The sequence below is a fragment of the Phocoena phocoena genome, chromosome 6, assembly GCF_963924675.1.
Source record: "Phocoena phocoena chromosome 6, mPhoPho1.1, whole genome shotgun sequence".
NCBI lineage: Eukaryota > Metazoa > Chordata > Mammalia > Artiodactyla > Phocoenidae > Phocoena > Phocoena phocoena.
In genome coordinates, this window is record NC_089224.1 from 114,534,503 (window position 1) to 114,645,065 (window position 110,563).

At 62.1% G+C, this 110,563-nt stretch overlaps 12 protein-coding genes across 15 annotated transcripts; 7 read left to right on the plus strand and 5 right to left on the minus strand.

The window, feature by feature from the left end:
- Positions 1-11,478: 11,478 nt before the first annotated feature.
- LCN6 (lipocalin 6) lies at positions 11,479-16,343 on the minus strand. Its single transcript, XM_065879982.1, has 5 exons — positions 16,254-16,343; positions 15,935-16,074; positions 12,579-12,649; positions 11,955-12,065; positions 11,479-11,600 (listed from the first exon to the last, which is right to left on the minus strand). The coding sequence occupies exons 1-5, from the start codon at positions 16,341-16,343 to the stop codon at positions 11,479-11,481; spliced, it is 534 nt and encodes a 177-aa protein (XP_065736054.1).
- Positions 16,344-20,309: 3,966 nt separating this feature from the next.
- Positions 20,310-23,710, minus strand: LOC136125169 (epididymal-specific lipocalin-5-like). The gene is given in 10 exon segments (XM_065879984.1): positions 20,310-20,382; positions 21,332-21,564; positions 21,609-21,637; positions 21,715-21,816; positions 22,042-22,146; positions 22,626-22,661; positions 22,664-22,704; positions 23,262-23,364; positions 23,367-23,394; positions 23,615-23,710. Coding segments are annotated over 10 exon segments (846 nt in total).
- A 398-nt stretch (positions 23,711-24,108) lies between these two features.
- Positions 24,109-27,961, minus strand: LCN8 (lipocalin 8). The gene is made up of 7 exons (XM_065879985.1): positions 27,878-27,961; positions 26,764-26,912; positions 26,279-26,313; positions 25,876-25,983; positions 25,707-25,796; positions 25,530-25,608; positions 24,109-24,238 (listed from the first exon to the last, which is right to left on the minus strand). Exons 1-7 carry the CDS (start codon positions 27,959-27,961, stop codon positions 24,109-24,111), a joined length of 675 nt encoding a protein of 224 aa, XP_065736057.1.
- On the plus strand, positions 27,960-29,138 carry LOC136125171 (uncharacterized). Its single transcript, XM_065879986.1, has one exon. It carries the CDS (start codon positions 27,960-27,962, stop codon positions 29,136-29,138), a length of 1,179 nt encoding a protein of 392 aa, XP_065736058.1.
- A 754-nt stretch (positions 29,139-29,892) lies between these two features.
- Positions 29,893-33,648, minus strand: LOC136125172 (lipocalin-15-like). The gene is given in 5 exon segments (XM_065879987.1): positions 29,893-30,037; positions 31,891-32,104; positions 32,867-32,956; positions 33,021-33,159; positions 33,553-33,648. Coding segments are annotated over 5 exon segments (684 nt in total).
- Positions 33,649-42,365: 8,717 nt separating this feature from the next.
- On the plus strand, positions 42,366-44,279 carry TMEM141 (transmembrane protein 141). Its single transcript, XM_065879684.1, has 5 exons — positions 42,366-42,441; positions 42,719-42,785; positions 42,989-43,072; positions 43,333-43,440; positions 43,839-44,279. The coding sequence occupies exons 1-5, from the start codon at positions 42,388-42,390 to the stop codon at positions 43,850-43,852; spliced, it is 327 nt and encodes a 108-aa protein (XP_065735756.1). The 5' UTR covers positions 42,366-42,387; the 3' UTR covers positions 43,853-44,279.
- Positions 44,280-46,536: 2,257 nt separating this feature from the next.
- Positions 46,537-55,343, plus strand: CCDC183 (coiled-coil domain containing 183). The gene is given in 17 exon segments (XM_065878530.1): positions 46,537-46,598; positions 47,138-47,259; positions 47,728-47,805; positions 48,010-48,177; positions 48,375-48,479; positions 50,975-51,107; positions 52,219-52,286; positions 52,325-52,372; positions 52,451-52,503; positions 52,544-52,545; positions 52,993-53,093; positions 53,712-53,854; positions 54,047-54,135; positions 54,138-54,227; positions 54,304-54,410; positions 54,481-54,577; positions 55,231-55,343. Coding segments are annotated over 15 exon segments (1,350 nt in total). The 5' UTR covers positions 46,537-46,598; positions 47,138-47,259; positions 47,728-47,772.
- A 503-nt stretch (positions 55,344-55,846) lies between these two features.
- RABL6 (RAB, member RAS oncogene family like 6) lies at positions 55,847-75,239 on the plus strand. The gene is made up of 15 exons (XM_065878529.1): positions 55,847-56,143; positions 62,086-62,220; positions 63,473-63,520; positions 65,797-65,849; positions 66,792-66,883; positions 67,033-67,173; positions 67,746-67,851; positions 69,327-69,430; positions 71,509-71,828; positions 72,037-72,187; positions 73,073-73,288; positions 73,370-73,592; positions 73,921-74,092; positions 74,879-74,937; positions 75,048-75,239. The coding sequence occupies exons 1-15, from the start codon at positions 56,014-56,016 to the stop codon at positions 75,237-75,239; spliced, it is 2,142 nt and encodes a 713-aa protein (XP_065734601.1). The 5' UTR covers positions 55,847-56,013.
- Positions 75,240-78,925: 3,686 nt separating this feature from the next.
- On the plus strand, positions 78,926-81,856 carry AJM1 (apical junction component 1 homolog). The gene has a single exon (XM_065879828.1). The coding sequence runs from the start codon at positions 78,926-78,928 to the stop codon at positions 81,854-81,856; it is 2,931 nt and encodes a 976-aa protein (XP_065735900.1).
- A 2,303-nt stretch (positions 81,857-84,159) lies between these two features.
- Positions 84,160-85,694, plus strand: PHPT1 (phosphohistidine phosphatase 1). 2 transcript variants are annotated; one of them, XM_065879392.1, is made up of 3 exons: positions 84,160-84,380; positions 84,752-84,876; positions 85,427-85,694. In XM_065879392.1, the coding sequence occupies exons 1-3, from the start codon at positions 84,221-84,223 to the stop codon at positions 85,517-85,519; spliced, it is 378 nt and encodes a 125-aa protein (XP_065735464.1). In that variant the 5' UTR covers positions 84,160-84,220; the 3' UTR covers positions 85,520-85,694. The 2 variants fall into 2 exon arrangements, with proteins under 2 accessions (XP_065735464.1, XP_065735463.1); XM_065879391.1 differs by having other exon boundaries at positions 84,221-84,386; positions 85,427-85,519.
- Positions 85,695-87,270: 1,576 nt separating this feature from the next.
- Positions 87,271-95,059, plus strand: MAMDC4 (MAM domain containing 4). The gene is made up of 27 exons (XM_065879018.1): positions 87,271-87,316; positions 87,976-88,083; positions 88,157-88,330; positions 88,410-88,535; positions 88,700-88,830; positions 88,914-88,998; positions 89,149-89,274; positions 89,447-89,584; positions 89,675-89,763; positions 89,849-90,022; positions 90,239-90,323; positions 90,411-90,590; positions 90,694-90,819; positions 90,980-91,111; positions 91,660-91,776; positions 91,943-92,077; positions 92,217-92,353; positions 92,424-92,643; positions 92,737-92,874; positions 92,986-93,104; positions 93,190-93,280; positions 93,434-93,580; positions 93,760-93,894; positions 93,997-94,124; positions 94,230-94,338; positions 94,711-94,889; positions 95,018-95,059. Exons 1-27 carry the CDS (start codon positions 87,271-87,273, stop codon positions 95,057-95,059), a joined length of 3,417 nt encoding a protein of 1,138 aa, XP_065735090.1.
- Positions 95,060-96,149: 1,090 nt separating this feature from the next.
- Positions 96,150-99,755, minus strand: EDF1 (endothelial differentiation related factor 1). Of its 3 annotated transcripts, none has more exons than XM_065879399.1 (5): positions 99,584-99,755; positions 98,077-98,128; positions 97,550-97,710; positions 97,168-97,261; positions 96,150-96,598 (listed from the first exon to the last, which is right to left on the minus strand). In XM_065879399.1, exons 1-5 carry the CDS (start codon positions 99,659-99,661, stop codon positions 96,537-96,539), a joined length of 447 nt encoding a protein of 148 aa, XP_065735471.1. In that variant the 5' UTR covers positions 99,662-99,755; the 3' UTR covers positions 96,150-96,536. The 3 variants fall into 3 exon arrangements, with proteins under 3 accessions (XP_065735471.1, XP_065735473.1, XP_065735472.1); XM_065879401.1 differs by having other exon boundaries at positions 96,537-96,598; positions 97,613-97,710; positions 99,584-99,661; XM_065879400.1 differs by having other exon boundaries at positions 96,537-96,598; positions 97,604-97,710; positions 99,584-99,661.
- Positions 99,756-110,563: the final 10,808 nt, after the last annotated feature.

Here is a 110,563-nt window from a genome sequence, read left to right on the forward strand (position 1 = left end):
TATCGCGTCCACGGGCCCTTCCCGAGCCAGCCCCTCCCAGCTGTCAGGAAGTCCCGCCTTCCCGCCCGCGCGTACGGCCCGGACAATGGCCGGCGGGACGGCACGAGTCAGCTTCCTCGAAGCGCTTAGAACAGGGCCAGGCACAGAGGCACTTGATAACGTCTCCCGTAGTTACTGCCGTGACCCCACGAGCGTCCCTGCAGCTGGGGCCACCTCTTTGTTCCCTGCAGAAGGGCCTCCCGCTTTCTGGGGAGCCTTGGCTGAGCTGCTCTCCCTGCCGCAGCGCCCCTGGAGCCCCTGCCACTCAGGCTGGGTCTGAGGCCCTGCTAAAGCTTCACGTTTCCTACAGCGTAGGGAACTCTGCCTTCGCTCCCTCAGGAGGGGTCTCCTGGGTCCCACCTCTGACACGGGGTAGGGGCTGCCGGGGGTCGCCGGGGAGCGACACTTTGCCCCCTTTGACAGGGAGACCTCTGAAGTGGGGTCAGCAAGGACCCGCCACGAATTCATTAGTCCTCTGGGATTTCTCACACGCTAACAAGTTATTGCTGACTTGGGCTACTCCCCAGTGCAAGGCCACACTCCTACAGGATTCTCTGTGGTTAGCAGCGCCTGTCCTCGGGGCAGAGTGGGGAAGCCCAGACCTGCCCCTCTGGGCAGCCCCTTTGGCCCCTTAGCCAAGAGCATTCCCAGCAGCACCCTGTCCCTGGGCAGGTGGGGTGCCCTCCCCTTGAAGCACAGTGCAAACAGAAGGAGCTATGGGGCGTGGTTTTGCAGGCACAGGCTGAGCTGGTTTGGGGAAGGAAGGACCCGTCCCCTCCCACCCACCCAACCGCCTGGAGGAAGCTAAGTCCCAGCCAGAGGGAGCAGCTGGCAAGCCAGAGATCCAATTCTCCAAGAACAAGAAGTTTCCAAAACTGGAGAGGGACTTCCCCGCCCCTCTCACAGCATCCCTCGGCCACCCCCGGATCGACTGCTCCACCGCCCTGGCGCGGGCCGTCACGCTCCGGTCCCCGAGGCAGGTGGTGATGACGCAGTTGGTCACACTGTTGAACTGAGTGACAGTGGCACAACGGTGAAAGCCAAGTGCTCCCTGCCCTTCTTGTCCCTCTGGGACCAGATGGAGCCCAGGCAGTGGTAGGGCATCGCTTTCTTGAACAGCTCCTGGGGGCAGGGGGAGGGGCTTCCGGCTCTGCCGCACTGCAGCTCAACACCCACAGTCCTCCCCAGGCCCAGGCAGGGTCACTGGTCGGAGCTGGAGCTCTGGAAGCTGGGGACGTAGGGGGCGACCATCTTTGCTCCCGGCCTAACCTCAGCCTCTGGGGACTGCGCCCTGTGTGTCCAGCACACACCTTGTCTCATACGCTCACGCCCACCCCCCCCACAGCCCCGCCTCTGCCGCCCTCCCAGGAGTCTCAGCCCCAGAGTGTGGACCCCTGCTTTCCCAAACGAGGCTCAGAGTGGTCAAGGAGATCTCAGACGTTGGAAACTGTGACCAACGTTAAAATCATGTTTGCATTCGACCGAGACTCTCCACTTCCAGGAATCTGTTATAAACAAAGATGTATGGGCGCGGACGTTCCCTTCAGCACAGTGATGAGGGGGATAAATAGGAAATGGACGCAACACGCACAGTAGGGGCTCTTCGGAAACTGTGATTCGGGGCCCTAGGAAATGCAAAAGAGGAAGAGGATGGACTGAGCAGTGTCCGCCAGGGGAAACCGGGTTCTGGAAGAGCACATGCGCCAGAATCCTCCCTGCCCGATTCCCGCAAAAGCACAGGCACACACAGAGGGGGAGGGCGGGAAATGGGCCACCACCTGCTAGAGTAGGAGGACTTTGTTCTTTAGTTAATTCTTAAATCCTTTAGAATTCATTATTTTACATTTATTGTCCTTGGAGTAAAAACCTTTAAAAGATAAAAATGAAATAATGTACTTTATTCCATAGATGAATGCTAGATAACATACAACCCTCCAGGTCCTCCCGTCCTGTCTCACCTCGGCCTGTGGGTGGGCTGCCCCACCACGGCTCCCAGCGTCCCTGCCTCTGCCACACATGCCTGTGTCATCCCTCCCCTGAGGGTGGATGGGCTTTGGGACTGGGTTCAAACTAACAGAATTGGGCAAAAGGGATGGGAGGTTGTTTCCAAGACTGGTTTATGAAAAGTCTGTGACTTTCTGCCTGGTTCCCTCCCTCCTGTGTTCATTCTCTCTCCCCGTCTCTGTCTCTCTGTCTCTGGTCCAATGTTCTAGAGAAGCAATCAGGTATTACGGGCTGCCCTAAGAGGCTCCAGTGCAAAGAACCGACACTGGGTCCCGGCCCACAGACAGGAAAGACCCGAGCCCCCGTCCAGACTGATCCCGCCAATAACCCGAGAATGATCTCAGAGACAGACCCCTCCCTGACTGAGCCTCAGTTGAGACCACAGCCCAGCCTCCTGGGGGACCTCGGGGCAGAGGCTCCCAGCTGAGCTGAGCCTGCCTCCTGGTCACAGACACTGAGAGGGTCAGTGTTTGTCCTTGTACGCGCTACGTCAGGGGATGCTGTCGCATGGCACAGACACCGGGACGTCCTTCCGGCCCCGGGTCTGGCCCTGCCTCCCCCATCCCCCCACCTCCTCTCCTCCCAGCTCTCTCCAGCCACACTGGCTGCTGTCTCGCCTGCTCTCCGGCCAGATTCTCTTCTGCCTCCGAGTCTCTGCACCTTTGAGCTCCGCCACCGCCCCCCCCCCCCACAGCTCACTGTCACAGAGTGTGCAGGGCTGGTTGCTCTTGTCTTTCTGGTCCCGGCATCAATGTCACCAGGGAGCCTTTTAGACCCCCAGGGGCTCCTGGCCCTCCTTCCAGGACCCTGACTCATTCCCTAGAGCACTTGCCCTTCTCTCCCACGTGAATTTGCTTTCCTGCTCTTGTCCATCTGCCCCTCCAGGCTGTGAGCTCCTGCAGGGCAGGGACCATCTGTCAAGTCAGCACCGCCCCCAGGGCTAACAGGGCCCCTGCTCAGGGTGAGTGCAGGGGGGACGGTAGCTGAATGATCTATAGAGGGTCTCAGAGCCCCCTCCCGCCTCTGAGCAGCTCCCACTGTGGGCCTGGAGGCTAACAATAAAAGGTGCCTGTTGGGTCCGCGGCAGGGGGACGCCCCGAATGACCCCGGGTGTCCCTTCCCTGCTCCAGTTGCTCCATCCAGTAGAGTGCGCACGGCCCTCCCCCTGGTGGTCATCCCAGGAACTGCAGCCCCAGGCCCGAGACCAGAAAACTAACCACAGAACTTGTTGGGGGTCCTCAAGGCAGTGGTTCCACCACGGCCGAGGGGGCAAACGAGCAGGACCTGCCGGCTCCTGGGGGATGAGAGGGACCTCAGAGCCACTCTTGCTCCCCTCCTTCCCTCCACTGTCCTCATGTCCAGTTCACTCCGGAGGCCTCCTCATCCCAACCAGGGCCGTGACTCCACCCACTTCCAAATGCGGACCCCCAGGCGCCAATAAGGAGGGTCTTGTCCCTGGTCCCCGACGAGTGGTCCAGTCTCTGCCACCTTCTGCACCCCCAGGTCCCCAGTCCCCCAAGTCCCCAGGATGCCCCCTGCTCAGAAGGGCCTCAGGGGGTAGAAAGCATTTCCCAAGGACTCAGAGCAGAGTGGGTCAGGGATGGAGAACCAAGGCCCGCAGACGCCTCTGCAAGCTTATGGACCCTAGGGATCACCCCGTCTGTGCACCCACTTTACAGAGAAGTAGGCTGAGGCCTCCTCTCCTATAGCCCCTCCACAGTAGGGGTAGGTCTCATCCTAGGGCCCCGGACCCTGGGCACCCTGGGGACCCCCTGCCATCAGCCTGGCATCTCTCCCCTCCCTGTGCTATGGGACCAGGCATGTTGCTAGGCGGTCAATATCCCTGCCCCATGGCAGAGCTGCCCCCAACCTCCTTCTCAACCCTCTCACCTCCCCCATATGCACTCCCCTCTGACCCCCAGCAGGGCAGTCAGTGTGTGAGTGTGTGTGTGAGTGTGTGAGTGTGTGTGTGTGTGTGTGTGTGTGCACACCTGTGCCCTTGTGGGGAGGCCCAGAGGGATGGGCTCCGCATGGGAAGGGTGGGCAGGGGTCCTCCAGGATCTGAGGGACTCTCATCTCAGAGTAAACTCCATGGGAGGGTTGAGGCTGGCCGGGGGTCAAATCTAGGACATGGCTGTTAAAATGCAGACAGGCAACAAAACTCAATCCCGGCGCCGCAGCGAGACACGTCCTCAGGGTACAGACCAAATCAAGACTGGGGTGCGATGTTTTTGTTGGACCTCTGGAAGAATTAAATTGCCAGGGAGGTCCTCGAGGCTGAGCGCCCCCAAATTCTAATCCTCAAACCTGGAGAAAGAGGCACGTTTCCTAAAGGACCCTGGGGTGGCCCTGGGCACCTGGAGTACATTGGAATCAAATATACAGAAAACCCTCCAAGTGTCAGAAGCCCCGCGTGGCTGAGGTGGGGGTACGGCTGCCGCGGAGTGACTTCTCCAGTCAGGAGACGGGCTGAGCGCCTTGCACACATGGCGTGTGTCCTGACGCCTCCTTCAGATGTGACCGGAGCAAGTGAACATGTGAAACGGAAGCGTCTCAGAGGACAGAGACAAGAGGACAGCACACTGCAGCCACAGAGCCAGTGCTTCAGGGACACCCACCTCCAGAGGGGGCCGCCCCTCTCCTTCCTGGGCGGGAGCTCCCAGGCCGTCATCCGCCCTTGGTCCACTGGGGATGCTGACCCCTGGGCTGGGGCCACTTCTCGTTTAGCTGGAAGGTGTGTGATGTAGCGGAGCCCCTGCAGGACGCAGACCACAAGGGTCCACTTTCCAGCACCCCGCTTACAGGAGACTCGGGGGACCTGAGACGCAAGGTGGGACGAAGACCCCTGACGTGAGCTGTTGTGGCTGAGAGTGAGGACCAGGCAGTGACTCAGAGGATGATGCAAAGTGACGCTGTGCCCGTTCTGAGCCTTCAAAGGGCCCCTGTTCCTTCTTCACAGCCACGAGACAAGTGCCACAGCTGAAGGACAAGCGGAGCAGAGCCGGCCCAGATCAACCCACCTCCCGCCGACACAAAACTGTCAGAACAAATGCAGCCGAGCTCCACAGCCAAGCCCAGCCTACATCAGCCAATCCCAAGCTGAGCCCAGCCTACATCAGCCAATCCCAAGCTGAGCCCAGCCTACATCAGCCAATCCCAAGCTGAGCCCAGCCTACATCAGCCAATCCCAAGCTGAGCCCAGCCAACATCAACCAATCCCAAGCTAAGCCCAGCCTACATCAGCCAATCCCAAGCCGAGCCCAGCCTACATCAGCCAATCCCAAGCTGAGCCCCAGGCAGGGCAGCTAAACACATTCGTAGGGGGGAATTCCCTGCTGGTCCAGTGGTTAGGACTCGGCACTCTCACTGCCCAGGTGAATCCCGGGTTCAGTCCCTGGTTGGGGAACTAAGAGCCCACAAGCCACGTGGCGTGGCCAAAAAAATAAAATAAAAATACATCTGTGTGGCTGTTTGTTAAGCATCAGGGGCTGACTGATTCAATCCTGTTGTTTTCTCCTTAGGTGATCTCATCCGTGTGCAGCCTCTGTCACCAAATAAATATCAGTCACTCCAAAATATCTGTCTCCCACCTTGACCTCTGCTCTAGACTCGCACTCCCTCAGGACACCTGCATCCGGGCATCCCTGAGCTGCTCCGAGCTCAGCCCCGGCCCTGCACCCACGCCCTCCCCTCCATCTCCACCACTCTGGGCTTTTTCAGACTGTTTCATCTTCCAGGGAGGGCCTGCTCCCTCCCAGCCTCACCATAACTTTCTCAACCCGCACCGCCTTTCATTTCTCAGCTCAAACGTCACTTCCTCCAAGAAGCTCTCCCTGACCCTTCCTCCCGACCTGGAATGAGCCAGGCCTGCTGTGGTGAGCACTTGGCACCTCTGGACGTATTCCTGAGGGTCTATGACCGTGTGCTTGGATGACTGAGTCAGCGTCCGCCTCTCCTAAAGAGAGAACCACGGCTGCCTGTGTGCCCACTGCTCTCTCCCCAGCAGCCAGCACGATGTCCGCGACATGCATGTGGTGCGTATAAGTGTACGGCTTCCTGAGACAGTGTAGGGTGTCACGGGACGCGGAGGACGGTGGCAGAGACTCACTGCAGAGAAAGCACGTGGCACATTACATGGGACCCGTGGTCTATCTTGCAGCAGAAAAGGCCCAGCCGCACCTTTTTGCCGCGGAATCCAGAGGACACAGGCCGAAGGGGCCTGGCTTCGCATCCCCCGCCTGGTCAGCATCTGCCCCTCACCCCATCCCTCAGTGATCGTAAAGGACCCTGCTGGGCTACAGCCATGGGCCCCAGGTTCCACATCATCAGAGGCCTGGGGTCCCCAAACACCACTCAACAACCAGTTGGATGTGAAAGCCTGCAATTTGGAACAACACTCCTGCGGTCTAGGTGGACCACAAGTCGAGCCTCAAAGGGAAGAGCAGGTGGGTGGCAGCTCACTCTCACGGCAGGATGGTGTGTGCACAGGAAGCTGCGGGAGAGGAAAGAGGCAGTGAGGGGGTGGGGGACTGGCTCTCCCGGGGGCCTCGGGCACCGCAGAGGGCAAAGCCGTGCAGCCCCGACCCCCAGCCACATGGCAGAGACCTGGCCAAGGCAGCATTTGTGCTCTGGGTGCCGTGGCCTCGCACACGTGGCCGTGCATTCACCGTGGCTTTAGATCTTTAACAAGTGCCCTTGTCACCACTCCACCTCTCTGTCCCCCACAGGAGTCAGCACCCCAGCGGGATGGGCACGGGGCCGGGAGCGGTGCTGCCGGAGCCCGAGCGCTTGCGGCCGCACTTTACCATCTTTCGGGAGAACTGTCACACTGCCGTTGAGCTCCAAAGCCTCACACACGTCTATGAACTTTTTCATACTCAGGAAGCTGGCCGTGCTCTGTCTGCCTGCAGTGGGGAAGCAGAGTCGCGCCATCAGCCGTGCGAGGTGGCACCTGCCCCTCAGCACCGGAACGCCCGCAGGCTTTGGGACAGACAAGCAAGGTGCGTGCACTCAGGGGCAGGCGGCTACTGGTGGGTGACAGGAAGCGTCGGCCAGGGCGGGTCCCCAGAGAGCCTTGGGAGGTGGGGTCACCACGCAGGGTCACCACGCAGCGCCCTCCAGTTCCTTCTGGCCTGGCTGCTGCCCCTCCCACTGCATCCCTGGACGGGCCTACCCCGACGGAGACGCCCCAGCACCCCCTCCCGCCCTCTCTGTACCACCCACCCAACCCGGGGCAGAACCTCTTCCTGGTTCACCTCCTGCCCCCCAATCCTGCTGTCAGCCTGGGGGCCTCTGCGTCCACATGGACAGCCTGCCCCTCCCGGCCTCTGCCTTTCTGACCCCCCTCTGCAATGGCCTCCCCACTCGCCCCTGGGGGCACCTCCCAGACCCTCCCGCATGGTCTCCACGCACAGGGTCCTGCGCTCTGCCCTCCCTCCCTCCCTTCCTTCCCTCCCTCCCTCCCTTCCTCCCTCCTCCCTCCCTCCTTCCTTCCCTCCCTCCCTCCCTGTGCTCACATCCTCGGCCAGCCCTACCTCCCCACGTCACCCCTCCTGCCAGGCCACACCCCACGGGCCGTGACCGGCCACTGTGGGCTACGTGCGTGTGTCCCCCGAATTCACGTGTTGAGTCCCCAACTGGGTGGTCATAGGAGGCCTTGGGAGGTGATCGGGGTAGCTGAGGTCGTGAGCGTGGGGCCCTCATGATGGAGTTGGTGCCCTTACGAGAAGAGGACGAGACCAGAGCACCGCCCCAACCCCTGTGCGAGGACACAGCGAGAAGGCGGCCATCTGCAAACCACCAGACCCCACAGGCTGGCACCCTGGACTGAGGGGTGAGTGCCCATTGTGTGACCGCTGGTCTGGGTGTCCGGCACGATGCCCGCTCGGCCCCCACTCTCTGCCCCGCACGCCCGGCCACTGGACTCACTGAGGAGAAGCAGGGTCTTGGTGGCCTGGCCCGCCCGGCCCAGGCGCAGGTAGACCACGCTGTCCTTGTAGTCAGAGATCAGAACGTGGAAGCCCGCCACCCCCTTCACTGGACGGGAAGAGAAGCACAGAGTCGCCTGCTCGCGCCTGGACGGTGGGTCCCGACCCCCTGACCCCTTCCGCCTGCCCAGCGGGGGTGTCTGGAAGGGCCGCAGAGTCCCCTCCACCCAGGCCCCTGGGCACACACCTGCCACGTTGGCTCTGGGCCACGGTGGCCTGACCGCGTGTCCTGGGCGTTCATCCCCACCGGCCCATGTTCTCAGAAGAGGACAGCTGAGGCCAGTGCGGTCGGTAGCCCAAGCCTGGGTCCCGGTGGCCAGGAAGCCCTGGACACCCCTCCCCCTGCTCTCCCGAGGGCCCAGCGGTTACGCACAGGTGTTCCTGAACACAGCCCTCTTCCTGTCTTTCCGCAGGATCAGCGAGTGTGCCTTGCACCCCTGTGACCTGGGGGGAGGTGGGCTGTGAGCCCCTTCTGGGCTCTGCCGCCCTGGGACTTTCCAGCGTGGACCCGGGCCGGTCCCACAGCTCAGGGGAAACACTCCAAATGCCCTCTGCCCGCTGAGCCCCTGGTGGACTGTGGGAGCCTCTCCCAAAAGCAGCCGTTTGAGTTTTAGGGGCAGAAAGTGATGGGTATTGGGGTTTCGGAGACAGCCCTTGTGGGATTTCCAGACTGACGCTCGGGCCTGGTCCCCGCCCCCACCCCCCGGCTCCCTTTCCCCTCCCTGGGCTCAGGGGTCTGCAGAGGATGTGCTGGGACCCCTGCCCTGGTCCACTCACCAGTTAAAGACGAGGACCACCCTCAGCTGGCCCATTTTGTGAACCTTCACTAAAGACGCCCCCAGCTTCCTCTTGTCTCTGGCCGGCAACAACCCCTGGGTGTCAGAGGCGATGGCAACAATGTACCAGAACCCTGAAAACTGTAGAGAGGGTGCTGGGGGCATGGGGTCTGGGCTGCCACACGGGTTCAGCCCCCACCCCAGCCCCAGAGAACCCACAGGACAGGTGACCCTAGCCTGAGGCCCAGGGTACGTCCAGTACCCACAGGATGGCACGGCCCTGCCTCGGGGCCCCCGCTGCCGCCCCAGGCTGAGGACGCAGATGCCCGGCTGCTCTAGGGCCCGAGGCGGCACCAGGCAGGGCCCTGGGCACCGGGTGTCAGAGCTTCCTGCCCACGTGGGCCTCGTGGGGGCCCCTTCCCTCCCAGCTGGCCCCCGCACCCCGTCCCACTGCTCTCCCTGCAGCAGAACCCCTCCCAGATGCCCCCCAGTCTCCTCAGCCTGTGCCCATGGCCGCCCCCACAGGAAACTTCCACCCGGCCAGAGGCCTCATTATTCCAGGACGTGTCCTGCTCGCGCTGCCTCCCCTCTGCCCACCTGGCACCTCCGGGCCACCTCAGGCTGTGCCTGTCTGGGGGCCTCTGCTACGGCCCCTCCTCGGGGCTCCTGGCATGTGGCCCACGGCCGTCAGCTGAGTTTTGAAGCCCCAGCCTGTCCCCAAAAGAGGCCGTCGGCTGCCCCACGGGGCCAACAGAAGCCTGTGCCGGAGCCCTCTGAAAGCCCATCCAGCGGATTCCAGTGGCTCTGCAAAGATTTCCAGGGACCCCTCTTCCTGCTGCCCCTGCCCACCCTGGCCCCGGCGCCCGGCTGGTGGGCTGGGGGCACGAGACTCACCTTGCCCCAGTTGAGGTTGTGGGGCTCCCTGGGGAGCTGCTTCTGCGCCGGGGACCCCCCAGGCAGCTCCAGCACCAGGCCCAGCATGGGCAACAGCCAGCCTGGCCCCATCCTGGCCCTCCTCCCAGCTGCCCGCTGGACGCCACGCTTAAATGTCCCCGCCCACCAGCCCTGCGTGGGTGTCCGGCCAGCCTGCAGCCGCGAGCCAGCCTGGTGGGCCAATGGCGGGGAGGGAGCTTGGGGCCCTCCCTCCCCGCACGGAGGGCCAGCCCTACCCTTGGCCCTCGGAGCGGCACAGCTGCTGTCCCGGGATGCCCCAAAGATGGAGACCATGATGTTCTCCAGGTCACCTCCTGGGCCTCCGGTCACCATATGTCCCCTAGAGCCATTGCACCTGGCAGGGAGGCTCCTGGGCCTCCTGTCCTAGCCCCCCGGGGAGAGAGGCAAAGGTTGGAACGTGTCATTGAGTCATTTCACAGGGACGAAAGTGAAGGACGTGAAGACGGGGCTCAGATGGTGCCGGCGCTGACGCGGGGGCTGCCTTCTCGATGCCCTTAGAAGGTACTGACGTGTTTGCATAGGTGCACATGCGTGTGTGTGAAGAGGGTGGCAGCCTGTGCACACCTGACCTCACCTCAAGTGAGAGGCAGTCCCCACCCTGCTCCCAGCCCACCTCCCCTGACGGCTTGTGCTCTGCCAGGACTTCAGGACACAGGAGGACCGACAGGCTCGAGCCCTCTGGGGTCCCTGCCCCCACCCCCCATCCAAGAGCTCCAGCCAGGAAAAGCCAATCATTCACACCCTGGGCATCCCAGCCCAGCGCCCTGCCCACTCTTCATCCAGATCACAGGGTCGTCCTCCAAATTGAGCAGACCAGCCTCCTGCCTGCCCGGGGCGCCGTGAGCCCTGTGGAAGGGGCAGCCGCCTGCAGCCCAGCTCCCACCTCCGGGCCAGAGGGCCGCTGGGGAGGGACGGGGCTGCAGGCCCGCACTCTCGTGCCCAGGCTGGCTCTGTGCTCTGTGCTCAGCCCTTGACAAGCCCACCCCACCCATCCGCCTCTCCCTGCAGCCACCCAGCCCTGAGGAGGCAGCTCCCTGTCGGCTCTTCTGTCTGCTCTCAGCCCAGGGCCCTGCTTGGACACAGGCGAGAGGCATAGCACAAGTTTGTGGAACCGGTTTATTGCAATCTGCGTCGAGAGCCCCTGGGAGCAGCCGGCCCAAAGCCCAGCACCTGGGAGGCTGAGCAGGGAGGGTAGCATCTGGCCAGCCTCCTCTGGTCCCCTGGGGGCTGCAGCATTCACTGGAAACCATGAGGAACATTGGGGGACCCTGGGCTCGCCCGGAGAGGCATCAGCTCCCCCAAGCCCTCAGCCCTGCATGGCGGTGGTAGAGCCACTGGGATGGAGGGGCCCCCAGGGCCCCCAGACTCCACCCACCACACAGGAGCTCAGGGACGCTCAGGAAGGCCGCTTACCTGGAAGACCTTGCGTGCACAGGTGACTGGGGGAGGAAAGCGAGACGGCAGTGAGGACGGGGCGGGTCTCCCTGCCCAGCCGGGCGCCTGAGACAGACCATGGCCGCAGAGCACCCGGGGCCCTGCCGGCCCCTGCACACAGCCCCCCCCGCACCCCCCGTCCCCACAGGTCTGACTTTGGGCGGGGACTAGCTGACTCCTTGAAGACCCCCGAGCCCTGCCAGCCCTGAGGCCTGGAGGGTCCCCGAGCGTAGCGGAAACCAGCAAATGGCCCCACGGTCCGTGCCCCTCAGCACACGGTGGCGTCAGGCTCGGTGACACTCACGGTCCTTCTGCAGCGTGGCCCGCTGCTGGGACGAGAAGCCCAGGCCCTTGCTCCACTTGGTGAAGAGGCCCATGGCCTCCTGGCTGGCCAGCTCCATCCGGCCTGCAGGGGAGGTGCCCCCTGAGAGCCGGGCTGGGGGACGGGGGCGAGCAGGGGGTCCGCAGCAGGAACCAGACAGACACTTGGGACCCTGCGCTCTTCTGACCCCAAGGCCCTTTACCACGTGCAGCTCCCACCCCGTCCCTCCCTCCAGGCAGGGTCACGTCTCCCACAGAGGACAAGTGCAGGGAGGGGGCGACAGGGAAGGAAGGCTCCGGGCCCCGGTGGGGATTTCATGCAGGGATGAGTGATGGAGCGGAGCGGCCGCCAGCCCGCTGGGCTCTTTCAAGGCTGGGACCCCGGGAGCACGGAGGCCCAGCACGGCAGGGAGGCCTCCGCGCCCGCGGCCGCACTCACTGTACAGCTCCACGGTGCTGAAGGCCTCGTCCTGGAGCTCCAGCTGCGTGAGCACTATGGCATAGTCCCTGAAGTTGGTGGCCAGCACCCGGTACTCCAGCACACCCAGGGCTAGGAGACAGGTGCCGCCGGGGTGGGGTCAGACCTCGTGGGGGGGCCCCCCAGCTGGCCGAGAGCCTCCCAGCTCTGTCCCCCTGGTCCCTGACCCCCACCCAGCTCCAGCACACAGAGGCTTGTGGTGGCTGATGGACAGCAGGTGAGTCCCAGCTCATCCTGGGGTGCCCTCCGGTGACCCTGTCCCCACGGGGTAAGAGTGCCAGCCGCCCCGCCCCCACACAGTACAGGGAGAGGCCTGGGGTCCCAGCTGAGCCCGCCTGACACAGTCGAGTCCTCTGTCCTCAGGACTGGCGCCAAACCTCTGACAAAATGAGGACCTTTCACTTCCCGGGGGAGAACGCCACTGAAGCCTGGGGTGGAGTCGCCCCCTCCCCTTCCCCTCCTGCGTGCTGACCCTGCCTGCAGGCGCAGGGGGCCCAGGGCTGCCAGGGGCAGGACCCGGCCCCGATCACGGTCAGGGAAATGGAGCCTGCCCGGAATCCGGACCACCGTGGCCGGCATCCTTACAGGGATTCCCGAACACCCATCTGGAATTTTGTTTCATCAGTTCCACAGCATGCAGGTGGCATCTCTCCAGCCTGGAAAAGAAAAGGATCTGTCATCACCCAGGGTCCGTATGCAGGACGAGAGAAGACAGGTTTGGCCACCCAGACCCGGCCAGGGGCCAGTGTGGCTGCAGAGGGGATTCCGCCTCCCCCTCGGTGGCCCAAGTTAGCCAGAAACCCTGCTCTTGACCAAAGCGAACCTGTCAGGGAAATGGGCCAGCTCGGCACCTGCAGAAGACGAGTCTGCTCCGTCACCTCCCCAGAGACCCGCGCTGCCAGAACCACACGGAGAAAACTTAGAAGTTTTTTATCGCTGCTGAGGGCGCCAAAGGAGCATGAGACAAACAGGGCGTCTGCAGTTGTGTTTTGTTGTCGTTGTTGTTAATTAATTAATTTATTTATTCTTTAAATTTTTGGCTGCGCTGGGTCTTCGTTGCTGTGTGCGGGCTTTCTCTAGTTGCGGCGAGCGGGGGCTACTCTTTGTTGTGGCGCGCAGGCTTCTCACTGCGGTGGCTTCTCTTGTTGCCGAGCACGGGCTCTAGGCGTCATTCCCGGACCAGGACTCGAACCTGTGTCCCCTGCATTGGCAGGTGGATTCTTAACCACTGCGCCACCAGGGGAGCCCCAGGTCTGCAGTTCTGGATAAAGAGACTCAACACCAAAAGGGGCCAAATTCCCTAAGCCGCCAGTCCGCAAAATGAGCAGACCCACTTCGGTAAGCCCAGCAAGACCAGCTCCCGGCCCAGTTCCGCGCAAGACACAGGAATAGCAAGGAAAAGCCTAAAAGGAAGTGTAACCAGCAAAAACAAGCCAGTAAACTGACAGGGCTATTGTGGGGCCCCAAGAGGGAAAACAATGGGACTTGGCACAGAAATAGACAAATCAAAGGAACAGAAGAGAAAGCTCAAAAACAAGCAAAAAGCAGAGGAGGTTCGCTGGAGACAAGGTAGCATCTCAGTCAGTGGAGGAAGAGGAACCACTGGGTGAGTGGAGCTGGGCGACTGGGCCCTTCAGCGATGGTCACAGCTCATGTATCCCCAGGCTCAGCCCCGAGCAGGTCAGAGGTCAGAGGCCCTCTTAGCTCCAGGGAGACAGAAAGGCTTCTGAACACAAAACCCAGAAGCCCTGAGAGAAGCCAGGTGTTTACGCCTGCACTAAAACTAAAAGAGCCCTTCCTATCAACAGCTCCTCGGTGGTATAAGAAAAATGACAAAATGGGAAATATATTTGCATCTAACTGTATCGCAGACAGTGGCTAAAAATCCCTAATACTTAAGGGTTCTTGCAAGTCAATAATAACCCGCCTGAGGGAAAAGTATGCAAAAGATATGAACAGACGCTGGGCTGGGAAGGAAACACAGAAGGAACAGGTACCGAGACGTCTCACTCCCTCGTGATCAGAGAAAGAAGCAAAAACTAACATGGGGAAGTTTGTCGCCTATAAAGACAAAAGAGAATAAAATTTTAAATGTTTCAAAAGAGGGCAGGTTCCCTGGTGGCGCAGTGGTTAAGAATCTGCCTGCCAATGCAGAGGACACGGGTTTGAGCCCTGATCCGGGAAGATCCCACATGCCGCGGAGCAACTAAGCCCGTGAGCCACAACTACGGAGCCTGCGAACCACAAGTACTGAAGCCTGCGCGCCTGGAGCCTATGCTCTGCAACTAGAGAAGCCAGCACAATGAGAAGCCCGTGCACTGCAACGAAGACCCAACGCAGCCAAAAATAAAATAAATGAAACAAATAAATTTATTTTTTAAAAAAAGAGGGCAGAGACCGCAGGGACTGACACGGAACAGTATTTGGCCCTCGTGTTTAAATGATGCGCGTGGGCTTGCGTGTGCCTGAACGTCCCTGAGGAGCTGCAGCAGATCAAAACCGTGGGCCACCTGTGGGGAGGGGGCCACTGGCTGAGGTGGGGGGGGGGAAGACCCCTGCTTTCCACCCCTGGGGATTCTGATTTTTCTTTTGGCTGTGCCACGCGACTTACAAAATCTTAGTTCCCCAACCAGGGATCGAACCCATGCCCTCGGCAGTGAAAGCGCTGAGTGCCAACCACTGGACCGCCAGGGAATTCCCGGGGCACTCTGATTTTTTGAAACACGCAAATGTGTTTCCTATTCAAAATCCGGCAAATGAAGTTCACGTTACATAACAAAATGAAACGGCTGCTTGCCTGTCCTGTAAGCCCTGGTCTGAGTGTGAGTCCTGCAGACGGGCTGGCCGAGGTCCTCAGACAGAGGCACCTTGACGGGGCTCAGAGCAAGGCCACTCACCAGCCCCAACCGCAAGCAGGTTCCAGCAAGAGTGTCGGAGACCCCCCTCCCCTGCGATTGCCGTAGTCCTCTCCCCGTCCACGGCTGTTCCACAGGGCCCAGGGCTCTCCAGAGGCCAGGTTTCCATATGCACATTGTTTTCCCACCAGCCTCATCAGGACTCACCGAGCCATGTGGCTTTGGGGCTGCCACCCACGCCACATGTGACCCCATGTTCACCCAACTCAGAGGGGCCCCCGCCCCAGCACAGACCCCCTCGGTCCTTGCGCATCCTCGGCCTGGCTGGCCCAGGTGGACGGCAGCCCCGCCATCTCCTGAAGGCAGTGAGCGCGCCTCGGGGAGCCGGGGAGAAAGTTCCCCTCTCAGGCCGGGGTCTGCGTGGCTGTTCAGGCCGCGCGATGGCTCCAGATTCAGGGTGGAAATGCCCGTGGTGCACCACCAGCTGGTGACTGCTTGGCCTTCCCCACGTGAAAGATGGGGACGCTAGAACGACACCTCCCCCAGCACGCCATGCCCCCCGCCCTCTGCCTGGCTCCCCCTGGGTGTCCCAGGCAGCAAGGTCCCCCAGAAGCACGACCCCTCCTTCCAGCATCCCTTGCCCCAAGGTGTGCGTGGGGTCTGCTCCACTGGCCAAAATCGGCCAAGGCTCAGCCTGACACCACAAGTCCTGTCTGATAAATGGCCTCAGTGACCACGTCTTCTGGGGGATTCATTTTCCGAGAGAACCAGGGGCTCCAAGCCACAGATGCACGGACCCACCTTAAGTAGCAGCTCAAGGAGGGCCTTAAGCAAAGAAGAGGCCTCTCCCGCTGACCAGAGACCCTGCCAAGCTACCCAAGGGCCTGGAACAGCAGCGGGGGAGGTCAGAAGCTGTGCCCGGCCCCGGTGGAGAAGGCGTGAGTCCCACCCAGGGGTGCCCCAGCCAGGAGTCCAGGGATGCAGAGCCCAGATGCCAGGCAGAGGGTGGCTCTCAGAGCAGAGCCCAGCGCGGAGGGGGAGGGAGGAGAGGGTGGGGCCCGCCGTCCAGACCCCAGCCCCACGCACCGGTTCCGGGAGGACAGCATCTTCAGAGTGTTCTGTGGCGTGAAGGTCAGCGTGACCCCCTCGATGTTCTTCGTGGCCTTGTCCACCACAAAGTCCTTCTCCCCCGAGGCCACGGCGAGAATGTACCAGGACCCCAGGAGCTGATGGAGGAGGAACGGGTGAGGGGGTCTGTCCCTCCAGCCCCGGCCCATCCTCTTGATCTGGGGGCCCTGACGCAGGCTAGCCCATCCACCCACAGCCCCCGTGGTCTGGGCTGGCACTGGGGGAGCCCAGAGGCCGTGCGGCCCCAAGGCATGTGCTGGCACAAGAGGGCTGTCACCTGCCGAGGGTCCAGCCTGCCCAGCCACGCGGCCCGGGCCCTGGGCACCAAGACCAAAGCCAGAAGGGCGGCCAACAGCACAGCCCTCATCCTCGCAGAGGTCTGCACACCAGCACACCTGCGCGGGGGTGAGCGAGCCCTCCAACCCCCGGAAGCCTCTTTAAAAGGCTCGGAATGCACTGCTGTGGGCGGCCGCTAACCACCAGGGCACCATCCTGGCCTCTCTTCTCGCGAGGTGGCAAAAGTACTGGGGCAGTGGTGGGGGGGGAGGTGGGGGAATTAATCCTCCAGACGTGCCAGAGAGTGGGCCGTGGGCCCTGGGGAGCGTGTGCGAAGCCCCTCCTATGTAGACACATTCGTGCCATCCCCGTTTCTCTCACTTGGAAGGTTCCAGAAGGAGCATCCAGCCCTCAGCCGCACCATCCCCTCCCCTCCCCTCCCCTCCTCTCCGGGGAGCCAACAGTCTCTGGCTCAGTCTGGGCGGGCCAGGGACCCTGCCCTTGAACCCAGGCCAAGGTCATGTCTGAGGAGAGCATCGAGAACAAGTAGCCCCTCCAGAAGCTGCAGCTGTGCATATCTTTTGTTTTCATCCTTAGAAGTATGAAAAGTCCCCCCGCAGCTTTTCGGAAAGCTCCCACCTCCTCCCGGCCCAGCAACCCTCCTGCTCTGCGGGCTGCGGGCTGCGGGCTCCTGCCCCATCACGGCAACACCCAGCGGAACGCCCTGTTCCTTCCGCCCGCTGCTCCTCGCCCGTCTGGACCTGCCCACTCTCTGGCAGCCTCACCCTGCTGCCTCCTACCTCTGCTCACCATGACCCTGGCCAGGCCCCCAAGGCCGCATGGGAGCTCTCCCTGGGCCTGGGGCTGCCCACCCTGGGTCATCGGAGACCCTGCCTGGGAGTGAAGGGCAGGGGGCTCGGCAGGATCTGTCTGAGCCCCCGAAACCCAGGCGGAAGTAACTGGGAAGATGCCTCGCCGGGGTGGGGGATCCTGCACGCCACAGCTCCCAGACCCCTCTGCTGGTTGGCTTCCAGGGGTGCTGTGGACACAGAACAGGCAGGGTTTGGAAGGTGAGGACAGATGAAGCCATCTGTCCTGCCGGGCCTTCCCAGGAGGGACCTCGGCCAAGCCAGCATCCCAGCCCTGCTTGGGAGATGAGCCCTGCAGGAAAGGGGATGAAAGTAAGCCCGCGGCACGCAGATTTGCAGCTAAGCCTTGCCCTGCCTCAGGGCCCAGAGAGCCTCAAGCCTGAGCTTGGATGGGGGTGGTCCCTGACCACAGGCCTCCCAGATGCCTGACGGAAGAAAATGACAATAAAAGACCAAAACATCACCCCGACCTTGACATTAACCTCGTTTGTTATTTTTTCAAGTTCAGTTTCCTAAAAAAACACTTGGGAGACGAAGACAATGTGAGTGAGAAGTGGACCCATGGGCGATGGCTTCCTACGCGGGAATTAAAGGCAGGCTGTTTAGTCCGTTGGGGCTGAAATAACAGAAAACCACAGGCCGGCGGCTTGTAAACAACAGACATTTATTTCTCATAGTTCTAACTTTTTTTGTTGTTGTTGTTTTGCGGTATGCGGGCCTCTCACTGCTGTGGCCTCTCCCGTTGCAGAGCACAGGCTCCGGACGCGCAGGCCCAGCGGCCATGGCTCACGGGCCCAGCCGCTCCGCGGCATGTGGGATCTTCCCGGACCGGGGCACGAACCCGTGTCCCCTGCATCGGCAGGCGGACTCCCAACCACTGCGCCACCAGGGAGGCCCTAATTGTACTCTTGATAACAGAGAGTAAAACATGCGCAAAACTGATTGGTCACAGAGAAAGCATCGATGAGTTCCACAAAGTAGAAATATTACAAACAACGTTCTCTGACCAAAATACAATAAAACTGGGACTTCCCTGGCAGTCCCGGGGTTAAGACTCTGTGCTTCCAATGCAGGGCATGTGGGTTCGATCCCTGGTCAGGGAACTAAGATCCCACATGCCGTGCAGCGTGGCCACAAAAACCCCCAAAACAAAACAAAATACAATAAAACTAGATCTTTTTTAATTTTCTATTTTAAAAAATACTATTGGATGAAAGGAAAAATACCAACTGAAATTACAGAATTTATTTAAAATAAATATCATAAAAATACCATGTAATTCAGGGCCAGAAGAAACATCATAACCTTAAACGCACCATTAAAAATGAAAGAATGAGGGGCTTCCCTGGTGGCGCAGTGGTTGGGAGTCCGCCTGCCGATGCAGGGGACGCGGGTTCGTGCCCCGGTCCGGGAAGATCCCACGTGCCGCGGAGCGGCTGGGCCGTGAGCCATGGCCGCTGAGCCTGCGCGTCCGGAGCCTGTGCTCCGCAATGGGAGAGGCCACGGCGGTGAGAGGCCCGCGTACCGCAAAAAAACAAACAACAACAGCAACAACATAAAATAAAAAAAAATAAAAGAATGAAACTAAATACATTAAATTCCCAACTCTAAGAGCTAGACAAAGAACAAAATAAACCGTAGGATGTCACGAGGAAGGAAATAATAATGATAAAAGCGGGCAATAATAGAGTATAGAGAAAGCAGAAATAATTAATGAAACAAAGTCCTCATCCTCGGAAAAAAACAGAATTTTTCCGTTCATTTGCACAATTATTAACAAAATCATTGGTATTCTTTTTAAAAAGAACAGAATTAACTAACATGAATAAGGAGAGATGGAGAGACCATAAATACGTGAAGTAAGAAGTGACAAAAGGGTGGGAAATGACCTTTGGGACAGAAGAAAAAGATGTTTCGTCAACAGAAAGTACTTTGCTGACCTCTAAGCAAATCACTTTGAAGTCCTCAATGAGATGGATAATTTTACAGGAAAATTCAGCTTGCCGAAATTTACCCTATTAGACAAAGAGCTAGATCTATAGATAGATAGTAGATAGATGATAGATGATAGATAGATAGTTAGATAGATGATAGAGATAAAACAGAAGCTATGAGGAAGGACTAGACTAATGGATGGCAGAATGGTACCCACGCGTGAATAGATGGGACAGTGGAGCAGAGTAAAAGTTCAGAATGTAAAGGCTGCTTTAGTTAGACCTTCACCTTCCAAATCCAGCTCTGGCCCTTCTCAGGATCACTTTTTATTAACTTCTTTTTTTTTAACCATAGGTCGCATTTTCCTGTTTCTTTGTATGTGTAGTAACTTCTGTGCTGGACGTTACTGATGACGCACGGTAGAAGCCCTGGCCTCCATTATCACCCTCTGATTTGTGTCCCTCCCCCCACCCAAGTTCCTGTGCCAAAGCCCTCACGGCCCAATGTGGCCGTATTTGGCATTAGGGCCTTTTAGGGGGTGATAAGTTTAAGTTTAAGTGAGGTCATAAGGGTATGACCCTGATCCAGTAGGGCTAGCGCCCTCAGAAGAGGGAAGGACACCAAAGATCTATCTCCCTGTGTGTGTGCAGAGAAGAGGCCAGCGGGGGATGCAGCAGGAAGGCCACCGTCCACAAGCCAACAAGGGGGTCTCACCAGACACCAGCCCTCTCAGCACCCTGATCTCAGGCTTCCAGCCTCCAGGAACCTGAGAAAGTGAACTGTTGTTTCTGCACCACGCCCAGCAGGGTTCTGTGTTACAGAATCAAGCAGCCCAAGCCCAAGCAGACATCCTAGAATCTTCTATGGGGAATTCCCCTCAGGCAGACGACCATACTCCCTCGAGCTCTGGCCCGACAGATCTGGGGAAAAGTCCAAATGTTCCCCAAGCACCTCGAATGTGTCAGAATTCGGTCTCCAAACATCTCCCCTGTGGGTCTGTTGGGACGGTTCAGGATTTGCTAAGGCGAGTCCCAGGTAGGTCCTCCCTCAGGGCTGGTCCTTACTCCTGCAGGGCTTACTGGTGGCTGGCTGGACGCCTGAGGGTCAGCAGGGTCTCTCGTCTCTGGCTGGACCAGCACCCCCAGCCCCCCAGCCGTGCTTGGAAGCCCGGTCGCGCTGCTCTGCACGTGGGTAGGGGCTGACACCCGCCCACATTCTCTACCCTGCCCCAGCCGATGGGAGGAGAGGGGGGATCATACAACACAGTGCAGGTCCTGGGGTGAGAGAATGCGGGGTGACCCCAGGAACTGACGAGGCTGGGCTGACCTGCGGGTGTGAGCCAGGGCGGGCCGGAGGGCAGCCGTGGTCGAGGGCCTTGGACCCAGTGCCCGTGGATTTGAGTTTGGGGCAGTAGGGAGCCATGGGCGAAGGTAGACAGGCGCCGGCTGTGGTCACCTTTCATTTGAGAGGAGCTCTGCTCAGGGAGCCCGGCCTGGGGCTGCCTCTGGCTCTCAGGGACCAGAGAAGACCCTAGGAGTGTGGCAGATGGTGCCCCCGTCCCCCTACCCCCGCACCACCCCCAGGGCAGCCTGGCCTACGGCCGACTCAGCCCCCTTGCAGGGGGAGGTCCAGCCAGGGGTGGGACAGAGGTGGTCACAGTAAACCCAGGCCACCTGAGAGTTGGGTTTGCTGTCCTTTTTAGGGCAGTCACAGAAAACACACCCCGCCACCCCCACCTGTCACCCCTCGGCCCCAGGAAAGACTCGGGCATCGGGTTTGACAGTAGAGTTTATTCAGAGCAGGTGCAGGCGGGCCCCCCAGGGCTGGGCGGCCAGGGGAGCCCGGGTGGGCGGGGCTCCCAGCATCCCGGATGGGGGCAGGGGCTTCCCTAGATCAGCTCCTGTGACACAGAAGGCCAGGGCCTCAGTTTCTCTACCTGCAAAGCGGGGTAATTGTCCCAACCTCTTGGGGCCGTTGCGACAGAGGGGGTCATGCAGCTGACGTGTTAGCACAGTGGGGGACCCGGGGAGCCCGAGAAGGGGCCCACAGGGCCTGCGCCTACCCCACCGCCCCCGGCCGGACCCTGCTGGATGGAAATGGGGGACGAGGGCCAGCCTCCTCCCCTCCCCCGCCCAGCCCTGCCCTCCCCTCCCAGCCTCCAGGGTCCCCTTCTGGCAGCCTGGTGTCACCACCCCGGAGGCCCAGGAACTAGAGCGAGCCGGGGCTCCCCTCAGGCCAGGACTCGGGTGGGGCTCAGACCGGGGAAAAGGCTTACCTCCTGGTAGGACGGGACAGCATGAGGGGCTGCAGGACAGGTGCCCGGACCACACTCTCAGTCCAGCCTCTGTGACCAGAGGAGGAGCTGGCCCAGGACAGACTGCTGACGGCCTCGACCCTCAGGCAGCCCCTCACGGCTCGGCCCACTGTCTGGACCTCTGCTCTGTCTGCCCCAGACAGTCCCACCGCCCCTCGGACCCCAGACTCCTCTTCCAGGTGTGACGGGAAGGCCTGGTGGATGGAGCCCCAGCCTCAGAGTGGGGGCAGGAACTCACCACCTGGGGCAGCAAGTTCACGCAGGTCACTGTGGAGAAGAGAAGACGGTGACGCGGGGAGATGGGTGCCAGGAGCGAGGCCTGCCCCGGGGGCCCGGACGCTCACAGTCCTTGGAGAGCAGCTGCACATCCACTGCTGACAGCCCGTGCTCCGTGGCCTTTACGAGGAACCTGTCCGTGGCTTTTTCGTCGTGTTCCACCATCCGGCCTGCGAGGAAGGGTTGCCGCTGGCTGGGGCGGCACAGGCGGAGACTGGAGCCACAGACACACTCCCTGCCCTGTCCTGTGCCCCTTTCTGCCCTACCCCGTCCCCCTCCCTGTCCTGTCCCTTTCCCTGCCTGTCCCACTCATCCCATCCACCTCCTAGCCCTCTCCTGCCCCCTCTGGGCTGGGACAGGGCAGAGGTAGAGTAGAGACTCCCCCATGGGCTCACTATAAAGTTTCAGAACACTGCGGGCCTTCCCTCCTTTGTGGAAGACAGCATTCATGATGCTGTATGTCTCGTAGTCCGAGGCCACCACAGTGACCTCTTTGCCTCCTGGGAAATGAACCAAAGACAGGCCTCCCAGGCTCTGGGTGGGGACCTCCCACGGGCCACGCCGCTGGGCCCACCCTCACCTCGTAAAGGACACACACACGGTGGGCAGGGAACCCCGCTGACCAGGACAGGAAGACGTCTGATTGACCTTGTCAAGGATTTCAGAGAAGTCCTGGCGGCTGAGGCCAGAGCCTAGGGGCTGGAGACGGTGGCTGGGGGGCTGCCGCACGGGCTTTGCACTGAGCCTCATGCCGACGGCTCTGGGCCGGGTGACCAGTAGCACCCCACTGAGGCCGGGTCCCCACGGGAAGACCCTCGGTGCCTGGTGTGACTGAGCAAGGGCCGCATGTGGCGGGACACAGCGTCCCCACCTGGTCCAGTCGGCAGGGAAGGCGTGGCTAGAGGGCCCCAGCCTACCGGGCACCACGTTGGCCTCCAGGCTAGGCGGAGTGCAGGGCCCCCCCGCAGGCGGCTCTTACCAGACTCCATAGGAAGCTTGAACCTCCCGGGGGCAACCCCTTCACAGCCTGGCTCTTCTCCTCCACACAGTAGCTCGTGCTGCAAGGAGCAGACGCCTGTCAGCCCAGCAGCCTCCAACCCCACCACGCCATTGCTCTGGACCAGGGGCAGCCCCGAGACCACCCGGGAGCCCCCAGCCTCCCGGCCGGGCAGGAAGAGATGGGAACAAACTTCTCCTGCAGCGAAAGTGTGCCCACTTCTGAGGCTCAGACTCAGGGTCCTCTGAGGGGCCAGAGACACCTCCCCAGCCCATACACGTTCTAGGAGAGGTGGCCAGGCCATGGGCGTGCGAGCCCGCAGACAGCATGGGCTCATCCACAGTGCCTGGGCTGGGGCAGCCTCGCGGGGAGGCCCCGACACCCGGCAGGGAGGGGTCCCGGGCGGTGGGGCCAGAGGCCGAGCCCCAGCCCGCACTGGCCCTGAGGCTGAGCGTCACCTCCTCCGCCGTCTTAGAAAATGACGGCCCCCTGCACTCCTGCTCTGCTCTGCGGACCCCTCATCTGGAAAGGGTTGTACCCCCAGTGTCCTTCGGCCCAAAACCCACCCTCATCCCAGCAGGGTGACCGCGTGGCACAGGGGAGAGAGGCGCCACTCACTGGTCAGACACGGAGGTCAGGGCCAGGTGGGGCCCCTCCTGCTGCACCATTACGGTCCCCATCTTCTTCATCCGGGGCGAGCCCTGGGGCTCCAGGTTGGAGTGAAGGCAATCTCATACCAGAGACCTGAAAACTGGGGGGATGGAGAGCTGGAGGGGGGCTGCCCCGGGGAAGCCGCAGCCAGGATCAAGGGCCATCCCCCCGACCACAGAGCAGGGCAGTGGTCTGGGAAATTCCAGGGCCCCGCACGCTGTGGAGCTAGCAGGGGGCTCCAGAGGCAGCAGGTCCTGCAGGGTCTCCCAGGCTTGCCGGGACGGGCCTGTCCCCAACGGCAGGCGCCCTGACCCGGCCACCTGGGCAAAGTCGAAGTCCTTCAGGCTCAAGTCCTCCACACCGGCCGCCAGCGCCAAGAACAGCCCCAGCAGGGCTGCGATCACCTTGCCCCTCATGTCTGGCAGGCAGGGGCTGGGGCCGGCTCCCCAAAGCCGCAGGACACGGGCCTCGGCACCAGTCCAGGCTTATACCCTTCCCTGTGGGCGTCGGGGAAGGCACAGGCTGGCTTCATTACGCAGTCCGGCAGCTCACGCGCCGTCGGGGCCAGACCCGAGGGGGACCCACCCATGGGGCGCGGGTGTCGCCCAGGTTCCCTCCTGCGTTCATTCCCCTAATCCGCTCCCCTGCAGGCTGGGCCCCAGGCCGCCCAGGTGCTCAGACCACGTCCCGTGGCCAGAGGGGCCTCCAGGGCCCCCAGGCTCCAGGGTGAGGGGATGGGGACGTGAAAGGGCACGAGGTGCTCTGGGAAGCACTTTGGGAATGTGTGCTGAGAGAGTTCGGCTGGCAGGGCCCCTCACAGCACCAGGACCCAGCAGCTGCCCAGAAGGCTCCAGCAGGAGCCCTCAGCAGCTCCCAGTACACGGCCCACCTGGGAGCCCCAGGCATGCTCAGGACGTGGGCGCGTGCCCCCCAGGGCCTGCCAGCTGAGGAGGCGTGGGCCCGGTCACTGGGGCAGCACCAAGGACATGGGTGCCCACGCCACGCGGACTCTGTGTAGCGCAGCCCACCCTGGGCTGTGGGCAGCGAGGAGTGGGCCAGGACGTCCGGACGCCTCCAGCCCTGCTGGCTGGCTGAGTCCTTTGAAGGAGCCACAGGCTCAGCGACTGGCCAACCAGCAGCATCCCGCCGACCAGACCCTGCCTGCTGGTCCTTGCTTTTCACCCCCAGCATCGCTCCCCCAGGCGGGGACAGCGTCTCCCCATCGTATGGGCGAAGAGCTTCCTGAGCAGAGGGCGGAAGGCACCTGTCCGAGTCCACGCAGCAGACACGCGGCGGCCCTTGGAATACCAGCCGCTTCCTTCGCCCTTGACCCCACCCCGCCTCCAAGTGCCACAGCCGTCCTCACAGGTAGACCGGCCGGGTGAGGGTTTCCCAGCACACAGCAGACAGTAGCCAAGGCAGAGGGGTGGGGGAGAGACAGAGGAACAGAGACAGAGAGAGAGCTAGACACAGAGACGCCGAGACAGAGAGACCGAGAGAGAACACAAGGGGGCAGGGTGGGAGAGATGCACACGGAATGCGGAAACGGCTCCTGGGGTCCCGGCTCCAAGGAGAGCTGAGCGGTTGTGCCCCTGCGGATGGAGCAGGGCCTCACGGCTCTCAGCTCACCCCACCTCCCCACGGCAGAAGGTCCAGGGCAGCTGGTTTCACCTCTGTTGACCCTGCCACCCCCACCTGTCACCCCTCGGCCCCAGGAAGGACTCGGGCAGAGGGTTTGGCAGTAGAGTTTATTCAGAGCAGGTGCAGGCGGGCCCCCCAGGGCTGGGCGGCCAGGGGAGCCCGGGTAGGCGGGGGTCCCAGCATCCCGGATGGTGGCAGGGGCTTCCCTAGATCAGCTCCTGTGACACAGAAGGCCAGGGCCTCAGGGCGCCGCCCGGCCTCCAAGGACCCCGGGGGTCGGCAGTTGGAGCCACGGCCAGGAGTGGGTGTCCTAGCTGTGTGGCCTGGGCCTCAGTTTCTCTACCTGCAAAGCGGGGTAATTGTCCCAACCTCTCGGGGCCGTTGAGACAGAGGGGGTCGTGCAGCTGATGTGTTAGCCCAGTGGGGGACCCGGGGAGCCCGAGAAGGGGCCCACAGGGCCTGCGCCTACCCCACCGCCCCCGGCCGGACCCTGCTGGATGGAAATGGGGGACGAGGGCCAGCCTCCTCCCCTCCCCACCCAGCCCTGCCCTCCCCTCCAGCCTCCAGGGTCCCCTCCTGGCAGCCTGGTGTCACCACCCTGGAGGCCCAGGGGCTCCCCTCAGGCCGGGACTCTGGGAAAGGCTCGCCTCCTTCAGGAGCTTGGCACACCTCCCTGTGGGATGGGACAGTGTGAGGGGCTGCGGGACAGGTGCCCGGACCCCACCCGGGGGGGTCCCTAGCCCAGCACCCACCCTAAGGTCTGGAGCTCACCGTGCCGGGCCACCAGGTACAGTCCCGTGTCTGCGGTCAACTCACGGAACTTCCAGAAGCCTGGTTCATACTCGCCCTCAAGGTTCCGAACTGTGGGAGCACAGGGGCCTGGGCTGGGTGGTCCCCAGGAGGACCACAGCGGCCCCGCCCCACCCCAGGGGCAGCTTACTGAAATACTTGAGCACGTGGAATTCCTTGTCCCGCCAGTGGAGGGACACCCTCAGGATGGCGTACTGTTTGTAGTCTGTGTCTATCACCTGGATCTCCCTGTGGCCTGTGCAAGCAGGTGGGAGAGACAGGCATGGGCGGACCGGGCACCCTCGGGGTGGGTGGACCTCAGAGGCCAGGGTCGGCAGGGCCTGACTCCATCCTCTCCCCACCCAGCCGGGACCCTCTGGGGATGCCAGGGTCGGGTAGGGGAGGACTAGAGCGGCCCTGGCAGGATGACCAGCGTCTTGGTGGGAGAACGGGCGTCTGGGGCGCGCGCAGGACGGGGAACAGTGAGGCCAAGCAGAGCTGGTGCGCAGGGCCAGAGGGCTGTGGCCGCAGCAGCAAGGGAACGGCTCTTACCAGGAAAACAAATTTCCCCGAAACATTTATTTCTGAGCTATTTGTTCAGTCTCACGGCTTCCTGAACTGAGAGGCAGGAAAGTACGCATTAGGAAAACGCCAGCCTGCGTTCCTTCTGCTGGGCACATCCCAGGGCGGGGGGCGGGGGGTGGGGGGGGTGCGTGTCTTCAGGAAGGGCTCTGGCAGTGTGTCCACCCCCAGGCGAGCCTGGGGCAGGGCAAGGACGGCAGAGGCACAGGATGGGGCCGTGCCAGCCTCACCCAAGGATTCTGTGGCCTCCAGAGAGCCACCTACCCCTAAGTCCATTTTCCTTTCTTGCAAACTGATGGGGCTTCATTAAGACCCTGTGCTTTTATTTGGGAGAAGATGCAGCTCTAGGAGCCCGGGGGTCTGGTCTCAGGGGAGGGTCAAGATAGACGCAGGGAGGGCTGGTCCACCCAAGTGACAGTAAAGTCCACATCCACAGCTGCAGCCAGTACAGCCGGGCTATGCCCAGGCCCCTTCCCTGTTATACGCAGCCTTCACAGTCAGCTCCCCCCCACTCAAGGTCAGGAACAAGGCCTCCAGCCTCTTTGGGGTCTGCAGTGCCAGGTTTTGGCTGGAGGCCACCCCAACTTCCCGCCAGGACCCTGCAATCTAGAGAAAGGGGCCGGGGCCAAGCCCGTCTTGGGCAGACGGACAGAGACCCCACCCCTGGGCCCCAGGAGGCAGACGCCTCTCCCCGGACCTCCCAGGCAGGGAGCTGGCAGGCTCTGAAGCAGCAGCCGTCGGCCTTCTGAGGGGTCCCTTTGGGGGCGACAGGGCGAGCCCCTCCCCACACAGGCCTGTCTGCAGTTGCCACAGGGCTGGATCCCAGTCTCCAAGGAGAACCAGCCTTGCTGCTGCCTGTCCTTGGGGATGGGACGCCAGGGGCGGAGGTGGTTAGAGCCTGAGAGAGGGGGGCTGGAGAGGGCCAGCCGAATGTGAAAGCTGCTGGGGAGCGGTGGCCAGCAGCCCTCCCCCGCGGAAGAGGCCCGGCTCTGCCCAACCAGGCTGGGGGAGCGAGCGCCCGCCACAGAAACGGCCACCCAGAGCCCAGACCTTCCATCTGAAACTTTTGAAAACTGATAATTTTTGCAAGAGAAACGCATCCGTGTCCGACATCTGTCACTTCTGAGCCTGCTGATGTGCTCCTGGCCCAACAGCCGACACGGGGCTGGCGAAGAAGGAGCTCCGGCAAAGAAGCATTGGGCTGGAAACCAGAGCCCGAAGCCGAGGTCTCCACACCAGGAAAGCCTCCTCCTCTGGCTCCCCCAGTGTGCGGGGTCAGAGGGTACAGCGGGGACCCCACACCCTGGAGACCACAGGAGGCCCTGAGGGAGGGCGCCGCCCCTGCGCGGCCCTGGCCACTTGCCTCACACCCACTCGCTAGGAGAGGGGAGACCAGGCAGGGCTGAGCTCAGACGCTCCGCCACCCGCCCTCATGGGGCTGGCCTGGGTGAGTCCTGGGGCCCCCGACGCAGCTACCCAGCATCAGCTGGGGCAGAGGCGGGGCCTGGAGTAGCTGCACACGTGGGCCCCTCCCCGCCCCACCTCCTCGCGGGGCCCAGAAAGAAAGCCACCTTCTGCAGGTCCAGGTCCTGCGTGGTCATTTCCACCTGCACCAGGATAATGCCCAGGACGGCGCTCAGCAGCCCGGCCTCCATGGAGGGTCTGTGCCCCCCGCACCTGTGCCCCCCGCACCTGTGCCCCCCGCACCTGTGCTCCCCGCACCTGTGCCCCCCGCACCTGTGCCCCCGCACCTGTGCCCCCCGCACCTGTGCCCCCGCACCTGTGCCCCCGCACCTGTGCCCCCCGCACCTGTGCCCCCGCACCTGTGCCCCCCGCACCTGTGCCCCCCGCACCTGTGCTCCCGCACCTGTGCCCCCCGCACCTGTGCCCCCGCACCTGTGCCCCCCGCACCTGTGCCCCCGCACCTGTGCCCCCCGCACCTGTGCCCCCGCACCTGTGCCCCCCGCACCTGTGCCCCCGCACCTGTGCCCCCCGCACCTGTGCCCCCGCACCTGTGCTCCCCGCACCTGTGCCCCCGCACCTGTGCCCCCCGCACCTGTGGCCCCCGCACCTGTGCCCCCGCACCTGTGCCCCCCGCACCTGTGCCCCCGCACCTGTGCCCCCCGCACCTGTGCCTCCCGCACCTGTACCCCCGCACCTGTGCCCCCGCACCTGTGCCCCCCGCACCTGTGCCCCCCGCACCTGTGCCCCCGCACCTGTGCCCCCCGCACCTGTGCCCCCGCACCTGTGCCCCCCGCACCTGTGCCCCCCGCACCTGTGCTCCCCGCACCTGTGCCCCCCGCACCTGTGCCCCCGCACCTGTGCTCCCCGCACCTGTGCCCCCGCACCTGTGCCCCCCGCACCTGTGCTCCCGCACCTGTGCCCCCCGCACCTGTGCTCCCCGCACCTGTGCCCCCGCACCTGTGCTCCCCGCACCTGTGCCCCCGCACCTGTGCCCCCCGCACCTGTGCCCCCGCACCTGTGCCCCCCGCACCTGTGCCCCCCGCACCTGTGCCCCCGCACCTGTGCCCCCCGCACCTGTGTCCCCCGCACCTGTGCCCCCCGCACCTGTGCCCCCGCACCTGTGCTCCCCGCACCTGTGCCCCCGCACCTGTGCCCCCCGCACCTGTGCCCCCCGCACCTGGGTTTATATCGGGAGGGAGAACTGGCGGGTGGCGCAATCACCCAAGAGTTTCCTCGGTGAACTTGGCCTCCAAATGCTCAGGGGGCGTGCATCCGGGCCCCGTGACACCCACAGCCCTGGGGAGGGGCCGAGGGGGGGTGGTCTGGACTAGAGATGCCGGCGCCACCCGCTGCCTGGCCTGGGGATGATGGTGGATACCGCGGCGGGGCCCACCTGGGGGCCTGAGAGCAGGACAAGGCCCTCCCCACCTGCACGGGTGTGACCCAGGACGGCACCTCCCACCCCGGGGGCACTAATGGGATGGATACACCAAGCCCAGACCCCCAGGGGCTCAGAGCTCCACACGGACTCCCGGGCCCTCCTCCCAGGACACGTGGTGGTTTTCAGGCTCTTTCCGATGGCTCTTGGGACAAGTGGACATATGCTCCATGGGCCTGGACCGCAGAGCCGGGTGGGGGGTTCCTCCCCCAGGTGGGGGAAACGACGGTGGGCAGTGCGAAGCCTGCGTGGGGAAGGTCGTTCCCTGCAGACGGAGCAGTGCCTGAAAGGCACAGAGGCCCAGTGGGAGGGGAGGGCCCACGGGAGATGGCAGTGGGGTGCAGTGGGGTCGCACCAGGCCCCGTGAGCCTCTACAGGCGCCAGGGAGCCAGCAGCCGCTCTGCCTCCGGGCCTGTGGAGGGGAATCTGTGCACCTGGAGGAGATCCAGCCACAGGGCTGGGCGGCACAGGGCACCTCGGTTTCCCCACAGGTGCCATGAACCCACAGGGGCTGGGCGGGGGGCACCGGACACTGCCTGTGGTGGCAGCCCCCACAGGTGCCACCCTTGGCTAGCGCCTCCTGCCCACAGCCCCGAGCCTCCCTGCCTCAGTGGCCCCAGGGCCCGGGTCAAGGCCTGGCCCGCTGTGCCCTCCTTGACGGTCTCTCCAGAGAGGCGAGGGGCCTCAAAACTGCAGAATCTGTTTATTGAGTGCCAGGGGGAGGCCCAAGGAGCTGCCGGAAGAGCTCTGCAGATGGGGAGGTACGGGGATCAGGAGGGCCTTGGGTCCAGACGGCTCCGCGTGACATGGCCTCCTGTTCCGGCTCACCCTGCATAGACAGGAGAGGTCTGGTCACTCCTGGAACACCCCGAGCTGCCCCCCTCACGCAGCAGGGCCCCCCAATTTCCTCATCACCAGAAACACACCCGCAGTGCTGCCCCCACCCCCCGGGGGCCCAGGCTGGAGGCCGCCCCTGCCCCGGGCTTCTGGGGACCCAGCCACTCTCCCCAGGGCCTCGCTCACTCCCTGGTTAGCAGTGAGGGGCTGGCGTGGCAAGAAAGCCCCAGAATGGCCACTAAACCATGCTGAACCCCACAGACTCAGCACCTGAGAGGGGGTCCACATGGGGCACTTTACTCCGAAAGCTGCTTTTTTCTAAGATAATCCTGGAGGGTGGGGCACAGAGCAGGAAGACAGGTTCACACTTTCCGCAGCTCGAACCTTCCTGAGGGGGTTGTGACGCGATCCCTAATCGCCCTTCTCCCACCCAGTAACATTGCTGAAACAAGCACTCATGCGACAGGAGACAGGGCTGGGATCCTGGGCAGTGTCATTCAGACCCATGGAAAGATGCAGCAGCCCCGGCGGCCCCAGCACAGCACCGGGTAAACCCAGCCCGGCCAGGAGAGCAGAAGGCGGGGAAGGCCGGAGGGACACTGCCCACGGGCCACTCAGGAAGTCCCCACCGAGCGACATCTAATCCTGCCAGGAGAGGCTGCAGGGGCACCTCCCAATGCTGGTGACTGTCACGTCGTGTCCATTATTTATTGTTTTACATAGGTTCCCAAATTCTTCACGATGAACACGGGTGAGGGGCCCAATGGTTTCCTGGTGTCCACTTTGGGAGAAGGTGTCCCCAAGAGCCCACCTGCATCCGTGTCCCAAGAGCTCCTGTGGACCCAGCCCTGTGATGGCAGCAACCCAGACGACTGCCTCGTGGGACCCTCAGGAAGCGAACGAGGACAGGGGATTCCAAGGCAGGACCCAGTGTCCCAGGGGTAAGCCAGGGGCTACGGGGACACAGAACGTACTGGGTTGGACCGTGTCCCCCAAATTCAAGTCCACTTGGAATTCTGAGAGTGATCTTATTTGGAAATAAGGTCTTTGCAGATGTAATTAGTTATAAGGATCTCGAGATGAGATAACCCTAGATTTAGGGTGGGCCCTACATCCAATGACTGATGTCCTTATAAGAAGAGGGAAATCCGGCCAGGTAACAACGGACGCAGAGATGAGAGTGATGGGTCTACAGGTCGAGGAACACCAAGGCTCACCAGCCCCACTAGAAGGTGGAAGAGGCCGGGATTCTCCCCTACAGCCTCCAGACGGGACCAGCCCTGCCCACAACTTGATTCTGGACCTCTGGCCTCTAGACTGTGAGAGAGTAAATTTCTGTTGTCTTAAGCCACCCAGTTTGTGGTAGTTTGTTATGGCAGCCCTAGGTAATCAGGAGAGGCTCCCTGGAGGAGGTGATGTGTAAGCTGAGGCCTGGAGCACACAGGTGAGTGTCCAGGCAGAACAATGGATGTTGGCGGGAATCTGCACCTGCAGCCCTCAGAAGGTGAGCGGGCAGGAGGCATGGCGAGAAGGGGCAGCCCACACGCACAGGCCCTGGAGGACGGGAGGGGGGAGTGACCCTGGCCCCCACCTAGGAAGGGCCACGGTGGGTCTCCCGAGCTGTCAGGGTGCTTCCTTGCCCCCGAGGAGCACGCATCTGTAGAAAGGCAGAGGGTCTGTGAGAGGCTGGGTTGGCTGGGACTGCCCACTTGCTCCTGGGACCTGCCCAGGACAGCCCCCCACAGAGCGTGGGGCCCTCGGGCCCCGACTGTCCCAAACATCTCCCTCATGTGTGTTAAGGGGAAGGGCGGGGTGTGAAGAAGAGTGGCTGGAAGGGCTGCCAACCCATCCTTAGAAGAGAAGGCCACCTCCTGCCTGTGCCTCCCAGGACTCCGGAAAGGGGGCGGGGCTGGGCTTGGTGGGCGGGGTTTCCCACAGGACGGGGCTCGGCGGGTACCTGACTTGGGCAGCATGACCACCGTGTCCTCCGGCAGCCCCACCGTCGGGTGGAAGTCCTGGAAGGCCTTCAAGGCCTGGGGGCTCGCTTCCTGGGTCCAGCCTGGGGCAGAGCAGGGGTCCCTGTGAACCCCTGTGGCTCACAGAGGTGAGAGAGAAGGGCAGATGAGGGTCTCCTGGCCTCACTGCACTTTCTTGAAGGCTGACAACAGGGCCGCCAGCCGAGGCTGGGCAGCTTGTGCACTGCATGGCCGAGGGACCGCTGGGGACCGGCAGCTGCCCAGAGGAGCGCCCTTTCCTAATTCACACAGCGGCACCTGGGAGGTTGGGGTGGCCTGGCTGTCCTCCGGGACCAGGTTCCCCCGGGCTCGCCCCCTTCAGGCATCCATCCATTGGCAGCTCCCAATGCCAGCCTCCAGCCCTCACCCCAGCCTCTCTCCTTGGGGAGCCCCCCCCGGTTCGCTCTACCAAGCCCCTCAGAAATGAAAGCAAAATAGTATCTCGGCCCCCGTTCAGGGTGTGAGGCAGCGGGCCAAGCAGGTGAGAGCGGGTCCCCAGCCAGAGGGAGGCATGAGCTTTGGCCTGAGTGCCCAGCCCTCGGAAGCCCCTCCAGTCGATCCCTACCCGACCAAAGTGCTGTGGGGTTCGACCACCCCCACCTTGACCTGGGAGTGTGTGATGGGGGGGGCAGGAGAAGAGATGGGGACAGTCTGAAAAGGCAGCCAGGTGGGGAGGGGAGGGGGGGGCGAGGCAGGGGAGGGGCTGAGGGAGGGGAGGGGCAGGAGATGGGGGGGCGTGGGGGAGGGTCCCGGGTAGAAGGATGGTCCCATGTCACCCCATGGAGAAGGAGGTGGAGGACACCGACTCGGGACTCGGATGTGCCCCTGGCAGCCCTCCCTCAGGTACTCGGCACCCATCTGGTTACAGCCTTCAGCCCTGGGGGTGCACAGCCGGCCTCACTCTCAGCCCCGCCCATCCGACCGCTCCCAGAGCGCCCCTCTAACCCTAAGCGCGCTCACCGGGGAGCTGCATGTGGACGCTGAGGCTGCCCTCCGCCGTGGCCTTGACATTGCTGGTGGACGTCAGCAGGTGGTCCTTCTTGTCCCTGAAGACCTTGCAGTCAGAGACCATGGGCACCACGTACCAGAGGCCTGAGAACTGCAAGACAGCTCAATGACCTCAGGCCCGATCCTCCGGGCACCGGGACCCTGGGCCACAAGGACCACAGGTTTCTCCGAAGCCACACAGCCGGGGGTCTCCGGAGTGTCCATCTCTTGGATCTGGGTCCCTGCTCTCCCACTCACCTGGGGCAGGTCTCATGGCCACTGTGAGCCTCAGTTCTCCCAATCACGAAGTGGGTCGGTAATTACCCACACACATGGCTGTTTCAGGATTAAGTGGAGAGCGGCTCTAAAGGGTGTGCGGCCCAAGGCACCAAGCAAGTGCTCAGTGGAAGGCCGGAGGTACTATTATCACATCGTCGCTATTGTTTCCAGTGAGGGCTCAGCCCAGACCCCCACCCGCGGGGCATAGCTCAGAGGCCTCCGATACCTTTTTGGCATCAAAATCTGGCTGCCCCAGGACCTCAGCCTGCGCCGAGGACTCTCAGAGCAGCGCCAGGACGCAGCTCAGCAGGGTGGCCTCCATCCCCAGGCCAGTCCTCTGGCCCCTGGCGCCCAGTCCACCCGCGCCCCGCCGGCCCAGCTTTGCAGCCCAGCCCGGCAGTGGGGCTCGGCCGATGAGCAGCTCCGGAAGCTCCAGGCCCTCTTTGCTCACTGTCTGGCACAATCGCTCGAGTGTCCGCACCTGCTCCGGGAGTCGTTTCCCGGAGGCTCCAGAAAGCCTGGCCCTCACCTGGCTCGTGTCCCAGCCACCTCCGTGACCGGCTCAGCCGGTCGGGTTGCCTCGACCAGAGTCCCCACTCCTCTCACAGGGGTGGAGCCACCATTGGCCAGGCCTCCGGACCTCGTCTTGGGATGACAGAGGTGATGTCAGAAGCCTGGGCACCCCTCACTCCAGACCCCCAGCTGGGCCTCCAGCAGCCTGAGAGGAGGGTGGGTCTGGGCTGCCACTTAGGGTGGGTTAGGGTGTCCGGCCACCTTATCCCTGGTTGCATAAGCGTATGGACCAGAGCGTCTCCCGGTGGCTCCGCGGGCTGGAGGGGGCTTGAGCTGCCGAGGCCTCTGCAGGCAACCTCTCGTGTCCACTCAGAGGGCCCCAGAGACACTCTGAGGAACGGCGTGTGACCTGGGACACACCACCCCGAGGCCTCGGGTCAGAGGCAGGGGTCCCCAGGGAAAGCCAGCACCGCGCTCTGGAGTGGAAGTGGGTTCAGAGTCAGAGAAAGACCCCAGCGGCCAGCAGGGAGGGAGGGGCGGAGCCGAGCGCTCCCGCTCGCAGCCTCCACTGGGTTTCAGGCCACGCCTCTCAGTCAGGTCCCAGAGTCATTGGACAGAATGCAGTGAAAGCCTTCCCGGGAAAATATTTACAAAACGCACATCTATCTGATAAAGGACTTAAATCCTGAACCTGTAGGGAACTCTCAAGACTCAATTAAAAAATATTTTTTTTTTTTTAAAACCGACAAAAGGTTTGAAAAGATTCCCAGACACAAAGCAAGCCCACTCAGAGAGGCTCACGGGCGTTTGTCGTAAGGAGACGCAGCTACACACCAGCAGGATGGCGAATCTGTTTCTAAATCAAGGCTGTCACCACCGGGATGGAGAAAACGAGAGGGTGCAACACCCTGGGAAATGGTTTAGCAGATTCTTAGGAAGGTAAACATTCATTACCATACGGTTCGACGCTCGCACGCCTAGGTATTTACCCAAGAGAAATGAGACACCCACAAAATCTGCCGGTGGCTGGTCATGTGATTTTACTGACAATCCCTAGAAAGTGGAAATGACCAAGTGCCATTCGGGGGGCCGGATGAACAACCTGCAGACCCCTCCGGGGACCCCTCTGAGCCTCAGAGGTGCAGGGCAGCCTGCCAAGCTGTGGAGGACCTGCCACCGGTGTGTCTCCATCGCGAGTCTTCGATGCCCGGTCATCTCCTGGCCTCCCCGCTCACCCTCACCCCCCAAGTCCACTCTCCACAAAGTGGTTGGAGCAAAGCTTGTAAAGCATCAATCTGATGCGTCCCTGCTTGACAGGCTGCTGAGTCATCGTGGCCCTGAGCGCAAAACCCGCACCCGGCCCTGTGCCCAGCCCAGCTCCCCAGCGGTCAGCCCAGCCAGCCCCCGCCCCGCCCCAGGCCTCTGGCTTGCACCCTCCCCCCCAGCGGCCCCCTTCCAGCCCCCTCACCGGAGCCCCCTGCTCCCTGGGCTACTTCTCACCCTCTGCATCCTCCAAGCAGCCTTCCTCAAACCCCAGCCTTCACCTGCCGGTCGTTTTCTGGCGGCTTTAGCACCATCCGAATTGTCTGCCGTGTTTGTTTGTGGTCTGCTCTCCCGCACACACTGTAAACCCCGTGCCAAGAGGAGCTGTACCGGCCTGCTGGCAGCCCGTTGGTGTCTGTTTCCCCAGCCTGGAGCGCAGGGCCTGGCGGTGGAAGGGGCTAGTTAATGCTTGTGAATGAGTAAAGGACAGGGGCCAAGTCGCTTTGACCCGCAGGTCTGCTAAACTGGGATCTTCACAGCACACATTTGCTGCCGGGGCAGAGTTTGTGTGGCCACATCTGGCCTGCACGGTCCGTGGCTGCAGCTGGCACCGCAGGCCCAGATAGCAGCGGGTCAGTGGGAGCCCCGCCCCCCTCCCCGCAGTGCAGGGGCGCCGCTGCCAGGGCCTCCGTCGCTTCCTGCCGGCCTCAGCTCCCTGGAGGAGATTAGGAAGAGTGCACAGGAGGCTTGCGGGGGCTCAGGACGCGGACGAGGGCACTGGCAGGAGAGGTGTGGGCAGTGGTCAGGCCAGAGCTGGCAAGGCCCTGGACCCAAGCACAGCAGGTGTGGTCCCAGCAACGGCCACAGGGCGGCAGCAAAGGGACCCTGCTTGCCGGGCTGGCAGAAGGGCTTACATGGGGCTTCGTGCCCGCTGGGGCTGGGGAGGGGTCCCCGAGCAGGAAGGTCACCTTATATTGAAGTGGCGTCCGTTGCAGGGTTTCCAAGCTTCAAACCTGTTACCAATGAATGGATAAACAAACAGGGTCTATCCACACGTCAGAAAGTCGTCCGTATGACAAGGAACAGGACGAACCGTGAAGACAGGGCGCTGGGTGAGAGACCAGGCCCCAAAGGCCACGTGGTGTAGGAACCCCCCTGTACGTAACGTGCAGAGAGGCAAGTGCGTGGAGACAGAAAGGAGATTACTGGTTACCAGGTCCTGGGGCAGTGGGGAGCAGCCGTTTAATGGGCATAGGCTCTCCCTGTGGGGTCAGGGAAATGTTCTAGAGTTGATGGTGGTGACGGTTGCGCTAAAACCCACTGAATTGTACACTTATATGGTGAACTATACGGTCCCTGGATTAAATCTCAATAAGGCTGCTGGAAATAAAGCCCACTGCCAACTACTATCCCACTTTTCATTAAGGACAGAAGTTGTGATGCTGTCAGTGCCAGAGACTTAATTTCAGGAAAAAAAAAAAAAGTACACACGAAGCCCTCCACCCCACCCCACCCTGTTGCAGCTCAGATCACAAGGGCCCTCGAAACGGACAAACCCAGGGGCCAGGGCCTCAGGCACAGATAGCCCGCCAGGGGCAGGGGTGGCTCCCCACGCCCTCCATAGAAGAGTCCCAGGGCACCAGAGGGCAGGGACTGAAGGACGACTGCCTAGGAGGCAGGAACCAGAGCCTCTCCCAGCACTCTTCGCTGGGGAGGTTAGACTGACAGGGTGGACGCCAGGCCAGGGAGGGTCCCTCAGGGCAGGAGCTGCACTCAGGGCACTGGCAACGGTCAGCCTGGTGCTGGCATAGGGGGTGAGCTGGGATTGACCTGGCTGCCCTGCGCCTCCCAGCTGCCCGGCCGCTCGCCTCCCCCTCCCATCCCCGACCAGGGCTCGAACCCCCTACAAAGGAAAAATAAACACAGGCAACTAGTTTTACAAGACATGAAAACCTGTTATAAAATCATGAGCAGTAAATAGAATAGAATAGAATATAGAATAGAATATATCAGTAAATAGAATAGAATATAAATAGAATAACAGAAGAATCTAGAAACAATGGGAAGAGACACGAATGACAGGGGAATTCAGCATACGATGAAGGACATGTTTCCGTCTGTGGAGAAAACTTGAATACGCAGTCAACAAAACTGTCACCACTAGGGACCATTTAGAAAATACATACATAGCTAGATCACCACCCCACTCCTTACATCAAAATACATTTCAGATGGATCAGATTTCCACATAAAAGTGAAATTTAACAGTGCTGGTAGGAAAAAAAATTTTAATTTGGTATGGACCAAGTCTACAAAAACCAGAAAAGGTAAACCTGATAAAGATTAATCCGTTTTCTATAGGAATATTTAGAATTTCTTTTTTAATAACAAAAAAGATGAAAAACATAAAAGACCGATTACAACAGTGGAAATAAATGAAGACCACCCACATGAGGACAAGCAGGCATCCCCTGTGGTTGTTTAGGGGGCGTATTTGTCTTTCTGCAGTTGGTCCTGAGTTGAAGATGGGGACAGAAATTATTGTTCGTTATCGTTCAAGTCCTGCCCATTTGGGCCAATTGTCACAGGGCACGTGTCCAGCTGCCCGTGATTCTCGGAAGCACCTTGGGTGGGGTCGGGCGAGGTGCCTGCCCTCCTGTTGGAGAAGGGTCTTGGGGCACAGATGAGTGAAGCTAGCCAAGGTCAGGGAAGTGGTGTGTTTGCACATGACTTGGGTTCCATTTCTGTGGAGAAAAGCTGAGCTGTGAGGAATGGGAGGCCCAGCCAGGCAGGGGCGGGGTCATCCCTGCACCTCGTTAGTGAGCAGGGTCACTTGGTGGGGTTGGGAGGTCCAGGTCTGGAGCCAGGGAGCTGCAGCATTCTCGGAGGCATGGGGTGGTTTCCCTCTGGACCCTCAGGCCTCTCCTTTATGCGAAAATTAATAAAGGGAACCCTCAGTAAACTGCATTCAGGAGGCCAGAAGGGGGAGCGCTCACACCCTACCGCGCAGCCTCAATTGCAGACCCAACGGGAAGGTTACTACTTACTGCCCATCAGGAGGAGGGAAGATTTTCTCTCACCCAGCAACAGCCCAGCCAATGAGACACCATCACAGTTCAGCCGATGAAAAGTCACCACGCTGCGAACTCTCAGTTTCCTCCAACGGACACTTTGTTTAGAACAGCCTCTCCCAACCCCCCCTTCTCCTCTATATAAGAGTTTCCTCTCCTTTGTTCTCTGCACTTGCTTGTGGTTTGCCCTAGATTGCTTGTCCTGAATTGTAGTTCTTTACTGTCCCCGAATAAACCCACGTTGCTGTTTTATTAAGGCCAGGGGAGATTATTTCGAAATGTTGAGCCAGTATCACTTAATTGGCTACATTGTTTTCTTTTTAATTTTTTTTGACATGAACCATTTTTAAAGTCTTTATTGAATTTGTTACAATATTACTTCTGTTTTATGTTTTGGTTTTTTGGCCCTGAGGCATGTGGGATCTTAGCTCCCTGACCAGGGATCGAACCTGCACCCCCTGCATTGGAAGGTGAAGTCTTAGCCACTGGACCGCCAGGGAAGTCCCAGGATACATCATTTTTACAAAAGTTTGACAGGCAACAAAATGCAGAATTTAAAATGTTCATACAAAACAGAATTAAGAGCAACACGACAACTCTAAATTGTGTGATGGTTCCAAACATGGACCTTATGCCTGGAGGTGGTCGACTGAACAAATCAAAGGACCACAGAGAGGCAGGTGAGACTTTCAGCTATGCCTGATTCTGTGCAGTTGAGCTTCCACTTTTTTTTTTTTTTTTCTGGCCGTGCCACGTGTCTCGTGGGATCTCATTTCCCTGACTAGGGATTGAACCTGGGCTCCCCGGCAGTGGAAACCCTGAATCCTAACCACTGGACCACCAGGGAATTCCCGAGTTTCCACTTTTCTGGTCATTTTTCATTGGTACTTACTCTGACCCAAGGGAACAAGGCTGTCCCCATGGAGGGAAATCTGGAGTCAAATATGCCTCCTGGAAGTACCCACTTAGGCAGCCATGAAGGTTTAGTAAAGTGGATCAATGGGAGGCTTCCGTTTTGTTATGAGGAGAAAATAGAACAGTAAATACAGAAGGAGCACACTCAAACTGAAAGAATTACCTGAGTACGTTGGGAAGAAACAGCACAGAAATAAACGCGAAGCAATAGCTGATGAGCTCCGCAAAACTTCAAAGAGCTGTTAAAAATAGTATCGTTATCTCAAAAGAACCGTTTGGAACCAATTATATTATGAAAAATACAGCCTGTAAGTTTGCAAATTCAGAGAGTGTAGATAAGAACCAGAGTCAGTTAATAGTTCAGATGAAATAAAGACTGTGAATCCTGAACCGTCTAACGCTTCCCAAAAGGCAAGTAAAAGATTAATTTGTCACGGGATCGTGATAAGGCTGTTTCCAAAAGGCCATAATCCAAAGAAGAGGTCTCCCCCTTTCACAAGGGTTTGGGAAATGTGGACAAGGGTGTTGTCTTCCCATGAAAGAGAGAGAGAAGCAGCAACAGTGAGAAAAGGGCGCACAGGCCTGGTCCAGACATCTTGGGAAAGCTGTCAGGTCAGATGTCACCTGCTTTAATTCCTGGAAATCTTTACTTTCAGGTCACCAGATGGTATGCAGCGGCAGTCAGGGGTTGGTGCTTTTTCAGATGTGACGCGTGACTCCAAGTGTCTGTTCCTTGGAGCTTGGTGGCACATGGACAGGTTAGCGATATCTGGGTGGGGCTTCTTCCTGAAGATGAAGCATTTGGCAGGAACGCTTCTGCAAGGTTCAGCCTGAAATGTATCGGTTGTGCCCTTTCCCTGAGAAGGGCAGAGGCCCAGGCCCCAGCCCGCTGACCTATTTGTAAGTCAAAAGAGCTGTTCGAAGAAAATGGTAAACTTCAACAATTCAGTCCACCTTCAGATTATGGAGCCAAGAAGAGATGAATGGTACAAAAAGGGAATTGGGGAAAGGCAATAGTTTTTTTGTGTGTTTTTTGGTTTCTTTGGCTGTGTCGAGTCTTAGTTGTGGCACGCGGGATCTTTGTTGAGGCATGCAGGATGTTTTTTGTTGCGGCGCGTGGGCACTTCGTCGGGGCGCGTGGGCTTCTCTCTAGCTGTGGCGTGCAGGTTTTCTCTCTCTAGTTGTGGCCCATGGGCTCTGCAGTTTGCGGCATGCGAGCTCTGTAGTTGTGGCACGGGGGCTTAGTTGTCCTGTGGCATGTGGGATCTTAGTTCCCCGACCAGGGCTCGAACCCACTTCCCCTGCATTGGCAGGCGGATTCCTTGCCACTGCCCACCAGGGAAGTCCCAAGGCAATAGATTTTGAAGCAAAAGAATATTTGATATGTCAGTAGAATTTCCGCACTGTCTCTTCAACACAAGAGAAGATGAAACGGCTTTCTGAGTTCACGTATTCTAAGACTTCCAAAGCTGATCCACAGGAGTCTGTAGGTGGCTTGTCTGAGAAACTAAATACTAAGACTGTCAAAGCGTCAGCGAGGGTGGGAACCGGCTGCCGGTCAGTCCCGATGACTCTGTACTAAGAGAGCATTGCACCCTCCGCTTAGGCTTGAAAGCCAGTTTCCTCAAGTGACTTCAGCAGTAAGTTGTTGACCCACTTCGTGGTGATACTTCCAAAGACACCCACTAACAAGCAGCGACTTTGGGTCTAACTGGAGTAGAAGTGAACCAGCCACACCTTGTCACAGAGGCAGTGGTGACTTCGGATCACACTGCACCTGGTGAAATCGCCCTGTCCCCTCCAGCCCGCCCTGAGGGCGCCCTGGGCACTTCTCTCCAGAGCCCTGGGAAGGAGCAGGCGCTGGGAACGGCTGCACCCTGTGTCTCTTCATCACCCCACGTCTCCCCCCATCCCCCATCCCCCCATCCCCCACTTGCACAGGGGATGTCCCGGCCAGCGCCCACGTTGGTGGTGGGGGACGTGCGTTTTACTTTAGGAGCATCTGCCCAGCTTTAATTTTTATATGGAATATACACTATTTTCATTAACAAGTAATAATTTTTCTTTAGAGAAAGCATTTTTAACTACAACCTTGACCTCCCCACTGGCTTCCAAATTCACACATCCCACTCTCCTGTCTCCAGACATCTCAGACCCGACAGAGCCCAAACCACGTCCCAGTGTGCCCCACACCATCAGCTCCCCTCAGCCCCGCACTGCTGTGCCCACCTGTGCTCAGGGCAAGCACTGGAGGCCAGCCTGGGTCCCCTTCCTTCCTCACTGGCACCTCCAACCCAATGCCAAGGCCTGTTACTGCAGCCTCCAAACACACCCCAAGAGCACCCTGACAGCACTCTTGCACCCCAGTAGCCCCCGATATCCTGACAGCATGCTGAACCACGACAGCACCCCTGCCTGCTCCACTGCTGAAACACTCTCTAAACCTTAGCAGCTGCCCTCCTGGAAGGCTGGCCCCGCACCGTGCAGGGACAGCAAGATGTCCACTGAGCTGACATCCCTGGCTGCGCCTGGCTGTGTGCAATCAGAGGAACTGAAGTTCCCACCAGGCTTCAAGGTACAGCCCAACCCCTTGCCTCTCGCCCTCACATCCAGCCACATGGGCCTCCTGAAGCTTATGCAAATAGGCCACGCTTAGTCCCACACAGCAGCTCAAGGTTGAAGCTTGAGGGTCTGCCTGACCCTCCCACGCAGGTCTCTCCTTGAGGGCGGGCGCGCGCACACACACACACACACACGTACACACAGGCCCTGGCCTCTCTCCATACGCTTTACCCATTTTGTTTTCCTGACCTCCTCCCAGGTCTGTTTACCTGTCTGCTCTATGAGGGCTAGGAGCTCTGACTCCTCCGTGGGACCCCCAACTCCTAGCACAGAACTGGCACCAAGTACGCGCTTACGATATTTTTGGAATTAACTCGCTATATCATCTTTGGATACACTATTCCGTGGTCGTTTTAAGTAGATGTAATGCCGTAAGCGAAGCCCCACCCCCACAAATAATACTAACTAATCATTATGTCCCTGAGAGCCTGAAAATGAGGCGGACGACCCAGGCCGGGCCCGCGGGGAGGAGCGCTAGCCGGCAGCCGCGTTCGCGCCGCCGCCTGGCCACCCAACGTCACAGAGCTGGGCCTGGGGAGCGCGCGGCCCGCTCCGCTCCCGGCCCCCTCCGCCCGCCAGGCCCCGCCCCGCCCCATCCGGCCCCGCCCCATCCGGCCCCGCCCCTCCGCCCGGTCCGGCGCCGCTCTGCCCCGCCGGCTCCCCGCGGCACGCCAGCCATGGTGAACCTGGGCCTGTCCCGGGTGGACGACGCCGTGGCCAGCAAGCACCCGGTGAGAAGGCTGGCCTGGGACGCGGGCCCCTGACCTCAGAAGCTGACCTGAGCGGGGCGGGGGCCTCGGTGGGAGTGCCTTTATCAGGGAAGAGACGGGGGACAGAGGTGGGGGACCCTGTTGCTGTGGAGATCGAGGCATCCTGGGTGGGCATGGGGGCAGGTGGGATGTGTCCAGGCCCCCAGGGCCTCACGATGAGCGGTCGCCTACCCCAGGGCCGGAGTGTGCCCAAAGGAGGGACGGGGAACTGAGCCTTCAACCCCCTCCCCCATCCCAGGGACTCGGGGAGTATGCCGCGTGCCAGTCGAACGCCTTCATGAAGGGCATTTTCACCTTTGTCACAGGTAGGCTGGGTCCAGGTGTCTGTCCTGGGGTGTGAAGAGACCTCACCCTCCTGTCTCACCCTGACTCCCCAGCAGGTGGCGCCAGGTCGCCAGCCCGCAGTGCTCGGAGCCTGGCAGGTGTCGAGCACTTAGGCCGAGAGCCCCGTGGTCCCCTGGCAAGCCCCGTGGACGGGCTGGCTGATGCGGACCATGGCTCTTGGCAGGCACCGCTGCGACCGTCGGCCTGCAGATGCTCGTTCAGAGGAAGTTTCCGTACCCCTTTCAGTGGAACGTGCTGGTGGCCGTGGGTGCGTACTCCAGGACTGGTGCCTGGCGCCCCTGAAATGCACCCCTGTTGCCGCTGGCTCTTCAGCAGAAGCGGATCCCACTAGGGGTGGGGGGCTGTGGTTCCGGGCATCCCTGCCTCCGGGGATGGGGCTCCAGTTCTCAGTGGGAGCCCTGCTGGACCCCACCGCTCCCAGGAAGAAACCTGCACCCTGCTCCCTTCCCCTGACAAGTGCAGAGGCCCCGCCCCCCTGCCCACTGGCCCCTGCCCGCCTCTCCCCAGTCGCAGGCTCAGTGGCCAGCTACTGGGTGACCCGAGTGGAGTCGCAGAAATGCAGCAACCTCTGGCTCTTCCTGGAGACAGGGCAGCTCCCCAAAGACATGGACACAGGTGAGGGTCCCGGGGGCAGCAGGACGCGGAACCGAGGCTCCATTCCCCGGGCGTAGGCGGGACAGGCCTGTCCCCTTGACACGCGCATGGGGGTGGGGGCGGGAGGGAGGGGGCCTGCGGCAGACAGAACTTCCAGGCCCTTGTGCAGGAGGAAGACCCAGGAGGGGCTGGGTGGCCCTGGGAGGGGCGAGTGCAGAGTGAGGAGGGTGGGCACCCCGAGAAGAGCGGCCGGATTGAGAGGCCCCGCACTGGACATCAAGCTGATTGATCTCAAGCCTGGCCTCCACTGCCTGCATCCCTCCTGTTACAGGCCTCAGTTTTTGCCCCGGTAAAATGGGCACAGGGACCGGGCACAGCTTTGGGGTGTGGTTCTAGCTGTCTCCCTTTGCTTCTTACAGATCGGCACAGCTAGGAGAGCTCCAGCCAGGGCACAGAGGACCTGGGGCCGGAGAGTTCTAGAACACAGCCCTCAGCACCTCTGCACCCCAGGCTGGCCTCCCCACACCCATGTCCCCTGCACACATGCATGGCCAACTCTGTCAGACCTGTGCAAACTGCTCCTGCCCAGCCTGGATGCCCAGGTCAGACCAGGAGGTGCTGCCCCTGGGTGGCTGGCCTCCTGCAGGGCAGTGAGAAACGTGGTGGACACAGAGCTGGAGAAGACCAGGCCTGTCTCATGCATATTTGGGGGCGGCAGCTCCGGGGTGGCGGTTGGGCCTTCTGCACTTCTTGCTGCTGATACGCCCTTTCTGACCCCTGCATCCCCCCGCCCACCCCAGTCAGAGCTGACAGCTGCCGCTGGGGGTTGTGGGACTAATAAACACCTTGTGCTGTTTCCCGTTTCCCGCCTGAGTTCTAAAGCAGTTGGGAAACAAGTCAGCGCAGTAAGAAGATGAGAGAAAGGTCACCTCGGTACCATACAGCTGATTGGAGGAGGTGCCAGGGCAGTTCCTAACACCGAACCGCAGGATTAGACACTCTGGGCAGCCCCCATGGGCCCTCCATGCGGGGGTGCTTCTGTACCGCCTGGCACAGAGCAGCGGGGCAGACGGTGTGCAGCTTCCAGGAGACAAGGGACGGGAAGTGGCCACGCCCACCTGCCTATCATTCCCAACCCACCTATCAGATTAAGCCACTTCTCCCCTGGGGAGGAGGAAGTGAGTGGTTCAGGAGGCCAGAGTCAGCTTACTGGAGCTCTGTCCACATGGAGGAGTGTTCCTGGGTGGGCAAGACTGCCCACCTCACCCACCCCCAACAGAGGGAGAGGCAGAGATTATATCACACCTGGGCAAATCCACCGTCCTTTATAGCAGGCTTCCTGGTAACACTGAAGGCACACAGGGCCGCGCTGCTCCAGCCCCAGCTCCGCCCCTGCGCCTGCTGACGTAGCCAGTCCCGCAAAAGAACGTCTACTGCACGTTCACTGTGCACCAGGGAATCTGTTCGTGGGAAGGCAAAACGACAGGAAGCCCGAGATAACCATGACATAAGCAAGCTAGAGTTTTCGTTTCCTTTCATGGAAAAGCTCAAGTGGGTGGTCTGGGGCTGTATGGAGTCAGGGACCCAGGCTTCTTTTAGCGTGTTCCGTGCTGTAACGGCCCTCATTCCAAATCCACCTCATGGTCCCAGGCAGCTGTGCTGGCTCCGGACATCAGGTCTTCATCCCTGTCAACAGGAAAGAGAAAGGGGGAGGAGGAGGGCAGTTCACTCACTTCTCTGAACACTGCATTGGCTAGAACTAAGTCACGTGGGACGCCTAGTGCAAAGGCACCTAGGAGGGCAGCTTGCTCTGGGCAGCCTCGTGCCCACTAAAATTCAGGGGTTCTCCATCTGAGGAAAGGAGAACCAGTATTGGGGCACAGGTTCTGCCTCACACCCTGGGAGAACACGGGCATCAAGGGAATAGACCCTGCCCACGGCAGGCCCTCCCAACCCCCTGAGGGAAAGACCTGGGCTCAGAGGGAGGGCAGAGGGGGAACTTTTAGTTTCAGAGGGAACTGGACTCACTTTTTAAAAAGAGAGTGACCAGAAAAGTAAAGGATCTGTTTGAGAGGTCACAGAGAAAGATGGGTGCTGTAACAGCGCATGGGTGAAGACTTGTTATGGCTGAACTGTGTCTCCCACAGACTCACAGTTTGCAGCCCTAGCCCCCAGGACCTCAGAATATGACTGCATTTGGAGACAGGACCTTTGAAGGGGTGATTAAGTTAAAATGGGGATGGGCCCTCATCCAGTCTGACTGGTGTGCTTACAAGAGAAGGTGATTAGGACACAGATGAGTACAGGGGAAAGACCCCACGAGGACACAGCCGTCTACAAGCCTGGGAGAGACGCCTCAGGAGAAACCAGCCCTGCCGACACCTTGGTCTCAGACTTCAAGCCTCCAGGATGTGAGACAATAAATTTCTGTTGTTTAAGCTGCCCGGTCTGTGGTGCTTTGTTAGCAAACTCATGCAGGTTGGAAGAAGTAACCCATCTGATGTGCACCCCTGGAATCCCAGGCTTGGGCCACATGGCTGTAAGGGAAGCTTGTGCTGGGGGTGCAGAGGGAGGGGACTGACTCCTCCTGGAGTAAGTGACAGCTAAAGCTGGACCCAGGACTTCCCCAGGGAAGTGGGGGTGGAGCAGGGAAGGTCAGGGAGAGATGGGGTAGTCAGGGCCGAGGCTGGGGGTCTCACGAGCCAGGTCACCAGGGTTGGAGTTTGAACTTGGGGTGGGGTAAGGGAATGGAGACCCTGTAGGCAGTGAGAGGTCAGAAGTTTTAGGAGGCTCAGTGGAGGACACTGGGGGTGTGGGGGGATGGGGAGGGTGCAGTGGCGCCACCGTGGGGTGCGGTGCCACTGCCAATCACCTCGGAGAGCAGCCACGAGACTCGTGTCCAGGAGAGCAACCCCGAGGCTGGCTGGGGGCAGAGGGTGGGGTCGTCGGGGTGGGCCAGGAATTCCCGGGTTCCCTGGGTGCTGAGAACCTCCGCCCCCGTCACAATGGGCCGAGATTCCAGGAGCAATCTGAACTGTGGTTCTGCGGGGCAGGCTCAGCACAGAGAGGGTGGGGGGTGCGGATGGGCCCTGGAGGGCGCCGTGGGCCGCCGTGAAGATCCGTAGTGAGGCGGAGGTGGAGGCAGATCCAGGAGCTGAAGGCTATCACTCGGCTCCAGGGTGTGGCTGCCGCTGGGGTGACCCAGGGCCTCCGGGGCTCCTGGGGGCAGGACTTACAATCTTAACACACGGACGGTCCAGGGCATATGGACTGGGGGCCACTCTACTGCTCACCCCCAAACAGAGCTGGGGGGAAGGGATCGGAGGGGTCTGCCATGCAGGGGGCAGGGGGAACAGAAGCTGGGGGCTTCAAGGAAATTTGTGAGCACGCTGGCCTCAAAGCCAGAGGGGACAGGAGGGGATCCACCCACTTCTGTGGCTAGAGGGTCTGGAAGAAATCACAGGCCTGCCCGTCCCTGACTTGCACCCCACCCTCCCCACCTCCCAGCACTGCTGTCCACTGAGAGCCGTCCAGATGAGCACTGCTGAGCAGTGAAGCTGGCCCCCATGCAGGCTGGGAGGAAGGAGCGCGGCCTTGGAGACAGCAAACTCACGCCCCCACCTCCGTCCTCCCCGGCGTGGAGCCTGCCCCACCCGGGAACCCCGGCCAGGCCCTTGGCCCTTGGCCTACATCCTGGCTGCCCTGTGCCTCCACACAGAGCAATGTCGGGCGCTGCAGATACAGGCGGTGAAGGAGACCACGTTCAAGAACAAGGCCACGCTGGCCGTCCTGCGCAGCAACATTTGCCGCGGGTCCCACGAGTGGGCTTTGGTCAAGAAGGTGGACAGCGAGACCCTCCCTGCTACCTGCTGGCTGGGGGTGGGGGGGCGGGGCACGTGCTGAAACAGCCCTTCCCCCAACACAGGTGGACAGCTGGCACCTCCTCTCCTTTCCCCACTCTAACCCCAACCATTCTGAAACTGGGTGGAGGGGGGCGGTTTCCCCACCACCCACCTCAGAGGGCAGGGCCAGGGGCCCGACAGAGGTCCCTTTCCTGGGCTACCCCCTGCAGCAGCCATATAGGGGAGCCAGGCACCCGCCTCTCTGGACCTCCATCACATCGGAGCAGGGATGGCCTGGATGGAGTCCTTCAGCGCTCTGCCCCTTGTGGCCCCAGGAGCTGGGGTCTTGCTGCTAGGCTAGCACAGGGCAGAGGAAACCCGGGGAGAATCCCTGGAGGGGCCGGCGGCCGGGTGGGGGTGCAACGCAGAGGGGCCAAGCCCCCAGCTCAGCCGCCGCGCCCCACAGTATGACCAGCGGACCATCTCCAAGGCCTGCGGAAAGGACGTGCCCATGAGCCTGGCGCACAGCCGCTGCACCACGGAGGTAAGGCAGCAGGGGGGACCCGTCAGCCCCGCCTAGCCAGTGCACCCCAACTAAACTACGATGTGGAGCCGGTGGGGAGCAGAGCGAGTTCCCAGCCCCAGCGTCCGTGCGGCGTTGCCGCGGGTCCCTCCCCGCCCGCCCAGATGCAGGCGCGCTCCGTGGCCCCTGAGCACCCACGCGCGGGCCATGCCCTCCCCGACCCAGGTGGCGCGGGAGAAGCTGCGCAAGTACGTCTTCGACCGCGTGAATATGCACAACGTGCTGATCGACCTGGGGCGGCGGCGCGAGCAGAAGCTGGAGAGCACGCAGCTGGAGCTGGCCAGCCTTAAGGACCAGCCCGAGGCCACCAAGGAGGAGCCGCGCATGCTGCAGGTGGCGGCGGGGAGCGGGGCGGGGCCTCCAGTGTGATGGGGGCGGGGCCACAGGAGGCGGGGCGGGGCTCTGTGGGAGGGCGGGGCTAGATGAATGAGGCCCCCTTGGAAGAAAGCCCAGCCCCGCCCCCGCCGGCCTCTGCACTCCCAGGTGGCCTGTCCCCACGCACTCTCAATGTGCCCTTCCTCCCCGCCCAGGTCATCCGTCAGCTGGAGAACAACATAGAAAAGACGATGGTCAAGATCACCACTAGCCAGAATATCCACCTGCTGTACGTGGACCTGCCGGACCACCTGAAACAAGTGAGCCCCTCAACCCACACCCGGAGGCCGAGACCGCATCCCGGTCCCAGGGAGCCCAGCTGGCCAGGAAGGGCGGGAATCTCGGCGGGGGCGTGCCCTCCGGGTTAGGCTGCCCCGCAGGCGCGCAGCTCTCCTCCAGGCCGGGTGACCCCGAGAAAGGCTGAGCCCAGCTTTGGGCACCAAGCTGAGCAGCGGGACCTTGTAGGTGGGAAACGTTCTTTCAAGAATTTATTTGCTATTCCAAAAAGGCATATCATGTGCTACATCAGAATTGTTTTTTGTTTTTTTATAAATTTAGTGATTTATTGACTTATTTATTTTTGGCTGCTTGGGTCTTCGTCGCTGCGTGCGGGCTTTCTCTAGTTGTGGCGAGCAGGGCTACTCTTCGTTGCGGTGTGCAGGCTTCTCATTGCAGTGGCTTCTCTTGTTGCGGAGCACAGGCTCTAGGTGCGCGGGCCTCAGTAGTTGTGGCTTGTGAGCTTCAGTAGTCGTGGCTCGCGGGCTCAGTAGTTGTGGCTCACAGGCTCCAGAGTGCAGGCTCAGTAGCTGTGGCGCATGGGCTTAGTTGCTCCGCGGCATGTGGGATCTTCCCAGACCAGGGCTCAAACCCGTGTCCCCTGCATGGGCAGGTGGATTCTTAACCACTGCGCCACCAGGGAAGTCCTGTTTGGGTTCTTATTTGATGGTTTAGTGTTGTTTTTACTTTGCCCCATCGTTTCTCATCCCCTGGCTTCTGAGGCCAAGAGATGGGTCCTGCACCCTCAGAAGTCCCCTAACATCATCCAGGGCAAGCTGCCTCCGAGCAGGTCAGTAACCTCCGCTTGCTGCCCACCTCTTCCAAGCCAGCCACCCTGCTCCCTGCCGAGAAGGCCAGGGGGAAGCCCCCAGGGGCCGTGAGCCTTGCTGTGAGGCAACCCCCTTCACTGGCGGCCCCCTTTGGCCCCCACACAGAAGAGCACAGGCACCCGCCACAGGCCAGGTGGTGGAAGATGGTGAGGACAAGGACAGTTGGAGAGGAGGGCTGGAGGCTGGGTGCCAGGGTGCAAAGAGGAGCAGCTTGGCAGGGGGGCGCCGAGAGAGAGAGGGAAGACCCCACCTTCATGCTGGGGCTGGTGGAGGGGAAGCCCTGGAGGGCAGTGTGGCCAGGAGGGTGACAGGTAGAAATGTGTTTGGAGGAGGGTGTGGGATGGGTGGGCATTGCAGCTCTTCGCAGCTGGGGTCATGCCCCCCAAATCCTGCCCACGGTGCCCAGAGCCCAGCAGCACGCAGCTTTGTCCTCCAGCCTGTCCCTCTTGCCTCAGGCCCCGGGTCCTGGAGACTCACCTTGTGGCCCTGCCCACGTGTCCTTCCCGGGCCCACTCCTCCTACCCACACCCCTTCCCACTCCGACTGCACCCTGGGGTCCAGCCCCTCCTTCACCTGTATGCGTCATGTCCTCCCAGTGGTACTTGCTTATCTTTTCAGAACATATGCACTAAAAAAAAACAACTCCTGTGGTCATCTGCATTTTTTTTTTTTTTGGCCGCATGGCACAGCATGCGGGTTCTTAGTTCCCTGGCTGGGGATCGAACCCGTGCCCCCTGCACCGAGTTTTAAACACTGGAACACCAGGGAAGTCTCCCTTGCATTAAAAAAAAAAAAAAAAAAAAGGGCTTCCCTGGTGGCGCAGTGGTTGAGAGTCCACCTGCCAATGCAGGGGACACGGGCTCGTGCCCCGGTCCAGGAAGATCCCACATGCCGCGGAGTTCCTGGGCCCGTGAGCCATGGCCGCTGAGCCTGCGCGTCCGGAGCCTGTGCTCCGCAACGGGAGAGGCCACAACAGTGAGAGGCCCGCGTACCGAAACAACAACAAAAAAAAAGTGAAGATTCTACGTTGTAGTTATCAACAACAAAATACTAAGAGCCAAGATATATTGGACATTTATGAACCTGACCCTGTGCTAAATATACATCATTATACCTTCTCAATCCATCCTGATAGCGACCTCCTGAAAGAGCCATTATTACCTTACCTTTACACATGGCAAAACCCAGGCTTTCCTAAGGCCCCACGCTAGCTGGTCAGGTTATAGCCTTGGCCTTGAGTCCTGAGTCTCTGACCCCACACCAGTGTTTTGAGACCCTCTTCTTCACTTCAGACAGCTGCCAGCCTCCCGGCGTTTCACAGTCACCTCTCACGTGGTGGGACATCCCATCACAACTTTTTTGGAAGTGTCTCTGGACTCTGGCCCTGGGCAGTGAGAGAATCCACCAGGAAGTTGCTGTCTTCCTTCCCCAAACATGTCCTTTCACCTGCTTTGGGCCCGGCTGGGGCCACAGCCCAGGTTATACTTGTCCCCTGGGCTTGCACAGGCTGGGGTGAGGGGTGGGGAGTAGACGTGCTCCACTTTGGGGGCCAGAAGAGAATGAGGGAGGGGCCAGGGGAGCCTGTGGTTGGCCCGCAGTCCCTGGACGGTCAGGCTCTGTGCCCCCCTGCCCTTGCCCTTCTGCTGCAGAAGCTGGCAGGATACCCCACAGAGCTGGACAAGCTGCAGAATCTCGTGGTTGGCTACTGGTCGGAACTGTCGGACATGACAGTCATGTCCCAAGATGCCATGATGATTACGGATGAGGTCAAGGTGAGAGCAGGTCCCAGGCTGGGGGCCCTCCCTGCAGGGCTATCTCTTGAACCTGTCTGGCCCAGGGTCCGTCGGGACACCCCCATGCCCACACCCCCCGTCATCACTGGAGGAGTCCAGTGGCTGCCCTGCCGGCCTGCTTGCCTTACCACCTGTGAGCCTGGGCAGAGGCAGACAGAGAAGGCAGAGAATTGACCTGGACGGGGCAGGTGCCACCCCTTCACCCACCGTGTGCCGAGGCCCCTGCCAGGCCAGCCTGCCCCCTCCTCATGAAGTGGGGCCACCCTGGGGTTCGGACCTTCTCAGGAAGGCAGTGAATGGCGGATTCTGGGGGGTGGAGGTTGGGCAACACAGTCTTGGGGTGTAACAGGGCTAAAAGGAGGCATGGGGGCTGGAGCCTGTGTGGGCAGCAGGTGGCGGGGCTGCAGTGGCGGCCCTCCTAACCTGGAGCGCTGGGAGGAGATGGGGGGAGACGGGATCAGATTCATGTCTCCAAACGGGTGTGCTCTGGCTGCAGAGACTGGAGGGGACCAGGGCCAAGACACTGGTCACTTGGGCCAGACCAGTGGTGGAGATGGGTGGCCGAACTCGGATGGAGCCGAGAAGCCTTTAAGAGGTCACCCCGATGAGGGGCGGGGCGAGTGAGACGTGCAGACAAGGGCAGAGCGTGGCATCCAGGACGCGTGAGCAGGCCCAGACAGACAGTGGACTTAGCCACCAAAGCAGGATGTGCCGGGAGACAGGAGGTCTGGGGGAAGATGATGAGTTTGTGTTTAGACATGTGGAATCCACTCTAGTGAGCTCTAAGGGGAGCTGGCAGAAGAGCGGAGGACCGGGGCTGGAGAGAGAAATCTGTGAGGCGCGTCCCAGGCGGTCCCTGAGCCTATGGCTGTAGCCGGAGCGACCCCAGCTGGAGGGGCGTAACGCGAGGGAAGGCTCAGAGGCCAGGCAGGAGGGGGGCGTCCCAGAGGAGGGCAGAACGCAAGGGTGAGGGTGATGGTCGCAGGCGGAGCGTCCCAAATCGGGAAGGCGGGGACTGACGCTGACGCTGGGTCAGCACCCCGGGTGGCCTTGGTGGGACAGACCCCCGCCCCCTTCCTGTGTCCCCAGATGAACATGAGGCAAAGGGGAGGCCGCCTTCATCAAGGAACGCCAGGCACGGGAGAACCGGCTGAACCAGCAGAGGAACGCCAGGCATGGGAGGACCGGCTCAACCAGCAGAAGCAGCTCATTGACAAGATCCACTCCAAGGAGACCAGCGAGAAATACCGCTGGGTGCGTCCGGGCCACGCCAGGCACAGCAGCCCCTTTGCCACAGAGGACACCTCTCACCTCCTCCCCCTCCGCGCTCAGGGCCGGCGGGACTTGCACTTCTCCTCCAGCCTGATGGGTCCCGAAACTGAAAGGTGAGCGCTCAGCTCCCGCCGCCCCAGCCAGGGTCCCGAGAGGTGGGTCACCGTGAGGTGGGGGTAGCCTGCGGGGGCCGGGGTGAGGGAGACCGACGAGCCCCGGCCCCTCCCTGGATAGACCTGCACCGGTGCACACCAACAGTCACAGTGCATGCTTCAAGGTGCTGCTGCCGGCTCTGGGCTCTTGGCCAGGGGTGGCTGAGCCCCCAGCTTCTCAGCTGTAAAATGCACCCCTGAGCCGCCTCTGAGAAGCCCCACTAAGCCCCACTGTGCCAGGCCGCTTTTGGTCCTCCTGTGGATGGAGCTGCCTTGGGGCATCCCTCGAGGGCTGGCCGAGCAGGGAGCCAGTTAAGGTGAAGGCGACTCTGACGGGTACCCAGCTCTTGGGTGGCCTCCCCGACGACGTATGGGGGCATCCGACGGCCTCGCGCAGAGCTCCCACAGCATTCCCGCATGCCGGCTGACATTCCCCTCTGCTGTACCCAGTGAGGAGGAGGGAGACCTCCAAGGCTGATATCGAATACCAGACGGACGTGACGGCTTTGGTGGAGAAAGTCTAGACTGCTGTGCGGTGCTCTCACCTCTGGGTACTGCTCCCTAGCACTCCTGGGGTGTGGGCAGAAGGACGGGTGGAGACCCTGCCCCAGCCCAAGGCCCAGCTGAGCTGGGCCAGGCTCTGCAGACAGCTTCTGCATGAATGGACACACAAAGCAGCAGCCCCACAGCTCAGAGTAGCGGGCACTCCAGGGACGCAGATGGCAAATCCGAGCCGTGCTCCAGGGGCTGCACAGAGCCCGCTGGAATTTGAGGATCTCAAACCCCGAGGAGGTGGCCTTCACCTCTTAACTCCTTCCCCTTCCCAAACCAACAGCATAAGGACAAGCAGCTGCCTCTCCGCCCTACCCCCTTTATTTTAATCCGCCCTGGATTTATTATCAGTAAGCCTTGAGCTCCTGTCCATGGTCCTGACGTAAGCTTGTCCACCCTTGGACGAGTGACTCAAAGCCACGCAGTCTCGTGGCGGTGGTCTCTCTGGCTCTTCCTTGGGGTCATTTGGCCCCTCTGCCTGTCACGAGGGTGACACACACAGAGGGCCTCACAGGTCCTCAACACCCAGCCACGGTCAATGTTACTGACCACCGGGAGCCAGAAGAACAAGCTCCCTCCTGGCTCACACCTGCTCCTCGCCCCACTGGCCCCGCCAGGACATCACCGGCTGCTTCCTGGCTCAGAGGAGCACGGAGGAGAACCTGGCGCTGCAGGTGGCGGGCGGTGAGGGGAGGAGGACGCAGCTGGGGGCCGCGACGAAGGAGCTGGCGACGGAGGGCGTGATGCCCAGCTCCATCAGGCACCCGGGAGCCCCTGACCTCCTCCTCACTGACAGCCCGTGGCTGGCACCAGGCTCGGAGCTGAGCGCACCCACTGCCGAGGGGCCCCAAGTGCCCGCGTGTGAGCTCCTGAGCCTGACTCAGCACAGCGCCAGCTCGGGACTCCGCGACCTTGCCCTCAGTCCGCTACCCACCTCCCTCATCCTCAACAGCTTGAAGTCTGTTGAGAAGAAAATGAAGGACATGCTGAAGGAGGAGGAAGCCCGGCTGCAGCTGGCCCACGCCAACATGGCCAAGAGCCAGAGCTGCTGCTGGCCATCCAAACTGGCATCGACAACCTCCGCATCCGCCTGATTGGCGTCCCCCTGCCCACGGCCCAGGTGCCAGGGAAGCGTGGAGGAGCCCCCAGTACAGAGGGTCCCCTGGAGGGGCCAGAGGGAGACGACTTGTTCCTCCCGGCCACTGAAAGAAGTGCTGCCCTCCGACACCCTGGATGTGTACAGCAAGCTGGCATACTGCAAGGGGAAGCTGCTGTACCTGGCTGACCGAGTGCAGATGCTACCCAGGACAGAGGAGGTAGCCCTGGCCCGGGGGGTGCCCACACGCCCCGTGTGCCCTCAGAGCTGACAGTCCCCATGCCCTGCAGGTCCACACGAAGGTGAGGGATGCCCTGGAGTCCTCGGCCCTGAAGGAGAAGCAGAACACCAGGATCAGCTTTGAGGAGATGGGGGAGGATGTCATAGGTACGGGCCGCCCAGCAGCTGGTGGTGGGCCTGAGCTGTGCAGAGGCAGAGGTTGGGGATGGTGCTTGCTGCATCTGACCAGGGCGGCCTGGAGGCACAGTGGGGGCTAAAGGGATGGAAAGGGTGTGTCAGTTGCACCCACAGGATTTTTAATTTATGGAGGTGACTTGGTGAAGTTAATGCCATTGAAAGAACTTACCACCTTTTGTGACACAGGGAGGCACCAGTGCCGGTAGGCAGGCAGGGGGGAAGGCCTTGGTCAGGGCGTTTATTGGAGTTTCTGTGGGAAGGGCAAGGCAGGGGGCACACCGCTTAAGATCTGCCCGTTCAAATAATTCCAGCAGGTTTGGGGCACAGGGGCTGTCCCCAGTTGCCTGGCACCTGGCCCTGGGTGATTCAGGCTTGGGGTGTGCGTTAGACAGAGGTGGTCGAGTGTGGGCTCTGGAAGGGCTGGGTGAGCCCTGGTCTGTCTCTCTCCCCGGCTGTGCGAGACCCCAAATGCCAGAGCACCAGGGACACAGAAAGGAAGAAATATACGTCGTTGGTACAACTGGCCCTGCGGTGAACGGACGCCAGGGGACAATCCAGGATCTGGGGACTCTCGCGGGGCAGACGGGCTGCGGGCGCGGCTGCCCTCCCCCGCTCCTTTGCAGAGACCTTCCAGTTCGCCGACGTGGACCACAGCTACATGCCCTCGCGGGCCGAGATCAAGAGGCAGGGCCAGCGGCTGATAGAGGGGAAGCTCAAGGTAGCCAAGAAGAAGTGACCGGAAGAGGAAGAACCCACCTCGCCAGCACACCCCGCCCCCATGCTGTCATTGGTTACACAAATAAACAATTTTCCAGGACTGCGGGGCACCTGAGGGGACGCAGATGTGGGGGACAGCGTTGGGAAGTCTTTGGCGAAGTGGGGTGCTCGGTGTGGATCTGGGCCCGAGGGTGCAGGGGTAAGAGTGAGTAGGGGGTCCGGGCGGGGATGCGGACGGGGGTCTGAGCTGAGCTGAAACCCTGGGGGCAGTTCGTAAGGCGGGACTGCGGAGTCCAAAGCCCCGCACCTACACCGCCCGGCTCAAGAGCGCACCTCCGCGCGCCACCCGCCCGTGGCCCTCGCGGCGCCCCGTAGCCGCACGCCCCGAGACCGCAGCGCTCTGCGCACGCGCACCCCTCCGCGCGCCGCACTCCTGTGGCCCTCGCGGAGCCCCGTAGCCGCGCGCCCCGCCGAGCCGGCGCCAAGATGGCGGCGCTGACGAGCGCAGAGCGGCCGCGCCGGGGTCCGCGGGGGACGAAGCTGATCCTCCGCGGCTGAGCCCCTCAGCCGCCCTCGAGGCAGGCGCCCGGTCGCCGGGGCCCGGGACATGGTGCGATCCGCGCCGCGCAGCCGCCGCCGCTGCCGCTGAACTCGGGAGCCGCGCCGGGCTCGGACGTGGGAGCGGGAAGATGTTTTCCGCACTCAAGAAGCTGGTGGGGTCGGAGCAGGCTCCGGGCCGCGACAAGAACATCCCGGCTGGGCTGCAGTCCATGAACCAGGCGCTGCAGAGGCGCTTCGCCAAGGGGGTGCAGTACAACAGTGAGTGTAGCCCGGCGTGGGGTTCCTGCGGGGGCACGTGGAAAGTGGGGGCACGGGTGCAGCGGGTGCCGTCCCGCGGGGTCCGCAGGCCCCAGCCGCGCCGTCCCGGACTTGTGGTAACCGGGGCGGGCCTCGCCCAGGAAGCGCTGGGGGCCCCGTCGCGCTCCGAGGGCCTCGCCGTCTGTGTGCAGGTGAGCTGAGCCCTTACCTGTGCCGGGCACGTTGCGGGTGCCCCAGGGGCGTTCCCTTGGGGTTGGGAGGTGATGCGGGCCGGAGAGGAGGTCCTAGAGGACCCCAGGGCCAGAAGGTGGGCTCCTCGGCCCGCGGCGCTCCCCTCTGACCTGTGGGTCATTCCCGAGGAATGCTGGTACGGTGGGACATTCGAGTGAAATTGGTCTAGGCGGTTCCTGGTGCGTCTGCGGTACCCTCATTGGCCCAGGTGACCTCGTCTAAGAGGGATTCTTACATGACGTGGGGAGAGTCTGTGGTGTATGACGCTTCTTAAAGTGGGTGGTGGAGCTCTCCATCCATGAACTGTGGGGTCACCCGCAAGAGAAGACAGCGGAGGACTCCGCCGGCTTCGGTAGTTTCAACTATGGGATTTTTCTTTGTAGACTTCGAACCCCGTTTGAAGACGGAATGCCAGCTACACCGCACGTTCTTGCCCCCTCCCCCTTTTTTTTAAAGAAGCATTTGTAAGGGATATATTTAGAAAAGCTCCAGAAGGCACAGGCTTTACTCTCTTACTTGTTATTGTAGAGATTTCTTTTCTCCTACGGGAAAGAGGAGTTATTTACCAGATGCCCCGAAAGCCCAGGTCGTTTCCAGTCCTCAGTTATAAATTATGTAAATTGTGTAGCTCCTAGAGGCTGACCGTCCTCTTGACCTCTTTAAAGTTTTTCCATCTTGCTGTCTTTTTGCTAGCAGTATTTAAAGATTTTTTAATGTTGTTCTCTGCTTTTAAATTGTTTTTAAGTATTTCCATATATTGCTACAAGATACTGGACATTCCTCCCTTTGCTACTTTCAGGGGAGCCTTTCAGTCTCTGTGATGACCCAGATTTTGGTAACAATGTACCATATTAAGAAACTGATTGGAAAGACTTTGGGTTTAAAAGAGGGATCGTTTTGCATGTATTTTACCCAATTTTGTGTGTATTTCTCTCACATTCCAAGAAGAGAATAGTAAGTCAAAGTACTCATTTACACAAGTCTTTACAATCCACCTTTGGTTCCCTTATTTAATTTTATTATTTATGGTATTATTTTTTAAAACTTAAGCTTAGTCCTTTGGAAACTGGACCTGAAAAATGTTCACCTTTGGAAAAGCACTCCCTGGTGGGCACACCTCCTGGTCCAGGGTGGGCGGGAGTAAAAAGTAGAAAGGATGGGGCTTCCCTGGTGGCACAGTGGTTGAGAGTCCGCCTGCTGATGCAGGGGACACGGGTTCGTGCCCCAGTCCGGGAAGATCTCACATGCCGCGGAGCGGCTGGGCCCGTGAGCCATGGCCACTGAGCCTGCGCGTCCGGAGCCTGTGCTCCGCAACGGGAGAGGCCACAACAGTGAGAGGCCCGCATACTGCAAAAAAAAAAAAAAAAGTAGAAAGGGCATTGGAGTCCTTCCAGAGAAGAGACCCACCTCAGGAAGTTGGGGAGAGGGGGGACAGATTCTGATCTGGAACAAAATGAATGAAAGGTGGTGCAGTTGAGAGAAACGGGGTGCTGGGCCCACAGGACATTTCAGGGTGATGCTGCCCCTGCAGTTGGCTAATACTGCAATTCTGAAACTTTAAAATTTTTTTATTAGTCAGTAGAATAGAACATTTCTAATATTGATTTCCCAAAACATCTTACTTAGGAGAGAAAACCAGCAATATGATATAGACTCAGGACTTTTATGGGTAAGAATTGATGATTGTCTCTTACAGAACCTTGTCCTCCTGGGGCAGATAAGTCGTTTTCTTTTAAATTGCTATGACGATGAGAAGTGACACCCATGCAGAGTCCCAGCATACACATCCCATTTAGAATCAAAACCCAAATGAGACATTGGACGTTGTCCGTGGTTTGGAAGTCATTCGCGTGTTAAGTGGAAGGATGCTACCTGTGTTGGTCTGCTCTTTCTACCTGTGTTGGGTCCAGTGAGGAGGCACCGGTCTTGTGCGTTTCGTCCAGAGTGCCCTTGCTCCAGGCTGCATTCCTTACTGAGAAAGCCTCCAGACGCTGGGACAGCCAGAGTCCTGGCCAGTCGGATTTTAGTGCTAGAACTTAAAATGGAGTTAAACACTTCCTTGCCAAGAAACCTTTGAAAGGCTGGTTTCTGGGTAAGAGAGCTTTTTCTTTCGGAAATAAACAGCTGTGTTTGGCAAACTATTCGACCTGCCCCAGCAGGGCCGATTTGCAAGTTCCCGAGCCTTTGCTGCCCGTGATCTGCCACGTTTTCATTTATAGGTTTTCTTTCCCTCGCGTTCATTTACTTAGCAAATATTTACTGAGCGTAGATCAGTTAAAACCCAGACGGCAGTCTCTGCCTTGTGGAGCTTCCATTCTAGTGGGGGTAGAAAGGCAGACTGTGGGCACTAAACATGATGAGGCGGTAACCATATCACCCATCTGAAGGGTGGAGAAATGGAGCAGGGTGGGGGCTGGGGTTGGGACTTTACGTAGAAGGTCAGAGCCGGCCTCGTGGAGAAGGGCCGAGGGGTCACGGCGGAGCGAGGTCAGGAGAGAAGCACGGGGGACTAAGCCGCAGAAGTACGGCCCTCACACCATCCTGGGGACTCTGTGAACGGGACAGCTTAGAGGGCTCTGAGCAGAGGAGCCACTGCTGCGGTGGGGGTGAGGGGCTGCCCAGGAGGAGGTGGCCAGCTGGGCGTGTGTCTAGTGACCCCTGCTGGTGGTACGGAGAAAGGGCATCGTTGGATTTCAGTTGTGCCTCCTACAGAGCGATCGATTGCATCATTTGCATCCAAGATAAACCATACTTTTTTTTGTTGTACGAAAACACAAAAACGAGATTCCCTATCTTGCAGGAAATGTGTGGCAGTGTGAGTGAATTACTGTTGAATCAGGGAGTAGAAGAGATTCTTGGGTCCTGTGTAGATCCCTGTGTCTTCTGGGTTGTAGCTTTACTTAGAATAAAAGAAAAGACGTAGAATAGAAATAGAGTTATTCTGTTTAGTAAAACGCCTGGCGTAAAGCGCCACGTGCTTCCTAAGTAAGGGCTCCTCATCGCTTCTTGGGGGAATCTTAATTACAGGTTTTTCAGTGGATCACTTAGGTTATCTGAGCCAGTGTCCAAGGTTCTGAGATTGATTGGACTTCTTAATTTAAAAGTAGAGGCCAATTCCTTTTTTTAATGGATGAAGGCAGGTCATTTTATTTATTTCTGACGTTGTACGGTTTCTTCTAATTAACTTTTTTGAAGAGTAAATTTCAAATTGTAAAAGGATTTCAGTTGAAGAGAGAGAAAATTAAGACTTTTCATTCTCAAAGCAGAATAGAAAACAAATATCAATACATGTTAAAATTGGTAAAGATACAAAAGAAGGAAGCAGTTCTGAGATTATATCAAGACTCTGGACAGACAAGCCGTGTTTGAAAAAAGAACCAAAGATACCCTCCAGAAATGAAAGAGCAGGGTCACGCAAACAAAAAGCCGGCAGGTGGGCGAAGCAGCGTTATAGCTGAAGGTGGAGTTGGCACCTGGCAGGGGGATGCGGGCCCAGAACTGAGCGATGCCCACACACATGTGATCTGAGTCTCAGAAGGAAAGAATAGCAGGGGTGCAGAAGAGGTAGTTAGTTACTGCAGAACTGCAGGCTAGGAGTTCCCGGAGTTCCCGGAGTACGTGAAACTCCAAGAAACCCAAGGCCAGAGCTTTCAAACTCCCAGAGTTGGACACATCATGGGAATTTCAGGACAGCAAAGTCAAAGAGGAGAGTTGTAGAAGCGACCAGTGCAAGCAGAGGGACAGCCAAGAGCCTGACAACACGCTGACAGTGATGGTGGTGGAGACGTTCCTGTGGGGAAATCCTAGAAATCTACACCAAGTAAGTGAGTGCGATTAAACCCCTCTCCGGTCTAAGTTGGACAGTTTCTGTGCGAAGGTTCCTGCTGAAATAAATCCCGGAGGAGGTACTCCAGACAGATGGAGAGGGAGCTCGGGAGATGGAGGAGGTTTGCAAGGCACAGGTCAGCACGGAAATGGGTGAACAAGCATCGTGACTACCCGTGGGGAACGCAGAAGGAGGAGCCAGACGCTAGCAATCAGCGTGGAACCCACGATGGCGCTGACCAGAGTGTGTTTAAGTGGGAGCCGAGGACAGGTGTTAACTTCAGACTTTACTGCAGCAAAGGTGTGTGTTAAAGATTTAAGAATAGAAATAGATCTCAAACCCTCCAAATAAATACCAGGCAAAAGGGGAATTAAAAAAAAAACCCGTGTCCAACAGGAAAGAGGCAGAAAGGAGGGGAGGGAGCCCGGCAGTGACTGGAAATGACCGCACGTGGTGGAGGGGGTTACCCGCCACTGTTGGCAACCAGGGAATGTGAACAGGCAGACGCACCAGTGAAAGAGAGACTGCGATTTGATTTCTTTCTGGCTGTGTGATGTGTAAGAGACACGTCCAACACACGATGGCATTGAAAGGTTGAAAGCAGGGTCGTGGAACCAAGCGGTGGGTCAGTATCAGCCACGAGGAAGCCACACCGTGGGGTTCTCGTGCCGGAGCTATGGGGACTCACACTGGGTGCAGGTCAGACAGCCAGCCGGGCGAGAGAAAGGCTCAGTGAAGAGCAGGTGTCTGTGCCCAGCCCCGCTCACACCAAGGAGCGTTCCTAAAACCGACAGTCCGAGCAGACACCCAAGGATAGGTACCATAAAAACCACATTCTGTGGCCACAGTGAGTAAAACTGGACGGGAATAACAAAAAAGTACAACTTTTCGGGGGAAACTTAGAAATATTTCTAAGTAATTTATGGGTCAGAGAAGTATCTGTAATCCAGTGATAATGAACAGCCCACATACTTGTGCTGGTCGACCCGAGAATACGGTGTGAAACCCAGGAGAAGAACAGGATAAACCTCAAGAAAGTAAAAGGAAGTAAATGACAAAGAAAAACGCAGGGGCAAGTGGTTTCTGGGAAGGGTCAGTGGAGGCTCCAGCAAAACACACAGGGCGCGTGCGCGACTGGCCGGGTAGACGAGCCTCGGGGAAGGTTAATTAAAAAGACAAGACAAGTATCCGGGAGGATGGAGAGCGCACAGCGGCGACCTCGAGGTCTAGAACGTACAATGTCACGGATGACTTTGTGCCGGACGTTGAACACTTAGAAGACGGCGCCCTAGAGGATGACCGGGTGAGAAACATGGAGTCCACGCCGGCCCTGCCAGGTGCCCGGTGCCAGTGGGGGAGACGCTGCCCCCAGCCCTCCACGTGCACACGCTCCTGAACACCGGCTGAGCAAGCAGAGTAGAATCCAGGCTTCCTGTTGTCATCCCAGATGTGGTCTTGAGGAGCCCCGCGTCCTGCAGAATCCTGCCCTGAAGATGCCAGGGCTCTGGGAAAGGAGGGTAAGAGCGGACGTGGGAATCGTGGGGCCTGCAGAGGTGAGCACGGCCTGCCCCGACCTGCCCCACGGGCACCCAGCTCTGGAGCACTGCGTTCCCGAGTGCTGAGTCCCGAGGTCGACCACCTGCCCCGGAGGAAGTCCGTCGGGAGCCTGGGGGAGAGCAGGGCTGCCGGTGCCCCGAAGGAGCGAACGTGTGCCCATGGCCTCGTCCCTCCGGGGGCTCCCGGCCAGCCCGCCTCACCCAGCTCTCCTGGCTCGCCAGCCACACTGGCCACGTCTGTGCGCGAGAAGCCATGCGTGGACTCGCTCGGGGGTGAAAGTTTGCCTTTTGCCTTGGCTGTTTGCCTCACCTGTGCTCTCTCCCCACAGTGAAGATCGTTATCCGAGGGGACAGGAACACGGGCAAGACGGCCTTGTGGCACCGGCTGCAGGGCAAGAAGTTCGTGGAGGAGTACATCCCCACGCAGGAGATCCAGGTCACCAGCATCCACTGGAGCTACAAAAGTGAGGGCGGCGGGGGGCGGGGCCTGCTGGGTAGGGGTCTTCCTCCCGTCGCCCTCCCCAGCCTGGGGTCGTCCCTGGAACACCGCACACGCGTGAACTCGGGGGCTCATCAAAGCCGCTTTGGGGTGGCCCTGAAGCCCCCTGTCCCGTGGGAGACTCGGTCCACCTGGGAGCGGGGCCAGAGGCCCGGACCTTCGGACGTCCCAGGGGCAGAGCCTCCGGGCAGGGACCATCCCGGCCACAGCGCGTGCTGGGCCCCGGCAGACAGAGGCCCCTTGGGCCTTGGAGCCCGGCTCTTGGCGGCAGTTGTGAAGTGCCAGTCCCCACAGGGTCCTGGGAGGGGGTTTGCTGGCGAGATTGCCTGATGGGCAGAACACACCTGGCGGCCACCCGGCCGTAGGCAGAATGGCAGGCACCTCCACTCCGCTCCTGGGGGACAGCGGCCACGGGGCGCCCTGCTGGGAGGGAGAGAATCCACTCTGCGTGCTCAGGAGCCAGAAAGCAAATGACCTTTGAGCCGTTTTAAACATTCCTTTTCGTTGAAAAAAACAATCCAGCGGGCCAACAGCAGGACACACGGGCCTTTGTAGAAGTTCCGACTCGCTCCTAGGGACGGCCAGGCCGCGACGTAGGACAGCTGTGTGGATTCGTGCTGCCCTGCCCACCAGCTGCACAGGGAAGCCTCACCCCCTAGGGCACCCCTTCCCGGTCTGGGGTGAAGTCGGCGGGGACAGCGCACTTCTTGTGCCCTGCAGCTTGGTGGCAGGTGCCCGGCAGTTGCCCGGCAGTTGCCCGCCTCTCCCCTTTCCCCACGGAATCCCTGGGGTGGTGGGTGGACCCGCTGACGGCCCGGGCATGTGCACAGGCCCTGACGCCAGACTGGCCCATCCCAGAGCCTGCTGCCCTGGCCCCCCGCAAGCAGCGGAGCAGAGGCCCCTGCCGAGGAGCAGGGCGGAATCACTGGGACTGGGCCTTCCCGTAGAAGCCGGGGGGCCAGCGGGGGCCGGGTTCAGGTTGGGTGCGAGACTGCCCCAGGGACCCTTCGGGATACGGGGTCGTGTCAGCGGAGGTGGTGTCCGGATTGTTCCCTGCCTTCCAGGGAGGGGGTGTCCTGGGCACAGCACCCGCCAGCCTGGGCGGGAGCAGGGGCCCTTGGGGAGACGCCGAGTGGGGACAGTGACGTCGCGCGGCCCGTCTTTGAAACCGGAAGTTCACACTGGATGCTCATCTTACTGTTTCCCCCCTGTTTTAGCCACTGATGATATCGTGAAAGTTGAAGTCTGGGATGTAGTTGACAAAGGTAAGTCAGACCCTTCTATGAGTGTGCTTTTCTCTTTCAAGCTTTGCTTGTGCTGTGGAGAACAGCTGTCCTCTCTCCCTCGCTTGCGGCCCCTCCTCTGCCGCCTCCTGGCACCTCGTTCCCTTGACTCTGGTTCCTGGGCACAGGGGCCATCGGAGGCCTGGCTCAGTGCTGACCGTGCCGTCGGGCTCTGGGTGTGTGGTCCAGGACGGAGCGCCCGCTGCTGACCAGTCGGGGCACCATGGTCTTTGCTCTTGAGACACCTGTCCCACCCACTTGGGCTGAGCACGTGACCGTGGAGGGCAGACACGGACCACACCCAGAGGCCCTGTGAGGCTGTTCAGGGAGCCCTTCCTGCGGCACCGTGGGTGTAGCAGCCCACTGGTTCCTGCCCCTGGGCCCAGGGCCAAGGGTCCTTGGCTTCTGAGGTGGCTTGAGCTTTTGGGGACCCCAGCGCGCACACAGACCCCAAACGGCCGTGCCTGTGTGCAGGCGGGCCGGGGTGGGGGCGTGGCGCGTTCACCCCCAGCGGCTCATCCCATTCATCTCCTCCTCGCACACAGGCCACAGGCCCCTCCTGTGTGATGCTCGTGTTCCTTCCTGGGGCCAGTGCCCTGTGCACACCGTGGTCTGGCCTCGCAGGTTTGACCTCCGACCCCCAGGCCCGGCCTCGGACCCCGCAGGCCTGCTATAGCTCCTCCCGTCCTTCAGGGACAAAGGGACGTTGTCTTCTACGAGCTTGCGCTTTCTGGTGCAGGACACGCGCTGTCTCCTACACCGCGTTCTCTGGAGGTGGGTTTGGGTTCCAAGGACCCATCGAGCCAGGTGAGGGTGCTGCTACCCTGGGCCCGTGCACCATGCTGGGGTTACTGCCCCCAGGACGCTTCAAACCTCACGGGGCCTGGAGGGGCCTCGTGCTCCAAAGCGTGCTTGCACTGCATCCTGTGTGCGTGTGGCCGGGTAGCACTAGGAAGCAGCCCCTTGCAGCCCAGCCACCATCCCGGATGTGAGGGGGAGCTGTCGCTCGGGCCAGGCTGCCCTCCGTGCCCCGGCACATCCCGCACGCCTGCCCCGCGTGCCTGGCTCCGACTCCCTGGGTCTGCACTCATTCGGGATGGGATGCACATGTCCAGAATGGGCTCTGTCTTTGCTGACGGGACCCCTTCCATGCAGCAGCATGTCGTGTCTTCAGTGGGGGGAACGGCCTCATGGTACAGAGGCAGGCACTGCCCTGTTCTGGGAACCTCCAAGCACCCCACTTCCCACCCATGGAAGGGCAGTGATGGGCTGGCCACAGTTCCCTGGGTGGCTGTTCACCACAGAGCTCCTTGCGGCGTGGACGGAGGCTTGCTCGTGTGCTGGCGGCCAGGGGCAGGGGCAGCATTCCGTACGAGCGTTCAGCATCCCCACGGCTCCGTCATCTGGTGCCTCTCGGGTGGGAATCTGCAGAGTGGGAAGGAAACGTGCCTTCTCTACCACCCTGACTGGTCCCCTGTTGGACACGGTCCGAGGCTCGTCCACAGCAGCAAAGGGCATCGAGTTGGAGGGGGGTGGCAGCGGCTGAGAGATGGTGCCCCTCATGGCGGGCGTGAGCGCGGCGTAACTCTGGCTGCCCGGCCCTCCCCCCAGGAGCACCAGCCCAGATTCCGCTCTGCTCGCAGCTGGGCGGTGGTGGCACGTCCTGGGCTTCGGCCACACCTGTCGGCAGTCGTGGTGCTCGGGCCGCGACCCCATGGCCCCAGGCATCCACTGGGAGGGCGCGAGGTGGCCAGCGTCTGTTGAGCTGGGGGCATCTCCAGAGACGGGATCAGAGGGTGGTGAGAGGTTCTGGGAGAGGCTGTGGAAGAGGCAGAGGGCGGCCTTCTAATAAACGAACCCCGGTTTGTTGGTTTCGCCCAGCCCGCTACTCTGAGACTGAGGGCCCCGGGACCCTAGGGTGACGAGTGGTCCTTTCTCCCCTGTCAGAAATGTCTGAGATGGAGGGAAGGGAGGCTGGGCATGGGAGCTCTTACTGCTCAGGTGGTTCCACGGCTTCCTGGCCCCAAGCCCAGCTCGTCCACCCTCAGCACCGGCTCAGGGAGCCTCCGTGGCCTCCCTGGGGTCCTGGCCGTGTCCTGCCCTAGGGTCCTGGCGGCTCCAACCCCAGCCCGTAAGGCACCTACTGGAGGCGGGGGCAGGGACATGGGGGGCAGTGGGACACAAGGAGGGGCTGCTACCCCCTCAGGCCATCCTTGGGCCCAGCATTTCCACCCCGTGACTCTGTGTCTTTTCTTAAGGAAAATGCAAGAAGCGAGGCGATGCCTTGAAGATGGAGAATGAACCCCAGGAGGTGAGCTGCATCTGTTCCCACGTGGCCCACTGTTTCGGCTGGGGGGTTGTGAGCGGGCATCTGTTCTTCAGACCCCTCTGCCTCCTGCCTGGCCTGGCCCTCCTGAGGACTCCATCTGTGCTGGTGGACTCAGGTGGACCCAGTGGCCACTCCCGTGCTGCCCTTGGTCGCGTTGGGGTGGCTGGGGTCACCTGAGCTGCTGCTCTGTGTCAGGGATGCCCGCCAGACCCTCCTCGGAGTTGGGGTGACCTGAGAGGTATTTAGGTGAAGTGACCAAATTTTATATCCGTGTTACAAAGGCCTCAGCCATTAAAAGCATAGGCATACCTTCAGGTGTGGCCCCAGGCGCACGTGGGCCTGAGCGTGGCTCCGAGAGGGCTCTCACCGCGGCCGCCACCTCGACACAAAGAATTCAGGGGCGAGCTGCAAAGCTTTCTGACGGCTTCCAAGGGCCCTTCTCTCCACGTCCTCCTGCCCATAGACGGCCTCCTGACGGCGGGCAGCCGTTCGGGTTCCCTTTTAGGATAGGAAGATCCAGTGACCGCCTGGCCCAGGTCTGTGTGGTCTTTGTGGGCATGTTGCCACCGCCCCCAGCACTGCAGCCTCCCTGGTGTGTGTGCTCTGGAAGGTTCTCTGGGACACACATCCTCAGCTCTGCAACGCATTTCTTCAGCTCAGTTGTCCCAGCAGCCGAGCGTCCGTGAGCCCCAAGGTCAGGACACTGCCGACGGCCAATGCGGGAGACCCTCAGTTGAGGGCAGGCACGATGTGGCCTCCACTCCAGATAACCTTGTGTCTATGTTTTTTTTTCCCAAAATGAAAATAGCCATTGTCTTTTCAGTTGTAAAAGTCCTGTTCAGCCTTTCCCAGGAGCTGGCGGGTGCTCACCTGTGGGACCTGGCCTGGGGCACCGTTTCTGAGGCCCGATTCCCCCATCCCTAGGCGGAGTCCGAGATGGCCCTGGATGCCGAGTTCCTGGACGTGTACAAGAACTGCAACGGGGTGGTCATGATGTTCGATATCACCAAGCAGTGGTAAGGGCGCTGGCCCGCGAGGGCGTCCAGGAGGGCACTCAGTGCTTCTCGAGGGCTGGCTGTGGGCAGTGTGCACGCCAGCCATTCAGCCACGCTGTTCCTTGGGGGCGGAAGCTAAGGCGGGTCTCTCCCCACGTGCGCCTCCCAAGGACCTTCAACTACATCCTCCGGGAGCTTCCCAAAGTGCCGACGCACGTGCCCGTGTGCGTGCTGGGGAACTACCGCGACATGGGCGAGCACCGCGTCATCCTGCCCGACGACGCGCGAGACTTCATCGACAACCTGGACAGGTGGGTGCCAGCTCGTAGGCGCTGCTGCTGCGGTCGGCCTGTCCGCCTGGGACGCTCCTGCTTGCGCCCTCCTCTGCCTCGAGCCCTGGCCGCCAACCCAGCTGCACGGCCCCGGCTCCCCGGGTGCGCCAGCTCTCCCGGCTTCCCCGCCCCGCCTGGCCCGCACCCTGCCCCTCCGGGATGGGGACGCAGACCTGGAGGGTGGGGTGTGGGCGGGCAGGACCGAGGGTGGGCACCTGGCTTCCTGGCACTGAGCAGTCCCAGGTGCCAGGTGGGGGCGGCCTCCCTCCATCTCTGAGGCCGGGGCCAGGCACTGGGGATGGTGCATCGAGGTCCTGCCGGGGCAGGCAGGCAGCACCTTCCTGGTCCAGGCATCCCCTGGTGGGCGCCCGGCTAAGCGGAGCCCTCTGAACTTCAGGTCTCCGCCTGTGGACCGTGAGCCCGTCACCCACAGGAGGCGACTCAGCCCTGCAAGGGGGTGCTGGCGCCAAGGGTGGCCTGGCCCAGAGGGGCCAGGCCACGCCGCCCGCTGCCACCACCGTGTCTCATGTCTCCGTGCTTTTCACGAACAGGCCCCCAGGGTCTTCTTACTTCCGCTACGCCGAGTCCTCCATGAAGAACAGCTTCGGGCTCAAGTACCTGCACAGGTTCTTCAACATCCCATTCCTGCAGCTCCAGGTGAGCCCTGCCGGCAGGGTGCAGGGGGTGGGGCTTGGATCTGCCAGGGCCGCTGTGGCGCAGGGACGGGGCCCGAGCGGGCGGGCAGCTTGGTGGTTTGGTTGGAGCGAGGCCATCAGTTAGGATGCCGTGTGCGGGTGCTGGTGGCCCCTGGATGGCCCACCCTGTCCCCTCCCCTTGCCTGGTGGTCTGGGACCTGGGCCCTTCTGGAGCCATGGACCCACTAGCTGCAGGAGAACATGGGTGTCCTTGCACGTTCTTCCCGGGAGCTGTGACCCTCTGCGCTGACCCCTGCTGGGGCCCTCATGTGTCCGTCCTCACCGAGGAGGTGCACTCGGCCCTGGCACCCAGATCAGGACGCCTCGGATCCTCCCTGTGGCTGTGCCGCTGTGTCCCCGCTGTGGACCCGGCCCCTCTCTGGCGACAGGTGCCGGGATGGGCCCGAGAAGCCCCTGCCCTCCTCCCCCTACTGTGCAGCCCTTTGCTCTTGGCGTTATTGACCTTCGTATTTGGGAACAGTTGTAGGTTTGCAGAGAGCGCAGAGGGTTCCGTGCCCCGGTTCAGTGCCCCGATTGCAGCCTCACTTTTCCACGGTGTTCCCATCAAGACCACAGAACCAGGCTCTGTCGGCACCTCCCGCCGGCCCTCTGTCCTGGGCCCCACCCAGCCCACCCCACACGTAGTGGTCACTCTTCCTCGGCTGCGCCGGGCTGTGACACTTCTTCAGACGTGCCTGGCTTAGGGTCTGTCTGACCTCGGATGGGTGACGGGCTTTTGTGCGCGAGACCCCAGAGGTGACTGCCCTGCTCATCACGTGGCGGGGACACGTGTCACCCACACGGCTTGTCACTGGGACATTGACCCGCGGCCCTTCTCCAAAAGGATGGAGAACTGACTCGGGCGAGCGGCTGTCTTTCCTTTCCTCTCGCCTTTTGAAGGGATGAGGCCTCTGCAGGCCAGGGCGGCGGGCGTTTTCAGGGTGTCCAGACCTCGCAGACGTGCTGGCCACCCTTTCCTGGGTGTTGATCCACGTCGCCTGAAGGAGTCCCTTTAACTTTCTGTCCGAGTAAAGCATGCACACAAATCGCAGGAAGACACCCGCAGCACGGGTGGGGGGTGGCATCGGGCAGGATGGAATCGCAGGAAGACACCCGCAGCACGGGTGGGGGTGGCATCGGGCAGGATGGAAGCTGGAAGCCGCTGCTGCTGCCGAGCCTGGGGCTGGCAGGAAGCGCGTGGTTTTCAGCAAGTGTTGCGGCTTCTTACACTTCGGGGTACCTTGTGTGAACAGGGCGCTGTCTCTCTGGGCGGTTCGCTCGCGTCACGACCTGGGCGAGGCCATGCGGGCTCCCGGCTCCAGGCACTCAGCTTCAGGTGCTTTTGTCCATCAAGGGCCCGCCGAGAGGGGCGCCAGGCTGAAGGGGTGGCTCACTGCAGCGACGGTCCCGGCTCAGGTGTCTGCTTCCTTTCTGTAGAGAGAGACGCTGCTGCGGCAACTGGAGACGAACCAGCTGGACATCGATGCCACGCTGGAGGAGTTGTCCGTGCAGCAGGAGACCGAGGACCAGAACTACGACATGTATGTCGGCCGCGGCTGCCCTCAGCGTTTAGACCCTGCAGGCGGGGCTCTGCGGGCAGGTGGCACGTGCGCCCTGTGGGCCAGGCCTCCCTCTGAGCTCGGGTGTGCGCTCAGCGGGCCCGCAGCCTGAGTGCCACCCACCCGGGTAGATCTGTCCGCGTGGAGGTGTGTTGCTCAAAGAAAGCGAGTCATTTCAGCTTTGAATGTGGCCCAGGCCCCATGGGAATGGGGCGAGGGTGGCTCTCGCCGCGCTGTCAGGCCTCAGCTCTTCCTGGGAAGCAGATACCGGGCCCCTGCTGGCCCTGAGGATGTGAGGTTGGACACCCCAGGGCCCTGCCGCCCTCGCCCACTGAGCACTTCGGGCCCGGCCTGCTTTAACCGGGTGTGACGGGCACACGGTGTGGCCGGCAGTTCACGGAGGTGCTTCTGCAGCTGCTGTCCCCAGACGGCTGCGTGCCTTGCGGGGGTGGAGGGAACACGGCGTGCAGGCCCGGTGCGGCTGTAGGCGCTCTAGCTGCCCGGCCCCCGCCTGCCTCTGTCCAGACCGGCCCGCCTGTCGGCCACATGGCATGCAGAAGGGGGAGCCGCTGACCCGGCCACGTGTCCACCGCAGGCCCCAGCAAGACCGGCCACCCTGGCGTTTTCCAGCCGAGGGCCCGTCCCTGTTTTGACCTAGGTTTCCGAGGTTGATGCCAGTGGAGAGAGCTCCTTGACCTTGGGAAGGCATGTTGGGTGGGAACGAAATCTCCTGGCCCTTGATAGTGGAGGAAGGGGTGTTGTCCTGCCACTTCCAGCAGGACGGCCGAGCGGGTGGGGAGCAGCCCCCGGGCAGGCCCTCCTCTGCCGTTGCAGGGTCTTGGGGCGCCCAGAGCAGGTAGCAGGCCCGTCCGCCTTCCACAGCTCGTGGGGGAAGGCCTACCCTGAACCACCCCTAAAAACAGGTCCTTCCTTTGTTTTGTTGAATTATCCAAATGTTGGGGCTGGGGGGTGGGGCGCAGGCTGCTGCCCCACCTGTGCTCACGGCCTGGAGCACGGGCTCTGGCTACGGCCCAGGCAGGACCCTCGCACCTCCCAGCTGCCCCAGAGGGACTCGAGGAAGGGCCTTTGGGTCTCCCGAGAAAGATCCAGCTGCTGGTCCTGGAACAGAGAGAGTGGGGGCAGCAGAAGTTATTCTGGGGGGGGTTCACCTGCTCCGTCTGCCAGGCTGGCCTCGCTGTGGACGCCACCCTGGGGCTGACCAGCTCCTGCAAGGTGTCCTCTGACGGAGAGCTTGGGCGCCCGGCGTCACCAAGCATAGGGTCCCTGGTGAGGTGGCATCTGGAGCCTCCCCACAGCGTCCGCCCCCAGCCAGCCCCCGGGACCAGGCCGTTGGAAGAAGGCGGCGCCATGTGGGGGCTCAGCTGTGGTGTCCCTGTGACCTCCCCTGAGCAGCTGGGGGACCGGACGAGGTCTGGGGCGGATCCGCTCCCAGCCTGCGCCAGGACCCAGTGCCTTGCCCGTCCTTCCTCCCACCCCCCACCCCCTCGCCCAAATACCAACCTAGAGGTGAGGCCGGCCGGCCCAGACGCCCCAGCCCCCCGGGACCCTGGCCCACAAGCACAGGCCGGCTCTCCATTCCACACCTTCTGTTTGAAAGCCCACCCCACGGGAGGAGGGCCCTGCTACAGGCCTAGGTGACACCAGGGTCCTCAGCCAGTGGGACGGTCGGGCCCAGGCTGCCCGGGTCTAGGCCCCTCCCTGTCTGGGAGGGTTGCAGCCTGTCCCTGTAGGTGGGTTCTAGAAACAGGGTCAGGGGGCATAGGGCGGGGGCACAGCAAAGCCTGCCTGTCCGCACACGTGCACCCTTCCCCTTGCGGGAAGAGACTCCCAGCCAGGGTTTGTGTTCGCACCTGTCGCCCCCCGCCCCGGGGGCGCTTGCAGTGTTTGCCACCAGCCTGCGCTGGGAAACCTCCTGGAAAGGCAGGTAGGGGCTCGAGCCTGAGAGCGGGACACCCGTCCCCACCAGCACAGCAGCAGCAGCCTCTGAGGAGGCGGCGCGGGGAGGTGGCTTTCTCACCCCTTGCCCTGTTTGCCCCCAGCTTCCTCGAGATGATGGAGGCCCGCAGCCGTGGCCACGCGTCCCCGCTGGCCACCAACGGGCAGAGTCCATCCTCGGGCTCCCCGTCTCCTGTGGTGCCTCTGAGTGCAGTGTCCACGGGGAGCTCCAGCCCCAGCACACCCCAGCCGGCTCCGCAGCCGCCCCTCCAGGCCCCCTCGGCTTGCCCGGGGCCCCCCTGCCCCTCGGAGGCGCCGCCAGCCCCTGCACACCCCCCGGTCCCCGCCGCACCCCCGCGGCGCAGCATCATCTCGCGGCTGTTCGGGACCTCGCCGGCGGCCGAGGTGGCCCCGTCACCCCCAGGTAGGCCCCAGAAGCAGCCCTCGGGAGGCGGGGCACAGCCCTGTCTCCCTGGCCCCGGGAGCCCTTGCCGGCCAGGATGGGGTCCCCCTTCTTCCTGCTGGGCAGGCAGCCCCACAGCCTAGCCACACGGCATCCTGCTTGTGGCCCAGCCTGGGGTGGACCCGGCTGGGCTGGGCGCTGGGCAAGAGTTGGTGCCTGCTGTCCACAGAGCCGGCCCCAGCTTCAGAGGCCCCGGCAAGAGTCCAGAACGTGGAGGACTTTGTTCCTGACGACAGTCTTGACCGCAGCTTCCTGGAGGACGTAGCCCCGCCAAAGGATGAAAAGAAAGTTGGAGCCAAGGTCCCGCAGGACAGTGACAGGTAAGGGCGGGGCCTGGGAGGCAGGCGGGTAGCTGCTGCCGTCCTCAGCCTTGGCCCTCGGCCCGTCAGGTGTGGACTCTGCTGCCTCCCTGGCACTGGGCGGGCGGAGGGGACAGGCACCCCATCTGGGCTCTGGGGACAGAAGCAGAGCTGGGCCTGAGGAGCTGAGGGAAGGGCAGCCTCACACCTGCAGGGAGGGAGCAGGGAGCCGGTGACCCGCCTGTCGGCGGCATCTTCCTGTCAGTGACTTCCTTGGGCTGATGCCACTTGAGAGCCTTGGCCGGGTGGAAGGAGGAATCCTGGGGCCAAAGAGCTGCTGTCAGCTTCTCCCGCAGCAGGTGGCCGGTCAGGGCCGCACGGGAGAGGCTCGAGGCCCGGCGCACACTCTCCCTTCCCAGTGCTGAGCCCGAGTGAGGCCCGCCGCTCCACCTCCACCATCACCGCGTGTCCCAAAGTGCAAAATACCAGGCCGAAGCCAGCACTGTGCCCCTGCCAAGGGAGGGCCCCGGCATCACTGAGCCCCTCATCACCCTGGGCCCCACACCCCTCACCCCACCGCCCCACGGGAGGGCACCCACTTCAGGTGTCCACCCGCGGGCCCCGCCGTGGCTTCCCGCCACACAGGGGCATCTCTGTCCTCTCCTCAGCCCACCTCACGCCTGCTCTCCTGTCGACCTCTGCCACAGCTCTGCTGCAATGTGGTGGGTCCCCTACACAGGACAGCCCCCAAGGCCACCCTCGAAGTGTGTCCCCCTTTGCTGCGTCCACGCAAGGGTGGACAACCCCACCGTCAGGGCCCTTGCCTGGCACAGAGCCGCCTGGTGATCAGGGTGGGCGCTCCGTACCCGACTCATGACCTCTGACTGCCCTGCCTGTCCTTTGCAGTGATGGGGAGGCCCCAGGAGGGAACCCAATGGTGGCGGGTTTCCAGGACGACGTGGACCTTGAAGATAAGCCGCCTAGTAGGCCCCTGCCACCCACGGGCCCCATCCCCAGGGAGCACATCACTCTGTCCAGCGAGGAGGAAGAAGAGGTGGTGGCAGGGCGCCACGAGGCCACCGTCCTGGCCCCGCAGAAGTGCTCTGAACCAGGGACCAAACGGTATGTCGGGGGTGGGAAGGAAGGGGTGTCCCGCGGGGGAGGGCAGCCTCAGGCTCCGTGACCCTCCTGTGTGTCCTGCAGTTCCTCCACGAAGGCCTCGGGGCCACACCAGGACGCAGCTCCCAAGGCCACAGAGCCCCACTGGCCAGGCGGCACCGAGGGCTCCTCTCCGGGGCTGGAGGACGGGGGGGACAAGCAGGTGTCATCAGAAAGTGACCCCGAGGGGCCTATTGCTGCCCAGATGCTCTCCTTCGTCATGGACGACCCTGATTTTGAGAGTGACTTAGATGCTCAGCGGAGAGCGGTGAGGACCGATCTTGGCACCACGCCGCCTCCGAGTCCAGGGCGAGGGGCGGGTGGGGAATGGCAGAAAGGCACGGGAGGCACGAGAACGCAGCAGGGGTCTCGCGGGGCGTGAGTCAGGGCAGCCTGGCTGAGCCGGGAGGGCTGCCCCGCGGGGGGCTGCGTGTGCCAGGCCCAGGCTGCCCCCGTTCTGGGGAGGATGTGGTGGGGGACCTCGGCGTCACGGCTACCCCGCTCGGGCTGTCGTCACTCTGGGTGAGCCCGTGGTGCGGGGCGGCGCAGGGAACTGGGGAGGGGCTCAGCGGCCCACCTGCCCGCTCCTTCTCCAGGGTGAGTTCCCGGTGCGAGAGGACCTCTCGGACGTGACAGATGAGGAAGCCGGCCCTGTCCAGCCGCCCCCGCCCCCCAAACCCCCTGCCCCCTCCTTCAGACTGAAGAACGACTCGGATCTCTTCGGGTTGGGGCTGGAGAACACAGGCCGCAAGGAGAGCAGCGAGGAAGGTAGCTGCGGGGCGACACGCCTGCCCCTCCCTCCCCATCCGACAGCGTCGGCACTGGTGGCTTGTACTGTGTCCCAGCCAGGGGCCGTGTTTCTGACCCCCTTACCTGTGCCTTTGAACCTGGGGGCCCCGGAGCACAGGGGCGCAGGGGCGCAAGCAGCGAGGCCATCCCGCGGGGCCGGAAGCCCAGTCCCTTCTTTTTTCTCTGTCCTGCTCGGGGTCCGGCTGTGTTCCGACGACATCCCAGGCTTTCAGGCCAGGACCAGGCTGGAAGGATGGGCGGCTGAGGCAGCTGACCGAGTGGCCGCAGGGGAGGCGTTTGGCGGCGTGGGCAGCGCTGCTGCAGGCTCTCCTGAACGCTCAGTCCGGCCCTGCGTTGCCGAGCCCCGACGTGCTCCATGACGACCCTGGCCAGCTCCACTGCTCCCTGCCTCATCCCCAGCCTCCACCCTGGGCAGCTCGAGCCCAGCAGCGTCACCTGGGCCGGTCCTGGAACTGCCTGGTCCCCAAAGTGGGGAGGAAAGGACCTTCCTGGGCCTGCCCTGGTGCTGAAGTGGCGGCCCGTCCGCAGGAGCGGCTCCTCCTGCCTTCGTAGCCAGGGCCCCACCCAGACCCAGGGCAGAGGCCTGAGGTGCTGGGCCTTCACTCTGGGCTGTGCTCACGCTGGGACCCCGGCTCAGGGCCTCTGCTAGACCCGCCCACTCCCAGGCTCACAGCAGTCCGGGAGGCCCGGGGAGGGCCTGGCCTCTGGTCCACGGGGAGCTGAGGCTGCGTCTCATCCGTGCAGATAAAGAGGGCAGGCCTCCCTCGAAGGAGAAGAAAAAGAAGAAGAAGAAGGGCAGAGAGGTACACACGCTCCCTGAGCCCTCCCGGGTGCCCCTGGGCAGCGTGGGCCCCAGGGCGGGCCCAGCTCTCCCAGCCCCCGGGTGACGCTGCACGTCCCCCCTGCCCCCCAGGAGGAAGAGAAGGCCGCGAAGAAGAAGAGCCGGCGGAAGAAGAGCAGGGACCAGGCGGAGGACAAGGGTCGGGAGGAGCGGCGGCGGCGGCGGGGCACAGAGAGGCCTGTGGTCGACGAGCTGGAGGCCTTCCTGGGGGGCGGGGCCCCGGGCGGCCACCTCCGCGGGGGCGGCGATTACGAGGAGCTCTAGGCCTGGCGCGCAGACCGCAGGGCGCTCCGCGTGTGCTGGGGGCGCTGGGCCTGCCCTGCGGGGAGGGGCAGCCGGCCCCCAGCGCTTCTCAGGGATGGGACTGAGGCCGAGGAAGCCCCGTGAGGCTGTTTGCAGGGGTGGGGCGCTGTTCCCATCGCCCGCCCGGCCGCACTCACCCAGGCCCGCTGCGTGCAGCGGCCTCCGCTTCAGCTGCCCCGGCTCTGCAGACCTCTGGTCCCCAGACCCTTTGGGGCACCTGTGCGCAGAGGGCAGGCGGCGCTGGCGCGTCCCTGGGGGCAGCTCTTTCCAGGCACGGCGACCGGCTTTGCACCCGCACCTGAGCGCGGGCGTGCGCGGGCCAAGCGGGGAGGCCCACAACGCTCGTGTTCTTTTGTTGTCCTTGCACACCACTCGGACCATAAAGCTCTCCTGTTTCACTGCGGATCTGTGTATGCTGCTGCGGGGCCCCTGCCCGGCTGGGACGGGTCCACCTGACCCCAGCCCCCGGTCGGCGTGGGTGGGCAGGAAGGTCCTAGCACCCTACCTTCGGGCCCCGGAGCCCTTTTCCCCTGAGGGATGACTACCCGTGGGGGTAGGAAGCCTCAAGCAGGCCCAGCCCTCTATGTGCCACGCCCTATCCAAGTGGGACCAGCACGGCCACCATCCTGTGTGCCTGGTCCAGCCCTCTGAGGGCAGCTGTGTGTCCCTGCTCCCACCTGACACCCAACCCTAACCCCACAGGCCGCTCCCCGCCAGCTGTCAGCAGGGCCCTGCCCTGCCCCCAACCCCACAGGTGCCCAGAGGACTGCTCCCTCCGAGGGTGTGCAGGTGGAAGCGGGGCCTGGTGGCCGGGCCTCCCCCTCCCCAGTTCCCGTGCCTAGAGAGCTTCGCACCCACGAGGCCGTGGGCCATCGGTCACTGGGCAGGTGTTGGGGGCTGGACCCCAGATACCTTGGGGGCTCCCTTTAGCCCAGAGTCTGTGAGGTCGACTGTCCCTGTAGTACCTGCTAACGTGGGGACCACACTGACCTGAAGCTTGCCCAGGGCCCCTCATCTGACGGACTCACAGTGTGGCGGGTCCCGGCCTTCGGAGCCAAGGGCATCGGTGACCTACCCCTCTGCCAAGCTAGAATATTTCCTGCTCAGCATCGTGTGTGGGAGGGGCCCGGAGGGAGGCTGTCACCATGCAGTTCGTGGGTGTGCAGAGCTGGACATGGGAGGTGGGGAGCGCCAGAGCATGCCCTTGCACGGGGAAGCTGGGGACAGGAGGCTGCAGGCACTCAGGTGGTGCCCGTCTGGACCCAGGTACCCGGGGAGGGCTTGGCACCTCCAGCACTGCAGCACAGAGGCCAGCAGGGTGGGGAGCCGCCCATCTGCTCCTGCCCAGGCTGAACCGAGGCTTGAATTCCGGGAGCTGTCTGCTGTACGGGCCAGGGCTTGGGCTTCCTCCAGGCTTCAGCTCCAAGACCTGCCAGGCCACCAGCTGCCCTTGGGCAGGTGTCCTGGAGATGGGGGCTGGCAGGACCGGCCAGGTGCTCCCTGGGCCCGGGCCCCCTCGTTAGACCCCAGGCCTGCCCTTGAGGCTGCAGAGAGCCCGTCACCTCGCGCCCAGCCACAGCCCCAACCTGGAGCCAGCGGGGCACACGCGTCCCAGGCCCACGGCGCGGCCCCTTTAAGTGCAGTCCTGCCAGTCGCCATTGGGGGCAGCACTGAGCGGCCCGGCGGCCTCGCGCCGCTGCCTGGAAGCTTCTGCTGGTGCCGGGGACGCGGCGGCAGCGCGGGGGACGGCAGGGCTCGCCGGGCCTGCGCAGCCCACCGGGCAAGGTGGGGGAGCACCGCCCAGGTAAGGGGTCGAGGCCGCTGCCCCGCGGGTCTTTCGCAGGTGCGGCACCTGCAAGGATGGGGGTGCCGCCCCTGGAGGACGCCGGCCCCCACCCGGGCGCTCGGGGCAGGGGCCGGGCTGCTTGGCGGGGAGGCCACCCGCCGGGCTTATTAGGCCTAGGACCCCGGCGAGGGCGGACTGTCCCATCCCCACGGGCAGGGGTGTCGCCCGGTCTAGCTCCTCATCACAGCAGCACCAAGGCCGGGCTGTCACCTCCCTGGGGCGGAGCCTCACACCCCGTCATCCAGCCCCCAATTCCGGCCTAGCTTTAAGATGGAAGGGAGTGGGAGGGGGTGGTCCTGCAAACCAGGGGCAGTTGGGGTGCGCCTGAGGCTGAGCTGGGGGCAGGCACTGGGCCTGGGTGGCCTTGACCCAGGAGGGCAGCCCTGCCGGCAGGGAGCGCCTGGCACACCCGGGACACAGAGGGTCAACCAGACCAGAGGTCCTACCAGGTGAGGACCCAGCTCACCCAGGAGCACGCTCCCCCAGCCTGCGTGAGGAAGTGGGGACCTGTACCACTGTCTGAGCTCCTCGCAGCCTGTCCAGGCTCTGGGTACCCAGTGAAGCCGGTGGCTCAGGTCTGGACGTGAGCCTGGTTCAGAGGGCTGGACCCCAGCTCAGCCTGCATGCGGGGGCATGGAACCTCAGGTTTCCATGGAGCCTTCCCGAGCTGCTGTGGGGAGGGCCTGCCTGAGAATCGGGGGCGGCGGGGGCTTTACCCACCCACCGCCCTGCTTCCCCGGCCGGCAGCCTCCTGGCCTGGTGCTTTGCTCAGGGACCCAGGGGCAGCCTTGAGCTCCTGGCTCACAAGCCCCCACGTGGTCCTGCAACCAGGCCCCGGTTGCCGGCTGCAGTGTACCCACTGCAAAGATGGGGGGTCGCTCTCCCGGGCTCTCCACGACAGCCCCAAAGATCTTAGTGGGTTTCGCCACCCCAAGATGAGGGAGTCAAAGGACGTTTCTGCAAAGGAAAGGGAGCTTTAGGGTCCACTATGATCTTTGGAAGCATTACTCTGGCCTGGGCCACACGGAGAGTTGAGGGTGGGGCCGGCAAGTCCACGAGCCGAGATGCCATGCCTGGACCCGATGGGGCCACTTCAGGACCTGGGGCCTGACACAGCGCTGGGGGAGGACTGCCTGTCCGGCCTAGCCAGCAGGTGGGGCGGGACGGTCAGGTGACCGAGTGGAGCTGCTGAAGGCCGGGGCCGGGACCTCACCCTGCAGCAGTGGAGGGCTCGCTCTGCACTGGGTCTTAAGGAGGGGGCTTCAGCCACCTGCGCTGTGGAGCCAACACCTATAAAGAAGTCTGTGAAGGCCCCAAAGGAGTACACAGTTGCTCCAGCAGTGGGCACCGCGGTGGTGGTCCTGGGATCACACCCCCACTCTTCCTACCCCGCTGCTGGCCTGTCCCAGGAAAGGGGGGTCTGCCCGAGCCTGCCCAGTGGTCACTAGTGGGCGCAGAAGTTCGGGAACCACTGCAATGACATCCCTGTTCTGGCTGACCCGCCTCATCCCAACAGAAAGTGGCACAGAAAGGATGGTCTGGATGAGGGGGCAGGACCTGAGTGGCTGGACAGCTGGGTTCCTCCTGCAGGTGCTTCTGACGCCAGCATGGAGCAAGTGCTTGCGGCCTCGGCCAAGGCCCGTGGCCAGGGCTGCCCCGCCCACTGTGCCCCAGGTAAGCCGGGCCAGCGCTGGGGGTTAGCGGGGCCTGGGCTACAGAGGGGCTGCCCTGACCCGCGTCTCCCCTCAGGGCGAAAGCCCCGAAAGGCCGAGTGAGCTGCAGCCTGGAGGCCTCTTTTAAGATGACCCGCACGGACCCGCCGGACCTGCTGGTGTCGACCGTGTACCAGGACATCAAGGTGGCGGCCCCGGGGCCCGTGTCGAGGCCCCCGCCATGTGAGCGCCCAATGGCCCGGCCTGCTGCGCCCGCGCCTTTCAACAAGCGCCACTGCCGCAGTTTCGATTTCCTGGAGGCACTGGACCGGGAGGCCATGGAGGCCCGTCCGGAGCCGCCGCCTCCGGAGCCCGCCGCGCCGCGCGCCAGATCCCGCGACGGCGAGCCACGGCGCCGCGCCCGCTCCAAGAGCGCACCCCGTGCGGCCCCGGGCCTGGCGCCCGCACCCGCCTCGCCGCCTGTGCCGCCGCGCCGAGGCCGGGAGGCCCAGCGGGCCGCGCCGGCCGACGCATCGCCCCGCCGGGAGCCCGCGTACCCCGCGCTGCGCGCGCTCGCCAACGAGCTGCACCCCATCAAGCTGCAGCCTCAGCGGGGCGGCCCGGGCCGCATGGCGCCCCTGTGCGCCGCCGCCAACCGCTGCGCGCCGGCCGAGCCACCCGCGGGGCCGGCCCCCCACGTCCGCTGCCGCCTGGACGTCAAGCCCGACGACGCGGTGCTGCAGCATGCCGCCCGGAGCTCGAGGCCCTGCGGGCCCACCGGGACCGCGCCCTGGCCCCGCGCCGCCCCGCAGCTCCACGGCCTCACGGTGCCCGGGCCTCGCCACGTGGGGCTCTCGCTCACCCCCACCCCCAGTGACTCATACTGCGCCGACCCCCGGGCGCTGTACTGCGATGGGCCCCTTCTCGGGCCCCGAGACTACGCGGAGCGCCGGAGTCTGCCCTTCACCACCCCGCCGGGCCCCACCCAATTCTTCTACACCGAGGAACCCGAGGGCCACCCCGGTGGCTTCATGGCCAGCCCTGGACCGCCCTTCGACAGCTACTACCCCAGGCCCTTTCTGTCCGAAGAGCCACCCGGGCCCAGTCCGAGACGCGGGGGCGTCTACTATGCGGGGGAAGTTCGCACCTTCCCCGTCCAAGAACCACCCTCCCGTTCCTACTACGGGGAGGCCCCCCGAGCCTACGGCCCGCCCTGCGGCCCCCGCTACGCCCCCGAAGAGCCCCGGGCTCACCCCGCCGCCCGCCCCTTTTACACTGAGGACTTCGGGCGGTACCGCAATCGAGACGCCCTGACGCGGACTTACCCACACCCGCGCGGCAGCCCGGCCTGGGGCGACTGGGGCCCGAGGCCTTACCGCACCCTGCAGGTGGCGCCTCCTCCCCCGGACCCCGGCCCGTTGCTCGCCTCGTGGCACGGCGGCACCGGCACCAGCCCACCCCGGCTAGCGACCGACAGCCGCCACTACTCGCGCTCCTGGGACAACATCCTGGCGCCCGCGCCGCGCCGCGAAGACCCACTGGGCCGCGGCCGCAGCTACGAGAACCTGCTGGGGCGCGAGGCACAGGAGCTGCGGGGCACATCCCCCGACGGCCGGCGCCCGCCCGTCATAGTGAACCTGTCCACCTCGCCCAGACGCTACGCGGCTCTGTCGCTGTCCGAGACGTCGCTGTCGGAGAAGGGCCGTATGGGCGAGGGCCTGGCCCGAAACTGGTACGTCACGCCGGAGATCACCATCACCGACAACGACCTGCGCGCGGCTGAGCGCCCGAGCGCCAGGAGCTGGGAGCTGCTGGGGAGTCGCCCGCGGCCGCCCCCGCCCGCCGTCCCCGATGGCCCCGCCTCTGGCCGCCAGCGCAGCCTCGAACAGCTGGACGAGCTCATCACCGACCTGGTCATCGACTCGCGGCCCCCAGCCGGCCAAGCGCCCGAGCCCGCGTCCGACGGCCTGGGCCGCCAGCTGCGGCGCCTGCTAGACTCGCGACCCTCGGGCGCCGGGGTCCCGACGCGGGCGCCGCGCTCGCCACCCCTGTCTGCCGGCAGCGCTGAGGAGCCCGCGGGCCCGGGGCAGGCGGCCGACGCGTCCCCGGAGCCCAGCGCTGACGAGGACGACCTGATGACGTGCTCCAATGCGCGCTGCGGGCGCACCGAGACCATGTTCAACGCCTGCCTCTACTTCAAGTCCTGCCACAGCTGCTACACCTACTACTGCTCGCGCCTCTGCCGCCGCGAGGACTGGGACGCGCACAAGGCGCGCTGCGTGTACGGCCGCGTGGGCAGCGTGTGCCGCCACGTGTTGCAATTCTGCCGCGACAGCGGCCCAGTGCACCGCGCCTTCTCGCGCATCGCGCGCGTCGGCTTCTTGTCGCGCGGCCGCGGCGTGCTCTTCCTGGGCTTCCCGAGTCCCGGCTCCGCAGACAACTTCCTGCGCTTCGGCCTCGAGGGGCTGCTGCTGTCGCCCACCTACCTGTCGCTGCGCGAGCTGGCCATGCACGCGGCGCCACTGGGCAGCTATGCTCGGGAGCTGGCGGCCGCCGGCCGCCTCTACGAGCCGGCGGAGTGCTTCCTGCTCAGCGTGTCCGTGGCCGTGGGCCCCGGCGCTGTGCCACCCGGCGCCCCTGCGCGGCCAGCCCCCGCGCCGCGCAGCCCCGGACCCACGGTGCGCAAGTTCGCCAAAGTGGCGCTGGCGGCCGGCAGCCCAGCACGGCCGCCCCCGGCGCGGGGCCGCGAACCCGACATGGAGACGTTGATCCTGACGCCGCCGCCCGGCACTGCGGGCCTGGACCAGGACGGCGAGGCGGGCCGGCGAGCACGCGAGGTGGCCTTCATCCACATCCAGCGAGAGCTGCGGCTCCGCGGCGTCTTCCTACGCCACGAGTTCCCGCGCGTCTACGAGCAGCTCTGCGAGTTCGTCGAAGCCAACCGGCGCTTCACACCCACCACCATCTACCCCACGGACCGGCGCACAGGCCGTCCCTTCATGTGCATGATCATGGCCGCCTCCGAGCCACGCGCGCTAGACTGGGTGGCCAGTGCCAACCTGTTGGATGACATTATGTGAGCCGCGAGGGCGCGCCCGGGGCCCGCCCAGTCCACCCAGGGCCCACCCTGAACTCCATCCAGTCCACCCGAGCCCTGCCCAGTCCACTCAGGCCCCGCCCCGAGTTCACAGTCCCCGCCCAGCTCGCCAAAAGCTCCGCCCCATTGCGTTCTCCACAGGCTCCGCCTTTCCCTCCGCCTTCCTGCGAACCCCCTTCCCCCCCAACCCCCAGACCAGTCCCGCCCGGCTCCCCCTCCCCCAGCTCGCCTTCGGGCCTCCCCAAGGGCCGGTCCTCGGCCGCTTGGTGCTCCCCGCTGGGAGGCGGGGTGGGTCTGAGGACCAGACCGCCCTGCCTTTACGCGGAGGGATCACTGCTGCAGATCCCACCGCGCATAATCGGTTCGTCCGACCCCTGTCCGTCTGCAGGGCCTCCCTGGAACCTCTCCAACCCCGGCTCGCCCTGGTCCAGGAGCCCGAGTCGACCAAAGCCTAGTCCCGTCCCTTTAAACACACTCCCCACCCGCCTCCTGTGGTCTGGGATGCGTCCTGCTCAGAGGCCTTTCCCCTCTAGGGGACACCCTGATTGGCCTCGGTGTGTCCGCATCCCAAGCACGTCCTGGCCTGATGGGCAGGGCCGGCGGGGACCTGCGCGTGGTGTCTCCGCTGGCCCCCATCCCTGCTGTGCCGGACCATGGCAAACTGACGGCGCTGCCCGCCCTGCTGCAGAGGTTGGGCAAGCAGCAGTGAAGGGGTACTCGGGGGTCCTCAGCCAAGGTGCAAGACACCCAGCCAGAGGGAAGGGAGTCCTGGACGGGGGAAGCAGAGGGGACGTATGGGTAGGGGCGCTGGCCAGACCTGAGACCTGGCTGGGCGTGAGTCGAGCTGCCGGCCCTCACCCGACAGGATGGCCCTAGGCGTGTGCCAGGGCAGACCCGGGGTGCAAACGGCAGCGCAGGCCCTAACCACACAGGGAGGCAGGAAGCAGGTATACAGGGAGGCAGGAAGCAGGTGCACAGGATGGATTTGCGGGAGGGGCCGAGGAGGCCGTCCAGCAGGGACCCTATTCCTAGGCACAGGGAGGACCAAAGAAGAGGGGCGTTCCCAGTTTGGAGCAGGGCGGGGAAAGCGTGGATGGGAGCACGTTCGCCAGGGCGGTGGTCCACCGGAGGGGTGGGGGGCGCGATTAAACAAACGCCCCCGAGCGCTCGCTCTAGCCGTGCCCTGTGGTGCGGCCACGGGGCCCGGCTCCGGCCCTCGGGAGCGCACGCTCGAGTGTCCGTCGTTCCCCGCCCTCCCCCGGGGTGCCCGCTGGCCCTGGTCCGGGCTCCAAGGATGGCGAGTAACCTGGAGAGGGGGCAAGGCCGAGAGCCCGGAAGGGCCCTCCTGCAGCCCCCAGTCCCCCATTGGGGCCAGGTGGGGCATCGACTGAATTAAATTGTGGACCTCCCCCCCCAAACCCCGCCTCTGTTCCCGGCCCTCGCCCCTGACCGTGCACCCGCGCCCATCTCCCTCCCCTAAATGCCTGTGCGCCTGCCTCGGCTCCGCGCATTTGCACCGGCCACGCGCCCCGCTTGCCCCACCCGCCTTCGCGGCCTCCCAAACTGGCCGCCGCGCCCCCGGCCTGGGTGCCTCCGCCTTCTGCCCCACGCCTGAGGGCCGGCCCTCCAGGAAGGACCCTGGGCCGGGATTATTTCCAGAGGGCGAGCGCTTTCGAACCAAGGAAAATAAAACTCGAATGTAGCCATTGCCGCCTCATTCTTTGTGCGGGGGAGTGGGTGGCACGCGGGACGGAGACTTTCGGAGGCGTGGGGGGGGGGCCTTCGGAAACCTGGGAGGGACACCATGGAGCAACGCGGAGTGGGAGGCAGGAGAGAGAGGCCCTCGGCCTCGGTGGGGGACGGGGGAAGGAGGCCCTCGGGCACGGGGTGGGGGGAACCCGGAGGGAAGCCAAGGGACAGCGGGATCGGTGTAGGGGAAGGGAGGCCTTCGGTCACGTGGGGGAGGGGGCCAGGGCCGGCGCGCGTCCCTTGGGCCTCGTGGGCCTCCTAACCCCCACCAAATGGGCCTGTCACATCCCCCTCCTCCCCGCAAGCTCCCTGGAAAGGAACTTTTACGGGGGCTGCATTGAGTCACCACCTACTCCCGGTTCCAAGTTTCTCTTTAAGTGGAGCCGGCGTGGTATCTGGGCTGCAAGGAGCTGGATCGCGATTGGCCAGTCTGTGCCGCGGGTTGGCCGCGTGGTTGGCTGAGGCACTGGGCTCGGGCAGCATGACCCCGCAAGATTGGTCACGGGCTCCCAGGCCCCGCCTCCCGCACTGTCGGCGCTGCCCCGGGTCGCGTGGGGGAAGGGCCGCGGGCCGCAGCGGGTGAGTGCGCTCCGGGAACATGACGGCGGCGGACCTCCCCCAGATCCCCGACGTGGACATCGACTCCGACGGCGTCTTCAAGTATGTGCTGATTCGAGTCCACGCGGTGCCGCCCTCCGGGGCCCCGGCCGGGGAGAGCAAAGAGATCGTTCGCGGCTACAAGTGGGCCGAGTACCACGGTGAGGGCGGGGCGGAGGGGCAGGGGGCGGGATCTCCGGCGTCTGTGGGCGGGACTAGCCACGGCTGTGGGCGGGGCCGAGGGGCGTAGTGGGAGGTGATCCTGTACCCGGTTTCATCCCTGGCTGGCCCAGAGGAGCGTGGAGTACCCAGAGTCTGGAGTACCCAGATGGTCCTGGAGACGAGGGGCTGCCATGGCCCGACTCCTCCCTCCTAGTCCCAGCGCCCCTGCCCGGGTGCACCCCCTCCTCCATTTCATCCCTTCCCAGAGGGTCTCCTCTCCTGGGGAGGGAGCCGCTCAGAGCGGGGCTTCAGACCCCTTCAGCCTTCAAGGGCAGCCAGGGCGCGTGCTGAGCCCCCCTTCCTATCCCAGCGGACATCTATGACAAGGTATCAGGCGAGATGCAGAAGAAAGGCTATGACTGCGTGTGCCTGGGGGGCGGGCGCATCTCCCACCAGAGCCAGGACAAGAAGATCCATGTGTACGGCTACTCCATGGTGAGCCCACAGCCTCGGGCCTGGGTGGGCCGAGGGCCCCAGTCCTGGCTTGGGGAGACCTGGCCCTCCAAGCTGCCTGACCTGGGGTGCTCAGTCTTCCGGCCCTTCTCAGCGGCAGAACCCTCCATCCAGGGCCTGTAGGCTCCCCATTTCTCACGTGGCATGACACAGGAAGCACACAGGGTGGGAGGGAGCCGCCCCCTGCCCCTCTGCTCTGACGGTCTGCGTGCTGTTCCTGGTCCAAAAGGCCTGACTGGCCGTCATCCTTTAGTGCTTTGAGGCCATCAGTGCTGGGGTGAAACTAAGAGGCCCCTGTCCCTCCCTTCACCAAGCTACCAGCAGATACACGGGGGCACCTAGAGGGGTCTGGGCCTCCAGCTAAAGGAAACTCCCTCAAGATCTGCGCACCCTGGTGGCCACGCTTCCACAGGAGAGCGCCCTGGGGTGGGCGGAGGGGATGACAGCCCCCTCCCGAGCTGGCCCCTGGTGTCCCTGCTGACCGGGCGCCCAGAGCCAGGACAGGGCTGTGAGAGCTGCCTTCTCCCTTCAGGGTTACGGTCGCGCCCAGCACTCCGTCTCCACTGAGAAGATCAAAGCCAGGTACCCTGACTACGAGGTCACCTGGGCCGACGACGGCTACTAAGGCCCACCTGAGGCCAGCCACCTCCAGCGGCCCACTTGGAACTCTGTTCTCAAGGCCACCTCCCACGGGGCTGGACTACACCCCCTGGCGCTTTGCCACCCTGGCCAGGCCTCAGTGCCCGGGGTTACCTCTCTGGGGAGAATTAAAAGCATCGTCACCTCCGCTGGTCCCTGAATGCTGTGTGTCTTGGCTTCTCTGTTCCTAGGTCACCTCTCTGTACCCCCGACTAGAGTGGGGGCAGCGGGTCACTCCTGGCTGCCCCTCACCCCGCTCCACCCCTGCGGGCCCCAGGAGTGGCAGTGCACACTCAGCCCTTTGGGGCCTGATAAGGGGGCCCCTGGGCTGCTGCCCCCGTTTATGGCCTGATTGCTTCTCCACACACCTGCTATCCCCAAGGACATCTGGGAGGAGACCTGATGAGCCCTTACGCAAGGAGCTAGGGCTGAGTCCCTCGGGCCTGCCGAGGCGGGGACCCATCCCAGTGTGCGGGGCAGGCGCCAGCAGCCACCCTCCTGGCCAGCTGCCAGCTGAGGTCACGAGTCAGGCAGTCTACGACCCCTCGACTCCAAGGTCAGGTCCCACGGCCCTGCGCCGCAGCCACAGGCTCTGCTCCAAGTAAACAGGCAGGGCTTCAGACTTGGAGCTGGGAGCCCCTCTCCCAAGACCCTTCTCTTGGCACAGGGCTGTGGGGAGCGGAGGTGCCCCTTGCCGAGGCTGTGACCCCGCCGTGCCAGCCTCCTGTGAGCCTCCAGGGCCCTCACGGGAGCCTGTCCAGGCAGGCACCATTGTGACCGCGTTTGAAAACGAGGAAAGACTTCCCCGGTGGTCCAGCGGTTAAGAATCTGTCTTGCAATGCAGGGAAGGCGGGTTCGACTAACATCCCACGTGCCACAGGGCAGCTAAGCCCACGCACCGCAACTACTGAGCCCGTGCGCCATAACAAAAGATCCCACGTGCGGCAACTAAGACCTGACGCAGCCAATAAATAAATAAATTTTAAAACAAAGGTGAGGAAACTGAGGCTCAGGTGAGACAAGCTCCCCAGGCCGCACGGTAGTAAACTGTGGGTGGAGCCTGGCTCCAAATCCTTCACGGGGGTCGGTGCCACAAGCCCCAGAGTCTCTAGGTTCCTCTGGACTCTGTGCCTGGCAGCGTCCAGCCCACGCTGTTCAGGACACTTGTTGGCGAATAGTCTGTCCATCGTTTGTAAGAGCAAGCAAAGAGGAACCCACAGGCTGAGTTATGGAGGCCAACGTCCCGGGTTGCTAGGGCTGCCCCAACCCATGCAGGGAACTCAGGGGCTGGGTGTGGGGTTTGCACAAGCTGGTTTCCTACTGGCAACCCGGGCCAGGCTGAGTTGAATTCCCAGCAGGTGTGGGGTCAGAGACCCCAGGAGAAGCGGCCGAGGCCGGTGTCACTCGGTGCTGTCTCCAGTGGGGCCTCCACCCGGCAGGGCTGGGCAGCAGTGGGCATGGTGGTCGGAGCCTGACCTTTGGCCTGAAGGAGCCAGGCAGGTGGGAGCTCACCTAGGCCAGGGGCCCCTCTCCTGGATGCTTTTACAGCCGGGTGCCCGTCCTTGTCAGCGCAGGGCGGGGCCAGGCGAGGGGCTGCAGGTACAAATGGGGCTGAGCCCTGCTCTCCAATTAGAGCAGAGTCAGCCGGTGGGGCCTCGGGCCGATAACCAGGAAAAGTGCCCACCAGGCTGGCCGGTGTACACACTGCCCCTTGGTCTCCCTCCCTCTGGCCTGACCATGTCTCTGCCCGGCCACCTCCTGCCCGTCTTGGTCCTGCTCCTGGGTGAGTCGTCAGGCCTGGCTCCCGGAACGTCCGGGGGCTCGGGTGCTGGGCCTACAGAGAAGGAGGGGTTCAGGCCCTGGATGGCCTGCAGTGGGGGACGCAGGTGAGCCCTTGGGGTCCTGGGGTGGCCCCGCCGGGGAAGGGTGCTGCTGTCCCTGGCCTCAATCTCCACCTGGGCTCCAAGGTGAGAGGGCCCTGAAAGCAGATGGTAGTCAGCCACTCTTGACCTAGACAGAGCTTTGGGGGGCCTGGGCCACCCGTTGATGCATCGCCTTGAGGGGGCTCCCTGATGGCAGCCCCTCCGGTTTCTTGCTGGGCTCCTGTTCTCTTCCCCAGGGAGTGTCCCACATCAGGGGTCCTCGGTCCCTCGCTCGCCCACGCACCCCCCATCCTGACACGCAGGCAGCCTCTCCAGGTTCAGTCATTCTCTGCTTGGCCCTGACAGGGACCCCCCAGGTGGCAGTTCTCTGGGTTCCAGGCCCCCAGACACAGACCCAGCCCCCTCCCTGCATGACTTCCTGGCCTGGACCCCAAAGCAGTGTGACCTATGTCCCGGGACGCCCGAGTCTGAGCAGTTTCTGGGCCGTGGAACAGTCCCAGGCAAGCTGGGATGTGGGGTCTCCCTACCCCAGGCCACCTGGCTGTCTCTCTGTTGGCAGCAAGGTCCCCGGGCTGGGCCTGGGGCCCCAGCCGCTGCAGACCCCCCCGCGAGGCCGTGTGCAACTTCGTGTGTGACTGCAGGGGCTGCCCCGACGAGGCCCAGTGTGGTGAGCCGGGGCCGGGCAGGGAGCGGGCAGGGCCGGCGCTTGCAGGCACCCCACCTGACCACCTGCCCTGCAGGTTACCACGGGGCCTCACCCACCCTGGGCGCCCCCTTCGCCTGCGACTTCGAGCAGGACTCCTGTGGCTGGCGGGACATGAGCACCTCGGGCTACAGCTGGCTCCGAGACCGGGCAGGGGCCACACCGGAGGGTCCAGGGCCGCGCTCGGACCACACTCTGGGCACTGACCTTGGTGAGGCCTGGGCGGGTCTCCACACCAGCCCTCCCCTCTGTGCTTCCCGCCCGGTCTCCTGACCTCTCGGCCCGGCCAGGCTGGTACGTGGCTGCTGGCACACACCGTGGGAGAGAGGCGGCCACCGCAGCCCTGCGCTCCCCAACCCTGCGTGAGGCAGCCCCCTCCTGTGAGCTGAGCCTCTGGTACCACGTGGCCTCTGGAGGTGCGGGTCCCGAGGGGAGGGACCGGGAAAGGAAGGGGAGCTGCCGCAGAGACGGGAGGGCGCCCCCAGGACGGGACGGGCAGGGGTCCTGGGGCAGGGCGCAGCAGCCACCGGGCAGGGGGAGGGGTCCCGGGGCCTGAGATGCCTGGGACGCCCCACTGCAGGTGTGGCCGAGCTGCGGCTGGAGCTGACCCACGGTGTGGAGACACTGACCCTGTGGCGGAGCTCGGGGCCCTGGGTCCCAGGCTGGCAGGAGCTGGTGGTGCCCACCGGCCGCATCCAGGGTGACTTCAGGGTGAGACGGGGACGGTCGCATGGTGGGGGCAGCGAGGAGGGTCTGAGCTCTGCCTGAGATCCCAGGGACCTCGCTCTCTTCAGGTGACCTTCTCTGCCACCCGAAACGCCACCCGCAGGGGTGCTGTGGCCTTGGACGACGTGGCCTTCTGGAGCTGTGGGTTGCCCAGTAAGGTCCCCAGGCCGTGAACGCACACCTGGGTGGGGGAGGGGTTAGCAGGAGCCCGTGGTCCCCTCATTCCGGCCTTGAGCCTCTCCCCAAGCTGCCCTGACCTGGAGCCTTGGGGTGGGGTGATGTGTTAACCCTCCCCCACCCTAGCCCCGCAGGCGCACTGCCCCCTGAGGCAGCACCATTGCCAGAACAAGGCATGCGTGGAGCCCCACCAGCTGTGCGACGGGGAGGACAACTGCGGAGACGGTTCAGATGAGGACACGCCCACCTGCAGTGAGCCGGGGCTGGCGGGGCCACGGGCGGGGGTTGTCCCTTGGCACGGTCCTTCTGGGGGTGAGGCAGCTCCTGTCCACCTGGAGCTGGGGCCATCAGCGCAGGCCCGGGGAGGCGGGGGGCCCAGGGAGGAGGCCCCGCGTGGTAGCCGGAGCCCCGCTTCCCGCCCTAGACCACCACACGGCCACCGATTTTGAGAGGGGCCTGGGCCTGTGGAACCGCTCAGAGGGCTGGGCCCGGAACCACAGCGCGGGCGGCCCACAGCACCCCGCCTGGCCGCACCGTGACCACAGCCGGAACAGCGCGCAGGGTGAGGCCCCCCAGGGACCCCGGCCGCCACCCGGGCCACGCTCGGCCACAGCACCCCGGCCACCCCGGCTCACGCCTGCTGTCTCCCCAGGCTCCTTCCTGGTGTCCGTGGCAGAGCCCAGCGCCCCAGCCATCCTCTCCAGCCCCGAGTTCCAGGCCTCGGCCCCCCAGAAGTGCTCGGTGAGGCGGGTGGAGGACACAGGGTGGCCACCCTGATCGCCTGGGCCCTGGAGAGCCTCCCCTGACATGCTCACTCCCCTTCCAGCTCACCTTCTATCACTACCTGCACGGGTCCGAGGCTGGCTGCCTCCAGGTGTTCCTGCAGACGCGGAGCGCTGGCGCCCCCCAGGCCGCTGTCCTGCTGCGCAGGCGCCACGGGGAACTGGGGGCCGCCTGGGTCCGAGACCGCGTTGACATCCAGAGCAAGCACCCCTTTCGGGTGAGGCTGGCGAGGGCAGCACCATGCAGGGACGTGGGGAGGTCCAGGGGCCCCTCAGGGAGTCCGGGCTGGGCCCCTCAGCTGTCTCAGCAGGAAGGCAAGCCAGGGCTGGGGTGGTGACGGGAGGGAGCGTCCAGCGATAGACAGGTACGAGGTGTGGGTCTTGGGGAGAGGGCTCGAGGGACCCAGGGGTGACAGAGCCGCCTCCGCCCTCAGATCCTCCTGGCCGGGCAGACGGGCCCGGGGGGCGTCGTGGGCCTGGATGACCTCATCCTGTCTGACCACTGCAAACCAGTCCCAGGTGAGCCTGCTGGGCACCCCCCCCCGCCCCCCGTGAGGAGAAGCACAGCCCCCACCCACCTGCCTGATCCCTGCTCTGCCCCCACAGAGGTGGCTGGCCCACCTCCTGGGCTCTGGGCTCCTGGTCCCCGGTCCCAGCTGTCCAGCCTGCAGCCCTGGAATTTCTGCGAGCCCGGACATCTCTTGTGTGGGGACCTGTGTGTCCCCCCGGAGCAGCTGTGTGACTTCCAGCAGCAGTGCCCTGGGGGCGAGGACGAGCAGGAATGCGGTAAGAGGCGGAGCTGGGTGTGGGGAGCCCTCACCTCCCTTCCTCCAGACCAGCCCCCGCTCGCAGTGGTGGGCGGGGCCGTTCACACCGGCTGCCATTGCAGGCACCACGGACTTCGAGTCCCCCTCGGCCGGGGGCTGGGAGGATGCCAGCGTGGGGCGGCTGCAGTGGGTGCGTCTCCCGGCCCAGGACAGCGGGAGCCCTGGCTTGGACGCCAGCGGGGCCACTGGTGAGGCCCGAGTGCCCCGCCCAGGGCAGCCTGCAGCCTGCCTTCCAACTGCACCCGCACAAGGGTCCCCGCTCTGCTTCTTTTCACCGGGGAGGGTCTCTGAATTGGGGGGTGTCCCCCATTCTCAGGAATCAGTTCTGAGAGGCCTGCTCTTCCCCAGGGCACTTCCTGTCCGTGCAGAGGGCCTGGGGGCAGCTAGCAGAGCAGGCCCGCGTCCTCACACCCACCCTGGGCCCCTCTGGCCCCCGCTGTGAACTCCACATGGCTTACTATTTTCAGAGTCACACCCAAGGTACCACTGTCCCTCCAGGCCCTCTGCCCAGCCCTGGGGCGGAGGTGGGGCGGGCCAGCCCACAGTGACCCCTTACCAGGCTTCCTGGAGCTGGTCGTGGTGGAAGGCAGCAGCCGTGAGCTGGTGTGGCAGGCCGCGGGCAGCAGCTCCGGGGGCTGGAAAGTGGACACAGTCCTTCTCGGGGCTCGCCACCGGCCCTTCCGGGTGAGGCGGGCAGCCTGGGGCGGGGGGCGAGGGGCACGCGGAGCCGGCCCTGACTTACCGGCCCGTCCCCCACGCCCCCGTGAAGCTGGAGTTCGTTGGGCTGCTGGACCTGGACGGCCCTGGCCAGCAGGGCGCCGGGGTGGACGGCGTGACCCTGAAGGACTGCAGCCCTGCGGCGGTCACCGAGAAAGGTGACCACCGTGGCCCAGTCCCCACCCAGGGGCCTCCCACCCAGGCCTCCTCGAGGGACCCCCGGGAGTCCCCAGTCCGGGAGCGTCTCTCCCCGCCTCTCGGGGCTCAGGAGGGGTGCGGGGGCTGCTGACCCCCCAGTGCCTTACCCCCAGAGATCTCCTGTAACTTTGAGCGGGGCACCTGCGGCTGGCACACTGGCCACCTCACAGATGCCCACTGGTACCGAGTCGAGAGCCGTGGCCCTGGGTACGACCACACCACAGGCCAAGGTGAGGCGGGGCGCCCCGACCTGGGGACAGCTCTCAGACTCGGAGCGGCCTCCCAGACCCACCCCGGGGGCCTCCCAGACCGGACTCCCAGGGGGCAGAGAGGAGCTCTGGACTGAGTGTCCCCAGCCTGGCGTCTCTGTGGCTCAGCCCCACGGCCCGCCTGCAGGCCACTTCATGCTCCTAGACCCCACGGAACCCCCAGCCCAGGGCCCCGGTGCTCACCTGCTCACCTGGCCCCAGTCACCCGCGGCCGCTCAGGAGTGCCTCTCCTTCTGGTACCACCTCTATGGGCCCCAGACCGGTGAGACCCCGTGCTGGGCGGGGCCGTGGTGGAGGCCCACGGGGGGCCCCGAGTTCTGTCTCTGGGCCCATCGGGGCTCTAGGAGGGGTGAGAGGCAGGAGTCGGGGTCTTGTCCCCTCCAAACCCTGCCTCCCCCTAGGGACTCTGCGCCTGGCAATGAAGCGAGAAGGGGAGAGAGAAAGGCACCTGTGGTCGCAGTCTGGCACCCACGGCAACCGCTGGCACGAGGCCTGGGCCACCCTCCACCACCCGCAGGACTCCAGCGCCAAGTACCAAGTGAGGCCTGGTGCCCGGCAGAGGTGGGCAGGGCAAGGCCCCAGACAGCTGACCCCCTGCTGTCCCCCAGCTGCTGTTCGAGGGCCTCCGGGACGGGTACCATGGCACCATGGCGCTGGACGACGTGACTGTGCGGCCTGGGCCCTGCTGGGCCCCCAAGCGCTGCTCCTTCGAGGACTCGGCCTGCGGCTTCTCCACGGGGGGCCGGGGCCTCTGGACACGCCAGGCCAATGCCACGGGCCAGGCGGCCCGGGGCCCCCCTGCAGACCACACCACAGAGACGGCTCAGGGTGCCGGCAGGGGGTGGGGCAGAGGCGTGGGGTGGGGGTGGGGGGCAGGGGCGGGGCGAGGGGGGCCGGCAGGCTGACGCCGGCACCCCCCAGGGCACTACATGGTCGTGGACACGAGCCCGCAGGCCCTGCCCCGTGGCCACGTGGCTTCCCTGATTTCAGAGGAGCACAGGCCCCTGGCCCAGGCCGCCTGCCTGACCTTCTGGTACCACCTGAGCCTCCGCAACCCAGGTGAGGGGCTGCCGGGAGCAGGGCCCATGGGTCCCCTCAGGCCCCCGCGTGGAGGCCGCTCGGGAGCCGCCCCGCTGCCGCTGACCGGGGCTGTGGCTGCTCGGGTGGCAGGCACCCTGAGGGTCCACGTGGAGGAGGCTGAGAAGAGGCAGGTGCTCAGCATCGGCGCCCATGGAGGGCTTGCCTGGCGCCTGGGTAGCGTGGACTTGCAGGCCGAGCGGGCCTGGAGGGTGAGCGGGGTGGAGGGCCTTCCTCACCCCCAAGGGCCATCCAGTGCCGACCAGGAGCGAGCCCCCCCGCCCTGTGCCCGCCCAGGTGGTGTTTGAGGCCGTGGCCGCCGGCGTGGAGTGCTCCTACATCGCGCTGGACGACCTGCTCCTCCAGGACGGGCCCTGCCCTCGGCCAGGTGGGAGCCCGTGGCCTGGCCCTGGGACCTGCTTGGCTCCTGGTGGTTTCGGCTCCTTGCCTCCCCCGAGACACCTGGCCTGACCTCTACCCCCCGCAGCGGTGGTGCCCCGGGGACGGGGGCAGCACCGCTTATTGCCCAAGTCCCTTGCAGCTTCCTGTGACTTTGAGGCTGGTCTGTGTGGCTGGAACCATCTGCCCTGGCCTGGCCTGGGCGGGTACAGCTGGGACTGGAGCAGTGGAGGCACGCCCTCCCGCTACCCCCAGCCGCCTGTGGACCACACCCTGGGCACAGAGGCAGGTGGGTCTGAGTCGGGAAGGGACCCCAGCGCCATACACACCCCCGGCCACACACCTCACTCACCCCAGTCCGGGCCAACCGGCCAGCCCAGCCAGGCTGCCGCCAGGGTCAGAGGCCAAAGGTCAGGGGGGGCTGGCTCCATCCGGTCCACGGGGCACCGTGCCCTCTCTCGTTGCCAGGCCACTTTGCTCTCTTCGAAACGGGCGTGCTGGGCCCAGGGGGCCGAGCGGCCTGGCTGCGGAGCCAGCCACTGCCTGCCACCGAGGCCTCCTGCCTCCGCTTCTGGTACCACATGGGCTTTCCTGAGCATTTCTGTGAGTCGGGCCGGCAGCGAGGGTGGTGGGGGAACCGGGCGCGGGGGCAGCCCCGCCTCCCGCCGGGTCGGGGGCCTGACACCCCTGGCCCCCTGCTCTCAGACAAGGGTGAGCTGAGGGTACTCCTGAGCAGCACCCGGGGTCAGCTGGCCGTGTGGGGCGCGGGCGGGCACCTGCGGCACCAGTGGCTGGAAGGCCAGGTGGAAGTGGCCAGCGCCGAGGAGTTCCAGGTGAGGCCGGGCCGCCCAGAGCCGGCGGACCTCAGGGGGCTCAGGAGCTCAGGAGGGGCCATCCTCCTCCTCGGGCCCACCCAGCCTCTTCTCCCTCCCGGTTAGATCGTGTTTGAAGCCACTCTGGGCGGCCAGCCAGCCCTGGGGCCCATTGCCCTGGATGACGTTGAGTACCTGGCCGGGCAACGTTGCCAGCTGCCTACACCCAGCCAGGGTAAGCCCTGCCCCGGGTCTGGGCCTCCACCAGCTTCGGTGGTTCACGGCCCGTTCCCTCTGCACTGCGTGCTCCCACTTGCAGTCAGGCCAGAGACCACAGCCAGCCTCGTGCTGGAGCGCTTGCTCCTGTTCTGTGACAACGGCGGGGTGGGGCCCTCGCCTGGGGCCACGACTCCCCCAGCTCCGCAGCTGGCAGCCGCCTGCCCACCAGGGCCCGGCCTCAGCTGGGAGCCTTGTGTGGGCACGACCGGCGCCCCTCCTTTAGCAGGGGGGGGGCACAGAAGTCCTCAGGGCTGTGGGGACGGCCGTGCCCGGGCGTGGGGCTGACGGGGAGGGCTCGGATCCCGGGTCACGCGCCCTGCGCCCACAGGAGACACAGCAGTGGCCACGTCGGTGCCAGCGGTGGTTGGCGGCACCCTCCTCCTCCTCGTGCTGCTGGTGTTGCTTGGACTTGCGGGACGGCACTGGCTGCAGAACAGGGGGGGCTGCCCCTTCTGGCGGGAGACGGACACCGTGGCCCCCAGCTTTGACAACATTCTCTTCAATGCGGTAGGAGCCCTGGGGGGGGCGGCGGGCAGGAGCCCCTGAGCCCTGCACTCGGCTGGACGGTGAACAGGACCCTCCCACACGCGGGGCCACCACTGCCCGGTGGCCACAGATCTCCTCCTTCCTCCTAGGGCCATGTCACCCTGCCAGCATCGGTCACCAATGACCAGTAGATGACGCAGAGAAGACCCCGTGGCCCAGGGACCAACACCTTCCCCACCCCCGCAGGACGCGTCGAGTCCCTGCATCCCTCACCCTCACAGGGGCCGCAGCTACATACCCCAGCAATAAGTGGCCCTGCCCACAAGGGACCCCCCGCTGGCCAGCCAAGGTTGAGGCCAGCAGGAAGCGGGGGCTCCCCGGGGTTCCCCAGACCCAACCCGACCTGCCCAAGAGGATGTGCTTGGGGGCCCCTCCCACGTGCCTCAGTGGCTCAGGAGACTGGAAACAGGCAGGCCCCGGAGACGGCACCACGGGCTAGAGGCACCAGGAGGGAGGCGCAGCGGGACCTGAGAAGCCCCTGCCCCGGGCCGAGCGAGCCTCCGGCCAGCCTAGTGGGACTCCGACCCAGGCCCATCAGGGGCCCCACCTCACCGGGCGATTCTGCATTTGATTTAAGACGGAGAGAAATCCCCAGAGCTGCTGGTGACAGACTTAGGAGCAGACACTTAACTGGGTCCAAGGTGGCATGGAGCTGGACTTGTAGGAGGAATGCCCTGATGTGTCCCCTGTCCCAAATAAAGGTCGCCGTGTCCACCCTCCCATGGTCAAGGTCCCCGCCCACACGCCACCCTCATCTAATAAAATGGAGCTGAGTCTTTCTGACCTAGGGACAGTCCCAGGCTCTGGTCTTCCACGAGGGAGATTCAGACACCACCTGCCAGGTCTGGAAGGCCCCCCGGGCATGGCTGTCCTAGGGGAGGAGGTGACGGCCACACCTGCATGGCCAGGTACTCCCTGGACTCCAGCCCAGGTGGTTCCACCTTGCCACCCCGGCCCACTAGGCTCTGCACGGAACGATGTGACCAGGGACTCAGTGCCAGGGGAGGGCCAGGGTCTGGTGCCAAGAAGCTGATGGACGCCCACTAACCGTCCCAGCAGAGGTGACAAGCAACAACAGCCTGCAGAGCGACCCTCCTGGCCCTCAGACTCCCCCCACAGTGCTTCATGCAAACAGCCCTTCGCCACACTGGGGGCCAGAGGGAGGGGGAGCTGCAGGCACAAGAGGCGAGACCGGACAGCAAGGATTCAGCACCGGCAGGAAGGGCGACAAACGTTTATTAGCTTCTCTACGAGCCGGGCCGGACACGCAGCTCCCCTCCCAGACGGTGGCTGCCCACCGTGTGCGAGGCGGTCCCCCCTCTGAGCTCCCTGGAGCCACAGCCGTGACAGGGCAGACCCCGGGGGAGAGGAAGGCAGCGCTCTGCACCCCACATGAGGGACGGGGACAGGAAGGAAAACAATCAGGAGAAGCAAACACGCTGCAAGGTTTTGTTAGTTTGACAGCAGGTACGGGTAGAGGGGGTTCCCGGGCAGGGCTGCTGCCCTGTGTTCCGCACGGCCGGTGAGGAGACCCGCGCTGGCGCTGGTGGTCAAGGGGAACCAGCCAGACGAGATCAGCCGGAACGCACTGATTTCGAGGCTTTGTGCTCATTTCGCCCTCGGCCCCTTCTCGATCGGCTTCCCAATGTCTCTCCCCCGGAGCTTGAGGCCTGAAAGAGCCACCGGCCCATGACCACTGCAGCTCGCCCCTGGGTCTTCAAGGCACAGGGAAGCTCCACAGCACCCCTACCCACTGCCCCGGAGCGGGCAGCGGCACCCACACCGACCCTTGAGCGCGGCCCCCAGGCTCCACTGGAGGTGGGGGGCCGCGCGGCTCCCGCGTGTGTGGAGGGGCGGGAAACCGATGAGCACCACGCCCACCACACTACTAGCTTCCACGCCTGACTCTGAAGAGCACGTGCCTGCCCATCTTTGTGGGGACAGAGGACGCCCCTCCCCAGAACTAGGCCTCCTCGCTCTGGGAGCCACGCTGCCGCCAATGTTGGGGGCGGGGCAGGGAGAGCGAGGCCCACAGCACAGGGGGCTCAGGGAGATGCCAAAGGGGGAGGCGCCCAGACACTGCGTGCTCGTGGGAATTTTCTTCAGGCTCCGGAGAATTCCGGGGCCCCAGGGGCCTTCCTGCGCCCCTCCTCACCAAGCCCACCCAGGAGGGGTGGCCGCACCGCGCGCGGTCAGGCAGTGGCAGCCGAGACCCACTGAAGGATGGCGGGACACTCACCGATGGCTCTCTCGATCTTGCCCAGAACCTGGTTGTTAGGAATGGCCCGGCCACTCTCATAGTCCGCGATGACCTGTGGCTTTTCGTTGATTTTCTAAAGAGAACGTGTATTTGCACACGTCAGTTCCAGAAGGAGATGCTGGGAGACTAGAACACAGCCAGGTGAGGCGCCTCAGGCGCCGACCCCCGGGGCACTGTGCAGGCCGAGGGTCTGAGCGGATGGCAGCTCAGGAAGTTACAGCTGACTCGCGTGGCCCCCCCGAGAGGCCTCAGGGTTCCCGGGGCAAGAGCGAACTGAAGCCCTCAAGTCACCAGGCGAGCGGAGCCCACGCCTCCCACCTGCCCGACCACGGCCTGGGAGGAGGGGACCCGCCGTGCTCACCGTCGCCAGGTCCTTCTGCGTCAGTCCTTTGCCCTGCCGGCCCTGCTGGATCACCTTGCCCACCTCCAGGGTCACCCGGTCGTGGTGCAGCTCCTCGGTCTCCCGGTCCAGCTTGGCTGTGTTCTTGGTGATCGAATGCTGTTTGTTCTGGCCGGCGGCCCCTGGACCGGCACGAGGTAAGAGCAGAGGAGAGGGTTTGCAGTGAAGCCGAAGGAGAGCCATTTCAGAACGGGAACCAGGCCCAAGAGGCGCCCTGTGCCCAGGGTGACGTGCTAGGCCAGGCCACCCAAAGTGGGGACAAGAGCACGCAAAGGACAAGTCCAGAATCTGTGGACTAAGGAGGAGAACAGTCCCTCCTGACCTACGCCAACCACAGCTGCTCTCTCAAGATCCCTGATGTCGCCCAGCTCTGCAGCGGCTTCCGCTGCCAGCAGCCACCCGACAGCCCGGGGGCAGCACTCACGTATCTGCAGGTACGAACCCCAAGAGCACCCCCCGGTCTTGCGAGTGGACACACGAGTACCTACATTTCTTGGAAGTCTCCACATCTTCTCCTCGTCTCTGAGCTGCTAAGATGGCCTAGAAAATTAGCAAGTGTTTTTCGGTCAAAATTAGCTTTGCAGTATTTGGCAAACACCAGTTTTGGCTGCTGTCAGCCAGGCAGCGCACTGCTAACGCCTGGTGCTTTTTGAGCCCGTGAGCTCCGAGCTCATGCCCCTAAGCGCCGTGCTACGTGCCTAGTACCTGATGCTTTTTCAAGGACTGACCAGCAAATGCTGGGTTTAAACCAAAGCCCGTTATACAAATCCCTCTACAACCAAATATCCAGGCAACTCTCAATAAACTCCTGCTAAGGAAAACAGAAAGAGCTCACATCTTTGCTGCTGAAAACAATGTGCTAATGGATTCCTTTCAGAAACCCACACTTGAAATAGATTTACCTCTCTAGTACACTCTCCTGCAAAAGCAGGAAGGAACGTCAAGTGAGGACCTGGTCTGGCCTTCCTCAGCCAATCCGGCTCCTGATAAAAGACAGCACGTCGCACAAAGCCTGCAGCCCCTGTCCCCAACATCAGCAAAGACAGCGACACCCCCTGATCTACAGTCACCGAATATTAATGTAGCGTATTTCTTGAAGCTTCTGACACCTCAGAGACATGACTGTGCGACATTCTCAGTGTGACAGGTGCACAGATGCTTTCTAGAGCTGTTCACATGATTCCTAGCTTGTGGCTATTAAGTTTCCTTTGGAAAAAAAAAAAAAAGAGAGTGAGTTTGGTTTTGACTAACTGAGAAGTCCTGGGCAGGTCAATGAATGCTGATCACCAGGGCCAAAGCTAGTCCTGGCCCAGACCTGGCACTGCATGTCTAAGGCTGGCCCAAGGCGGCCTGAGAGCAGAAACAAGCAGGGGTGGGGACTAAACTGCCCTTCCCCTTTTCCCTCACATCGACTCACAGATGAACCCCGGATGGACTAGCCAGGGAACCTTCTGCCCCAAGTACCCCTCAGGGCATGCCAGCTACCCTTGCAAGTTGGGGACGCAGGGTCCACCTGCACGCTGGGTCCTAGGCCACCTCAGCCTGGGGCCAGGGACCCCCTATGAGCGGCAATGTGCTTCAGCGGGCTCCACAGGCGGCAGCGGACTGGGGCGGGGGTGCCAGGCAACCGTGCCCCTGTCCCATCCCTTCCCTGGACCCACCACCTATCTGCGCTCCATCCCCCATCTCCGCCCCGAGGTCCACCCCGCTAACCTCGCCCCGCTGCCCTCCAGTCCCTATGTACCTGTCCCCACCAAGAGGTCCAGCGCCTCGCCCGCAGGCCTGTGTCACTGCCCTAAGACCATCCGGACCCTTCCACCCCCACCCCGCCCCCGTCTCCCACTCCTGCCCCCGGCCCCCGCCCCGTCGCCGCCCCCCGTCCCCGCTCCGCTCCCACCCGGTCCCTGCTCCAGTCCCCACTCCCCGCCCCCAGCCCCGCGTCCGCCCCGCCCGCCCGGCCGCTCCTGGGCCCCGAGGCCCGCGCTGCGCCCGCACCTGCTTGGACTTGGCCTGGGCGGCCGTGGGGCCCTTTTTGCGCAGCACCGTCACCGTGTCCCAGTCACTCTCAGCCATGGCGGGGCAGGCGGCGCTGGGGATCCGTCCGGCGGCTCCGCGGCAGCTGCTCGAAACCCGGCGACGCGACGACCCCTAGTCGCTCGGGCGCTTCCGGCGCCCGCCTCGGGCCCGCCCCCTCCTCCCATTGGCCGGCGGCTCTGGGGGCGGGCACTTCCCGCGGCTCGGGGCCAATCCGTGCCCGGCTCATCTGTGGAAACGCCGGAGGTGCGTGACGTGGGGCGGGAGAAGTCGCGGCCGGGGCGTGTGGCCGCTGGGGGGCGTTGTGGGGGGGGGGGGCCAGGGGCAGCTGGAGGGGCGGTTGGGAGCGCTGCGGGGTGATGAGGGGCATGTGGGGCAATGAGAGGTACAGGGGCCGTAGGCGGGGAGGCGAGAGGATGAGGGGATGGGAGGAAGGGGAACCCGGCTTGGGGAGGCGGCGCAGGGTGGCTCTGGAACGGGGTCGGGGTGCAGGACGTGAAGAGGGGTACTGGGAGGGGAAGGGGAAATGCGAGTAGCGGGTGCTGTGCGCCGGGGCGAGAAGGGGAGAAGAGGGGACTCGGGGGAGGAGCAGGTAGGGGGAGGGAGACTGGGGTCCACACCTGGCTTCCTGGTCGCAGCTTTGGGGATGGGGATCGAGCAGCCCCGGCCTGGCCTGGCCCCTCGCGGGCAAGGTGGGCGCGCAAACTGGATGCAAGGGAAAGGTAGCCTCATCGATTTTCCTGTAGTTGAGGTTAGTTTCTGTTTCATGCCTTTTTTGGTCACCTGGCACGCAAATGGAAGTTCTATTTCTCTGGAGTTCTGCTCACGTGATGCAAAGATGATGGGGGCCAGGGTGCGGGTTAGGTGGGGCCTGAAGCAAATATATTTTGTGGGAGGACTCCAAGGAAATATATAAAATTATAAAAAACAAAATTAGTTACAAAAGAGAATGTTTTTGTATAACATGTATATTTTGAATAATATATACATAACTTTACAATATGTAGTATAATGTATACATAATATAACGCGAATAAGTTATTTTACAATAATTTTGTAATATTTTATAGTTATTTTATGATAATCTTGTATAATGAGAAAATAAGTCAATAAATTATAAATTTTAAAAAACTGACAAACACCACACATCACAAAATTCAGAAAAATAACGTTTGTATGAATTAATGAATGCATAAAATGCTTTTGCTTACATTTTTGGTTGTATTCTCATTGAATGCCACATCATGACTTTGCAGAATTGTTTTACGGAAAGAACAGGAAGACAATTCAGACATTTTTCTAACCTGTGTGATCAAATTTGTCTCTGATGGTTAGCGTTGACCTCGGTTTGGGTAATACTTGCGCTTCGCACAGATGTGCTCACTCTTTGTAGCATTCTTATAGGTTTATGCTCCACAACACAGGAATTCTGATAAATGTGTACACTTTAATAATATATATCCAGTTATCTTACCAGCAAAAGCAAGTATATTTAGGAATTACAGTTCAGAATATTAAAACTGTGGCAGACCATAGGCAAATCGGGAGAACAGGAAGAACTTGCTTTTATAGGGAGAAGGGGGAGTTGGGACGGGCTGTGATAACCAAAGAGTTTGGGGAGCTGGGGGTCCAATGGAGGCTTCCTGTTGGCTGGACTGCTGCAGTCTCTGATTGGCTGGGCTGTTGGGGGGTGGAGGGAAGTTTCCTTCCTCCTGCCTGACGGTAAGTAGAGGTACCTTCCTGCCCAAGATGTAGGCAGAGATCTCTTCCTGTTTGGGGTAATTGACATGCATGGCAGGCATGAAGGCACACAGTACAGGCCAGTCCCGAGTCGACTCCAACTTCGGCTGAGTTTTCTGTAATTAAATCCACACATTCTATCCCGGAGTCAGAACAGCCGAGTCCTCTGCTAAAAATTTTGCACAGACTCCCTTTTGGTTCATACAACAAACCTTGTTTCTCCTTTGCTCCGCGTACTTCCAGTTCCGGGCGCTGTGCGGGTAGTAGTTGGCAGATGTAGAAGACGTACCTGCCCCAGGACAGGCCAGCAAGACTGTGAACAGCATAAAAATATCCCATGTACCCCAACTAAGTGCATCCCAACTCAAGCTCCTCTTAGTGGGGTCCCAAAAATGCCTGTGGTCACTGCAGCGGGCCCAGGAAGAATGTGAAGAGAGAGGAGGCTGCTTAGAAAGAGATGGCGGTCTTAACCTCTTTAAGTCAAGATATCCTATTCCTGGAACTTAAGCAACACCCGGCCATGTGAACCCTCGAGTGAGGCCCTCTCTTGAGGGCTGTGATCCCCAAAGGAGAAGTTGCATCAGCTCCGTGGTGTGGCATCTGCCCTGGTTGGCTCAGCCGAGAGAGGGGGCATCCTAGACCCTGGTGTCTTCTGTCCATGCAGGTGTCTGCCAGGATAGCCATCATCACATCTGGCCCTTGTTCAGGAGTCCAGGTCTGATGCCACAGAGACCTCTGCAGCCCCTGTCCTTGTGGCACGAGCTACCACCAGGGCACAGGTGGTACAGGTGTCTGTGCCCCTCCCTCCGACCCATTCCCTGTCGGGTCACCCATGCTCACCCCCTCCTGGCTCTGGGTGCTCCTGATTTACTCAGGGTTCACGGGAAAGTAGCTTTGGGGGCGAAGCTGCAGCAGGGGGCATGGAGAATCAGCTTCAAGAGGCCTGGTGAGCAGCTCACATCTCCCCTGAGGTGCCACACCACTGCTGTTTAATGAATCCCCTGCTTGCCTTCACTAAAGTAACCAGTGTCACACATCTCCATTCATGGAGAAGGAAAAAGAGAATTCTGTAGCCTTCTGGAAAACAAAGATAAAACATGGCTATTTCTGTATTTCCCAAATAAAGATATTAACTTGAATATTGTATCCCTGATGAAAATTAGATTTTTTTTTTGATGTGGACCATTTTTAAAGTCTTTATTGAATTTGTTACAATATTGCTTCTGTTTTACGTTTTAGTTTTTTGGACGCGAGGCATGTGGGATCTTAGCTCCCTGAGCAGGGCTCAAACCCGCAACCCCTGCATTGGAAGGCGAAGTCTTAACCGCTGGACTGCCAGGGAAGTCGCTCCCTGGTGAAAATTAGCATTAAAAGTTATCAACTAAATACTATCCAGTAAAATCTAGCAAATGTGAAGGTCTGTACACCTCACGAAGGAGGGGTTACTCACACATTTAAAGGCAGCTCCTGATTACCATGGCCAACAGCCCTTGAGGTGGCCCCAAGGATCCCACTTCCTGGCAGCCCAGCTTTTGTGTCATCCCTTTCCCCTCTGTAAAAAAACATGTTTTATTGTGATAAAATACACTTAACATAAAAATTACCATCTTAACCATTTTTAAAGTGTAGAGTTCAGTGGCATTAAATACAATCATGATACTGTGAAACCATCACCCATAATCCATCTCCAGAACTCTTTATTTTGTAAAACTGAAACTCTGTTCCCATGAAACACTAATTCCCTATTCCTCCTCTCCCCCAGCCCTCGGCACCCACCACTCTACTTTCGGACTTTCTGACTTTAACTATTCTAGGAACCTCATATAAATGGAATCCTACAAGATTTGTCCTTCTGTGACTAGCTTATTTCACTCAGCGTGACGTCCTCAAGGTTCCTCCGTGCCGTAGCCTGTGTCAGAACTTCTTTCTTTTTCAAGGCTGAATAATAGTCCATTGCACGTGTATACCACATTTGCTTATCCATTCAGCCATTGATTTAGCTGTCGTGCTTCCGAATCTAGCTGTCGTGAGTAGTGCTACTGTGAACATGGATGTACACATATCTTTTCGAGACCCTGATTTCAGTTATTTGGATATGTACCCAGAAATGGAATTGCTGATCATATGGTGACTCTAGTTTTAATTTTTTGAGGAATTGCCGTGTTTATTTTTGAAGGATGTCTTTTATAAATATTGTCCCATTGTGTTCTGACCTCCATTGTTTTCAATGATAAATCATCCGTCGTTCATATCTATTTTGATCATTGTGCCCTGCATGTGATGTGACATGACCTCTGGCTGTTTCAAGATTTTCTCTTTTTTGGGGGGGGGAGGGGGTTCCTATTATGTGCCCAATTATACCATTCTTCACATTTATCCTCCTTGGGTTTGCTGAGCTTCTTGGATCCATATATTAATGTTTTTCATCAAATTGGGAAAAATTTGGGACTTCTCTGGTGGTCCAGTGGTTAAGGCAATGCACTTCCAATGCAGGGGGTGCAGGTTCGATCCCTGCTCAGGGAACTAAGATCCCACATGACACAAGCTGTGACAAAAAAAAAAAAAAAAATTGGGAAAGATTTCACTAGTAGTCAAATACTTTATTTATTAATTAATTAATTTATTTATTTTTGGCTGCGTTGGGTCTTCGTTGCTGCACGTGGGCTTTCTCTAGCTGCGGCGAGCGGGGGCTACTCTTCGTTGCGGTGCGCGGGCTTCTCATTGCGGTGGCTTCTCTTGTTGCAGAGCACGGGCTCTAGGTACGTGGGCTTCAGTAGTTGTGGCATGCAGGCTTAGTAGTTGTGGCTTGCGGGCTCTAGAGCGCAGGCTCAGTCGTTGTGGCTCACGGGCTTAGTTGCTCCGCAGTATGTGGGATCTTCCCAGACCAGGGCTCGAACCCGCGTCCCCTGCATCGGCAGGCGGACTCTCAGCCACTGCGCCACCAGGGAGGCCCCTTTATCTTTTCTATTTTTAACTCCTTTTCTTTCTGCTGCACTTTTGGGAGATTTCCTTAACTTACCACCCTTTCACTGACTTTTTTCTTTAATTTGGTATCACATTTTTATTTTCTAAGTGCTCCCTGCTCTAGTCTATCTGCTCCTTCTACGGCACTGAGATTTATAGCACCCTGTTCCACATATTCTTCTCTCTGTCCGTCTGAGGTTACCAAGTTTAGTTCTGGTCATGTTTTTTTTCTTCAGGTACCTGCACCCTCCCTCCCCCTCCTTTCATCTGTTTTGATCTCTGTCTTTCACGCAACTGCCCCAACCCTTGGCTGTCTGTCTTATCCAAGAGGGTGGCCCTTGGGAGCAGCTGGGAGCCTCACGTGCGTGGCAGGACTTGCCAGGGTGGGCTCCTCTTCGGGGTGATCAGGGTGGGACAGAGCCATTTCGTCTGAGGGTCCCAAAGGGCAACACGTGGCCAACCCACTGTTTCCTCCTTAGCCTGACTGCCAGCCAGGTGGCCGCCAAGGGGAAGAGCCGAGCCCGGCGTCCCTAGGCTAGAGAGCCCTCGGTTTCATCGCCTCCTGCCTTCCATAGCAGTGAGGAGAGGGAAGTTGCCTCGCTGTGTGGGTTGGAGACGGGCTCTGGGGTCCAGCCGTCCCTACACAGTGTTCAGCCCCTCCCTGCAGCCCAGCCCGCTCAGGGGCCGGGGCCTCTGGGTTTGCCTGGAGCCAGCGCAGCTAGCCTCTGATGGCCCCCCTCACTCTGGGACCCAAAGGGTAGATCGTATAGGATGCAATTAGCTAAAGGTTCATGTAGTAATCCTAAATAATGTCAGTGATAAAATACAAATACTCCTCCTCAAAATGTCTCCTGTCGGCTGCTGGCACCGGCAAACTCCAGCACACTTTGTATCCTACATGCAAATCAGCTACACCCTGTGTTTCGGGGGGACGTTCCTAACATTTGGGTGTCGTGTGTACTTCCAGCCCTGGCAGAACTCTGCGCTCCTGCATTTAAACAGCAAAGCAGGTGACAGTAGCACCACCACTATGCCCGACTTACTTCAACCCTGTCGTTCTAAACAGCCACTCAGAGTTTTCATTGGAATTTACAATTTTTCAACTGCGGAGATGTCTGAAAGGCACCAGGGATCGGCTTTGACCAAAGACATTAACAGAATCGCAACTTGCAGGAGGCACATACGGTTCTTCCCAACTTGGTGCATCTGTGGTTTCGAGTGAAAGAAAATTACCACAAGTTTATTAAGGTCAATAAGAAGTATTCTTTGATCAACTCCGAGTGAAAATAGATGGACGAATACGGCCGGATACTCTATTGAACATGACAAGAAGAAAAAGGACTGATTGTGACAAAAGCACTGTGAAATTTGCAGATATTAAGACTCAAAAACAGACACTGGTCTATACTGTTATTCATTAATGTGAAAAATGGATATGTTGGTGTGAGTATTCCCCTTGTTTTTGAGAAAATACATACTGTAAAGAAAGTTTTGATCCATCACTTTCCCCTCTTGTGTACTGTTTATTGAATGTATTTACTTTTTATTCACATGATTGTGTACAAGAAAATATTTTCACAGCTTGCTTTTCTTTTCAGCCATTGTCGTTGTCACCGAATACACTTGGTCCCATGGAGAAGGGGAGTTAAAAGATCCACTAGGTGTCGCCAGTGAGCACTGGAAAGGCCAGGTGTGCGGGAGGAGAGGATGGGCTGTGGTCCAGGACGGGGAGTGGCTGGACTGGGCAGTGGAGGAGGCTGCCAGCTTCTCCTGCGCACTGGTGGCCACTTCCTTCAGCTGCAGAAAGCAGGACCACTTAGACTGAGCCGGGTGCGGAGCCTCTACAGATGGCCGGGGGAGGGGAGGGGGCCGGCTGGAGAGTGTGGGCTGCCAAGGATGGGCCTGGGGTCTGGGGAAGCAAGGAGGTACGGTTGACAGCTGGCAGAACCAGGGTCAGAGATCCCAGCTGAGCTGAAGAATGCTGGGTCCTGGACAGGTGGGAGCCCCATGGAAGAGGGTGGCAGTGGTGGGGCGGGGAATGCCTGCTGCGGTGGGGTGATGGGAGACCCCTGAGGGCCACCCCGAGCCTCTCCGACACAGAGCTGTGGACCTTGGCCAGGTGATCACTTGCTGGGTCCGAGTGTGAGCAGAGCCATCTTACGGTTTGCGGGTCCGAAGTGAGGCGGTGGAGCAAGGTCCCCACAGGGAGCAGGGGCGCGGTGCCTGGGCGGGAGGTCCGGCCGGAGTCAAGGGGCCAGAGCGGCAGTTCCGGATGTGGCCGGCAGAGGGCGCGCGCGGACCCGCCGCTGCTCCCCAATGAGGCCGAAGAGGCCGCTGCCCTCCGATGACCCAGCTGGCAGAGGACACAAACCGAGTCTAGTCCCACGGGGTGTGTTGGGGGGGACCCACTTAACACAGGGCCAGCAGGAGAGACCTTCTCTATCTGAGACTCTAGGACCTGCAGAGGGCCCAGGCTGAGCCCTCGGCCGGGGAGTGAGGGAGCTGGTCCCGGCAAGGCACTGGCCGGTGTAAAGGCCCTGGGGCCAGGTCGGCCTGGCGATCGGAGGCCAGGGTTGGCCAGGGAAGCCCGGGCACCTGTGATTCTGCATGCGAGGTTGTCCCCCAGGCCTTCGGTTCCGGGTGTGGGGTGGCGTCCGTTTTCTGAGATCGGCTGAAGGGAGGTGGGTGTTGAGTGGGGAATCTGGGCAGGGTGGGGGAATTTGGGGTGATCTTTGCCTTCTTCCTGGTACTTTTCTGTGTTTTCCAGAGCTTCCGAAATGACCTTCTGTTGCTTAAAACCAAATGCTTTTGAATCGGTGGTACCATCAGGTGGTTTAAAAACTGTGGGATGGTGTACAGTGACCATGGCCTGCTCCTTGGCCCCCATCACATTGATTACTTTCTCCTGCACCCTTCCCAAGTCTACAGAGAGTACAAACAGACACGGAAACCATTCTTTTCCACCTTTGCTTACAGAGGATGCAGCGCTATGTGCACGCTGTCACCGCCGTGCTCTCTGCACCTCATTAGGGCCTGGGCGTGGGCGGTCCTGGTCCCAGAGCACTGGCTACTGCCATGAAATCAGCTGCGGGGTCTCACCAGCCTCGTCTTTCTCCTTTTCTTGGGGAGGGACGGTGCTGGCTGTGCACTTCCAGGAGGGGGAGTGGGGGAGCCCCTTGTGGCTGACTCCCGGGCAGGGGAATTCTGGGCAGAGCTGGAGGCCGGCCTTTCTGGAAACGCATCCATCAGGTGACTACACAGTGAGAGTGAAACCAGCTCCTTTCAGAAGCTGCAGCCCCCGGTTGACCTTCAAATATCTGAAAAGCGAGAAAAGAAGCGGGGCCGAGCTCTCAGGACGGGAAGTGGGCTGTACTGGGAGGCTGGCTCTGCTCAGTGCCGGCCTCTGCTCTGGGGACAGCACCGGGCACAGGAGGGGCAGCCCATGTCCAGGGTCCTACGTGGGGGCCCATGTCGGCCTTCCTGCCTCCTGGCCCTGAGTGCTGTCTCCCAGAGGCCTGGGTGTGTAAAGGATGGGAAGTGAGATGTCCAAGGGGACTGGCCATGCCAGTGGGGAGCGGAGGTGCCACCAGCATTCAGAAATGTCCTGGGCGCAGACCAGGACCCGAGGGAGGAAAGCCAAGGGGGCGTGGCAGGCGCCAGGGGCCTGGGAGAGGGGGCCTTGGGGCAGAGTGGGTGGCCGCGGCAGCACCCTCCCCCGGGGTCTGCAGGCCCAGTGGGCAGCTGATGGGGCCTCTCCTGCCTGGCCGGCGAGCTGTGAAAAGCCAGCATCCACCGCAGCATCGACCCGGATCTGTAGCCAGGCCCACGCCTCTCTCTGGGGGGCACTGAGGCACAGGACAGAGGCCCTAGACCCCAGCCCTCAGGGAGCAGGTGGATGACACAGGCCCCCTCTAGGGTCTGCTCGGGGCTGTCCCAGCCACCTACCTGCTTGGCTGCATCAGAGGCTGAGTTTTGCTTTCTTTTTGGCAGGAAGGAACCCGCGTGGGAATCCCCTGAGTTGCCCGACGACCAGAGTGAGTCATCCCTTTTCCAGCCCGTCTGGATCGAGGTGTCACCCTTCTGAGCTGGCAGGCGGGGGTGGGCTGGCCGCTTCTCAGTCAGCAGCCCCTCCCTGCCGAGGCTCCCTCTACCCAGTCTCAACTCGGGGGCCTGTTGTCAGAATCTCTCTCTCTCTCTCTCTCTCTCTCTCTCTCTCTCTCTCACACACACACACACACACACACACACACAATGTATTCAGGAAAATCCTCTGAAACTGGCAGTCTGAGAGATATGAAATCATTTTCATGCTGGAAGCATCGCCAGGTCCTTCGAGATGGGCTCAGCCCTGTCAGTGCCGAAGGCTGCAGGCAGCCTCCTTCCCGGGAAGCAAGACCTTCGTCCAGGAAATCTCTTCGGGATGCAGGGTGGGCTGAGGGGGCCCTGAGCCCAGCGCTCCTGTGCTGTCCCCGATGCTGGAAGGGTGAGTGAGGTCTGACCCTCCCCAGGGAGTCACTGCAGAAGGCCGGCGAACAACTTCCACTTTACCCTGAAGAAAGAGGGGTGCTGCTGGGGGGGGACCTCCTCTCTGCAGCAAGAGCCACTTCCTTCCGTGCTGCCAGGGGGTTCACAGGATGGCCTCGGCCCCCCAGACCCCGGGAGGAGAAACCTCCTTACACCTGAGAGCTTGGTTAGTTATGGGCCTTGAGGGAAACCTCATGGAACGCGTAGGTGGGGACTGAGGAGGTTTCCACGGCTGCTGGTGGCAAACTCATCCTTGAAGTTCACGGAACTTGTAATGGAGGCCTAGTGGCCTTGCTGCTGTATCCCGGGGATGTGGCGTTTGGGATCAGGGGATTCCGACTCCAAACCTAGTAATGATTTATGCAGTGTGATGTGAGTACTTCTGGACACAGTGTGGACCCTTTACACCATGTGGCTTCACAGCCTGCCTGTGTCGTTTACTCTGTCCTTGAACAGTCTGCGTGGCTTCAGATGCTCCCCCTGGAGCGGGGGTGCCCAGTGTGCTGTGTGACCTGGGTAAGGAGTCTTGCCTCTCGTAATCTTTCCTTTTCTGCAAAATGGGGAGAGCGGTCCCCACTTCTGGGTGCTGGTATCAGATGAGCCGCTGTTCTCAGGTATTTAGAAAGCTGTATTCCACAGGAGAGAATCCAAATTGTCCCCACTGTCCTTTAGCAGATGAGAAACGGCTTGTCCTCAGGTCACACACTTAGCGGCAGTGTGCTGCCCCTTTTTTCTGGTCGAGACCAGCGCTTCCTTTCTAAATATTTCCACTCGTGTGTGTCCATGTGCCATAGGCTGTGCATATTGTTTTGTTTGGTGGTGAAATTCACATAAGATAAAATTCACCGTTTAAACCATTTTAAAGCTTACAATTCAGTGTCATTTGTACTTTGTAATGTCGGGCAACCGTCGCCACTACCTAGATCTAGAACATTGCACTACTCCGAAAGGAGACCTCTAAAGCCTTCCTACCCTTTAGGTGAGCGGCGTCTATTTGTACTTTTTCTCATAAATGTAACCCACACTGGGGCCCAGCCCTGCGCCGGGTATCGCCGTGGTGCCCCGCGCCTGGAGCTAACCCTCTGCGGGAACAGCGGGACCACGCCCCCCCCAGCCAGTGAGCCGCGCCAACGAAGGCGGACTCTGCCTAGAGAGTCCGCGGGCGACTTAAGTACCTTAGCCGCGTCAGCTCCGCCCAATCGGCGCCCGCTGCGGCTCCCTGCGCACTTCTGGTAGGCTGTTGTGTCAGTCAGTCAGTAGTGAGGGCCCGAAGTGGGAGGGGCGGGGGAGAAAGCTGGCCAATCGGCGCCCGCTGTGGCTCTCTGCGGGCACTTGGTAGGCTTTTGTGTCAGTCCGTCAGGAGGGAGGGCCCGAGGCAGGGGGCGGGGGAGAAAGCTGGTCAATCGGGGCCCTGTGTGGCTTCCTGCGCTCTCCTGGTAGGTCTCCACATCAGTCCATCAGGCGGGCTCGTGGGCGGGGCGGCGGCGGCGGCGGCGGCGGCGGCGGCAGGCGGGCAGGCAGTTCCGGGCGCGCGGCGGCGGTTGGTGAGTCGCGCCGCGGGGTTTGGGGTTGGGGTTCGGGGTCTAGGTCGAGGGGCGGGGGCGGGGGGGGGCGCGCGATGCCAGGAGGCCCGGCGGGAGGCACGGCCGCCGCCGCGCGCGGGCTTGAGGGGATTTCTCGGAGCCGGAAACTGAAAGTCGGAGCGGGCCCCTC

What these genes read in the sequence shown, in the direction of transcription:
- AJM1 (XM_065879828.1), top strand. Translation starts at nt 78,926, where the DNA reads ATGACCCGCACGGACCCGCCGGACCTGCTGGTGTCGACCGTGTACCAG.
- RABL6 (XM_065878529.1), top strand. Translation starts at nt 56,014, where the DNA reads ATGTTTTCCGCACTCAAGAAGCTGGTGGGGTCGGAGCAGGCTCCGGGC. An exon ending in CAAGGGGGTGCAGTACAACA is followed by an intron (nt 56,144 to 62,085) that starts GTGAGTGTAGCC and finishes CTCTCCCCACAG; the next exon opens with TGAAGATCGTTATCCGAGGG. An exon ending in TGGAGAATGAACCCCAGGAG is followed by an intron (nt 65,850 to 66,791) that starts GTGAGCTGCATC and finishes CCCCATCCCTAG; the next exon opens with GCGGAGTCCGAGATGGCCCT.
- MAMDC4 (XM_065879018.1), top strand. Translation starts at nt 87,271, where the DNA reads ATGTCTCTGCCCGGCCACCTCCTGCCCGTCTTGGTCCTGCTCCTGG. An exon ending in CCTCTATGGGCCCCAGACCG is followed by an intron (nt 92,078 to 92,216) that starts GTGAGACCCCGT and finishes GCCTCCCCCTAG; the next exon opens with GGACTCTGCGCCTGGCAATG. An exon ending in CACCCTGGGCACAGAGGCAG is followed by an intron (nt 93,581 to 93,759) that starts GTGGGTCTGAGT and finishes TCTCGTTGCCAG; the next exon opens with GCCACTTTGCTCTCTTCGAA.
- LCN6 (XM_065879982.1), bottom strand. Translation starts at nt 16,343, where the DNA reads ATGAGGGCTGTGCTGTTGGCCGCCCTTCTGGCTTTGGTCTTGGTGCCC. An exon ending in GCAGGCTGGACCCTCGGCAG is followed by an intron (nt 16,075 to 16,253) that starts GTGACAGCCCTC and finishes CTCCTCCATCAG; the next exon opens with CTCCTGGGGTCCTGGTACAT. An exon ending in CAGCACCGTGGAGCTGTACA is followed by an intron (nt 11,601 to 11,954) that starts GTGAGTGCGGCC and finishes CCTCCCCTGCAG; the next exon opens with GCCGGATGGAGCTGGCCAGC.
- EDF1 (XM_065879399.1), bottom strand. Translation starts at nt 99,661, where the DNA reads ATGGCTGAGAGTGACTGGGACACGGTGACGGTGCTGCGCAAAAAGGGC. An exon ending in CCCAGGCCAAGTCCAAGCAG is followed by an intron (nt 98,129 to 99,583) that starts GTGCGGGCGCAG and finishes CTAATTTTCTAG; the next exon opens with GCCATCTTAGCAGCTCAGAG. An exon ending in CGCAGAAGGACCTGGCGACG is followed by an intron (nt 97,262 to 97,549) that starts GTGAGCACGGCG and finishes CGTTCTCTTTAG; the next exon opens with AAAATCAACGAAAAGCCACA.
- LCN8 (XM_065879985.1), bottom strand. Translation starts at nt 27,961, where the DNA reads ATGGAGGCCGGGCTGCTGAGCGCCGTCCTGGGCATTATCCTGGTGCAG. An exon ending in AGGACCTGGACCTGCAGAAG is followed by an intron (nt 26,913 to 27,877) that starts GTGGCTTTCTTT and finishes CCCTTTCTCTAG; the next exon opens with ATTGCAGGGTCCTGGCGGGA. An exon ending in GTACCTGGTGGCCCGGCACG is followed by an intron (nt 25,609 to 25,706) that starts GTGAGCTCCAGA and finishes CCCATCCCACAG; the next exon opens with GGAGGTGTGCCAAGCTCCTG.
- LOC136125171 (XM_065879986.1), top strand. Translation starts at nt 27,960, where the DNA reads ATGGAGGGTCTGTGCCCCCCGCACCTGTGCCCCCCGCACCTGTGCCCC.
- TMEM141 (XM_065879684.1), top strand. Translation starts at nt 42,388, where the DNA reads ATGGTGAACCTGGGCCTGTCCCGGGTGGACGACGCCGTGGCCAGCAAG. An exon ending in CCGTGGCCAGCAAGCACCCG is followed by an intron (nt 42,442 to 42,718) that starts GTGAGAAGGCTG and finishes CCCCCATCCCAG; the next exon opens with GGACTCGGGGAGTATGCCGC. An exon ending in CATTTTCACCTTTGTCACAG is followed by an intron (nt 42,786 to 42,988) that starts GTAGGCTGGGTC and finishes GGCTCTTGGCAG; the next exon opens with GCACCGCTGCGACCGTCGGC.
- PHPT1 (XM_065879391.1), top strand. Translation starts at nt 84,221, where the DNA reads ATGACGGCGGCGGACCTCCCCCAGATCCCCGACGTGGACATCGACTCC. An exon ending in GGCCGAGTACCACGGTGAGG is followed by an intron (nt 84,387 to 84,751) that starts GCGGGGCGGAGG and finishes TTCCTATCCCAG; the next exon opens with CGGACATCTATGACAAGGTA. An exon ending in ATGTGTACGGCTACTCCATG is followed by an intron (nt 84,877 to 85,426) that starts GTGAGCCCACAG and finishes TTCTCCCTTCAG; the next exon opens with GGTTACGGTCGCGCCCAGCA.